The sequence below is a fragment of the Alexandromys fortis genome, unplaced genomic scaffold (genome assembly GCF_014885135.2).
Source record: "Alexandromys fortis isolate MF-2015 unplaced genomic scaffold, M_Fortis_MF-2015_v1.1 scaffold_3, whole genome shotgun sequence".
Taxonomy (NCBI): domain Eukaryota; kingdom Metazoa; phylum Chordata; class Mammalia; order Rodentia; family Cricetidae; genus Alexandromys; species Alexandromys fortis.
Genome location: NW_026067909.1, coordinates 19,785,213 through 19,929,391, shown reverse-complemented (window position 1 = coordinate 19,929,391; position 144,179 = coordinate 19,785,213). Strand labels below are relative to the sequence as shown.

The window sequence follows — 144,179 nt, the reverse complement described above, 5'->3', positions numbered from 1 at the left end:
TGACTTCTGATCCAGATGTAGAACTCTCAGCTCCTTCTCCAGTACCTCGTCTGCCTGTGTGCCATCCTTCCTTCCATGACGATAATAAACTAAACCAAGCCATCCCCAATTATATGTTTTCCTTTATAAGTGTTGCTGTGGTCACGGTGTCTCTTCACAGCAATAGAAATGCTAAGACAACATAAAACTTGAAAAGAACTCTCACGACCTGTAGTCTTGGTGGCAGGAAAGAACAAAGGTGAAAAAGACAAAAACTTCAAAAAGCTAAACTGACATATGAGTGACCGCAGTGACTCACTGAATAAGGTGATCAGACAAGGGGCCTTAGCTTGTCTTAGCCTGACTGCCCTTGCACAGTGAGTGTCTGGGTTCTTGACTGGAGGACCCAACTCTCTGGACGCTCGTCCCTGGAGACACATCTCACTCCCCACCCCCGCCTACTGAAGCCTCGGAGACCTGGGAGCAGCCTTCCCCCACACACAACTATCCTCTACCGCATCTCTGAGCACCTGAGCCTTGGCCCTGACTGCCCTTGGAGAGGTGAGTGTCTGGGTTCACAGGTGAATGGTCCTACTCTACAAGACCTATCACAAGGAGGCACATCCCATGCCCCACCCCAGCGACTAAACCCCAGAGTCTCCAGAGCAGTCTCCCCATACCTGCAACCATCCCCCACTACACCTAAGACCACTGGAGCCTTGGCCCTGACTGCACCTGGAGAAGAGCACCAAGAGTCTTAACAGCGACTCACAGAGGTATGGCCCTGCCTACACAAGGAGTTAGAGTGACCACATAAGCCAGAGGCCCCACCTACACCAAATGGAGGAAGAATACATTCAACAACCTCAAGAACAATATGGCAACACTTGAACCTAGGGGTTCTACAAAAGGAAGACCCGAACATCCTAACTAAGAAGCAGCAGAAGAGCCAGGCGGTGGTGGCGCAAGTCTTTAATCCCAGCACTCACTCGGGAGGCAGAGGCAGGCGGATCTCTATGAGTTCGAGGCCAGCCTCCAGGACAGGAACCAAAAAAGCTACGAGAAACCCTGTCTCGAAAATCCAAAATAAATAAATAAATAAATAAATAAATAAATAAACAGCAGAAGAAAATAACCTTAAGTAAAACATTATGAAGAAGATAGAGATCCTTAAAGATGAAATGAGGAAAAGAAATAGAGGAAAAGACAAACAAAAAAATGGAAGAAATCAATAAATCTCTTAGAGAAAACAAGAAGAAAAACAATCAAACAGGTGAAGGAAGCAGTTCAAGACTTGAAAACTAAAATAGAGTCAATTTAAAAAAACACACACACACACACAAAAAGAGGAAATTCTGGAAATGGAAAATCTGGGTAAACAAACAGGAACTACAGATGCAAGCATAACCAATAGATTACAAGAGATGGAAGAGAGAATCTCAGGAGTTGACAATACAGTAGAGTAAATAGGGAATCAATCTACCTCAAGACCCAGCTATATCACCTTTGGACATAAACCCAAAGGATGCAGACCCATACCACAAGGACATTTGCACAACTATGTTCATAGCAGCATTATTCATAATAGCCAGAATCTAGAAACAACTTAGATGCCCCTCAGCTGAAGAATGGATAAAGAGAATGTGGTACATTTATACAATGGAGTACTACTCAGTGGTTAAATAAAAGACAATGGCATCTTGAAAGTTGTATGCAAATGGTAGAACTTGGAAAAAAAAAACATCGTGAGTGAGGTAACTCAGATCCAGAAAAACAAACATGGTATGTACTGAGTCGTAAGTTGATATTAGATGTAAAGCAAAGAATAACCAGTCATAGTCCACGACCCCAAAGAAGCTGGGTAACAAGGAGAACCCTAAGAGAAATACATGGATTTCCCCAGGGATGGGAAAATAGACAAGAGCTCCTGAGAAAATTGGGAGCATGAGGGTGGGGAGGGGGGAAGGGATGGCAGAAGGAGAGAGGGAGAGGAAAGAGGAGAATATAAGAGAATGGGACAGTCAAGATAAGGGAAGGACAGAGCGAGAGAGCAAGGAAAGATATATTGATTGAGGGAGCCATTAAGGGGCTAGTGTGAAACCTGGCACCAGGGAAATTCCCAGGAATTCACAAGGATGACCCCAGCTAAGACCATAAGCAATAGTGGAGATGATGCCTGAATTGGCCTTCCTTGTAATCAGATTGGTGACTACCTTAATTGTCATCATAGAACCTTCATCGAACAACTGATGGAAGCAGATGCAGAGATCCACAGCTAAGCACTGAGCATCCAGAGGCCAGTTGAAGAGAGGGAGGAGTGATAATATGAGCAAAGGGTCAAAACTATGATGTGGAAACCCACAGAAACACCTGACCTGAGCTAGTAGGAGTCAACTGACTCTGGACTGACAGAGGGGGAACCTGCATAGGACTGACTAGGCCCTCTGAATGTGGGTGACTGATGTGTGGTTGGGGCAGTCTAGGACCACTGGTGGTGGGACCAGGATTTATCCCTAGTGCTTGAACTGACTTTTTGGAGCCCATACTTTGATCAGCCTAAGTATAGAGGAAAGGGCTTTGGTCCTGCCTCAAAGTGATGTGTCAGACTTTGTTGACTTCCCGTAGGAAGCCTTACCCTCTCTGAGGAGTGAATGGGGTGCGGTAGGGAGTAGGTGGGAGGAGCAGAAGGGAAGGGAGGGAGTGAGAGTGGGCTAAGTATGTAAAATGAGAAAAGATCGTTTTAAAAATAAATTAATTGATTTTTTAAAAAAAGATGATCAGACAAAAACAATTTATAAAAGAGGAAGTTGAATCCTGGGATTTAAGTGTAATCATGCATTGAAAGAAATGTAGGTAAGTACACTTGTATCCGTCCACAATGTCAGAATCTATTGCCTAACAATAAATTCACAAGGAATGGTGAGCTCATTAACAACACTGGCTGCTTTTACAGATGTCCCAGGTTCAAGTCCCAGTACCCACACGGCAGCTCACAATCATCTGTAACTCCTGTTCCAGGGATCTAACACCCTCTTCCGGCCTCCTCAGGCATCAGGCATACAAGTGGTAAACAAACACACATGCAGGCAAAACAACCACACGCGTAAGAAAATATCAGAAAGTATGTCAAAAGTTATAATACAGAGCCTTTAAAAGAAGGTAGATTGGATTGAGAAGGAGACAGAAAGAGAACAAATGGCACTCTGGAGTAAGTACCAATGCAGCCTGTATTCTTATTATTATATTTATTCTCTACCGCTCACATGGTTTGAAACACTGGATGTCATCTGAAAGTAGCTGCTTTTTCTTTTCCAGGGACGAGAACAAGAAGATAGTTTAGAAAGTGTTACTGAAGTCATGGAGAGCACATTCTGAATGCTGGCGACATAAACAACGTTCCCGACTGCACACACCTGATGTATGTGCCCAGGATATTTCTATATAACAAGGCTGCTGCGCAATGCATGCATTTTGTGCAAAATGAAATTCTCAACAGGTTAAACATTACCCCTTGCTATTTAAGGAATGTCTACACACATATCTGCTAGGTTCCAGAGGGGAACACTTTTCCTATGTAAACGAGAGACTATCGCAAGGAAGCGTTTGCTAGCTAGCCACTCTGAAAAGCCGTCAGCTCTCCACAGCAGATCTTCTGCGGTAGATCATAGAAACTGCCTGTAGCCTGTTGAGTGCAGGCTAGGAAAGTTGGAGCATAGTCTGTAACTCAGAGGAAAACTTGAATTTCTGTCCCTGCGAGTGAAAAGCACATTCCACATTCTGCATTCTTCTCAAGCTAGCTTCCACCTCCACAAAGCAAGGATCCAAAGGTCATCAAGTCAGTGCCTTTATTGTCCCATGGCTTTCCCTGTCCTCATTAAAGTTCCTTTCCGCCCTGTATGTCTCTGCTGCCTTTTTCCCCTCTTATTTCCCTGCTTCCTTCTCATTATTTGAGTCGAGGTGCAATACATGGCAAAGCAAACTGCTTTCCATGTTAAGGTCCATCTCTCAGGAAGCTATTCTGTGTGTAGTTTTCCTGTTCTTCTAATGTGAGCGTGGCATCAGAGAAGTTTCCTCAGCAATGCAAGCAATGCTAAGCTAAAGAACACAGGTGTTTTCACATCCACAGTGGACCGTCTGTTTCCTCCCTTGTCTCACAAGGCGTTACACTGATTGTTCTCCATGACAGTCAATGAAGATTTCTTGAGCCTACAAATTTCAGTGCGTAGCTCATTTCTGAATGTCTTCTGTGTGCAATGAAAGTATTAATCCCTGGGGAGTCAGAGATTGGTGAGGCATCGTGTGGCTGTTCTTATTTTAGGAGAGGAACAAGCAGCTGAGAAATCACAACCGTGAGGGATTCTCATATTAAGAGGCATATGAAAAAATGATAGTATGACAGAGTAGAGAGTGCTCTTTCTGGTGGAAAGATGTTGATATTTTGTGAAAACTCCAAACAGGAGATTAATATTGGGTAGGGGCTTGAAAGGTGAAGGCGGACATTTCAAATGAAAGAATTAGGGTGGCTATTTTTCTACAGAAGACGAGGAGGAAGAAGAGAGGAGAGAAAGGGGGGAAGTGAGAAGAAGAAGAAGAAGAAGAAGAAGAAGAAGAAGAAGAAGAAGAAGAAGAAGAAGAGGAGGAGGAGGAGGAGGAGGAGGAGGAGGAGGAGGAAGAGAAGAAGCAAGAGGAGGAAAAAGGTAAAGAGGAAAGAAGAGGGAAGAAGAGGAGAAAGAAAGGAGGAAGAGGAGGAGAAAGAAGAGGAAGAATAGCGAATAGGGCCTGAGAAGGTCATACATGACTAGAATACAGTTTGATCATGTTACCCCTTGATCTTTTCTGACTCCAACTCTTCCAGGATTGTCTCCCTTACATCCCTCTCTCAAATTCATATCCTCTGTTTTTAAAAATGTATAAGCTACTGAGTTCAGTTAGTGTCACCCAGATGTTCCTGAGTGTAGAGCTGACCACTGGAGCATGAGCACCCTACCAGTGTCCCCATCCCTCAATAAGACACTCTCTCTCCCCAAACAGATGTTGGCTACCCGTATCTCCTCAGGTAGGAGCAGAGCCTGGGACCCTTTCAGCCATTCATTCTGAAACAGGCTTGGGGTTGTGAGTCTTCTGCAGGTTCTGGGTGCAACACAGCTGTCATGTGTAAAAGCCACTGCTTCGCAGCAATCCTCCTGATCCTGTGTTGTCAAGGGAAAGTCCAGGAGACGTCAACCCTACACAAAGAACTACAAGCAGCTAAGAAATGCCAAGAGTGGAGAAAATGGCCTTCCCTAGGGAAGATCACAAAAATTTGCTGTCTAATACTAAATGGTCAGCCCTGAAGACATATATACAAGTGACAGTGCATGCACTGAGCAGGTTATATTTAGGAACACACACACACACACACAGGTAGGAACATGTGTGTATGTATATATATATATATATATATGAGTGTAATAACAATTAATTTAAATTAATTCAAGAGGTCTTGAATTTGAAATACAACAAGGAAGGTTTTGAGACAGTAAATATAAAGGGAAATGATGTAATTATATTATAAAAGGAAGAATTAAAAAATACAATAAAGAAAGTGAGGGAAAAAAAAACACTAGAAAGGTTGGAAAACCTGAAAGAAAGAAGTGGTTTTTCAAGACCATGGAAGATAGAGAGCAGCCTTGTCCCTTATCTATTGGTACATGTATATTTTTAAATTATCCTAGTTGTCACACAAAGAGTAAATAGAAAGATGTGTTTAATTTTGATAACGCAGTCGGTCTAACTTAATAAATCAAATATATCTAAGAATCATCAATGACATTATTTGTAGTTCTTTAATTATATGGAGTCTTCGGAATTATGTGTGCATTATGTACTTAAAACGCATGAATGCAAGACAACCTCATGACAAAAGATTCATAACCACATATAGCTACTAGTTTGTGAAACTGTGTGAGTCTAGAAGCTGCCATAGAATTCACAGAACCTGTACCCTCCATTCTCATAGCCAAGAGCTCCTGGTTCCACAAAATGAACAGGCTTTTAGCACAGGACTTCCCCAGGCAAACTCAGTGATGGACCAAGAGGATGAAGTGTCCCATGAGAAAGGTGTGACCTTACAAGGATCAGTGCTGACAAAGGGTATATTCCAGAGGTCACATTCGGAAGTCTTGCTGCCCCATTGTTATCTCAACAGGTTTCACAGGCAGTCCACACCAGCACCTATTCATTGTTAGTTTCTACTGAAAACACTATTGCCTTTCTGTCCTTAAAAGCAGAGGTCCAGAGGTCAGTATGCATTATCTCCCAATTATCACCTCTTGTTTTTCCTTGACTCCACTCTAGGTCAAGTCTGGCCCCCATCTGTTCTCTGAGGCCAGTTTTTGCAATGACAGCAGTCAACTCCATATTGCAAAATCTAGCAACCCAATGTACAACCCTAAGAAGATTAAGGCGTCATTTCATAGTTTTCCTAAGATTCAATCGAGCATCTGCAGGGACCTCTTCTTGTCAACTCCTTAACTCCTAAGCTGGGTTCTATTTGTCTGGCCCCCTAACATTAAAATGGATCATCTCTCAGGAGGATTAATCCCAGCACTCAGGAGGCAGGATCATCTCTCATCCCAACCGCCCCACAAGGTAAACTCCAGAGGGAACGGATATTCTATATTGTCTCGACTTCTTACTCCCAATGCATAAATAGTGTCATTCACATTTACTCTCAACGGGACTTTATTCCACGAATTACATAATATACAAAACACCTGATACTGGAAGCCTCAACAAATTGTCTGTGAAAAACACTCCTTTAGTTAGCAGGCAGGCAAACCACATTTGCTTTTGAGACTCAACATAATCCAAGTAAGCGGGACAAATGACCTTCATTTGTTTATTCACTTCTACTGAGTGCCGGTTATAGCACCATTACACTAAATGTTCAGTGATTGGGAATCCATAGCATAAATGATCCTTGGCATCATAAACATGACTATCAAGTTAGGATTCTCTAAAATATATTTAGGACTTGATTACAACAGTCGCCTTTTTTCGTAGTTGGTTTATTTTTGTTTGGTTGATAGGTTTATATGTTTATATGATGGATTTTAGTCGTTTTTCATACACACACACACACCCTACCTCTCATCTCCCTCTGGATCTCTTCTCAACATGCTCTTCTTTTTGGGTGTTGCTCATTGAGTTTAGTTAGAGTTTCCTGTCCCAGGGTGGGTGACAGATTGGTGCAATCTAGTTTCTGAACATGGGAAGTACACAGAACAATTGGGACCTCGACTTTGCAGAAAGACAAAGGACCAGAGAAGATATATTGGCCCAAGCACCACCAGATCTGTGGTTCCAAAAGCACTCTTCCTTCTAGAGTTAAAAAGCTAGACTTTGAGGACACTCAAAATAGAAGGACTTGCTTCTATCAATCTACTAGAAAACAGTGGAAGTCATTTGCTTGGTGGGAACGTCTTTGGAGCACGGAACCAACCTGTAGTTGGGCTCAAACATTCTTCAGTTTAATGGGTAGAGTGTGTTCACCACGGGTGAGTAATGGGCGTCTGCACTAGACTCTCGCCAGCAGGCCCCATTGGCTAACCACATCTGTACCTGCGGGCCTGAAGGCTGGGTGGAACCTCCGCGGGCCTGCAGAACTAGTGTCTGCGTGGCCCTCCTCGCGTGGCGCCCTTTACGGTTGCTCTGGGACACAACCGCTGCAACGTTGGATCCCAAGAGGTAATGAGGGACACATGGAGGTGGCAGCGCCCCGGAGGCAGGTGCTGCCCGCAGAAATCCCAGAGCAGGAAGATCTAGACCTAAAGGAAACCCCGGAAGGATTGCCTTCCTCTACTGTTGTGATCATACGAAGTAGAGAATCCATGACCCAACAACAGAGCAAGTTAATGACTGGCTCTGAACTCGACTTTCCGGTGAGTTTCAGTTCCATACTAGCTTCCTTTTCTCACAAGTATACACTACAGGGGGCTCTTGCTGCAGAGAGAGCCTTTGACCGAGTTTATTACATTCTTTTTCAAGTCATCACCTCGTAACGGGTAAGTTTTTAACTCAAGCATCTTCTTAAATGCTTTTTGTTAGGCCTTTGTGTACTTCCTTATTGACGAAGGCCAATAATCCAGATTTTGTGGCTTATATGAGGAGAAGAAAACGTGCAAATGCAAGATCTGAAAGCAATGCTGAATTCTAGATACGACTGTGCACAGCAGTTGAAAAAAAGGGGGGGGGAAAGATTGGTCAGACATTAGAGACGGGGAAGGGGTAGGGAGTAAGGGTGGGGAAGAAAAAAGTCAAAGCCACCTCTAACTAGAAAGCCACACCAAAAATGTATCAATCTTTTGGCTGAAAAAAAAAATCAAAAATTATCGCTTGTTGGTTTGAGCAACATATGAGTATTTATACAATGTATAGGCATTCAGACTTCCAGCGGGTAAAACCTAATAGTACCATTGCTTCTAGCTTTGAATATCTTCTCAATCAAACTCTGCCAGATCCTCAGGGAAAGTTTAACCTGTGCCCCCACTAAGTGGCTTAGCTATGCACCTTTTTCAGACCAGCTAGAATCAAACGACTACTTTTCATGGGTTAAATACAGAAGCTGAGCAGGGTTGTGACTCCTACAAAATAGGAGCCTTTGCCCTCTCTATCAGTGTTGGCGATGATGAGTTACCCTTATCTGGCCTACCGAACCCCCTCCATTGTCGCGTTCACTGTCTTAAGAAACCTACCTACTCTCTACAGTATTCTATTTCCCAGCCTTCTCTGCAGCTAGTGTAAGTGTGTGACCCAGATCCTCCAGTCAGGTACCCCTGAGACACACTTGAACTTCCATGACACCAATAAAGAGTAATAGGCTAAATCAAAGCTACCAGGAGCCTGGACTTTCTGATGCTGCAACAAGGGCATCTGAGTGGGTGCTAGAGGGACTGATGGGATTGGAGCAGCTATTATTTGGTACTTATCCACAGTCTAACTTCTTGAGAGAGGAATATTAGTTTTGTCAAGATCCTACTAATCTGGTGCAAAAGCGTCTGTTAGGGAACAATCAAGTATCTTTGAAAAAGTGAATGGCAGCTGTGGAATTAGATTCCCCCTCAGGCTTAGGAACCTTACCCAAGAGAAATATCATAGTCACTAACTGATTTAATTTATATTGATTTTTGTCCGCATTTTTCACAGGAGATATCTTCATATCCCTCTTGGTGAATATGCCACACAATCGTCTGTGGGTAAAGCAAGAACTGAGATTGTTGGGGGTAAGAACAAAATGCTGCTCCAGTGAGCATGTCAACTGTGAGAAGGTTGCCCTCCTCAACACAGGAGACTTGAACCACCTCTGTATCCACCATGAACTCTTCAAATGGAGGCAAATCATTTACAATGGTTTCTGCACGTGACATGACACCAAGGTGTAGACTGATTCTGGACATGGAGAAAAAATATTCTTCTTTTTAACCATCTATCAATTATTGCAATCATAAACTGATGGCATGTCCTAGATGAGATGAGCAAATTGTCAGTACACCCAGAGGAAGCTGCAGATGCCACAGCTCTATGAACAGTGGTTGGTTACAAAGGTGCTGTGCTGTCCACACCATCTCACAGACACCCTACTGTTTGCCCAGGCAGTCCCATCCACTACATACTTTGGCTGAGCAATTTGGCATCATTCACTCATACTACTGAATGACAGAGCCAGATTAAGAGTTATACACAAAACATTAAAAATTAGATGAGAAAAGTCCAAAAAAAAACAAAACACACACACATGTAGGCACAGGGGATCTAGAAATAAATTAAACAAAGGCACAAGATACAAGATGAATTGTGTTTCTATACAATAATAATGAACATGAAGATACCAATCCCCAAAGAAAAAATACAAACATTAAAGAAACCATATATAGAACTTATGATTTTAAAATGACTAAATGCTAATGAAAAGTTCAAATTAGGTTACATCAATAAAAATACAAAGCTCAACAGAGTAAAACTGTTAGTTCTTCCTAAACTGGTGTATGGGCTTGGCAAAATTCCTAATAAAATCCTAGCAAGTCCTATAGGTAGGTAGTCAAAGATTATGTGGAAGGAGAAGAAACAAAAACAACTAAATCAAAGTAAGAAAAATCAACACTAGTTGATTTTTAAGATAATGTCTGCCTATAGTCATCAAGATTATGTTTTTTTAAACAAGAAAAACTGAGACAAACAGAACAGAACACAAAGTCCAAAACTAGACTCCACAGAGACAGCCAACTGATTTGGGGAATAGGAATTGTTTATTTGTGTTTTGGGAAGGTATCTATGCAGCATAGGGGGCCTCAAACTACAAACCCTGCTTCCTCAGCAAACAAAGCCATTGCCGGTGTGAATCACCATGGTTGGTCAGTTGGTTTTTTTCATAAAAGAACTCCATGGAAAGTTTCTCAGAAGAATAATGAACAGAGATGAAGTGAAAATAGGAACAATATTTAATAGACTCCCAACTTTTTGAGAAATTAGATGAATATTTGAAAAGCTATGAGAACCAGATGAGTGATCACCAGGAGTAACAAGCATCAGTGGGAAAGTTACAGGAAGGGTAGAACTTGAGGTGTCTCTGTGCTGACAGAATAGGTCTGTGACTTGATTACTGTTGATAAAATATGACAACATGGCCTAGAACTATACACAGAACATCGTATCACAATGTGTGTCCTCTTCATAAGTTCTGAAAGCTGTCACTGTCGTGGTAGAACACCACCTTCCTGCTTCATTCTAGCATTGGTCTTGAGGAAAGTTCCTTTCTAAGAGATAGCTGGAACTCTAAGAATGGTGTCTTTTCCTTTCAGACAGTACAATTAATGAATAGCCTGATTGTGCTGAGCCTGGGATACTTCTGGACATACCTGTACATTTCTCAAAATACTGTATTTGGATTTGGAAGTGGATATATTCCTGTCGTTAAAAATTCAGGATACTCACTTTGGGCCTCTTTGCTTGTGAGTAGCATCATCTCTATAGTAACTACTAATGCATTCCTTAGATGTCATGAATTCTGATCCAAGCAATGTTTCCCTAGGAAACGATCCCCACGTCTGCCTATGACTACCTGAAAAAGGACAATAGCAATATGGTTTTTTTTACATCTTTAGTTTATTACCTACAATACTTTTTCATAATCATATTCTACATTGTTAAAGAAACATGTGATACATTATGAAAAAACTAGTTTCTTAGCTGTAATATTACTTAATAAGAGTCTGCATAGTAAGAGGGATATTTGATACGTTTAAAGCCATGATAAGAAACACAAATCCACAGTGACAGCTGATCTGAGCTCATGAAAACTCACAGACTCTATACCGAATGCTGGGGAATCTGCATTGGACTTAACTGGGCCCTCTGCATGTGGCCAACAACTGTGTAGCTTGATCTGTTTGAAGGGCCCCTTGTGTATGAGCTGGCTTTTTGGAGCCCATTCCCTCTGATGGGATACCTTGCTCAGCCTTGATGCAGGGTGGAGGGGCTTGGTCCTGGCTCAACTTGATATTCCAGGCTTTGTTGACTCTCCACTGGAGACCTTACTCTTTCTGAGGAGTGGATGGGGGTGAGTTGGAATGGGGAGCAAGAGGAGGGGAGGTCCGGGGAACTGTGGTTGGTAAGTAAAATGAATAATTTTTTTCTTTTTTTTTTAATTGAGAAAAGGAAAAAAAAAAGTTTCCGCCTCCTCCCAGCCTCCCATTTCCCTCCCCCTCCTCCCNAGCTGTAATATTACTTAATAAGAGTCTGCATAGTAAGAGGGATATTTGATACGTTTAAAGCCATGATAAGAAACACAAATCCACAGTGACAGCTGATCTGAGCTCATGAAAACTCACAGACTCTAGACCGAATGCTGGGAAATCTGCATTAGACTGAACTGGGCCCTCTGCATGTGGCCAACAACTGTGTAGCTTGATCTGTTTGAAGGGCCCCTGGTGCATGAGCTGGCTTTTTTGACTCCATTCCCTCTGATGGGATACCTTGCTCAGCCTTGATGCAGGAAGGGGGGGAGGGCTTGGTCCTGGCTCAACTTGATATGCCAAGGCTTGGTTGACTCTCCATGGGAGACCTTACTCTCTCTGAGGAGTGGATAGGGGTGAGTTGGAATGGGGAGCAAGAAGAGGGGAGGGCTGGGAAACTGTGGTTGGTAGGTAAAATGATTAATTTTTTAAAAGACTAAAAATAATAGACACAAGTTACAAATATGGAAGACAAAAATCTGTTTGAGTCAAACTAACTATACAAGCTAAATAAATGCTACAGCCATTTCAAGATGCCCCTGAATCCCATTTATATCACAACCATAACATTAGTGAATAGGAATTTCAAAGCTCTCATCTCCATGAATACAAATCTTGAATTATTTCTTGAGTTTTTTCTTAGTAGTCCCCACTAAGGAACCAAGCTGCTATCCCTCATGTTGCAGAATTCTAGAATTATCTTGAAGCTTATATTTTTACATAGTGACTGGGTATTAACAAATGTGGTGTTTGCTTCCAGTTTAGCCTATCAGGAAGTTTTTCAATAGCATTGCAGAGGAGGCCTTCAAATCACATGGTAAGTCAGAAGACTCTGGAAAGTTTCCATTATCAATAAAAGTATTAAATTTCCAAAGACTAAATAAAAACTTTAAAAAGTAAAACAAAGCCAGTGAGGAATCAGCATGGCCTCTGCGTGACTGGCTATCTACCAGGAAGCCATGGGGGGGGGGGGAAGGGACAGCAGTATGTGAAGTATGACAAACATCACATGAATCCAAAGAAAGGTGAAGTGGTTAATGTCATCTCAGACAAAGAAAGTACAGAAATAGTACTATTGTCATACACGAATACTCAAGTATTCATGATGATAAAGGCCACTATTTCTTAAGACTTAACAAACCTAAACTTCAAACTATAAGAAGCAAGGGCCAGGATTATGGCTCACTGTCTGTGCAAGCAAAAGGACTTGAGTTCAGATCCCCAGAATCCACATCAATGCTGCACACACTAGCAGACATCTGGAATTTTAGTGATTCACAACAAGATGGGAGTAGAGGCCATAGAATCCCCAGACAATCCCAGGATGACCAGCCTGACATATGCAATTACAAACAACAAAAAGAGACCCTGTCTCAAAGAAGATGAGGACAGACACCTAAAGTTTTCTTCTAACCTCCGTATTTGTACAATGCCAAACACGCCCCTCCCCCTGATACACACACATTCATACCTGAATACCCACCATACATGTACGTATGCAGAAACTGATAGAATTGTGCAGAAGATTATTTGTAATGACATAGAATTTACCCTCACAATGAAACAAATTAAAAACAGTGCAATGTAACATATAAACGTAATTTTAGAGAGATATATTTCAAATTATTTGGACAAAAATCTGAAAAGGGGATTTCCTCAGCTTTGTAAGGTTATACGCGAAAGGCAAATCTATTTTCCTACTTAGCAGCATGAGACTGAATGATTTCCTCTGAGATCTATGTCTTGGTTAGATTTTATTGTCAATTTGACAGAGCCTGGAGTAACCAGGAAGATTAAACCTCAGACGAAGAAGTCCATCAGATTAGCCCATGGCCACATCTCTGGTGCATTTTCTTGATTGCTAATTGTTGTAAGAGCCTGCTGTGGGTGCTGCCGTCCCTAGGCAATTTGGCCTGGGCTGTATAAGAAAAGCTGGCTGAGCAAGCCAGAGGGAGCAAGCCAGGAAGCAGTGTTCCTCCATGGTTCCTGCCTCAATGTCTCCACTTTGAATTCTGATTTTGGCTTCTCTCTAGGATGACCTGTGAGATGATATAACCCCCCCCCTTTTTTTTTTGCATAAATTGCTTTTGGTCATGATGATTTTCACAGCAACAGAAAGCAAGTTCAAACAGCTAGGAACAGTGGGTATGCGTACAAGACTGTATGTTATAGAGTATGTAGTAAGTCAAGAAAAACAGCCAGTAACAGTGTATATGTGTACAACACTGTATGTTGTGCCGTGTAGAAAGTCAAGAGAAAAAGACATAAAGACCTTCACGATAATAAAGTTGGAATATACACTTCATCTGCAGACATCAGAAACATACTTAAACATCCAACAACACTCAAAGAAATACAGAATAATTTCGTAAGCTAATTTATCAGTGTTGCAGAATATAAGTTGCCTATAGAAAAAAATCAATTGGATGTCTGAGTAATTTGTTGGAACACTTACCTATTAAGGGAATCGCATTATTCCTAGTACTAAGCCCTTTCACATAAAGCTACTATGACACTTACCCACAAGTCTTATTACGGGCATATTTCTTGTTCCTCTTGTAATGGATATTTATCATTTTTAAAAGAAACTACTGGGCTGGAGAGATGGCTCAGTGGTTAAGAGCATTGCCTGCTCTTCCAAAGGTTCTGAGTTCAATTCCCAGCAACCACATGGTGGCTCACAACCATCTGTAATGAGGTCTGGCGCCCTCTTCTGGCCTGCAGGCATACAAGCAGACAGAATACTATATACTAAATAAATAAATACTTAAAAAAAAGAAACTACCAAACTGTTTCCCAAATGCCTATTGCATCTCTGTACTGCCTTCATGCCTACTGCATCTCTCTACTAGCTTCATGCCTATTGCATCTTTGTACTGCCTTCATGCCTATTGCATCTCTGTACTACATTCATGCCTACTGCATCTCTGAATACCTTCATGTCTATTGCATTTCTATACTACCTTCATGCCTGTTGCATCTCTGGACTTCCTTCAACAGACTAGACCCGACAAGTGTTCCTGTTGGTTGTTTTCAGATAACTTTGGCCAGAACAACTCAATGTGTAAAACCCCTTCTCCAAAAGGACCTTAAAATACAGTTGCTTACAAAACCTCTTTTCCCAATAAACATGATGGTCCAGGAACCATCTAAAATATCAGCATGTGTTTCAACTTTAAGGAGTGAAATACATTAAATTACAAATAACCAAGCAATAATGTTGGACTTTTAAAATAAAAGTAAACTAACGTTGTTTTATTTCCTTTTGTCTAGTGATATTTTCTTATACTTTGAATTTCATAATGCAATTTTATACATGCAATTATACAAATAATTTTATACAGTGTATTTTAATCATATCTACCCTCCATTATCTCCCTCTGACTCCTCCTGGGACATCGCTCTCAATCCATCTCCCTCCTAACTTCATGTCATCATTTATTATTATTATTATTGTTGTTGTTGTTGTTGTTGTATTTTATTAATCACCCTGAGACCAATTCGTACTGATCATGTGAAGTAATCCCGTGAGGTATGGGCAATCTGCCAGATGTCACATCCCCAAAGAAAAGTGACTCTTACTCCCTCAGTTGCCACCAACTGTCAATAGTTCTTCAGCTATGGGTGAAATCTTGGGAGCTCTTCTCCCAACTTGAGAATTCTGACTGTCTTTTTCTTGTGTAGTTCTCATACAGGCAACCACAGCTGCTCTAAGTTGATTTTAAAAAAACTCAACAACTGTGTCATATCTAGATGATAGCATTTCTCTTTCTCCTTATCCTGTAGCTCTTATATTCTTTCTTCTCCTTTTTACAATATGTCCCCTAAGTGTCCTAGGTAGGAAGAAGTTGACAGAGGTAACTTATCTACGACTGAGCACTCACGACCATTTATCTCAATATCTTCACCAGTTATGAGCCTCTGCATTATCTATGACCAACTACAAAAATCCTCTCTGACCAAGAGTGAAGTCAGCACTAAGCTATGGGCATAACCATGAATATTTAGAAGGCAGCTTGACAACATAACCATTTAATAAAGGAAAATCAGTAGGTTCCCTCTGTGGCCTATGATATCCCCAGATATGCTGGTGTTCACAGTACCAAATGTGGAATCCATTGTGTGGAATAGGCCTCAAAACCAATCAGAAAGCAGCTGGCTCCTCCCATACTAGTCATGCCACTGTTGCACCAGTGAGCATAACGTGCCCAGCAGGTTGGTATTATAGCATGCAATGCCCAGCGCTAAGTAAGCCCACTGATATCTTTGCCCCATTTATACACAGTGTGTAACACCGTCCAGTACTAAGAAAGCTAGCCCTTAGGGAGTCAGCTTCCTGGGAAGTTTGAGGTAAAATTCTTCATAGACTTCACTGGTTTGCTTTCTACAAAGGAGACTTTTTCCTAGAGAATAAATAAACTGACATCAATGAACAACATATAACAGTTTACATGAAGGGTTTTTTTCTTTGAGATAGGTTTCAGAATCTAGTGATTCAAATTGTCAAATTGTCATGCTTGCTATTAACTAGGAAGAAATTATTGTGAGTATGGACAAGGAAATAGGTATAATAGTTATTCTTCTTAATAGCAATATTAAATAATACATCTTCTCTCTGGCATTATATGTAGATAAAACACAATTATTCCGCAACATAAAGCATGAATTGTCTGAAGTATGTAGGTTGACAAACATGCATACATGTGGTCTGGGTGATGACCTCCAACCACTTGTAACTCTGTTCATCATCAAGAAAATCTCTTCACATTGAGCTAGATAGAACCTGTATGCCCAAGAAAATTCCCCAAATTTTGTTTTCCTGATGTCCAAGAATGATAGAAATCTCCTAGAGTATTAGCTCTCTGGCAATGTAAAGCCGTGCAGTATTGTGAATTTGTCAATATCATGGATATATTTTATATTCGATTTACAATTAATATGCACTTCATTTTCTTTCATAGTTTAAAAAATATCTTACACACTTCTTTTCTGTCCCTTTATCTACTAACTCAGCAGAGAATAAACACTGAGTTTGTTACCAGTAGAGAACTGAATACCTGCACATCATATCCAAAGTTTTATTATCCCCCAAATTGTTTGGTCCTACTAGGAGCCTAACCAATCTGCAGTTCTAACAACCTTTTTGGTGCTCTCACTATGCCAGAAAGATTAGAATTTCTATAGTTCCATAAGAACACACTTGCAGAGAGGAATATGGAATAGCTTTCAATGACTGGACAATACTTTTTTATCTGTTCTAGCTGTTCTGGACTATGACAATGAACGTCTCAAGCATCTACGCAACACTAATAGGTGTGGTTTTAATAACATTTGAACTGACAGTCACTTCAGCATTAAAGTCTTCTTGGTGGCAATATGTAAGTACTGGGTTTCTAAGAGAATGTCTTCATAATTTTAGAATTAAGCCTTCAGTGAGGATCAAAATAGTCAAATATCAGTCATATTACCAGAAGTCCTCTCATAAGATTACTCTCAGGCATAAGTGCCTATTATTAGTGTGACATAAGCTACATGTTACACTTCAAAGCCTGAATGATCAAATAAAATCTTACAAATATTAATACAGTATTTTATAGATGAAGCATTATAGTCAATCCTGGTTCTTCCTGGTTGCTATGAGACATTTATGAGTGGCAACTTGTTTTCTATGTACCTTAAGACAACTTTTCCCAAGGATTTAAAAGATCAAATTTGCTAGAGAAAGATTTTCTTCTTCCAAGAATGAAATGACATCCATATGGACTTATATTAGCCATATGTTCATGGTCAATGAACATGCTGTAGTTGAGAGCCTTCATCCAGGAACTGATGGAAACAGGTTCAAAAATCCACAATCAAGCATTAGACCAAGTTTAGGAAATCTTGCTGAAGAGAGTGAGGAAGGATTATAGGAGGCAGTGAGTCAAGGGCATCACAAGAAAACCCACAGAAACAACTAACCAGTCTCATAGGAACACACAGAGTCTAAACCAACAAACAGGGAGTCTGCATGGGACAAATCTTTACATACATATGACAGTTGTGTAGCTTGGTCTATTTGTGGTACTCCAAACATTGGGAGCAAGAGCAATCCCTATTGCTTTGGCTGGCTCTTGGAAACCATCCTGGATTGCCTTGCCCAACCTAAATACAAGTGGAGGTGCCTTGCCTTACAGCAACTTGATATGCCATGGGAGGCCTGTCCCTTTCTGAACAAAAACAGAAAAGGGGTAGATTGAAGGGTATGGGGATTTGGTGAAGAGAATAAGAAGATAGGAGAGAGGGGAAATGTGGTCAGGGTATAAAATAAATTACTTTTAAAAATAAGAAAGTGCTGCAGTCTACAGACTGAAGCTTATCTCGACAATGGATGTAATTCGGAAGGCTCATATACTCTGCTCTATGTGCACTATGCCAGGAGGACATAGTGTGTTTCTGCATCTGTCTGCTAGAGGGTTCATGCAGAACTATTTAAGGCTGTTTATGTTTGTGGATCTGTGGTCCTGTGCAGGTGGCACTATGAACATAGGCACACTTAGCCATTTAGGTTTGTTGGTGTGAAGAGAAAGGATGATGAAGACAGAGATAGAAGGAAGAGATTCTGAGCAAATTTTCTAAGAATTTGAAGCCATGGTGTTGAATTCTTGTCTTTGGACTACTATCCTTCTAGTCTATGCCCAGAGCTTAACAAAAGGAGCCAAAACAGCTGGGCTTTAAACCAATACCTAGAAACCATAACTTTAAATTGATACCATTAGGTGTTACTTATATCTAGCTTCCTAACCTTATTAAGAAAGCTCTCCTTACTTCAACATACAAGAGTTATGGTTAATAGACTAGTTCCAAACTATATATATGTTTGTAATTCATCATTCCATTTTTCTTATTTCTATGTATTATTGAGAAAACTTTACAATAAATAAATACAGATATAGATAAAAGCCTATGTATCTCTGATTCAATAAAGACTAAATGTTTTGCTATTTGATTAAGGTCATGGGTCTAGTCACCTGAAGAGCATTTATGCTGATCAAGCTAAATCCAAGTCACTTCACCACAGTAAATAGAGTCTTAACAAAAATCAAGTCAGTGACACACGAGAGGATCACTTTATTCATGTAGGAATTACATTTCTTTTGCATAATTTACTAGATGATACAGAAAAGTGTAATTGTATATACTTTCTTTTTAAAGAAGTCCTATTAACCAAACCTCCGAAGAAAATGTATCTCAATTTTATCTTCTCCAGAGGTACATTATCACTTAAGAAAATATACTTGTTCTACCCACAACAACAAAAAGAATATACAATGATTCCCATTATTCTCTTGGCAGAAACGTATCAATTCACCATTCTCAATAGCTATCAATTATCATATAATCAAATATATGCATGAATTTTCAACTATTGAGGGAATAGGATACAGGAAACTGCTTATCTTTTCATTTTTTTTCCTTCCTACAACATAGCTATACCTCTGTGAGTTTTAGCATTAAAAAGTAAAGTTTAGAAAGCATTCTAGTTCGTTTTCTGCTGCTGTAATAAGACACTAGACAAAATCAACTTATGAGAGAACAAAGTTGATTTCAGCTCACACTTTCAGGTCACAGTCCATCACTGAGAGCAGTCAGGGAAGAAGCTCAAGCAGGAACTGACACTGTAGAAACTGTTGGGGAACATTGCTTACCAACTCACTCTCAGACTCTCTGTTTTGCTCCGTGTTAGCTTTCTTATTCAACCTACACTTCCCTGCCTGGGGATGATGAGATCCACAGTGGTTTGGACCCTGCCACCTCAGTCATCAACCAAAACAATTCCTCACAGACATGACCTCCCTTATCAGATATCTGCAGGTTGTATCTAGCTGACCATAAAAGCTGACAAGCATGGGAACCTTCCTCCTTTGCTATTTCATGAAATTACTATTGAGTTCTGTTGTTAATTCTTCTTTCAAGTTCTGGGAGAATTCTATGGTTAATCCATGGGTGTTTCTTAGGAGATATTTTATTGCCTCAGTAGTCTCATTTCTGCAGATGTTTCAACTCTTTCATTCATTATGGTTTAATTTTGATATGTTGAATGTGTCTAGACATTTCTCCATTACTTTAGGTCTTGCAAACTTGTGAAATATAGGTTCTTACAGCATGTCTTTCTGGATTCCAAATTTTGTTGGAAAGTCTTATAACGTCTCTCTTTTTATTTCTGATTTATTACATATTCTCTATCTTTCCTTTGCATAATTGAACTACAAGTTTATCAATCATTTTATTTTAAAGAACCAATTCTTCATTATATAGGTTCTTTGTATTGGTTTTTGTTTATTTGTTTTTCTTTAATTTTATTTCCTTATTTCCTGATTTTGGTTATTCCTACCTACTGTTTTGGAATTTGCTATGTTCTTGCTTCTTCCAAGGCTTCAAGGTGAATTATTGAATTGTTAACTTGAAATGCCTGTTTTGATGTAGACACCAAGTGCTGTAAACTTTCCTTTCAGGTTGTCATCAGCATGGCCCATTGATTTTCGTCTGTCATATTTTTATTTTCAGTCAGTTTTAGGAATGGTTTTTACTTCCTTCTTGGTATCTTCAGTAACACAATTATTCAACAATATGCAGTTTAAGCTCCATGATATGATATACTTCTAATAGGGTTTTTTGGAGTATTTTGTTTTTTATTTTGGCTTGGTTTTGATTGGTTTTTCAATATAGAATAGCTGTGTAGCTTTGGACCCTGGCCTGGAACTTGCTCTGTAGACCAGGCTGGATTCAAACTTACAGAGATTCACCAGCCTTTGCCACCCAAGTGTTGGGATTAAAGACTTAGCTCTTCTTGTAGTGGTTTTTTTTTTGTTTTGTTTTTTGTTTTTGTTTTTTTCTGTTGACATCTAGTTTTATCCCTTTGTGGTAAGATAAAACTCATAATTTAAATTCAATTTTCTTATATTTGTTGAAACATATCTATGTGATAGATTTTGGATAAAGTTCTATAGGCTGCTTAGAAAAAGAATGTATATTTAGTGTTTAAATGAGAGGTTCCATAGCTATTAGGTTTGACATCTCATCAGCACTGAGGCACAAGAAACAATGCAGAAGGATGGCTGGGAATGCTGCAATGCCATCTTCTGGGAATGATATGGCTATCATTATAGAGAACTCACAGAACAAAATCTCTACAAGATCAAGCCAGCTAAAATTCTGGCATAGACATAGTAAATGAAATCAGACCCCAGCCCTTTCTAAGGAGCTTTTGGAAGCAGATAATTGCAGTGGGAAGAATCATACTTCTGTAAGGATATGGCCACTAGTCCACTAGATGGCTCCACACGTATGCATATATGGGCTATAAAAAAGACATGAAATTGGGAGGGGAAACTGGGGTTAAACCAAGAGTTGGAGGGAAAAATGAGAGTAGATAATATTGTATTTCATTGTATACCTATATAAAATCCTCAAAAAAATTACTAAGTAAAGATTGTATTTTTCTTTTGGGGTGTAGAGAAGTGCTAAGATGCTTACAGGATATCTCTTCCTGTTCACTGTCTTGGAGATGTTTATGGCATGCACAGTAACTGAGTGGGCCTACAAAGCAAGTAAAACAGAAGAATAAAATGGTGAGTCTATCATTTCTCCTTCGGTGAACAGAGGCTACTAACTTCTGTGATATATCCTGTTCAAATTACTTAGAAAGAATTAAGAGTCAGTAATGTCATCTCTAATCTGTGGCTAGTGGTAGGTGAATACATTTTTGTAAAACTATATGGCACTAAACAGCTCTTTCTATCACTGAAGCTAAATAAATTACTCTACATGAAGAGAGCAGGGCTGATAATGTAGCTCGGCAGTAGAGGACTTACATAGCATTAGTGAGACTCTGATCACCAGAAGAAGCACATAAAAAGAAATCAGGTGGGTAACCTGGGGTAGAGTGCAGTGACAGAGACTCTGGTGCTGGCTTTTATTTTCAGCTCTGCTTGATTAGCCAACCATAGTCCCACCATCCAGCTGCACAAAAACTGTCACCAGCGCCACCACTTGATTCTTAGTCCATAACTATGCCTTGTTCAGTGGACCATCTAAATCTGTAAATGGAATTCCTTAAGTAATCTCTGTTTGAAATTAATGTGAGAAAATTAAAAAGGGAGAAGGCATTATCAGAAGAATTCTTCTAGGATTTTCCACTTTATCTTGCCTCAGAAACTACTTTTCAGGGTACTTGTATCTTGATATCTATTTGTGTTTCAATAAATTTTCCTTTGCTAATGTAATGAGATATGGAATTGAAATTCATCAAAAAAGAATAACACTAATAAACTTTTAAAATATATGGCTGGAACTAGAGCAAAGGCTCAATAGTTAAGAGCAGTTGATGCTCTTGCAAAGGACCAAGGTTTGATTCCCAAAACCCACGTGTTGACTTACAACCATCCATAATTCCAGCTGCAGGGAATCCTACAACTCTGCTCTGGATTCTGTGGGCACCAGAAACATGCATAGTGAATGGGTATGCATTCAAGCAAAACACCCATACACATATATAAATCTTTTAAAAGGTATATGTGGCTCTACTTAAAAGAAAAACACAGAATTCTTTAATAAAGGGATGAGAGAAAAAGAATAAATTGAAATAGTTTTTACTCATACTAATAAAATATAAATGGAGAGAAGCAGAATATATAGGAGAGGCAAAAGGGAGGAAGAGAAATAAATAACAGGAGGTAAAGGAGAGAAAAATTATTTAAAACTAAGATTTAAAAAAACATCATTTGGTGTGGTAAGTATATCTCAGGTGAATCCATTGCTAGCATGTTTAAGGCTATGGATTCCAGGGCCAACACAAAAGAAGAAACAAAAAGGCAGTTCATGATCTTATTAAGAGTCTCAGTGATAAGACTATTCCCTATTTGATCTCAATAAAGTGCTGCTGAAATTGTATAATTCTTTAAATTAGATGACATTAATGAGCGATTTCCTGCCATCTGCCTTCCCACAGGTTCATAGAAGAAAACGAACCTTTTCCTAGAAGTATCATGGCCTCAGTCAAGGAGGAAAGTTCAACGATGAATGAGAACTTCATTTAGTTCAGGAGACATCTCTGAAATGGAATTTAATTGTCTGCCTCAGTAATTCCTCTCCTCCATTTCAATAATTAATAAAATGACAGCAATGACTATGTTTTTCTTTATATGTGAGAAGTGAAGCATGAATTGATTTCACTGTTGTAAATTAATCCAGGATTGAATCTGGTCAGCCGGAGTTAAAAGGTTCTTCTAAGACCAAGGAATCTAATGTATGGGCACAAATTTTCTAGCATGGACTCTACACCTAATGTTGATGAGGTGAAGTAATGCTGACTCAAAGCCGTTTTGTAACAAAAAGATAGACAAGCCAATTCATCATCAGTGGGGCAGACTAGACTAGCTCTAACATCAAACATCTGTCTAACCAGCTATTGTTAAATGATGCAGAATTTATCTGTAGTGTATAATATAGATAGACTATTAGATATACCTTTATATAAGTGAGACTACTTGATGTCCACGGAAATCTTTACTAGAAAGTCCATTTTCTGCAATATTTTATTCTTTTTCCCCACACTTTTCTCTTTGACGTATTATACTTAAATTTTATGAATTTTAGATCAACTGCCTTTCCACAATATTCTACTGAGTCTCTGAAAACCTTTTGTGTTGGTTATCTTACTGTTTCTGTGACCAAATGCCTGAAGAAAACAGCTTCTAAAAAAAGAAAAGTTTATTTGGGCTCCCACTTTCAGAGACTACGGTTCTCGCTTGGCTGGATCTAGTTCTTTTGGGGTTTTGACAAATCAGCACCATGATGATGAGAGTTGGGCAGAGCAAAGCTGCTTACTTCATAAAAGCCAGAGAAGGGGACAGGGGGAGGGGATAGAGAGGGAGGAGAAAGGGGAGAGGGGGAGGAAGAGGAGAAAAGAATGTGGAGAGGAAGAGGAAAGGGAGAAAAGAAAAGGAGGGAGATGAGGAGATAAAGAGAAAGGAAGGAGAAAGGGGGAATGAAGAACATAGAGGAATGGAAAAAGAGAGGGGGAAAGGGGAGGGAGGGGAGAGAATAATATAGAAATTGAGGCAGGGAGGGGGAGAGATGAATGTGGAAAGAAAGTGGAAAGGGGAGAAAGGAGAGGGAGAGAGAGGATGAGGAGAGAGAGGAAGAGAGAGGAAGAAGAAAGGGAGGGGAAGGGAGGGAGTAAAGAGACTGAGTAAGGGAGGAGACCATGGAGGGGGGGAAGAGGGAAGGAAAGCAAGAGGGAGGGGAGAGAAAAGGAGGAGGAGAGAGAAAGAAAGGGAGAGGAAGAGAGAGAACAACAACAACCAGAGAGTCACCACCTCACAATCACCACAGATTGGAATCAAGTCATTAGCTTGTGGACCCCTGAAGAACACTTGAAACCTAAACCATGCCTCTTCCCTCCTTCCTTCTCTTTTGAACCCCGTAACTTGCTCCCATTTCCCTGTCTTCATAAACAAGTGATCCATGATGCAAAAGATACATATTTTATATGCAAGTGCCCCTACGAAGATCTGTAGCATTTTATTATATCTGTAATTCACATAGATCATACACGCACACACATGCACACACACCTTTTTCCTCCTAGCAGTATGATTTTAAAATCCACTCATGTTGCTATTTATATATCAGTTGACTTTAAATGCTGCCTGTGGCATCTATGACAGCACATTCATACATTCCTTCTTCCAGGAATGGGCAGGTAGGTTACATTTTCTCCCCTCGAATAATTTCTTTGGGACATGTATCTTCACCAGGGTATTTGATGTACATGTGTGTACCCAACACACACACACACACACACACACACACACACACACACACATACACACCATTTTCTTAAGCAGAGCAAAAAGCGCCACCATTTATAACATTTCTCCATTGCCGGCTACTTGATGTTGCACACTTTTATCTACAATGTACTCTGTATTCTCTTGGTCTCTTAAGGGCTCCCAGATTCTGATACCTAGCAGTGTGGCTTCCAATGGTCAAAAGCCTTTTTCTTGTGACATTGCTGTGAAATGGAGTTCATGTGAGCAGTATATACTCATCTACCCTGTGGCCATTGGAAGTCATCTTTGAAGATATAGACTCTCCTGTCAAGGCTTAATACGGTGACATTATTGTCCTCATTACAGCTTGTAAAGGCTGAAATCCCTTCTGAGATGTATGTGGAGACTCTGAGATTTCAGCCCCAATTCTTTTAAATGTTTGCTTCCATAAAAGAGTCATAGGGATTTTTTTAAACATTTTTATTAATTTGTAATATACAAAATATCAGGTCATACACGCATTTCATTGTGATATGTCCATGCTCATTCCCAGATTATCCTTCCTCGTTATGTCATTGAAGTCAGTTTGCATGATATTACTTTAAAAATTGCTCAACCTTGAAATTGCTCTATAGTTTGGAGGCCCCTTATGCGTTGCGACCTATTTGTTTGGTTTGTAGCAGAGAGAAACTAGCAGCAATCTTCTGCTTCAGACTCTTAAATTCTGGGATTACCACTTTTGTTATCAAAGGAGTAACCTCCTAGACCAGTTTTATTCTTTCTGAAGCAGGGATGAGTAGAGATTATCTCTTGTCTTCAACTGAGTTCTTGTCTGCCCTCCTCCAAGAATGGAGTGGGCAGACAATAAGGGAGAAACAAAGACGACTTTTTTTTTTTTTTGCAAGAAGGAAATAGCCATTTTAAAAGAAAAAATTAGATCCTGTACCAGAAGAGAGATCCGGAGAGGTCCCTGACCAGCAAGTGGCCCTGATTATGTACCAGAAGAGCCATCCAGAGAGGTGAGTGTGTTCCTGACTGTCCGGCCAGCTGCCCTAGAAAGGGAGCACAGACACCCTCCAATCCCCTAAACTTTCTGGCTATTCAGCAGGGGCTTCTCTCCCCAGCTACTGCCTTTCTTTTCTTATCCCATCCCAGCTTGCCCCCAGGTACCCCTTTCCATCTGCGGGGTCATAGGATCCCCCGACTCAGCCTGCTTCGGGGCTGAGGACAAAGTGATGAATGCAACTGCTGCAAGAGTTTCTTTGTTCCACTGAGCCTGCATCCAGCAAGCCTGCCCTTTTATCTGCGAGGTTCCCTGGCCAACAGGTGTCCCTGATCCTGTACCAGAAGATCTGTCCAGAGGACCTACTTCAGGGTAGAGAGGATCTAAGAGACAACTCCAGTGCTGAGGGGACCTAAGAGAGGGCAGACCAAGAAAAAACACCAAGCACACAAGCAAGGCACAGCAAAGATCAGACCAAGACGCCAAGACTCTCCTAACGGCATTTGAAGGAAGAGATGGGCAGGCGCCAATGCAAGAATTCCTCCAACAATCTGAAAAGCAACATAATGACACCAGAATCCAGCGAACATACAATAGGAAGACTTGAATACCCTAATCCAGAAGAAGTAGAAGAAATAGACTTTAGATGTAACATTATGAAAATGTTAGAGACCATTACACAGGATGTGAAAAACTCCTTTAAAGACTAACAAAAAGTTAGAAGAAATGAATAAATCCCTCAAAGATACTCAAGAAAACCAAGAAAAAGCAATCAAACAGGTAAGGGAAATAGTTCAAACTGGGAAACTGAAATGGAGGTGTAACACCTGATTCTATGTTACACTCTCAGTACAGTTTGCACGCCACTGTACCATATGTGAGTCGGGCAAGGGCCTGGAGATTGAAAGAACATACAAGAGACCTGGGTCATTCAAAAGGAGATCAACCAAATGCCCTTTATTCAACTTTGGGGAATCCTTAAATATGTAGCTGCTACACAAGGAATTCCCCCCAGGCAGGTGGGAAATCGCCACACCCAAGATGGAGTAAACAGCTAATAACCAGGCAGGGCAGAGAAAGCACAAACACATACAGAATGTTTTAGCTGGCTGACCAGAAACTGTCCTCAAGTAACCCCAGGAGCAGGTGTAGACCCAGGCCCTAAATGGAGGCAATGAAGAAAGACAAACCGAGAGAAGGCAGGATATGGAAAATCTGGGTAAATGAACAGAAACTACACAGACAAGTATAACCAACAGAATACAAGAGGTAGATGGAAGAATCTCAGATGGTGAAGATACTATAGAGGAAATAAGTGCACTGATCAAAGAAAACAGCAAATACAACAAATTCTTATCACAAAACATTCAGGAAATCAGGGACACCACAAAAAGACCAAACCTAAGAATAATAGGGGTAGAAGGAGAATTACAGCTCAAAGGCCCAGAAAATATATTCAACAAAATTATAGAAGAAAACTTTCCTAACCTAAAGAAGGATATTCCTATGAAGGTACAAGAAGCATACAGAACACCAAATAGACTGGATCCAANAAAAAAAAAGACCATCCCCTCACCATATAATAATCAAAACACAAAACATACAGAATAAAAAAAGAATATGAAGAGTGGCAAAGGAAAAAAAGTCAAGTAACAGATAAAGATAAACTTATTAGAATTACACCTGACTTCTCTATGGAAACCATGAAAGCCAGAAGGTTTTGGATAGATGTGCTACAGAAACTAAGAGACCATGGATGCAAGCCAGACTACTATACCCAGCCAAGCTTTCTTTCACCATCAATGGAGAAAACAAGATATTCCAGGATAAAAACAAATTTAAGCAATACATAGCCACAAACCCAGCCTTACAGAAAATAATAGAAGGAAAATCACAACCCAAGGAACCCAACAACACCCACAATAACTCAGACATCTAACAACACTCCACCAGCACAACTCAAAGAAGGAAACATACAAACTCTACCACCAAAATAATAATAATAATAATAATAACCGGAGTTAACAACCACTGGTTATTAATATCACTTAATATCAATGGACTCAATTCACCTATAAAAAGGAACAGGTTAAGAGAATGGATGCAAAAACAGGATCCAACATTCTGCTGTTTACAAGAAACATGCCTCAACCACAAAGACAGACATCTATTCAGAGTAAAGGGTTGGGAAAAGGTTTTTCAAATGGACCTAAGAAACAAATGGGTGTGGCTATACTAATAACTAACAAAATTGACTTCAAACTAAAATCAATTAGAAGAGATGGAGAAGGACACTTTATACTCGTAACAGGAACAATTCATCAGGATGAAGTCTCAATCCTGAATATCTGTGCCCCTAATATAAAAGCACCCACATATGTAAAGGAAACATTACTAGAACTCAAAGCACACATCAAACCCCACACACTAATAGTAGGAGATTTCAACACTCCACTCTCACCAATGGACAGGTTAACCAGACAGAAACCTAACAGAGAAATAAGAGAACTAAAAGATGTAATGAATCAAATGGATTTAACAGACATCTATAGAACATTCCACCCAATTAGGAAAGAATATACCTTCTTCTCAGCATCTCATGGAACCTTCTTGAAAATTGATCACATACTAGGTAACAAAGCCAACTTCCACATATACAAAAAAAAATTTAGTAACCACCTGTGTACTATTGGATCACCATGGAATAAAGTTAGAATTTAACAGCAATTCTACTCCCAAAAAGCCTACAAACTCATTGAAACTAAACAGTCAACTACTGGACCACCCCTGGGTCAAGAAAGAAATAAAGAAATTAAAGTCTTTCTTGAATTCAACGAAAATAAAGACACAACATACCCAAGCCTATGGGACGCTATGAAAGCAGTGCTAAAAGGAAAGTTCATAGGACTAAGTGCCCACATTAAAAGAACGGATAAAGCTCACATTAGAGACTTAACAGCACACCTGAAAGCTCTAGAAAAAAAAGCAGATTCACCCAGGAGGAGTAGAAGACTGGAAATAATCAAACTGAGGGCTGAAATCAACAAAATAGAAACACAGAAAACAATCCAAAGAATCAATGAAACAAAGAGCTGGTTCATTGGAAAATCAACAAAATTGACAAACCCCTATCCAAACTAATCAAAAGGCAGAGAGAGAGAACAAGCAAATTAACAAGATCAGAAATGAAAAGTGGGACATAACAACAGACACTGAAGAAATTCAGAGAATCATTAGGTCTTACTACAAAAGCCGGTATGCCACAAAGTTGGAAAATGTAAAAGAAATGGACTTGTTTTTAAATAAATACCATATAACACAATTAAATCAAGACCAGGTGAACAATTAAATAGACCTATAAGTCGTGAGGAAATAGAAGCTGTCATAAAAAACCTCCCAACCAAAAAAAGCCCTGGACCAGATGGTGTTAATCCAGAATTTTACCAGAAAATCCAAGAAGAGCTGATACCTATACTCCTTAATGTGTTTCACATATTAGGAAGAGAAGAGTCATTGCCAAACTCTGTTTATGAAGCTACAGTTACCCTGATACCAAAACCTCACAAAAACTTAACCAAAAAAGAGAATTACAGGCCAATCTCATTCATGACCATCGATGCAAAAATTCTCAATAAAATACTGGCAAACTGAATCAAAGAACACATCAAAAAATTATCCATTACGATCAAGTGGGCTTTATCCCAGAGATGCAGGGCTGGTTCAACATATGAAAATCTATCAATGTAAATCCATCATATAAATAAACTGAAAGAAAAAACCATATGATCATTTTATTAGATGCTGAAAAAGCATTTGACAAAATTCAACACCCCTTTATGATAAAGGTCATAAAGGTTGGGGATACAAGGATCATACCTAAATATAATAAAAGCAATATACAGCAAACCAACAGCTAATATCAAATTAAATGGAAAGAAACTCAAAGCCATTCCTCTAAAATCAGGAACAAGACATGGCTGTCCACTCTCACCATATCTCTTCAACATAGTGCTACAAATTCTAGAAATAGCAATAAGACAACATGAGGAGATCAAGGGGATTCAAATCAGAAATGAAGAAGTCAAACTTTCATTGTTTGCAGATGATACGATAGGGTGTACATCAGTGACCCCAAAAACTCTACCGAAGAACTCCTACAGATGATAAATACCTTCAGTGATGTGGCAGGACACAAGATCAACCAAAAAAATCAGTAGCCCTCCTATACACAAAGGATAGAGAAGCAGAGAGGGAAATCAGAGAAACTTCATCTTTCACAATAGCCACAAATAGCATAAAGTATCTTGGGGTAATTCTAATCAAGGAAGTGAAAGATCTATTTGACAAGAACTTTAAGGCTTTGAAGAAGGAAATTGAAGAGGACACCAGAAAATGGAAGGATCTCCCATGCTCTTGGATGGGCAGGATCAACATAGTAAAAATAACAATTCTACCAAAGGCAATCTATAAATTCAATGCAATCCCCATCAAAATCCCAACAAAATTCTTCACAGACCTTGAGAGAACAACAATCAACTTTGTATGAAAAAAAAAAACAGAATAGCCAAAACAATCCTATATAATAAAGGAACTTGCAGAGGCATTACCATCCCTGACTTCAAACTCTATTACAAAGCTATAGTAATGAAAACAACTTTATATTGGCATAAAAACAGAGATATCAACCAATGGAATCGAATCAAAGACCTGGATATTAACCCACAAACCTATGAACACCTGATTTTCGACAAATGAGCTAAAAGCATACAATGAAAGAAAGAAAGCATCTTCAACAAATGGTGCTGGCAGAACTGGATATTAACCTGTAGAAGAATGAAAATAGATCCATATCTATCGCCATGCACAAAACTCAAGTCCAAATGGATTCATAACCTCAATATAAATCCAACCACATTGAACCTGATAGAAGAGAAAGTGGGAAGTAGACTGCAATACATGAGCACAGGAGACCACTTCCTACATATAACCCCAGTAGCACAGACAACAAGAGCAACCGTGAATAAATGGGACCTACTGAAACTGAGAAGCTTCTGTAAAGCAAAGGACATTGTCATTAAGAAAAAAAAGGCATCCTACTGAATGGGAGAAGATCCTCACCAACTCTGCATCAGACAAAGGTCTGATCTCCAAAATATATAAAGAACTCAAACTGGACATGAAAAGTCTAAGTAATCCAATTTAAAAATGGGGTACTGAACTGAACAAAGAATTCTCATCAGACAAAGTTTAAATGACCAAAAGACACTTAAGGTCATGTTCAACCTCCTTAGTAGTCAGGGAAATGCAAATCAAAACAACTTTGAGATACCAACTTACACCTATCAGAATGGCTAAAATCTAAAACACCAATGATAGCCTATGCTGGAGAGGATGTGGAGTAAGGGGAACACTCATCCATTGCTGGTGGGAATGCAAACTTGTGCAACCACTTTGGAAATTAGTGTGGCAGCTTCTCAGGAAATTGAGAATCAATCTACCTCAGGATCCAGCCATACCACTCTTGGGAATATACCCAAGAGATGCCCAATCATACTACAAAAGCATTTGTTCAATTATGTTCATAGCAGCATTATTTGTAGTAGCCAGAACCTGGAAACAACCTAGATGACCCTCAATGGAGAATGGATAAAGAAAGTGTGGAATATATATGCATTAGAGTACTACTCAGCGATAAAAAAAATGACATTTTGAATTTTGCATGCAAATGGATTGAAATAGAAAACACTATCCTGAGTGAGATAACCCAGACCCAAAATGATGAATATGGTATGTACTCACTCATTAGTGGACTCTAGCCATAAACAAAGGACATTAAGCCTATAGTTCACAAGCATAGAGAAGCCAAATAACAAGATGAACACAAAGAAAAACATATATAGATCCTCCTGGAAATTGGAAGCAAACAAGATTGCCAGGAAAAAGTTGGGAACATGGGGGTGGGGTAGGGATGGGAATGGGGGAAGGGGAGAGGAGGAAAGAGAAGGAAGAAAGGAAAGACTGAAGAGAGCTTGGGGGAGTGGGAGGGTGGAGATGGAGGAAAGGTGGATATAGGAGCAGGGAAGAAGATATCTACATTAAGGGAGCCATTTTTGTATTGGCAAGAGACTTGGCTCTAGAGGGGATCTCACGTGTCCACAGGGTTGTCCCCAGCTAGGTCCTTGGGCAGCAGGGAAAAGGGTGCCTGAACTGTCCTTGCCCCATTATCACACTGATGATTATCTCGAATATCACCATAGAATCTTCATTTGGTGAAGGATGGAGATAGAGACAGAGACCCTCATCAGGGCAAAGGACTGAGCTCTCAAGGTCCAGTTGAAGAGCAGAAGGAGGGAGAATATGAGTAAGGAAGTATGGACTGAGAGGGGTTGGTCCACCTACTGAGACAGCGTGCCTGTTCTAATGGGAGCTCATCAAATCCAGCTGGACTGGGACTGAATGAGCATGTGATCAAACTAGACTCTCTGAATGTGGCTGACAATGGGGGCTGTCTGAGAAGACATTGACAAAGGCACTGGGACTTGTTCCTACTGCATGTACTGGATTTTTGGGACCCTAGTCTATTAGGATGCAAAGCTTCCTAAGCCTGGATGTAGCAGGGAAGGCCTTGGACTTCCCACAGGGCAGGGTTCCCTGCCCTCTCTTAAGGGGGGAGGGGAGGAAGGAGGGTAAGTGGAGGAGCAGGAGGGGAATGTGAGGAGGGGAGGAATGTAAATTTTTGAATGGAAAAAAAATAAAAAAAATTGAAAAAAAAAGAATTCACAGAAACTGTACTCTCCATTTGCATACCCAAGATCTCCTGGTTCCACAAAATGAGCAGGCTTTTAGCACAGGAGTTCCCCAGGCAAATTCAGTGATGGACCAAGAGGATGAAGTGTCTCATGAGAAAGGTGAGACCACATGAGGGTCTGTGCTGACTAAAGGTATATTCCAGAGGTCACAGTCGGAAGTCTTGCGGCCCATTGTTATCTCAACTGGCTTTCGGTTTCCATCCCTTCACAGGCAGTCAGGACTAGCACCTACTCATTGTTAGTTTCTACTCAAAACACTATTGCCTTTCTGTCCTTAAAAGCAGAGGTCCAGAAGTCAGTATATCTCCCAATTATCACCTCTTGTTTTTCCTTGACTCCACTCTAGGCCCCCATCTGTCCTCTGAGGCCAGATTTTGCAATGACAACAGTCAACTCCATATTGCAAAATCTAGCAGCCCAATGTACAACCCTCAGAAGATTTAGGCATCATTTCATACTTTTCCTAATGTTCAATAGAGCATCTGCTGGGACCTTTTTCTGTCAAGTCCTTAACTCCTCAGCTGGGTTCTATTTGTCTGGCCTCCTAATATTAAAATGGATCATCTCTCAGTAGGATTAATCCCAGCACTCAGGAGGCAGGATCATCTCTCATCCCAACCGCCCCACAAGGTAAACTCCAGAGGGAACGGATATTCTATATTGTCTCGACTTCTTACTCCCAATGCATAAATAGTGTCATTCACATTTACTCTCAACGGGACTTTATTCCACGAATTACATAATATACAAAACACCTGATACTGGAAGCCTCAACAAATTGTCTGTGAAAAACACTCCTTTAGTTAGCAGGCAGGCAAACCACATTTGCTTTTGAGACTCAACATAATCCAAGTAAGCGGGACAAATGACCTTCATTTGTTTATTCACTTCTACTGAGTGCCGGTTATAGCACCATTACACTAAATGTTCAGTGATTGGGAATCCATAGCATAAATGATCCTTGGCATCATAAACATGACTATCAAGTTAGGATTCTCTAAAACGTATTATTTAGGACTCAATTACAACAGTCGCCTTTTTTCGTAGTTAATTTTTGTTTGGCTGATAGTTTTATATGTTTATATGATGGATTTTAGTCGTTTTTCATACACACACACACACCCTACCTCTCATCTCCCTCTGGATCTCTTCTCAACATGCTCTTCTTTTTAGGTGTTGCTCATTGAGTTTAGTTAGAGTTTCCTGTCCCAGGGTGGGTGACAGATTGGTGCAATCTAGTTTCTGAACATGGGAAGTACACAGAACAATTGGGACCTCGACTTTGCAGAAAGACAAAGGACCAGAGAAGATATATTGGCCCAAGCACCACCAGATCTGTGGTTCCAATAGCACTCTTCCTTCTAGAGTCAAGAATCTAGACTTTGAGGAGACTCAAAATAGAAGGACTTGCTTCTATCAATCTACTAGAAAACAGTGGAAGTCATTTGCTTGGTGGGAACGTCTTTGGAGCACGGAACCAACTTGTAGTTGGGCTCAAACATTCTTCAGTTTAATGGGTAGAGTGTGTTCACCACGGGTGAGTAATAGGTGTCTGCACTAGACTCTCGCCAGCAGGCCCCATTGGCTAACCACATCTGTACCTGCGGGCCTGAAGGCTGGGTGGAACCTCCGCGGGCCTGCATAACTAGTGTCTGCGTGGCCCTCCTCACGTGGCGCCCTTCACGGTTGCTCTGGGACACAACCGCTGCAACGTTGGATCCACAAGAGGTAATGAGGGACACATGGAGGTGGCAGCGCCCCAGAGGCAGGTGCTGCCCACAGAAATCCCAGAGCAGGAAGATCTAGACCTAAAGGAAACCCCGGAAGGATTGCCCCCTTCTACCCTTAGGATCATACAGAGTAGGGAATCCATGACCCATCAACAGAGCATGTTAATGACTAGCTTTGGACTCGACTTTCCGGTGAGTTTTAGTTCCATACCAGCTTCCTTTTCCTCCCCAGTATACCCTACAGGGGACTCTTGCTGCAGAGAGAGCCTTTGACGAAGTTTGTTACATTTTTTAAAAGTCGTCACCTCGTAACAGGTAAGTTTTTAACTCAAACATCTTCTAAAATGCTTTTTGATATGCCTTTCTGTATTTTCTTCCTTCCTGTCAAATGCCATTACTATGGCAAATGAAACCTCCAGACTTTGTGGCTTATATGAGGAGAAGAAAACGTGCAAATACAAGATCTGAAAGCAATGCTGAATTCTAGATATGACTGTGCACAGCAGTTGAAAAAAAAAAAGGGGGGAAAGATTGGTCAGACATTAGAGACGGGGAAGGGGTAGGGAGTAAGGGTGGGGAAGAAAAAAGTCAAAGCCACCTCTAAATAGAAAGCCACACCAAAAATGTATCAATCTATTGGCTGAAAAAAAAATATCGCTTATTCGATTGAGGAATATATGAGTATTTATACAATGTATAGGCATTCAGACTTCCAGCGGGTAAAACCTAATAGTACCATGGCTTCTAGCTTTTAATATCTTCTCAATCAAACTCTGCCAGATCCTCAAGGAAAATTTCCCCTGTGCCCCCACTAAGTGGCTTAGATATGCACCTTTTTCAGACCAGCTAGAATCAAACGACTACTTTTCATGGGTTAAATACAGAAGCTGAGCAGGGTCGTGACTCCTACAAAATAGGAACCTTTGCCCTCTCTATCAGTGTTGGCGATGATGAGTTACCCTTATCTGGCCTACCGAACCCCCTCCATTGTCGCGTTCACTATCTTAAGAAACCTACCTACTCTCTACAGTATTCTATTTCCCAGCCTTCTCTGCAGCTAGTGTAAGTGTGTGACCCAGATCCTCCAGTCAGGTACCCCTGAGACACACTTGAACTTCCATGACACCAATAAAGAGTAATAGGCTAAATCAAAGCTGCCAGGAGCCTGGACTTTCTGATGCTGCAGCAAGGGCATCTGAGTGGGTGCTAGAGGGACTGATGGGATTGGAGCAGCTATTATTTGGTACTTATCCACAGTCTAACTTCTTGAGAGAGGAATATTAGTTTTGTCAAGATCCTACTAATCTGGTGCAAAAGCGTCTGTTAGGGAACAATCAAGTATCTTTGAAAAAGTGAATGGCAGCTGTGGAATTAGATTCCCCCTCAGGCTTAGGAACCTTACCCAAGAGAAATATCATAGTCACTAACTGATTTAATTTATATTGATTTTTGTCCGCATTTTTCACAGGAGAAATCCTCATACCCTCTTCAAGAATATGCTACAGAATCCTCTATGGATAAAGAAGGAACTGAGATTGTTGGGGGTAAGAACAAAATGCTGCTCCAGTGAGCATGTCAACTGTGAGAAGGTTGCCCTCCTCAACACAGGAGACTTGAACCACCTCTGTATCCACCATGAACTCTTCAAATGGAGGCAAATCATTTACAATGGTTTCTGCACGTGACATGACACCAAGGTGTAGACTGATTCTGGACATGGAGAAAAAATATTCTTCTTTTTAACCATCTATCAATTATTGCAATCATAAACTGATGGCATGTCCTAGATGAGATGAGCAAATTGTCAGTACACCCAGAGGAAGCTGCAGATGCCACAGCTCTATGAACAGTGGTTGGTTACAAAGGTGCTGTGCTGTCCACACCATCTCACAGACACCCTACTGTTTGCCCAGGCAGTCCCATCCACTACATACTTTGGCTGAGCAATTTGGCATCATTCACTCATACTACTGAATGACAGAGCCAGATTAAGAGTTATACACAAAACATTAAAAATTAGATGAGAAAAGTCCAAAAAAAAACAAAACACACACACATGTAGGCACAGGGGATCTAGAAATAAATTAAACAAAGGCACAAGATACAAGATGAATTGTGTTTCTATACAATAATAATGAACATGAAGATACCAATCCCCAAAGAAAAAATACAAACATTAAAGAAACCATATATAGAACTTATGATTTTAAAATGACTAAATGCTAATGAAAAGTTCAAATTAGGTTACATCAATAAAAATACAAAGCTCAACAGAGTAAAACTGTTAGTTCTTCCTAAACTGGTGTATGGGCTTGGCAAAATTCCTAATAAAATCCTAGCAAGTCCTATAGGTAGGTAGTCAAAGATTATGTGGAAGGAGAAGAAACAAAAACAACTAAATCAAAGTATGAAAAATCAACACTAGTTGATTTTTAAGATACTGTCTGCCTATAGTCATCAAGATTATGTTTTTTTAAACAAGAAAAACTGAGACAAACAGAACAGAACACAAAGTCCAAAACTAGACTCCACAGAGACAGCCAACTGATTTGGGGAATAGGAATTGTTTATTTGTGTTTTTGGAAGGTATCTATGCAGCATAGGGGGCCTCAAACTACAATCCCTGCTTCCTCAGCAAACCAAGCCATTGCCGGTGTGAATCACCATGGTTGGTCAGTTGGTTTTTTCATGAAAGAACTCAATGGAAAGTTTCTCAGAAGAATAATGAACAGAGATGAAGTGAAAATAGGAACAATATTTAATAGACTCCCAACTTTTTGAGAAATTAGATGAATATTTGAAAAGCTATGAGAACCAGATGAGTGATCACCAGGAGTAACAAGCATCAGTGGGAAAGTTACAGGAAGGGTAGAACTTGAGGTGTCTCTGTGCTGACAGAATAGGTCTGTGACTTGATTACTGTTGATAAAACATGACAACATGGCCTAGAACTATACACAGAACATCGTATCACAATGTGTGTCCTCTTCGTAAGTTCTGAAAGCTGTCACTGTCGTGGTTGAACACAACCTTCCTGCTTCATTCTGGCATTGGTCTTGAGGAAAGTTCCTTTCTAAGAGATAGCTGGAACTCTAAGAATGGTGTCTTTTCCTTTCAGACTGTACAATTAATGACCAGCCTGATAGTGCAGAGCCTGGGATACTTTTGGACATACCTGTATTTTTCTCAAAATATGGCATTTGTAATGGACAGTGAATATACTCCTATCATTGGAACTTCAGGATACTCACTTTGGGCCTCTTTGCTTGTGAGTAACATCATTGCTATAGTAACTACTAATAATGTATTCCTTAGTTGTCATGGATTCTGATCCAAATAATGTGTCCTAGAGGATACACAATCCCTGTTCCCTAGAAAACCATCCCCACGTCTATCTGAAAAAGAACAATAGCAATATGTTTTGTAGGGATAAGCCCATCCCATTAGGGGGAATGTTCGCCTCCTGCTAATGTTTACATATAAATCTGGTGAGCATGAGCCCCACCGCCCTTGTTTGTATTTCCTGCTCATCGCTGGATCGCTGGTGTTGTAAGATATCCCTTCATTAAAATTTGCTGTTTCATCTTAAGCTAGCCTGGTTATTACACTGCCTACATTTTTTTTAAATCTTTATTTACTATGAAAATATTTTTCATAATCATATTCTACATTGTTAAAGAAACATGATACATTATTAAAAAAACTAGTTTCTTAGCTATAATATTACTTATTGACAAGAGTCTGAATAGAAAGAGGGCTATTTGATACATTTAAAGCCATGATAAAAAGCACAAATCCAGAGTGACAGCTGATCTGAGCTCATGAAAACTCACAGACTCTAGACCGAATGCTGGGAAATCTGCATTAGACTGAACTGGGCCCTCTGCATGTGGCCAACAACTGTGTAGCTTGATCTGTTTGAAGGGCCCCTGGTGCATGAGCTGGCTTTTTTGACTCCATTCCCTCTGATGGGATACCTTGCTCAGCCTTGATGCAGGAAGGGGGGGAGGGCTTGGTCCTGGCTCAACTTGATATGCCAAGGCTTGGTTGACTCTCCATGGGAGAACTTACTCTCTCTGAGGAGTGGATAGGGGTGAGTTGGAATGGGGAGCAAGAAGAGGGGAGGGCTGGGAAACTGTGGTTGGTAGGTAAAATGAAGAATTTTTTAAAAGACTAAAAATAATAGACACAAGTTACAAATATGGAAGACAAAAATCTGTTTGAGTCAAACTAACTATACAAGCTAAATAAATGCTACAGCCATTTCAAGATGCCCCTGAATCCCATTTATATCACAACCATAACATTAGTGAATAGGAACTTCAAAGCTTTCATCTCCATAAATATAAATCTTGAATTATTTCTTGAGTTGTTTTCTTAGTAGTCCCCACTAAGGAACCAAGCTGCTATCCCTCATGTTGCAGAATTCTAGAATTATCTTGAAGCTTATATTTTTACATAGTGACTGGGTATTAACAAATGTGGTGTTTGCTTCCAGTTTAGCCTATCAGGAAGTTTTTCAATAGCATTGCAGATGAGGCCTTCAAATCACATGGTAAGTCAGAAGACTCTGGAAAGTTTCCATTATCAATAAAAGTATTAAATTTCCAAAGACTAAATAAAAACTTTAAAAAGTAAAACAAAGCCAGTGAGGAATCAGCATGGCCTCTGCGTGACTGGCTATCTACCAGGAAGCCATGGGGGGGGGGGGAAGGGACAGCAGTATGTGAAGTATGACAAACATCACATGAATCCAAAGAAAGGTGAAGTGGTTAATGTCATCTCAGACAAAGAAAGTACAGAAATAGTACTATTGTCATACACGAATACTCAAGTATTCATGATGATAAAGGCCACTATTTCTTAAGACTTAACAAACCTAAACTTCAAACTATAAGACGCAAGGGCCAGGGTTATGGCTCACTGTCTATGCAAGCCAAAGTACTTGAGTTCGGATTCCCAGAATCCAAATCAATGCTGTGCACACTAGCAGACATCTGGAATTTTAGTGATTCACAACAAGATGGGAGTAGAGGCAATAGAATTCCCAGATACACCCAGGCTGGCCAGCCTGACATATGCAATTACAAACAACAAAAAGAGACTCTGTCGCAAAGTAGATGAGGACAGACACCTAACATTGTTTTATTTCCTTTTGTCTAGTGATATTTTCTTATACTTTGAATTTCATAATGCAATTTTATACATGCAATTATACAAATGATTTCATACAGTGTAATTTAATCATATTTACCCTCCATTACCTCCCTCTGACTCCTCCTATAATGCCCCACTCAACCCATCTCCCTCCCAACTTCATGTCATCAATTATTATTCTTATTGTATTATTATTTTATTAATCACCCTGAGACCAATTCGTACCAATCATGTGAAGAAATCACGTGAGGTATGGGCAATCTGCCAGATGTCACATCCCCAAAGAAAAGTGACTCTTACTCCCTCAGAGGCCACCAACTGTCAATAGTTCCTCAGCTATGGGTGAAATCTTGGGAGCTCTTCTCCCAACTTGAGAATTCTGACTGTCTTTTTCTTGTGTAGTTCTCATACAGGCAACCACAGCTGCTCTAAGTTGATTTTAAAAAACTCAACAACTGTGTCATATCTAGATGATAGCATTTCTCTTTCTCCTTATCCTGTAGCTCTTATATTCTTTCTTCTCCCTTTTACAATATGTCCCCTAAGTGTCCTAGGTAGGAAGAAGTTGACAGAGGTAACTTATCTACGACTGAGCACTCACGACCATTTATCTCAATATCTTCACCAGTTATGAGCCTCTGCATTATCTATGACCAACTACAAAAATCCTCTCTGACCAAGAGTGAAGTCAGCACTAAGCTATGGGCATAACCATGAATATTTAGAAGGCAGCTTGACAACATAACCATTTAATAAAGGAAAATCAGTAGGTTCCCTCTGTGGCCTATGATATCCCCAGATATGCTGGTGTTCACAGTACCAAATGTGGAATCCATTGTGTGGAATAGGCCTCAAAACCAATCAGAAAGCAGCTGGCTCCTCCCATACTAGTCATGCCACTGTTGCACCAGTGAGCATAACGTGCCCAGCAGGTTGGTATTATAGCATGCAATGCCCAGCGCTAAGTAAGCCCACTGATATCTTTGCCCCATTGATACACAGTGTGTAACACCGTCCAGTACTAAGAAAGCTAGCCCTTAGGGAGTCAGCTTCCTGGGAAGTTTGAGGTAAAATTCTTCATAGACTTCACTGGTTTGCTTTCTACAAAGGAGACTTTTTCCTAGAGAATAAATAAACTGACATCAATGAACAACATATAACAGTTTACATGAAGGGTTTTATTCTTTGAGATAGGTTTCAGAATCTAGTGATTCAAATTGTCAAATTGTCATGCTTGCTATTAACTAGGAAGAAATTATTGTGAGTATGGACAAGGAAATAGGTATAATAGTTATTCTTCTTAATAGCAATATTAAATAATACATCTTCTCTCTGGCATTATATGTAGATAAAACACAATTATTCCGCAACATAAAGCATGAATTGTCTGAAGTATGTAGGTTGACAAACATGCATACATGTGGTCTGGGTGATGACCTCCAACCACATGTAACTCTGTTCATCATCAAGAAAATCTCTTCACATTGAGCTAGATAGAACCTGTATGCCCAAGAAAATTCCCCAAATTTTGCTTTCCTGGTGTCCAAGAATGATAGAAATCTCCTAGAGTATTAGCTCTCTGGCAATGTAAAGCCGTGCAGTATTGTGAATTTGTCAATATCATGGATATATTTTATATTCGATTTACAATTAATATGCACTTCATTTTCTTTCATAGTTTAAAAAATATCTTACACACTTCTTTTCTGTCCCTTTATCTATTAACTGAGCAGAGAATAAACATTGAGTCCATTACCAGTAGAGAAATAAATAACTGCACATCATATCCAAAGTTTTATTATCCCCCAAATTGTTTGGTCCTACTAGGAGCCTAACCAATCTGCAGTTCTAACAACCTTTTTGGTGCTCTCACGATGCCAGAAAGATTAGAATTTCTATAGTTCTATAAGAACACACTTGCAGAGAGGACTATGGAATAGCTTCCAATAACTGGACAATACTTTTTTAATCTGTTCTAGCTGATTTGGACTATGACAATGAACATCTTAAGCATCTTTGCAACACTAATAGGTATGTTTTTAATAATACTTGAACTGATGATGACTTCAAATATACAATCTTCATTGTGGCAATATGTAAGTACTGGGTTTCTAAGAGAATGTCTTCATAATTTTAGAATTAAGCCTTCAGTGAGGATCAAAATAGTCAAATATCAGTCAAATCACCAGAAGTCCGCTCATAAGTTTACTCTCAGGCATATGTGCCTATTATTAGTGTGATATAAGCTACATGTTACAGTTCAGAGCCTACACAATCAAATAAAATCTGACAAATATTAATACAGATATTTTATAGATGAAGCATTATAGTCAATCCTGATTCCTCCTGGTTGCTATGAGACATTTATGAGTGGCAACTTGTTTTCTATGTACCTTAAGACAACTTTTCCCAAGGATTTAAAAGATCAAATTTGCTATAGTAAGACTTTCTTCTTTTAAGAACGAAATGACATCCATATGGACTTATATTAGCCCTATGTTCATGGTCAATGAACGTGCTGTAGTTGAGAGCCTTCATCCAGGAACTGATGGAAACTGATTCAAAGATCCACAACCAAGCATTAGACCAAGTTTGGGAAATCCTGCTGAAGAGAGGGAGGGAGGATTATAGGATCCAGAGAATCATAGACATCACAAGAAAACCCACAGAAACAACTAACCAGTCTCATAGGAATACACAGAATCTAAACCAACAAACAGGGAGTGTGTATGGACAAACTTATGCCCTCTACATATATATGACAGTTGTATAGCTTGGTCTATTTATGGTATTCCTAACAATGGGAGCAAGAGCTATATCTAATGCTTTTGCTGGCTCTTGGAAACCTATTCCTCATCCGGGATTGCCTTGCCCAACCTAAATACAAGTGGAGATGCCTTGCATTACAGCAACTTGATATGCCATGGGAGGCCTGTCCCTTTCTGAACAAAAACAGAAGAGGGGTAGATTGAGGGGTACAGGGATTTGGTGAAAAGAATAGTAATATAGGAGAGAGTGGAAATGTGGTCAGGGTATAAAATAATTTTAAAAATAAGAAAGTGCTGCAGTCTACAGACTGAAGCTTATCTCGACAATGGATGTAATTCGGAAGGCTCATATACTCTGCTCTATGTGCACTATGCCAGGAGGACATAGTGTGTTTCTGCATCTGTCTGCTAGAGGGTTCATGCAGAACTATTTAAGGCTGTTTATGTTTGTGGATCTGTGGTCCTGTGCAGGTGGCACTATGAACATAGGCACACTTAGCCATTTAGGTTTGTTGGTGTGAAGAGAAAGGATGATGAAGACAGAGAAAGAAGGAAGAGATTCTGAGCAAATTTTCTAAGAATTTGAAGCCATGGTGTTGAATTCTTGTCTGTGGACTACTATCCTTCTAGTCTATGCCCAGAGCTTAACAAAAGGAGCCAAAACAGCTGGGCTTTAAACCAATACCTAGAAACCATAACTTTAAATTGATACCATTAGGTGTTACTTATATCTAGCTTCCTAACCTTATTAAGAAAGCACTCCTTACTTCAACATACAAGAGTTATGGTTAATAGACTAGTTCCAAACTATATATATGTTTGTAATTCATCATTCCATTTTTCTTATTTCTATGTATTATTGAGAAAACTTTACAATAAATAAATACAGATATAGATAAAAGCCTATGTATCTCTGATTCAATAAAGACTAAATGTTTGGCTATTTGATTAAGGTCATGGGTCTAGTCACCTGAAGAGCATTTATGCTGATCAAGCTAAATCCAAGTCACTTCACCACAGTAAATAGAGTCTTAACAAAAATCAAGTCAGTGACACACGAGAGGATCACTTTATTCATGTAGGAATTACATTTCTTTAGCATAATTTACTAGATGATACAGAAAAGTGTAATTGTATATACTTTCTTTTTAAAGAAGTCCTATTAACCAAACCTCCGAAGAAAATGTATCTCAATTTTATCTTCTCCAGAGGTACATTATCACTTAAGAAAATATACTTGTTCTACCCACAACAACAAAAAGAATATACAATGATTCCCATTATTCTCTTGGCAGAAACGTATCAATTCACCATTCTCAATAGCTATCATATAATCAAATATGCATGAATTTTCAACTATTGAGGGAATAGGATACAGGAAACTGCTTATCTTTTCATTTTTTTTCCTTCCTACAACATAGCTATACCTCTGTGAGTTTTAGCATTAAAAAGTAAAGTTTAGAAAGCATTCTAGTTCGTTTTCTGCTGCTGTAATAAGACACTAGACAAAATCAACTTATGAGAGAACAAAGTTGATTTCAGCCCACACTTTCAGGTCACAGTCCATCACTGAGAGCAGTCAGGGAAGAAGCTCAAGCAGGAACTGACACTGTAGAAACTGTTGGGGAACATTGCTTACCGATTCACTCTCGGACTCTCTGTCTTGCTCCGTGTTAGCTTTCTTATTCAACCTACACTCCCCTGCCTGGGGATGATGAGATCCACAGTGGTTTGGACCCTACCACCTCAGTCATCAACCAAAACAATTCCTCACAGACATGACCTCCCTTACCAAATATCTGGAGGTTGTATCTAGCTGACCATAAAAGCTGACAAGCATGGGAACCTTCCTCCTTTGCTATTTCATGAAATTACTATTGAGTTCTGTTGTTAATTCTTCTTTCAAGTTCTGGGAGAATTCTATGGTTAATACATGGGTGTTTCTTAGGAGATATTTTATTGCCTTTTAGTCTCATTTCTGGATATGTTTCAACTCTTTCATTTATTACGGTTAATTTTGATATGTTGAATGCATCTAGACATTCCTCCATTACTTTAGGTCTTGCAAGCTTGTGAAATATAGGTTCTTACAGAATGTCTTTCTGGATTCCAAATTTTGTTGGAAGGTGTTATAATGTCTCTCTTTTCATTTCTGATTTATTACATAATCTATGTTGTAGGAGCTGTGGACAGGACTGCTTCTCATCCTGCCCAGTTCCCACATGTCTAGCTTAGCCCCAGAAATAACAACATACAAACTGTATTTATTTAAACACTGGTTGGCCCATTAGTTCCAGCCTCTTAATAAGGCTAATTCTCACATCTTGCTTTAACCCATATTTAGTAATCTGTGTAGCACCACCGGGAAAGATCTTAACCTGAGTCCATCTCGGAGAGGAATGCTATGCCTTACTGCCTTCTTCCTCCCAGCATTCTGTTCTATTTATTCTGCCTATCTAATTTTCTGTCCTAGCAAAGGCCAAGGCAGTTTCTTTATTAACAAATGAAAGTAACACATAGACAGATGACCCTCCTCCATCAATTCTCTATCTTTCCTTTGCTTAATTCAGCTAAGAGTTTATCAATCGTTTTATTTTAAAGAACCAACTCTTCATTATATTGATTCTTTTATTGGTTTTTGTTTCTTTAATTTTATTTCCTTATTTCCTGATTTTGGTTATTCCTACCTACTGTTTTGGAATTTGATGTGTTCTTGCTTCTTCCAAGGCTTCAAGGTGAATTATTAAATTGTTAACTTGAAATGACTTTTAGATGTAGGCACCAAGTGCTGTAAACTTTCCTTTCAGGTTGTCATCAGAATGGCCAATTGATTTTCATCCATCATATTTTTATTTTCAGTCAGTTCTAGGAATTTTTTTTTACTTCATTCTTGGTCTCTTCAGTAACACAATTATTCAACAATATGCAGTTTAAGTTCCATGAGTTGATATACTTCTTATACTTTTTTTTTTGAGTTTTTGGTTTTGGTTTTGGTTTAGTTTTGATAGGGTTTTTCAAAATAGGCTAGCTGCATAGCTTTGGAGCCTGGCCTGGAACTTGCTCTGTAGACCAGGCTGGATTCAAACTGACAGAGATTCATCAACCTCTACCTCCCGAGTGTTGGGATTAAAGGCGTAGCTCTTCCTGTAGTTTTTTTTTTTCTTCTGTTGATATCTAGTTTTATCCCTTTGTGGTCAGAGAGAACTCAGAATATAATTTCAATTTTCTTATGTTTGTTGAAACTTGTTTTGTGTCTTAATATGTGATAGATTTTGGATAAAGTTCTATAGGCTGCTTAGAAAAAGAATGTATATTTAGTGTTTAAATGAGAGGTTCCATAGCTATTAGGTTTGACATCTCATCAGCACTGAGGCACAAGAAACAATGCAGAAGGATGGCTGGGAATGCTGCAATGCCATCTTCTGGGAATGATATTGCTATCATTATAGAGAACTCACAGAACAAAATCTGTGCTTACCTGCACAAAATCTCTACAAAATCAAGCCAGCTAAAATTCTGTCATAGACATGGGAAATGAAACCAGACCCCAGCTCTTTCTAAGGAGCTTTTGGAAGCAGATAATTGCTGTGGGAAGAATCATACTTCTGTAAGGATATGGCCACTAGTCCACTAGATGGCTCCACACGTATGCATATATGGGCTATAAAAAAAGACATGAAATTGGGAGAGGAAACTGGGGGTTGAACCAAGAGTTGGAATAAAAAATGGGAGTAGATAATATTGTATTTCACTGGATACCTATATAAAATTCTCAAAAATAAATTACTAAGTAAAGATTGTATTTTTCTTTTGGGGTGTAGAGAAGTGGTAGGATGCTTACAGAGTATCTCTTCCTGTTCACTGTCTTGGAGATGTTTATGGCATGCATAGTAACTGAGTGGACCTACAAAGCAAGACAAACAGAAGATTAAAATGGTGAGTCTATCATTTCTCCTTCGGTGAACAGAAGCTACTAGCTTCTGTGATATATCCTGTTCAAATTACTTAGAAAGAATTGAGCATCAGTAATGTCATCTCTAATCTGTGGCTAGTGGTAGGTGAATACATTTTTGTAAAACTATATGGCACTAAACAGCTCTTTCTATCACTGAAGCTAAATAAATTACTCTACATGAAGAGAGCAGGGCTGATAATGTAGCTCGGCAGTAGAGGACTTACATAGCATTAGTGAGACTCTGATCACCAGAAGAAGCACATAAAAAGAAATCCGGTGGGTAACCTGGGGTAGAGTGCAGTGACAGAGACTCTGGTGCTGGCTTTTATTTTCAGCTCTGCTTGATTAGCCAACCGTAGTCCCACTACCCAGCTGCACAAAAACTATCACCAGCGCCACCACTTGATTCTTAGTCCATAACTATGCCTTGTTCAGTGGACCATCTAAATCTGTAAATGGAATTCCTTAAGTAATCTCTGCTTGAAATTAATGTGTGAAAATTAAAAAGGGAGAAGGCATTATCAGAAGAATTCTTCTAGGATTTTCCACTTTATCTTGCCTCAGAAACTACTTTTCAGGGTACTTGTATCTTGATATCTATTTGTGTTTCAATAAATTTTCCTTTGCTAATGTAATGAGATATGGAATTGAAATTCATCAAAAAAGAATAACACTTAATAAACTTTAAAAATATATGGCTGGAACTAGAGAGAAGGCTCAATAGTGAAGAGCACGTGTTGCTCTTGCAATGGACCAAGGTTTGATTCTTAGAACCCACGTGTTGACTTACAACCATTCGTAATTCCAGCCACAGGGAATCCAACAACTCTGCTCTGGCTTCTGTGGGTACCAGAAACATGCATGGTGCATGGGTATGCATTCAAGCAAAACACCCATACACATATATAAATTTTTTAAAGGCATATGTGACTCTACTTAAAAGGAGAACACAGAATTCTCTGAACAAAGGGATGAGAGAAAAAGCATAAATTGAAATAGTTTTTTACTCATAATAATAAAATATAAATGGAGTGAAGCAGAATATATAGGAGAGGCAAAAGGGAGGAAGGGAAATAAATAACAGGAGGAAAAGGGGAGGAAAATTAAAACTGAGATTTTTTTTTTAAAAAAAAGACATGATTTGGTCTGGGAAGTACATCTCAGGTGAATCCATTTCTACAATGTTTAAGGTTCTGGATTCCAGGGCCAACACAAAAGAAGAAACAAAAAGGCAGTTCATGATCTTATTAAGAGTCTCAGTGATAAGACTATTCCCTATTTGATCTCAATAAAGTGCTGCTGAAATTGTATAATTCTTTAAATTAGATGACATTAATGAGCGATTTCCTGCCATCTGCCTTCCCACAGGTTCATAGAAGAAAACGAACCTTTTCCTAGAAGTATCATGGCCTCAGTCAAGGAGGAAAGTTCAACGATGAATGAGAACTTCATTTAGTTCAGGAGACATCTCTGAAATGGAATTTAATTGTCTGCCTCAGTAATTCCTCTCCTCCATTTTAATAATAAAAAACAGCAATGAATATGTTTTTCTTTATATGTGAGAAGTGAAGCATGAATTGATTTCACTGTTGTAAATTAATCCAGGATTGAATCTGGTCAGCCGGAGTTAAAAGGTTCTTCTAAGACCAAGGAATCTAATGTATGGGCACAAATTTTCTAGCATGGACTCTACACCTAATGTTGATGAGGTGAAGTAATGCTGACTCAAAGCCGTTTTGTAACAAAAAGATAGACAAGCCAATTCATCATCAGTGGGGCATACTAGACTAGCTCTAACATCAAACATCTGTCTAACCAGCTATTGTTAAATGATGCAGAATTTATCTATAGTGTATAATATAGACTATTAGATATACCTTTATATAAGTGAGACTACTTGATGTCCACGGAAATCTTTACTAGAAAGTCTGTTTTCTGCAATATTTTATTCTTTTTCCCCACAGCTTTTCTCTTTGACGTATTATACTTAAATTTTATGAATTTTAGATCAATTGCCTTTCCATATTCTACTGAGTCTCTGAAAACCTTTTGTGTTGGTTATCTTTCTGTTTCTGTAACCAAATGCCTGAGGAAAACAGCTTCTAAAAAGAGAAAAGTTTATTTGGGCTCCCACTTTCAGAGACTGCGGTTCACGCTTGGCTGGATCTAGTTCTTTTGGGGTTTTGACAAATCAGCACCATGATGATGAGATCAGGGCAGAGCAAAGCTGCTTACTTCATAGAAGCCAGAGAAGGGGAGAGGGGGAGAGAGACTAGGAGGGGATGGAGAGGGAGGAGGAGAGAAAGAAGGGGACCGGGGTGAGGAAGAGGAGAGAGAAATGTGGAGAGGAAGAGGAAAGGGAGAGAGGAAATGAGGGGGGGATGAAGAAAAAGGAAGAAGAAAAGGGGGAGAGAAGAAGAAAGGGGAAGGGAAGAAGAGAAAGGGAGAGGAAAGGGGGAGGCAGGGGGAGAGAAAAATATGGAGAGAGAGGGAGGCAGGGGAGAGATGAATGTAGAAAGGAAGAGGGAAGGGGAGAAAGGAGAGGGAGAGAAAGGAAGGAGAGGGAGGGTAGGGAGAGAGAGGGAGGGGAAGGGAGGGAGGGAGTAAAGAAACTGAGGGAAGAGACCATGAAGAGGGGGAAAGAGGGAAGGGGAGCGAGAGGGAGGGGAGAAAAAAGGAGGGGGAGAGAGGGAGGGGAGAGGAAGAGAGAGAACAACAACCAGAGAGTCACCACCTCACAATCACTACAGATTGGAACCAAGTCATTAGCTTGTGGACCCCTGAAGAACACTTGAAACCTAAACCAAGCCTCTTCCCTCCTTCCTTCTCTTTTGAACCCCGTAACTTGCTCCCATTTCCCTGTCTTCATAAACAAGTGATCCATGACGCAAAAGATACATATTTTATATGCAAGTGTCCCTACAAAGGTCTGTGGCATTTTATTATATCTGTAATTCACATAGATCATACACGCACATGCATGCACACACACACACACACACACATGCACACACACCTTTTTTCTCCTAGCAGTATGATTTTAAAATCCACTCATGTTGCTATTTATATATCAGTTGACTTTAAATGCTGCCTGTGGTATCTATGACAGCACATTCATACATTTCTTCTTCCAGGAATGGGCAGGTAGGTTACATTTTCTCCCCTTGAATAATTTCTTTGGGACATGCATTCTTCACCAGAGTACCTGATGTACATATGTATACACAACACACACACACACACACACACACACACACACTGTTTTCTTAAGCAGAACAAGAAGCGCCACCATTTATAACATTTCTCCGTTGCTGGCTACTTGATGTTGTACACTTTTATCTACAATGTGCTCTGTATTCTCTTGGTCTCTTAAGGGCTCCCAGATTCTGACACCTAGCAGTGTTGCTTCCAATGGTCAAAAGCCTTTTTCTTTTTGCCATTGCTGAGAAATGGAGTTCACGTGAGCAGTAAGTACTCGTCCACCCTGTGCTCCTGGTGAACTGGAAACCATAGTTCTGAGAGAGAGCGGGAAACACAGATGTAACAAGAAGAAATGCAGAATGAGGAACGAGATTCGAATATGTGGAGGATGAAGGAATAATAGCTGAAATGAAGTTCATAACCCATGCAAGGAAATGAGCTTCATTACAGAGAAATGCAGACACTAGCAAATAGAACTCTGGATTCTTAGTGAGCACGAAAGTACTGAATCGTGTATGAATACATACACTGGGGCCTGTCAAACAAATAGAAAGCCATCTAAAGGGGGAGAAGATGGCTCGGTAGATAAAGTGCTTGCCACACAAGCATGGGTACCTTTTTTTGAATCCTCAGTGCCCACGGAAAGCCAGATATGGTAGCAAACACATCTATCGTATCTCCTCTCATGTGAGGAGACTGGGTGACAAAGACAAGAACTAACTGCTAAGGACTACTGAGACCTCAAGAACAATGAAAATGGGTTTTTGATCCTACTGTACCTATTGGTTTCATGGGAGCCTAGGCAGTTTCGTGGATGCTCACCTTACTAGACCTGGATGGAGGTGGGTGGTCCTTGGACTTCCCACAGGGCAGGGAACCCTGATTGCTCTTTGGGCTGATGAGGGAGGGGGATTGGATTGGGGGAGGGGGAGGGAATGGGGAGGCGGTGGTGGGGAAGAGACAGAAATCTTTAATTAATAAATAAATAAATAAATTAAAAAAAAGAACTAACTGCTAATTGTTCGGTTATTTGCAACTGAGGTTGTGTTGTGGTTTGAATGTGAAATGTCCCCCAATGGCTCAGATGTTTGAGGTTTCCCAGCCTGGCCACATTTCTTGTTCTCCTGACTTCCAGATGGAACTCAGGCTTCTGCTACCATGCCATCGTTACCGCGACGGATTCTATCCTTTCGGAATTGTAAGTTTAAACAAAAGTTTCTTTTGTGAGGGACCTTTCTCACAGCAAACAAAACAAAACTAAAATAGGCTGTTCTGAATAATAATGGATAATGCAACTATTTATGGACAAGTTTTTATGGAGTTATGTTTTAAAATTTATGTAGATACAGACCAAAGAGCCTAATCACTAATGATACAGGGAAAACATAGGCAGCCCTTAGAAGAACGTCTACTATTTCAACTCTACTTATTCCAAAGCATGTGCACAATTTACCAGCAAGGTTTTTGGGTTCCAAGCTCTCAGAATATTCACCGACTCTTGTTTCTGTTTGTCTTCTTCCTGTTGTATTCACCCTCGTGGGTGTGAAATGCTATCTTGATGAGGGACATTAGAATGGCTTACATGTGCATGTAGCTAATCGGGAATGGAGTCCAATATCTTTACAAGTGATTATTGGACGTTGTTAGTCGCCTGTGATGATACAGACTCTCCTGTCAATGCTTAATAAGGTGACATTATTGTCCTCATTACAGCTTGTAAAGGCTGAAATCCCTTCTGAGATGTATGTGGAGACTCTGAGATTTCAGCCCTGATTCTTGTAAATGTTTGCTTCCATAAAAGAGCCATAGTGTTTCCTTTACATTTGTATTACTTTATAATATACAAAATATAGGGTTTTACTATAACATTTCATACACGCATTTCATTGTGATATGTCCATGCTCGTTCCCAGATTATCCTTCCTCGTTATGTTACTGAAGTCAGTTTGCATGATTTTATTTTAAAAATTGCTCAGCCATGAAATTGCTCTGTAGTTTGGAGGCCTCTTATGAGTTGTGACCTATTTGTTTGGTTTGTAGCAGAGAGAAACTTGCAGCAATCTTCTGCATCAAGGACTGCCCAGGATAGGAGCTGGAGAACTGCCATAAAAGCGCTGCCCTCCCCCCCCCACCCCATGCATTAATTCAAGCCAAACAAAAAGTCCATCACAGAAGAGGGAAAGTGAGAACAAAGTCCCGCCCCTAACCAAGAAGCTATTTGCAATTTATACTTGCTGCAAGGCGAAATCAGTTTTCTCCAATGTAGTGACAAGGTGTGTGATTCCTCAAAGAGCACTGGGCCACCACCACTCAATGGTAAAACACAGCGACTCTCCTACTCCAACCGGTTGCTCTGTGAATAAAATGCTGGCGTTGCCGGTAAAGCTGTGAGTTTGGCAGCTGCTACCTTTATCTTCAGATGACCTGTGGGATTAGCAGGGCTGCTGCGTGCCACTGCCACTGTCCCCGGTGCCCACGTGGGCCTCTCGCGCAGTGCCCTTGGTAACCACGCTCTTGACCACAACCGCAGCTTTCGATCCTCGCGAGTGGGGGATGAAGGGGTACCACCCAGTCAGCAGTGCCCACCGGGCTCCGCTCTGCTGGCTGCGAGGCTACAACGCCCCGCATAGAGGGCGCTGCCCACCTGACTGCACCACTCAGGGCATGATGTGAGTGTAGGAGCCTTGGCCCAGCTGCCATTAAGACTCAGACGGGGATCACACCGAGGGCAAGGGTTCTGAGGCCCTGGCCCCAAATCTCTCGTCCTGAGTTATCCCATCTCTAGGAATGTTTTTCTGGTAACAATAGTTGAGTTGAGACATCCAAGCTCATCTATGCATTTGGGCGAGATTCAGACGAGTAGGCGGCTTCTCCGGCTTCACCTGGGAGAATCTTCTAAGTAAGTGAACGTCAGCGGAAAGGTTGCCCGTGGTAGATGCGCACCATCACAAACCAAGACACCCAGGCTATGTGACCCACCAGATTTGAGTTCTAGGTTGAAACTGTTACATACCCTAACCCTTTCAACAACCCGAAAGTGTCCTTTTCCACCTGGGAGTCTGCATTGCCAGGGTCCCTAACGTGATCTCTCCTCCCCCAGACACATATTCCTGTAGCCTGGATTTTAAACATTACCATTTCATACACACCATTCAAATTTGATGAAAGTTACTGAGTTTCAGCTTGTTCTTAAGAACAATAGCAAACCCCATAGTGGCCCCATCCCCTCCACCCTCTCTCAGGACAGAACCTCCTCCAGTTCCTCTCTTTGTTAATATTATTAAGCCAGTGAATGGGTTGGGCCCATGTGATCAGACCCGCGACCTCAGATACCCTGAACCAAAAGCCAGTCCTACTGGGTTGTTACAAACATCAGGAGCCAAAAAACCTTAGACACAGAGACGTAAAAAAATACAACAACTTGGTGGACCAGAAACTGATCAGAAATGGCGAGAGTATGATTTAGCCATTATGTAGGTTTTTATTTCTATGTAACCTTCCCTCTTAGAAGTACTTTTGCTGCTCATGGAAATAATGTATTCCCACTGTCATTTGCCCTGAAATACCTTTTTACTTTATTAATTACTATTTATTAATTTAGCATATTTACATGGATTTATAAGAATTTAAATTTTCCTTATTCTATAGTGACTGGTGACAAGGACGTCTGTATTTTAAATGTTTGTCACCTATCATACACATTTTGAAATGTGTATTTTATTAGTATTAAAGCCCACAGAAACCACTAGCCTGACTCACAGGAACACACAGAGTTTGAACTAACAACCAGGGAGCCTGCATGGGACCAATCTAGGCTCTCTGCATATATGTGACAGCTATGTAGCTTGGTCTATTTGTGGGACTTTCAGCAGTGGGAGCAGGGACTGTCCCCAGTGCTTTGACTAACTCCTGGGAACTTATTCCTCATGCTGGATTGCCTTGCCCAGCCTGAATACAGGGGGATGTGCTTGGTCTTATGGTAGGTTGATATGTCATGCTTTGCTGAAGCCTGATGGAGGTCCACCCTTTTCTGAGCAATTACAGAGGAAGAGTGGATGGAGGGGGGATGAGAGAAGAGGAGGGAGAGGAAGGAGAGGAGGCTGTGATCATAACATAAAATAAATAAATTTAAAAAAAAAAGAATTGGGATCATGACAACCCAAAAAGTCATGAATGTGAGAAAGAGGGGCATGGCAGAGGTGGGACAGAAGGGAAAGTTAAAAGATTGTAGCTCATACATGTATAAAATTGCCAGTGAACAAATATAATCAATAAAAAAGGGTAAGAAATAAAAAATGTCCCCATGTACCCATAAGCTCAGTGCTATGAGGGACAGCGATGGTCTGCAGGAGCTTTCTGGTCACCAGCCTAGCTCCAGCTGAGTAAGAGACCCTCCCTCAGAGGACTTCAGGGTGGAGTTAGCAGGACAGTTAACATCCTGCTCTGACCTCTGCCCCCACATGGAGCACATACATTCACCACACACGCACAAACCACACACATGTGTGCAAATCACAAAAATGGGGTCCCTGTGTTCATTTAGAGTCACAAAAGCTTTTAGTTTTCCCTATACATCGTTGCCTATTCACCCCCTTTTCCCCACCAATATGTTGACGCACCTAGTTATAATAACTATAAATATGTGAATAACCTCATAAACCTTTGGTATAATGTGTAGAATTACCATCAAGATTTTGCATCAATTAAGTAATTGCAGGCCAACTATGATCAATGCTATTCGGTGGAACATTTTGATAATTTGTCACACTTTTTATCTATTTATTTATTTATTATATTATCACCCTTAAATCAGTGGTTGCTCAATCCTAACTCTTATAACTGTGAAATATATTAAACCTATCATGAGGGCCAACTCTTTGTTGTCTCTTATACTGGAAACAACTTCTAGTGAACCACATATTGTTCTTACAACATCTACCCTTTCATGTTTAAACACGTGAATACTTATATCTTTGTATATTTATTTGTACTTCAAGAATGGATGAAGACTTACAGGAACAAAATACGCATAGACATATTTCACTTCCCCACAAAACGGGTTTAAAACAATGGAAAAATGAGCTTTGTGCTAATATGTTCACATCTTAGAGGTATGATAGTCACTTCGAGTGATGCTTGAAATCTTCTCTTTTGTGGCTCATAATGAACTTACAACCACCCAGAGACAAGCTCAGTAACTTGAATGAGAATGGCCCCCCATTGCTTCATATTTGAATAGTTTGAATACTTGGTTCTAGTTGTTGGAACGGTTTGGGAAGGATTAGGAGATATGGCCTTGTTGGAGATGTGTCACTAGAGGTGGGCTCTGAGGTTCCAAAGACTCCTGCCATCCACAGTTAGCTCTTTCTTCCTTGCAGTTTTGTTACAGATGTGAGCTCCAAGATACTGCTCTAGCACTATGTCTGCTTGCGCACGCGCACACGCGCGCGCACACACACACACACACATTTAACTATCTTGGTCTGTATAATGTTACTTGCATGTATCCCTTCAGGGCTGACCAATTGGTACTAGATAACAATTGGTGTGCTCTTCCCTGGGGAAGACTATTTCTCCCGTTCTCAGCATTCCTTAATTGCCTGAGTCCTTCGCGTAGGGTTGAGGTCTTGTGGCCTCTTCTCCATCCACATTTTCTTTATCCATTCTTCAGTTGAGGGGCATCTTGGTTGATTCCAGATTCTGGCTATTACAAATAATGCTACTATGAACACAGTTGAACAAATGTCCTTGTAGTATAATTGAGCATCCTTTGGGTACATGCCCCAGAGTGGTATTGCTGGATCCTGAGGTAGGTTGATTCCCGATTTTCTGAGATATCACCATACTGATTTTCAGAGTGGTTGTACAAGTTTGCATTCCTACTAGCAATGGAGGAATGTTCCCCTTACTCCACATCATCTCTAGTATAAGCTATCAATGGTGTTTTTATCTTAGTCATTCTGACTGGTGTAAGATGGTACCTCATATTGTTTTTATTGAGCTATATATTTTTCTCCACTGTCTTCCCTTTCTCCTCCCTCCCCTTTTACCCTCTCCCATAGTCCCCATGCTCCCAATTTACTCATGAGAGCTTGTCTTTTTCTACTTCCCATGTAGATTAGATTCATGTATGTCTTTCTTAGGGTCCTCATTGTTGTCTAGGTTCTCTGGGATTGTGAACTATAAGTTGGGTTTTTTTATTTATGTCTAAAAGCCACTTATGAGTGAGTACATATGATATTTGTCTTTCTGGATCTGAGTTACCTTACTCAATATGGTGTTTTCTAGATCCATCCATTTGCAGATTTCAAGATGTCATTGTTTTTTCTGCTGTGTAGTACTCTATTGTGTAAATGTACCACATTTTCCTTATCTAGTCTTCAGTTGCGGGGCATTTAGGTTGTTTCAGGATCTGGATATGACAAACAATGCTGCTATGAACACAGTTGAGCACATGTCCTTGTGTTACAACTGAGCATCCTTTGGGTATATACCCGAAAGTGGTACTGCTGGGCTTTGAGGTAGGTTGTTTCCTAGTTTTCTGAGAAATTACCATACTGATATCCAAAGGGGTGGTGCCAGTTTACACTCCCACCAGCAATGGAGGAGTGTTCCTTTACCCCATATTCCTCATAGTCATTTTGATTTGCATTTCCCTGATGGCTAAGGATGTTGAACATGTCCTTAAGGGTCTCTCGGCCATTTGAGATTCTTCTGTTAAGAATTCTCTGTTTAGATCTGTACCCCATTTTTAATTAGATTATTTGTAATTTTAATATCTAATTTTTTGAGTGCTTTATATATTTTGGAGATCAGTCCTCTGTCTGATGTGGGGTTGGTGAAGATCTTTTCTGATGGAGGAAGGACATTGGTTAATTATAATAAAGAAACTGCCTTGGCCCATTTTATTGGTTAGAACATAGGTGGGTGGAGTAAACAGAAGAGAATGCTGGGAGAAAGAAGCCGAGTCAGGAGTCGCCATGATTCTCCCACTCCAGACAGACTCAGGTTAAGATCTTTCCTGGTAAGCTATCTCTTGGGCTACACAGATTATTATAAATGGGTTAGATTAATATGTAAGAGCTAGCCAGTAAGAGGCTACAGATAACAGGCCAGGCAGTGTTTAAAAGAATACAGTTTCCGTGTAATTATTTCGGGCATAAGCTAGCCATGCTGGCGGCCGTGTTCCCGGGACACAGCCCTGCCGCTCCTTCAACACTTTTCCCATTCAGTAGGCTGCTGTTTTGTCTTATTGACCATGTCCTTTGCTTTACAGAAGCTTCTCAGTTGCAGAAGGTTCCATTTATTTATTGTTGCTCTCATGTCTGTGATACTAGGGTTATATTTAGGACTTGGTCTCCCATCCCAGTGCATTGAAGGCTACTTCCCACTTTCTGTACTATCAGATTTAGTGTGGTAAGATTTATATTGAGGCCTTTAATTTGCGCTTTTGTGCATAGGGATAGATATGGATCTATTTGCATTCTTCTACATATTGGCATCTGGTTATGACAGCACAATCTGTTGAAGATGCTTTCTTTTTCCTTTGTATAATTTTAGCTTCTTTGTCAAAAATCAGGTGTTCGTAGGTGTGTGGATTAATATCCAGGTCTTTGGTTCAATTCCATTGGTCAACTTGTCTGTTTTTATGCCAGTACCAAGTTGTTTTCATTACTACAGCTCTATACTAGAGCTTGATGTCAGGGATGATGATTCCTCTGGAAGTTCCTTTATTCTACAGGGTTGTTTTGGCTCTCCTAGGTTTTTTGCTTTTCCATACAAAGTTGAGTATTATTCCCCCACCCCTCCATCCCTGTCCCCATTTTACCCAGGAGATCACTTTTAATTCCCCTTCCCAGGGAAATCTATGTAACTTTCTTTGGGTCTTCTCTGTTATCTAGCCTCTCTGGAGCTGTGAATTATGGGTTGGTAATCTTCTACTTTGCTCCTATATCCACTTATGAGTGAGTACATAGCCTGTTGGTCTTTCTGAGTCTGAGTTACCTCACTCAGAATGATTTTTTTCTAGTTCCATCCATTTACCTGCAAATTTTATGAGGCCATTTTTTTTTACAGCAAATAATAATCCAGTGTGTAAATGTACCACATTTTCCTTATCCATTCTTTGGTTGAGGGGCATATAGGTTGTTTCCAGGTTCTGACTATGATGAATAATGCTGCTATGAACATAGCTGAGCAAGTGTCCTTCTGATATTATTGAGCACAAGATTGGCATAGCTGGGTCTTGAGGTAGATTGGTTACCACAGCAGCTATAGAAGTTTGCATTCCCACAAGCAATGGAGGAGTGTTCCCCTTACTCTACATCCTCTCCAGCATAAGCTTAGTATAAAATGGTATCTATCTCAGAGATGTTTTGATTTTCATTTCCCCAATGACTAAGGATGTTGAAGTATCTTCTGGTCATTCAAGATTTTACTGTTGAAAATTTTCTATTTGTATCTGTACCCCACTTTTTAAATTGAATAATTTGGTAGTTTGATGTCTAGTTTCTTGAGTTTCTTCATATATTTTGGAGATCAATCCTATGTCACATGTGGGGTTGGTAAATATTTTTTCCCATTCTGTATTTTGCCATTTTGTCTTATTGACTGTGTCCTTTTCCTCACAGAAACTTCTCAATTTCAGGAGGTTCCATTTCTTAATTGTAGATCTCAGTGTCTGTGGTACTGGCATTATATTCAGGAAGTAGTCTCCTGTGTCCATGCATTGAAGGCTACTTCCCACTTTCTCTTTTATCAGGTTCAGTGAGGATGGATTTATATTTGATCCACTTGGACTTGAGTTTTGTGCAGGGTGATATATATGAATCTATTTGCATTCTTCTACATGCTAACACCCAGTTAGGCCAGTGCCATTTGTTAAAGATGCTTTCTTTTTTCCCTTGTATAATTTTGACATCTTTATCAAAAATATACATAGGTATGTGAATTTATGTCAGGATCATTGATTCAATTCCATTGGCTTACCTGTCAAGGTTTTTTGCTTTTATTTTTGCCAGCACCATGCTCTTTTTTATTACCAAAATTCTATAATAGACCTTGAAGTCAGGGATGTTCCTGACTTCCTCCAGAAGTTCCTTTTGCACAGAATTGCCTTAGCTATCACGGGGTTTTGTTTTGTTTTGTTTTGTTTTTCTGTATGAAGTTGAAAATTGTTCTTTCAAGGTCTGTGGAGAATTGTGTTGGAATTTTGTTGGAGATTAAATTGAATCTGTAGAATTGAATTCAATCTATAGCTTTTGATAAGACTGTCATTTTTACTATGTTAATCTTACCTATCCATGAGCTTGGGAAATCTTTATATTTTCTGATATATTCTTCAATTTTTTTCAGAGACTTAAAAGTCTTGTCATATTTGGGCAGCCACGTTCCCTAGGCAGGGAGACTACAACAGCATAAGAAAGCTAGCCGGTCAGCTCCATCCCCATGGTTCCTGGTGTATTTCCTAGGCTGTGAAGTGGGTTCTTTGGTCAAGGTAATGTTGTGTGGAACAGCAAGCAGTTCTCCTTAAAGTTCCTACTCTGCCATCCCTCAGTGGTGGATGCTAATGTGGAATTATTTGCAAATAAACCTGCTCTATCCAAAAATAAAAGTCTTATCATACTTGTCTTTCAATTGTTTGGTGGAGGTACACAAAGATGTTTTATATTATTTGTAGCTATTATAAAGGGTGATGTTTCTCTGATTTCTTTCACAGTCCATTTATGCTTTGCATATAGGAGGGCTACTTATTTTTTGAATTAATCTTGTATTCTGCCACATTACTGAAGGTGTTTATCAGGTATAGGGGTTTCCTGGTAGAATTTTTGGGGTCATTTATGTTTACAATTATAACATCCTCAGTTAGCAAAAATTTAACTTCTTCCTTCCCAATTTATATCTACTTGCTCTCCATTTGTCATCTTATTGATCTCGCTAGAATTTTAAGGACTATATTGAATTGTCCTCAAAGATATGGAGACAGTTGACAGACCTGGCTTGTTCCTGATTTTAGTGGAATCACTTTGAATTTCTTTTCATTAAATTTGATGGTGGCTGTTGGCTTGTTGTATATAGCTTTTATTATGCTTATGCATGTTCCTTGTATCCATGATCTCCCCAAGACCTTTATCATGAAGGGGGTGTTGGATTTTGTCAAAGGCTTTTTCAGCATTTAATAAGATGATCACACAGTTTTTTCTTTTCTTTAAGTTTATTTATATGGTGGATTATACTGATAGACTTTCATATGTTGAACCATACATGCATCTCTGGGATGAAGGCGACTTGATCACGGTGGATGATTTTTTGATACGTTCTGGGATTTGGTTTGCCAGTACTTTAATAATAGGAATCAAAGTCACTTGATACAAACTTTTTAAAATAAAAGCTAATTCCAAGCAATTCTATGGTAGTCAGTCGGGGACTTCCATTTTAAATGCCTTCTTCAAAAATAATTAGTGCTACTTTTTTTCTGTATCTCTTTACAGGAAAGGAGCATATTCATCTTCTACAACTTTGTGCCATATCTAACTTAAAATGTCACAGAATAAAAGACCAATAGTTTATGTCGTAAAAGAAGAGGTAAAAGCATTGGGGGTAAGCACTAAGTACTATTTTGGTTAATAAATAGTGTTACTTTTACTAATGAAAACATGGAGAAGCAAATGATGTCATTTATAATCAGTTCCTTGAGGTTGAAAATATAGGTAAATGCGTTTTGAAGTAAAGACAATTAGACCAGAGCTAATTGGACACACAGAGCATGAATTCACACTCCATTTCCAAATACTTCAGCATTATCCCAGCCTACACAGGTTTTTAGGAAACATATTTTGAGGTTACAGTTGTTGAGGAAATTTGTTTATGCCTTTGCTGGTAACCTTTATTTGAGAATGTTTGTAGATGATAAAAAGAAGGTCAGGTTGTAATGCCAAATACAAAGCCAAAAGAGGCTGTATAGATCTGGGGTCTTGTGTTGTCAATACGGTCCTCTATACTTAGCCCCAGCGGAATCATATAGTGAAGCAATGCTGTCCCTCTCAGCTCTCTTCAAATTCAGAACACTATCCTTATTCATAATACCCATCCATTCTTATGAGACCTTGCACAACGTTTGGGTCCAAGCCAACAGCATGAAAACTTACACCCCCTCTCCAACCTCTCTCCAAGCCATATCTCCCACATCCTTCTCCAGAATCCAACCCAGTGACTCTACCTGACATTCCCCATCCATGTACCTTCTGCAACTCACCAGATCTATCCTGAGCCCCACATCTAGTACCCTGGATGAGTCAAGTCACCCCTGACTGTGCCACAACCAACCTCTACTACTCTATCAGGACTTACCCTACTTTAATCCCAAACCACAGGTGTCTCCCACACCACATCCAAACATTCCATCCATATAGATCCATACCTACACTCAAGGCTTAGACCAGGAAGCACATCCTGAACACTAGCCCATTCTCCTAAGACCACCTGACTCCATTACACCCAAGCTATTTTCAACCTCTAGGCCCAAGTCACCCACATATCCTCTTTTCTATTCCAATCTTCTCTGTCCATAGACTGAGACCACAACACCACCAAGAATCAGTAACATGATGACTGCAATTAATACAAACATTGCAATAAAACTTTAAATATCAATGGCCTCAGTTCTCCAAGCAAAAGATAAAGACTCATCAAAGAGACCAAGAAGCAAAGTCATCTATCTGCTGCCTGCTAGAAACACGTCTTATCTTTAATGATAAACACCACCTTAAAATAAAAGGATGGATAAAAGTACTCCATTCAAATGGTACCAGGAAGCAAGCAGGTAGCACTATCATAATATCTGACAAAAGAGATTTTAAATTAAAACTAAGAAGTGATAAAAGAATAGTCAAGCTAATCAAGAGAGCAAATAACCAAGAAGACATTATTACCCTAATCATATAAGCACCAAACTCTGGTGCACCCAATTTCATTAAAAATGTATGATGGCGGGCTGGAGAGATGGCTCAGTGGTTAAGAGCATTGCCTGCTCTTCCAAAGGTCCTGAGTTCAATTCCCAGCAACCACATGGTGGCTCACACCCATCTGTAATGAGGTCTGGTGCCCTCTTCTGGCCTTCAGGCATACACACAGACAGAATATTGTATACATAATAAATAAATAAATATAAAAAAAATGTATGATGGCAAAGAAAGCCAGCCTACAAACCACAATCCCAGACAACTTAGACAACAATGAGTACACCAAGAGAGGCTTACATAGATCTAATTTAAATGGGAGGTAAAAAATACAAGATCTCCTAAGTAAATTAGGAGCATGGGGACCTTAGCATGGGGACCTTGGGGGAGGGCTGAAGGGGGGAAAGGAAAGGTGGGGGAGCAGAGAAAAATGTAGAGCTCAATAAAAATCTATTTTAAAAAAGGAAAAATGTATGACTGGATTTAAAGATTTAAAGATATAAATAAACATGAATCCACGATAGAACACAATTGCAATAATAATCTTTCTCCAGTAGATAAATCATCTGTAAAAAAAATAAACAGAATAAAATCATAATTAATTGATATCATACATATCTCTAAAATATTCCACCCAAACACTAAAGAATACAAATTGCATTCAGCAGCACATAAGATTTTCTAAAACGACCATATCCTGGGACATGAAACTAATCTTTACAAATTCAAAAGCACTGAAATCACTCCTTATATCCTATCTTACCACAATGTAGTAAAATTTAAAATTGACAGCAAACAAATCTCTAGTAATTAAACAAACTCATGGAGATTAAACAATACTGAATGAATAATGGGTCAAATAAGAAATCAAGAAATAAATAAAAAATTTCCTGAAACTAAATGAAAGTGAAAATACCACAACAAAACCTCTGGGATACACTGAAAGCAGTCCTACCGGGAAAATTTATACTTCTTAAGTGCCGACCTTAAAAAATTAAGAAAAAGCACAAACAAATGACTTAATGATGAACCTCCAAACTTGTAAAAACAAAAACAAACCAAATTCAAACCCAGCCAATGGCAAGAAATGATAAAAAATCAACATATAAATCACTGAAATAGAAATTAAAAAAAAAACACAGAATCAACGAATCTAAGACCTACTTCCTTGAGAAGATAAATGAGATTGACAGACCCTTAGTCTAACTAAACAAAAGAAAGAAATGGCCAAAATTAACAGAATCAAAATAAACGGAGACATTACAATAGACATGGAAGAAATTGGGAGCAGTATAAAGGGATGCTTTAACATCTGTCATCCTAGCTGGAAAACCTACAAGAAATGGAAAAATTTCCAGACTCAGCCAAACCACCAAATTAAACCAAGAAGTGAAGAAATTAAAGAGACCCATAAGAAGTAAGAAGCCTGGAATAGTAGTAAAAGAAGGCTTAAAGTCTTAAAAAAAAAAATCCAGGCCCAGATGGATTTATAGCAGAATTCTACCAGACATTCAAAAAAGATCTACAACCAGTTCTTCTTAAACTATTTTAAAAAAAGAAAGAAACAGAAGGAGTACTTCAAAATGCCTTCTACTAAGTCAGTATCACTTTAATATCCAAACCAGGTAGACACAAGGAAAAAAAAAAGAAAACTACATGCCAAAATCCCCAATAAAAATGCTCAATAAAATACTTGAAAACAAAATACAGATACATGTATCAAAAAGATTAGCCACCACGACCAAGTTGGCAGTATCCCTAAAATGCAGGGATGTTTCAACATGTGCAAGTCAATAAAGAATCCACATAAGTGAAATTAAAGACAAAATCACATGATCATCTTAATAGACATAGAAAAGGCCTTTGACAAAAATCTAACATGCTTTTATTCCTAGAGAATGTAGACCTAGAGATAACACACTTAACATAGTAAAAGCTACATGTGAGAATCCCGTGGTCAACACATCCTAACTGGAGAAAACCTGGAAGCAACTCCAGTGAGGTCAAGAATAAGACATGTGTGTCCACCATCTCTACTCATTTTCAACGTTGTGCCTGAAGTACTAGCTGAAGCAATAAAGCAAGAGAAGGATATTAAAGGGATACCAACAGGGAAATAAGTAAAGCTATCCCTATTTGCAGACGACATGATATTATACATTAGAGATCTCAAAACTTTAACCAAAAAAAAATCTAGAAATGATAAACAAATTTAGTAGGCTACAGAATCAACTCGCAGAGATCAATAGCTTTTCTATATACCACCAACAAACACACAGAGGAAGACAGTATGGACACACTCCCATTAACGACAGCCTGAAAGGAAATCAAATATCTAGGGGAAAAACCTCACCAAGAAAGTGGAGGACCTCTACAATGAAAACGTTAAACCTTTGGAGAAGGAGATAGAGAAAGACACTAGAAAATGGAAAGGCATCCTATGCTCACAGATCAGCAGTTACCATTGTGAGAAGGGCCGTTTTAGCAAAAGTTATGTACAGATTCAGTACAATCCCAATCAAAATCCCCAACTCATTCTTCACAGAAATAGGCAGCATTATCCTAAAATGCATACGTAACTACAAAAGAACCAGGATCGCCAAAACAATCATGAGCAAAAGGACCTGTGATGGAGGTGAAGGGGGTGCTAGTCCAGATCTGAAGATCTGTGACAGTGTCATCACTGAAAAAGATAACAGTGCGGTGCTCACACAGACACACACCTGCAGACGCGGGAAACAAAACTGAAGACCCACATATGAGTACACATAACTTCAGGCATTTACTATTTGATAATGATACCAAAAGCATATGCTGGGAAAGAGAGCATCTTCAGAAAACGGTGCTGGGAAAGCTCAATGTCCACATGTAGAAAAATAAAAGTAGATACATATCTATCATCTTGCACAAAAACTAACTACAAACGGGTCAAAGACCTAAACATGAAGCCTGAGATACTGAAACTTCCAGAAGAAAATATATAGGAAGTATTCTACATGATACAGGTACGGCAAAGGACTCGATTTTCCATTTTCCCAAAATGTAAGGCCAGCAACTGACCAGGTAGGGTTTGATAAAAATCTAAAAATTTACTGTGTAGCTAGAGTCAAACAGGGGAACGGGAAGCCCACAGAATGGGAGAGAATCTTTTCCATCTGCACATCTGACAAAGGCTTGATATCCACAATATATAGAGAACTCAGTAACAAAGAATCATAAATTCAAATGACCCATTCAAAAACTAAGGCTGGGACCTGAACAAAGATTTCTCAAAAGAAAAACAAAAAAGAAAGGTTTTTTTTTAAATTAAAAATAAAAAGTTCATTGTCCATAGCAGTTAGGAAAATGCAAATCAAAACAACTTTGAGATTTCATCTTATCCAAGTCAGATGGCAAAGAAGAATAAAACAGCCAACAAAAATTGCTGGAGGCAGGGGTGTGGATTTGGAGGGGACCCTCATACCTTCATTCACTGTTGCTGGGTTGCAAACTGGTGCAGCCACTATGGAAATCAGTCCGGAAAATTCTCAAAAACTAAAAATAAATCTACCATGTGATACAGCTGTACCATTCTTTGGCATATGCCCGAGGGACTTGCATTCTTCTCCATGGATTCTCGCTCAGCCAGCTAACTAACTGACCGGCAGTGAAAACGTGACACATACACACCACAGAATCCTACTCATCTGTAAAGAACAATGAAATTTGTGAACTTTTCAGTAACTGGATAGAAGTAGTAAAGATCATAGCAAGTGAAGTGATACAGACCTAGGGAAGACAAACGTTACATGTTCATTGGAAGCTCCTACCTCCAAATCTTCAGTTGTGGGGCTCATCTCCTGGAGTAATTGCAGAAACCAAGAGAGTGACAAGGGTAGGAAGGGGGAGGAGCAATTGAGAGAGGAATTGCAGAGTACAGTGATCTAAATGGAGAAATGGGGCAAGCTCGGGGGCAGTAGTTAGGGAAGATAAATACAAAAGGAGGTGGGATGGAGGAAAAATAACCGGAAGGATGTCTGAAACTGCCGCAAGGAACCATACTTAAAATTATCTACTCAAAACCAAAAGCTATAATACACATAAGTCTGTGTGTAGATAAATGTAATATAGTTTAAAAGAAATTTTTTTCATCTGGACTGGCAATGCTCCCTCCAAGAGCCAAAGACTGCCTAACAAAAATCCCAACCCCAGGCATCAAAAACTGTTTTTAAGTTTTGATTAGGGCTGTCTGAAGAACTCAAAAAACATATAGGCTATTATTGTGTTGCTCTTAGCCACCCCCCAGAGGTGTAAGGTTAAGTCCCTGTTGCTGAAGACACCATGCACTTCAGACACAGGCCAGAGGCCCCTGAGCTGGAACTGACCCAAATGTCTCCTCCCTGAGGACTACTTGCATAATACCAGAAGGTGTGATGCAAGTTTCCAAAGTCCCATCTCGCTATGATACCTGTGAGTCACGAGAATGGCCCACATAGTAAATACCCCTAAGGGTGCCTGCAGGGGTGGCATGAATACCTTGGTGCTAACAAACAGCTCTCTGATTGGACTTAAAACCAACGAAACAAGTGGGAACTTATGCCTGGTACTGGAAACCTAGCCACAAGGCTAGTAAAGTTGTAGATCTTGGTGGGGGGGGGGGAGCTTCTCCATTGCAACTTTATTAAACTAGCCTAATCCCTAACTACATTCTAAATATGTGTCCTTATGTCCACAGGTAAGTTCAGTTTTCAGCCTTCATCAAGGAGTCTTTTTTCATAACAGATGGAAACCGTTTCAGAAAAGCATAAGCAATCAAAATGCTAAGCTGAGTTGTCGAGCTCAGTCCCACGGCTACATCCTACACAACAACTCCCACGCCTAAGGCTCAGGGAATAATGTGGAAGAGGGAGTGGAAGATGTAAGAGCCAGAGGATCCGGAGTTTGCTGTAAGACTGGGTCTCCTGTTAATGTCAGCAGATAGGCTCCTAAAGGCTCACCAGCATGACTGTTAAACAAGTCCTGTTTGCAGGAGCAGAACAGGACCCCAACAGTCATGTCAAAGTGGATGGGGGACACCCACAAAGTCTCAACCCCAGACGAAGAACTAGAGGCAACAAAGGAATGCTGAGAATGAGAGAGATTATCTCCTCCAGAGAGGAGCACACCAATTGGTTGACTATTCCATACCAAATGGTCAACCTTGAAAACATAATACAAGTAACACTATACAGACTGCAGGTTATATTTAGCAATGTATACATCATACATGTACAATATGTATATGCAGCAACAATAAATGAAAAGAGAGGCTATGAATTTGAAAGAGAGCAAGGGAGGTTATATGGAAGAGCTTGGAGGGAAACAAAAAAAGGAAGGGGGAAATGATGTAACTGTATTATAATCTCAAAAACAAAATAAAAACCTGCACCTAGAAAATCCAAACATATCAAATATATGACCATTTTCAGCTGTTTTGGAATTGACTGGTCTATTACAAAAATACAAGGCACATATATAGTAAGGCGAGGGAACTGGTGGTTCCCTACGTTACACTAATCCCATGATATTATAGGTCAAGGCAGCTTGTTCCTTTTCTCCTTACACGACCTTGAGAATGGATACTACTACCAACTCTGGGAAGACATAGATTGACTTATTAATGAGATCTACAACCTCAGAGAAAAACAAGGGATTAGAATCCTGAATTAGTTCTTCCTATAAAATTCTTGTGGTTCCTTCACTGAACTTAGAGCAAGTCTGTGGCTCATGCCCCCCAAAAAAGGAGCTAACACTGAAAACCATGAGAATGGGCAAGCCATGGAAACCCATCCTACATCTCTATTTCTATACATTATATCAAAGCAGAAGTCACCAGTAAAAACTCCATCACCAAATGGACATATATTTGTGGGCAAATCCAAGCACGCAATAAGTGAAGAAACAGCCCAAACGCCCAACGCTCTTACTACCTCCTTTTATCCAGCCTCTTTTTGAGGCCTGATGGCCCTATTATCAGTTAAACCAGGAAAGTGTAATTAAACCTTGGTTTACAAATGATTATGCCTGATATCCAAGTATCTACCCAAAAGTAGATAGCTGCAGTACTACAGCCCCTGACTGGGGTACCCCCAAAGGAGAAATGTGACGGAAAACCTTGCCAAGATGCATAATTTCAAGCGCTACACCTGCTTGCTTTTTCTGGATAGGAGAAATGATAAGATGCTAGCCCACTGATACAAGTTCTATGGTTTGGCTAGCTGATCAGGGGCTTGGAGGAAACAAGACTGATAAACTGGTGACAAGATGTGACAGTGTTGCCAACTTGACAGACTAGGGAATCCTCAGGGAGGGGGACAGCTGCACGTGTCTGCAGGAGATTATCTTTATTATAACAATTGTAAAGGAAGACGTGGCCACTGTGAATTTTGTACTGTATAAATGGGGAACGAGGACTGAGCAAAGCAAGCATTCATCTCTCTCTCTCTCTGCTTCCTGACCATGGTTAAAATGTGGCCAGCTGCTTCATGTTCCTGTTTCCTTGACTTTCCCGCCATGATGAACTGTACCTTTGAACTGTTGCACAAAAGAAACCTCTTCTTTGCCAAGGTGCTTCTGTCAGATTTTTCTTTCAATAAAAACAGGAACTAAGAAGACACTAGGAAAGCATTGTTTGACATAAATCTCCAGGTAAGCAAAAGAAAATTAAACATATTTGCATCTCAAGCCAGCCCTCAGCAAAGGGCGCTCTCAGTAGAGAAGGATTTAAGCAATCAAGTAGAGAGGATGACTGGTGAGGTGGTTACATGCCTTAGCTTGCTTTCTTCCTGTTGCTTCAGGGAAAAAGAATAACAAGACATAAAGCAACTTGGGGAGGAAAGGGTTTGTTTGGCTTGTAGGTTACAGTCCATTAACAGAAGAAGCTAAGGTAGGGAACCTAGAGGCAAGAGCTGAAGTAGAGGTCATGGAGGAACCCTACTTTCAGGATTGTTCTTTACGGTTTGCTCCACCTGCTTTCTTGTTTTATTTTGTTTTGTTTTGTTTTTGTTGTTGTTGTTTTTGGTTTTGTTTTTTTTTTTTTTTTTTTTTTTTTGAGACAGGGTTTCTCAGTGTAACAGCTCTGGCCATCATGGAATTTGGTTTGTAGACCAGGTTGGCCTTGAACTCACAGAGATCCATCTGCCTCTTCCTCCCGAGTGCCGCCACCAATCAATCCACTTTCTTATATACCCTAAGACCACCTAATCAGAAGTGGTCTCTCTACATCAATTATAAGTCAAGAAAATGCCCCATGTGCTGCCCTACAGGCTGGTGTGCTGGGAAACTTTCTCAGCTGAGGTTACCTCTTCTCAGATGACTCCAGTTTCAAGTTGACTAAAAATGAACTATCACAATGTCAACCCACATCTTCCCCATCTTCATCACTGTTCCATAGATCCTTAGCTTTTGGACTTTGTGAATACAATTTTTCAAAACAAGGCCTAAACTAATTTAGTTTCCAGTGGCAAAGGTCAACACTGGATGTGGGAAGGGGTAGGACAAGGGAAACCAAAGTTCAAGTCCAGTCAAGAAGGAAAGAGAAAAAGGAGAGGCCAAAAGCCCCTAGCTGGTTTTGTGGGTTAAGAGCAAGAGATACATAATCTTCAGGCTAGAGTCTGCCTATAAGACCGTGCCTAGGAAGGAGATCAGTACTCAGAAAAGACTTTAAGATCCCACAATCAGCAGTTCTCCCTTTAGCCATAGCATCCTTCTGTGGAAAGACAGATCAATAGGCCCCTGCTTTCCACTTAACTGGAGTCACCTACACAATCAAAATAATTACACTTGGAAGCTGCTATTAAATAAAATCCTTCTGGTTCGAGCAAAGAAGATCCAAAGCACCCAACAGTGACTGCCACAACAGTCTCTACCTGGGCTCCTAGCTGACGTATAGTTCCTTCAGCACTCAGAGATCGTGAACACTCACCATCCTGAAGCAAAGGGCTTGACAGCACAGTGGAATGGTGTCTGGAGTCTCCATGACTACATCAATATCCTGCAGAGACTAGAATCAGCATCTTACTGAATGTTCTTCTCTGGAGACTCTTGACTAATATACTAATACACAGAGCCAACTAAACATATTAAAGGCTTCTCAGCCACACGCTGAAACCACCCTTTGTAGATTCACCTTGAAGAATAACACTGGCTTTCTCTTCTCACAGGCTGCACAAATAATGCTTGGCCTAATTCACAGTGCACTGGGGAGTCTCTGGTTCTTTTTGTACCATCTAGAAGATGAGACGCACAGTGTCGGTCCTGTCCTGATGCCAGTTACCATCATTTACATGTTTGTGTCTGGATCACTTGTGAGTACACTAGGGCATGACTGATTTCTCCTTACTTGGTTTTAATTGATCAGTTCAAATATGTGGTGGTCACCAGTATACTAGACTCAGTCGCTGCTTTTCAGTGCTCATTTGAGCCTGGATGAGTTATTTTTTGCGTTTGTCTCACATTCTGCTAAGTGTCTCAAGAGGTCGGGACATACAGGTAGAAACGATATCAAAGGATTATTATTCAGAAAACTCACAAAGGACATGGCTGACTATATAATGACTATAAGACCTTTCTTTTCAGGTTGAAAATGCAAAAGCAAGAGTTTAATGCCTACAGAATTAGAGGTGATTTTTGGAAAAATTACATAAGAGAAAAGAAAAGAAGAGCCCTGGGGACCCAAAAGAAGTCGAGGGAAATTAAATAGAGATTCCTAAAGCGGATATTCTAATTTCTTTGGTGTGTTTATCGAATTGCCCATGAGGAGCATCCCCAATTTAAAGTAATTATACTGAGGGAAGCCCAAAGCTATGATTTCCCCTAGCTATCTTAGTTCACAGATGCACTCAATCCAGAAGAAATTTGTTGATGGGGGGTCATGTATGTAGAAGTCATGTGGCCTAGTGTCACAACTGACTTCCCCATGATCGCAAGCCTCCAGAAGCAGCAATCTTAATCTAAGGGTGAGCTTCTTTACAGAGAACAGGTTTCAGGAAATCCTTCCCTTCCTCTACCAAGAAGGAGCTATAAAGGAGCATAGGTCTGAGTAGAGCCCAGTCCCTGAACTTTGTGGAACGTTCTGAGACATACAAGCACTCATTTCACTCAGCAGGGGTCTGACATTCACTTCATTGATTGGCAGACACTTCCTCAGAGGGCTCACCTCTGAAGGCATTGCAAAACTGACAACTTTCTGGAAAGAGGTGTGTACAGTAAAGAACAATGGCTTAAACTGGAAATGGTACAAGGAGTCTCCAATCGCAAAGTGTCTAGAAAAAAATCCTAAGCCCAAGACATAAACAGGAAGTTTATAGAAGAAATTAACCACAAATAATATTCAATATATGTCTATCACTGCATGATGCATTTTCCAATGGCACTTCAAGCTCATTTTAGCAATTTCCACAAGGATCAAATGCAGTAGCTCTTCATATCCCACTTTCCGAATGAGGAAGACAAATTCTGCAAAGTTTAAGTAACTCTAACAGAGTGCACCACAATAAAATGTCAGGGTTTTCTTTAGACCAAGTTAAGGTCTGTAGACGAAAGTTTCTTTCCCACACAGTCCTGCAGTCATTCAGTTCTAAATAAACACACAGAGGCTTATTTTAATTATAAACTGTTTGGCCTAATACTCGGGCTTATTACTAACTAACTCTTACAACTTAAATTAACACATAATTCTTGTCTATGTTTAGCCACATGGCTTGGTACCTTTTCTCGCTGCACCATTCTCATCTTGCTTCCTCTGCATTTGACTGGCAACTGCACCTCTTCCTTTCTTCTACCCAGAATTCTCCTAGTCTGGTTGCCCCACCTATGCTTCCTGCCTAGCTATTGGCCAATCAGCATTTTATTAAACCAAAACAACTGACAAATCTTTACAGTGTACAAGAGCATTATCCCACAGCATTGGTCCTCTGCTTTCATAACAGATTGCATCCTCCTGGGTTGGGAGAGTCTTCATGTCCTTCTTAGGATATTTGTCATTTTTGTAAACACTGCACACAAATGGAAGACATACTACAGGAAGAAGAGTTAACTCTGAATAATCCACAAACAGCCACACTTTCAACTCGTTTCAGTAGGTCACAGAGATCACAGTGCTAGAGGAAAATGGCCATAAATAAATAAAGCAAAAGAATTCATTTGATGAATTGTTTTCCAAAACCATTTTGCAGTGATGGGGCTTTCCCCTAGAATATCATGAGAAGGAGGACTCCTGTGAATGAGAGCTACCGTACTAGCCATCTTAGTTTATAATACTTCAGGTCATTGACTTGCTAACTGACCATCAAAGCAAGCCAAGGATCCACTATTTGCCCCTCATAAAACTACTGAGAAATTCCTGAGTGCCATCACCTACATGCTGATCTCATGAATGATAAACATCTTTTAAATGTCTTTTCATCTCTCTAACAGAGAAAAAGTAGAATTTTTTTTAGGGAATCCCTTAGAACAAAATAGATTTTTTTTTCCATTTCAATGCCACTTTCTTCTTAAAATCCAGGGATACTTTAAACATCAGAACAACACTGGTATTAGGGAGAGAATCTGTTGAGGGGACGGAGCGTCCTGAGCATGGGTGTTTCAATATTTATTTCTACCCGCAGTTCATCAACTCAGGATCCAGCAGTGTAGTCCAGGGTGATGCTTCAGCATGTCAGGTATGTGGGAAAGCAGTACACACCCCAAAGATGAAGTGTTACATGGCATAAATAGGGAGAGAAATTGATGATTCTGAGACATTGTGGCAGGGTGGGGGAGCTCTTCCAAATGCCCAGATGAAAAGTATCACCTAACTTTTAAAAATGCACTTCAATGTGTCTTTTTTTAATAAATCAACTCTTTTTGATAAGTGATCTTTATTGGGGGGGGGGCAGGTTTCGAGACAAGGTTTCTCTGTAGCTTTGGAGCCTGTCCTGGAACTAGCTCTTGTAGACCACCAGGCTGGCCTCAAACTCACAGAGATCTGCCTGCCTCTGCCTCCTGAGTGCTGGGAGTAAAGGCGTGCGCCACCACCGCCTAACTACCTCAATGTGTCTTATGTGGCAGTATGGGAAAGGGGTGCCTAGTGAGCAAATAAGGAGAGAGATGAGAGAGTCCTCGTGGAATGAACCCACATTGTCATCTAAAGGGAGTATCAGTCATAAAGCAAAACTCTCAAAGGAGAGGAAGGGAAGTTAGGGAAGTTTGAAGGTAATTTAGTCGGTGCCTTAATTGGGTTTCTATAGCTGTGATAAAATACCATGACCAAAAGCTACGTGGGGAGAAAGGGTCTATTTCATCTTATAACACTTAGGTCACACTCCATCACTGAGAGAACTCCTAGCAGGAACCTAGAGGTGGGAACTGAAGCAGAGGCCATAGAGGAATGCCACTAACTGGCTCTTTTTTTTTTTTTTTTTTTGGTTTTTCAAGACAGGGTTTCTCTGTGGCTTTGGAGCCTGTCCTGGAACTAGCTCTGTAGACCAGGTTGGTCTCGAACTCACAGAGATCCGCCTGCCTCTGCCTCCCTGGCTCATTTCTTGTGGTTTTTCTCACCCCAGTTCCTTATACAACCCAGGACCACCTGCCCTGGGGTGGCACTGGCCATCCTGTCACGTGTCTGACCCTCCCACATCCATCATTAATCAAGAGAATGTCCTGCAGACTTGCCTAGAGAAGCATCTGATGGAGGCACTCTTTCACTTGAGGTTCTTCCGCCAGATGGTTCTAGTTTATGTCAAGTTGAGAAAGGTTTGGGGCTGCTAAGAAGAGGGTGAGAAAGGAATAACCACCTGGAAAGAGTATTTTCTTCTGGAAACCAGGTCCGTGGACTACCACCCGGACACCCCAACAAGGAACAGTCCCACGTGTCGTCGTTCAGAACTTCCCTCCACGCCTCTGCCAGCCCCTGGTGGTTGGTGGTTAGTCACGGCTCTGGAAGCTCACATGCGTGGATACGGGTTCTGAAGACCCCCGTGTTAGCTGTGTGACCCTGAGCAAACGCTTCTCTGTGCATCCCACTGATCTGAGCAAACATGGATAACACTAGCAAGCTAAAAACTATGTTTGCTATTTCAGCTAAACAACCTATTTTCCTTTTTGTCCCCCAAGAGGACAGTGGCATGAGAGAGGCCACTTTGCTGAGAAGGAGCTCGGCAACTATGATGATTGTGGTGAACCAGGGTTTGGGTTTCTTACCTTTTTAATTTTTACCATAACCTAGACAGTCACTGTTAATATCGTCTTCCTTCCTTGTCCTGTTCTAAGCTGATGACCCCAAAGTGTCTGCAAGCAAGTGTGCACGGGGCTAAACATCTGCTGTTGCTCTTCCAGAGCAATGGCGCAGTTGACCACAAAGCCCTGGCAACCCTCTTGAGATTTTGCAAGTTCCTGACCCAATTCCAGCTCATACTCAGTTTCTGCCTTTGTATGAAGTCTTAATTTCTGTGCAGCAACCAACCGTGCTAACAGGTAGAAGCAAATACGGTCCATTGGCTGATTTTCCGAAAACTCATCAGGCACGTTGGATTTTTCTCTGGAAGCATGGGGGTGTGGAGAGCCTGGCTGCAATTTCCAAGCCACAATCTATCTGCAGCCTTTTGGAAACCCAAACATCTCTGGATGCCTCTTTCTCCTCCATACTGCCACAAGGAGAACGGCCCAAGTCTCTTTCCTATGCAGAACCAGCCAGGTTCCTTCTCTAGAAGCAATTGGCATCACTCCTCAGCACCATGTGTTTATAATCGGATACGCTCATTGTCTTTTATAAATGATCTTCGTGGAGGGAAGGAGGTTTCCATCAAGACAGAGTTTCCCTATGTAGCCTGGCTATCCTGAAACTTTCTGTAGATCATTCTGGCCTTGAACCAAGAGATCTGTCTGCCTCTGCCTCCTGAGTGCTGGGATTAAAGACAGGTGCCACCGTGTCAGATAGGATGTAGATTCTCAATCCATAGACGAAGCCATGGCCAGGATACTACGAAACTGAACCAAGTGGGGTCTCCTGGTTTCCTCGGCAGAAGATTTCAAAGTTTCCTTCACAACAACTTAAGCTAATGTGGGGCCACTAAGGAGATGACTTGCTGGTTAATTGAAGCCCTTTGCTAAACTAATGTGGGAGCAGAGTTCAGATATCCAGAACCTATCCATATAAATGCCAGGTGGGCATGGTTCCTCACCTGCCATTGCAGCCCCAGAAGCCAGAGGAGCCCCAAAGCAACCCGGATAATAAGACCAACCAGATGAGTAAACTCCGGGTTTGACTGGGAGACACTGCCTCAGGGAATAAGATGGAAGCGTGATTGAGGATGGATGATACCCAGCCTCAGCCCAGGCCTCCACATGCACACCACCTGCATGTTCATGCACATGTACACACACACACACACGTTTGTGTGTGCAAGTACAAAATTGGTAGGATAACTAAAGAAGAAAGTCCTTAAAATACAAAGAGGACTTCCTGCTAAACAACCTGGCATTTCTGTGTCCCATAAGTCCTCTGTTGATGGTCATTAAGTCATACCCTCTTCCTATTACCACAAGCACAACTTTCTAACATGCAACAGTCTCTCACACATGAATACAAAATACATACAACTTCTTCGGCTCCTTCTCAAGGGGACGCCCTTCCTTCATAGCTCATGCCATATCCTTGGTGCCTCTGAAAAGAGTTTGGTGGCTGTTTCAACAGAAGTTTGGAACCGCTAAAAGGGCTTAAGTAGTGAAGTGGCAGGAATAAGCCTGGCAAGTTCTGAGCTCGAAACGTGTCGATATCAGGGTACTTAGCAAATTTCATTACATTACAACCAGAATATAATTTTCTCCCCATGATCATTATTCTAAGTCGCTCTTTTTTTTTTTCATTTTATTTTTTATGTATGTGGGTGTTTTGTCTGCATGCATGTCTGTGCACCATGTGTGTACAGTAAGTGCCCTCAGAGGGCATCAGACCCCCTGGCATGACATTGGAGGTACAGACAGTTGTGAGCTCCCCGATGGGTGCTGGGAATTAAACCTGGGTCCTCTGAAAAAACAGCCAATGCTCTTAACTGCTGAGCAACCTGTGCAGTCCCTGTTGTAAGCTTCTGATGCTTAGCACAGTGCAGGTATTGCATAGTGATACCCTGATGAGCACGCGCATGCCTCTTGTGAAATAAAACCCTTTTATGTAACTAACTTCTAGACAAGGTGGGGGCAGCGTCTTGATAGCTACTACTTTTAATAAGCTTGCCAAAAGTGGGATTTTACAAGTTGTCTTTAGTACAAAAGAGGTAGGGAGATGGCTGTGTGGGTACAATGTTCCTTGCACAAACATGAAGACCTGAGCTCAAATTCCCAGAACCAATGTAAGCAAGACTCAGTACCTCACCTGTAACCCCACTATGTCTAGGGTGAGTTGGAAGACAGAGAATACCCATGTGTATACACACACACTCACACATACACACAACACAAATAGTGTTTTAAGTCTATTTCTTTTATCCATGACCTTTTTGTTTTCTTTTTACATATTGCAGCTTGTGTTTGGAATTGTAATGAACACCATAAGTATCTTCGTGGCTATTATTGGAATAATTATATTTGCCGTTGAGTTTCCAGCTTTTGAAGCCCTGGGAAATGAATACATTTGGTCAAATGTAAGTACTAATTTTAATGATAACTCAGTAATAGTGTTAGATATAAATAAAACCTTATTATGAACGATACAATGAAATTGCTCTAAGATATATATGGATAAAAAAACACAACAGTTTTAAAATTGCTAAGGAAGTCTAGAGAGCACATAATGGCTGTGAAAGAGCAGAGAATTTGCTGGAGTAGCCAGGAAAGCTGTTACTGTGATAGTGGAATACAATCATATGGTCGTCACACAAATACAGACCCACCAAATAATAGCAGAAATAGCTGGGACTGGAGGCAACTGAGTGACACGTCAAGATCCCTATCTCGAGAAACAATTCATCTTTGAGGACTTCATCCATGAGTACACTGTATTAACATCATTGCTACCCCCACCTCTTATTCCAGTTCCTTTCTTCTCTCCTTCCTCTTGGCTTCATGACCTCTTTTCCCACAGTCATTATTGTTTATAAACTATTGAGTCTACTCAGTGTCACTCATGCGCACATATGTTTAGGGCTGACCTCTTGGCATTGGATAACCTACCAAGGCTGCATCCCTGGAGAAAACTGGTTTTCCCTCCCTCAGCACCTATTGGCTGCCTGTCAGGAGTTGGGCTTGTGAAACTTCCTCCATCCTCCTTGGCATGTCAGCCAGTTGTCATTGTGCAGGTCTTCTCGGGTAACCATATTGTTGAGATTTCGTGGGTACAGCTTCCCTCCCTGTCATGTCCAGAAAACACCATCTCACAGCAAAGTTCTGGTCCTTTGACTCCTACAACACATTTATTTATGGGATGAAGTCATATCTGTCATATTGGGAAATGAAACTTAAAGAGTACCAAATCAATGAGATATCTATCTCAAAGAAAATTTAAATAGCCACATAGTCTCATTGTGTGGGAAAGTAAGTCAGAGATAAAAGCATAAGCATAAAAATATGAAAATCACCGTAACTACATGAACAAGAAAGAAAACTAGGAAACGAGAGGAGGAAACTTAACAAAATGTTTTTATTTTTGATCTAAGATAGGCTGGGATAACAGCAGCTAAATAAATGAAGTCACTGCCCAGGGGCTAGGAGAATAGGGTCACTGCCTCAGTGGGCAAAGACAGTCCCCAGAAGACCAGAGGATAAGGCTACTGAGAATTATTGTCAGGCCTCTTAAAGCTACCAAAATGTAGCTCCACTAGGTTGTGGACTTGAATAGGCCCTGTGAGCTTTCCCCCTTCTTAATTTTCCACTTTGGGAATGTGACTTCTGTTCCGCTCCACTCTGGGTCTGTCTTAGCATTGAATGACTTGTTTTCTGGCTCCGTGAGTCCACAGCTGCAGAGAGATTTTACCCACTACTAGACTGCAGCATGCGTTTCTCCTACAACTAATTTCAAGAAGGATTTAGGCTTCTTGGCTTGATAATATTTAGGGAGATTTTGGACTCAGAATTGATGCTGTTAAAATTTGGAGAGATGTTGAGATGAGATGAAAATATTTTAAACATGGAAAGAACATAAACTTGGAAGGACTAGAGGCAAATAATTATAAGTTGAATTGTATTTTTTAAGTACATGCAACTGTGAAATTCAGTGAATGGAACCATTATAGTAATAATTTGTTAAGTTAAACTGAAGTCACACTGGAGAAGGGCAGACCATATCACTAGTGTTCTTCTAAAAAGGAAAGTTGGTGCATGAGGAAGATGGCCACACGAGTATAAAGACACATGGGAATGATGCTGCTGTGCTTCAGGGGACTTCCAGAATCTGAAGAGGGAAGTACGCTCCTTCAGGGTGTCTAGAAGGAGCTTGATCCCACCAATACATTGGATTTTTTTAGCCTCTAGAACTAGGAGACAATTAATTTCTATTGTAGAAGACATTCATGTTATGGTGCTTCTTTATTACAACACACTTGGAGAACTAGCACAGGAGGCCAGTAGATTGCTGCCTCCTTCTCCAGTGTTTTATTCCAACTAATACAAGACACACCATTCAAACAACTGAGCTAAGACCCAAGAATGCACACAGAGCTGTCAGCTTCATCGTTGATTATTGCCTTGGAAATTCTCATCGATGAATTTGCTAACACTGACTGTTTTAGTCAGGGTTGCTATGGGTGTGATGAAACACCATGACCAGAAGCAGCTTGGAGAGGAAAGGGTTTATTTGGTTTACATTTCTACATCACTGTTTATCGTCCAAGGAAGTCAAGACAGGAACTCAAAGAGTCCAGGAACCTGGAGGCAGGAGCTGATGCAAAGGCCATGGTGGGATGCTGCTTACTGGCTTGTTCCCCAAGGTTTGCTCGGTCTGTTTTCTTATAGAACTCAGTACCACCTGCCCCAAGTAGCCCCACCCTCTATGATCTGAGCCCTTCTACATCAATATTAATTAAGAAAATATCATGCAGACTTGTCTACAGCCCAATCTTATAGAAGTATTTTCTCAATTGAGGTTCCCTCCAGTGACTCTAGCTTGTGTCAAGTTGACATAAACTAGCCATCACACCTATTTTAATGGGTTAAACCCATCTGCCTATTTAAAATATACAATATAACAAATTCTACCCTATTGGAAGCCAGACAAATAATCAGCTATTGAAAAAAGAATAAGATGTTCTAAACACAATTCATTCTGGAAAAAAAAAAAAAAGAAAAAGATGGAACCCGAAAGAATCTGATTGTTTCTAACAGAATGGTCCACTAGGTAAATTCTCACTCTTCTCATGAGCTGAGAGAGAATAGCTTCATCAACCTCATGCAGCAACATCACTGAGAGCAAGGTATAGTAAAGAAAACAGAATATATTAAATAGAAGAGCGTAAAACACAGATCCTATGTCAGCCCCACCAATAGGGACTGAGAAAAGGAAGTTACTCAGCAAACCGTATTGTGCTCTGTTTCCTCTGCTTCCCAGCCTCGTCTAGTGCAAAGCAGCAGTAAAAGTTGGGGAGCTGATAACAGGATTAAAGCATTTAGCAAGTGATTTCTGCATAGATAATGAAGCAACTAACTTGAAATAGCCATAGCTGTTTGAAGCTGAAAGGGCAAATGATTTATTCTAACCCCGCAATGCTTTTCTCTCCATTCTCGGAGGGTTTGCTCACACGAGGGATTTTTCTTTTCTACTCCAGATGGCTGGCATGATGCTTCTGCAGATCTCCATCTTATGTATCATCTCAGAGCTGGTCATTACAGTCATCACAGTCGACTTGTTCAGAAACACGTTTCATCGACCCAGACTCTGGGATGAACGTGAGTAATGGAGAGAGGGGCATAACTCACATCTGTGACCCTCCCTGAGGGGGACAGAGATAGCTGGTCCACCAGTCTAAGCTGAGACACCAAGTGTCAAATTCACTGAGAAACCTGTGTGAAGAATATGTGCAGACAAATAAGGTGGAGAACAACATGGCAGCATCAACCCCTGGCCCCCATAGGGGCCTGAAGAGAAAGAAAGAAGGAAAGAAAGAAAGAAAGAAAGAAAGAAAGAAAGAAAGAAAGAAAGAAAGAAAGGAAAAGAAGGGAGGGAAAGAGGGAGGGGGGGAGGGAGAGAGAGAGAGAGAGAGAGAGAGAGAGAGAGAGAGAGAGAGAGAGAGAGAGAGAGAGAGAAAGAAAGAAAGAAAGGAAAGAAAGAAAGAAAAACACTGGGTATTTTGTTGGCTCGAGGCAGTTAAGAAAATCTATACCCAATCATTAGCCCACTTTGCCACATTACCTATGCAACTTTCAACCAAACTATTCTTAGATATGTAAATAAATTGGAAAGCATACTCTTCACAAATGGAGAAAAGTAAGTAAGTCAACTAATCCTTTTCCCAGGGAAGCCTAAGCCCTAGACTCAAACATGGAAGTTTTCATTCAGCTCTTTTAAACGTTGATCAAAAGAACACAATGAACTGGATCTTGAGGTAGATTGATTCCCAATTTTCTGAGGAACCACCATATTGATTCCATGTGGTTATACAAGTTTGTGCTCCCGCCAGCAATGAAGGAGTGTTCCCCTTGCTCCACATTCTCACCAGCATGACCTGTCATGTGTGTTATTGATCTTGGTCATTCTAACAGGTTGTGTATCTCTTGGAGAAGTGCTCTATTCTGAAGAGAAATAGGGTGGAGAGGGGCTGGAGGAGCTGGGAGGAATGGAGGGAGGGGAAATTGTGGTCAGAATGTATTGTATGAGAAAAGACTCTATTGTCAATTTTCAAAAAAGAATAAAAATAATCTTCAAAAAGTCTAAAAGTATAGCAATGTCTAACCTAAAATAAAATAAAGACACCAAAACTCATCAGAATCCCAGAGCAGAAAATTGCAACAGCAAATTGGAAATTTTTAATACAACAAGATTTGAACAGGAAGGAAAAACCAGCAACTTGAAGGAAGGTCAGTTTCAATTATCATCAGAGGCAAAGAATGAAAACAAATGCAAAAGAATGAACAGAGCACAAGACACCTGGGAAATATCACCGGGAGTGCCAAAATGTGCATTATGGGGATCACAAAATGAGAAGAGAGAGGGGAGGAAAGAAGAAAGGAGCATAAGACATGTTTAAAGAAGTGTTAGAACATTTGTAGCTATAAAGAGTATATTTTTAAAAGCTCAAATTAAAAACACAATTTTCTGCTATTAAAAAAAAACTAGCTTGGTGGTGGTAGCACATGACTTTACTCCCAGCCCTTGGGAGGCAGAGGCAGGTGGATCTCTATGAGTTCAAGGCCAGCCTGATCTACAAGAGCTAGTTCCAGGACAGGTAGGGCTGTTACACAGAGAAACCCTATCTTTAAAAAGCCAAAAAGAAAAAAAAAAAAAGAAAGAACAAAAGAAAAAGGAAAAAACTTTAAAAATGGCTTTAAAAACTAAGCTTAATGTGAGATAATAAAAGTAATACCCTGGGGTAAAAATAAATTCAAATCCTCCACACAATAAATGCATATAAGTAAAAAAAAAAACTATGTTTGGTTTACTGTTTAAAAAATAATAAGCAAACCTTTAGCTATATGGACAAAAGAGAAAAGGAGATCAAGTTTAATTTTCTAAGTTATGAATGAACATTAATAACAGTATTAAAGAAATAAACATTCTGAAGTGGTTATTAAGAACATTGACTTGCCAACAATGAATGTTCTAGTTTGCCTTCTGTTGCTGTGAAAACACTGACCAGTTTAGTGAGTAAGGAAACTTTTCAAATGATACTGGGACAACTGGATTTTAAAAAGAAAGTGAAAGCCGGGCGGTGGTAGCGCATGCCTTTAACCCCAGCACTCGGGAGGCAGAGGCAGGCGGATCTCTGTGAGTTTGAGACCAGCCTGGTCTACAAGAGCTAGTTCCAGGACAGGCTCCAAAACCACAGAGAAACCCTGTCTCAAAAAAAAAGTGAAACTAAACCACTGTTTTACACAAACTACACAAGATAATTCAAAACACACAAAGGCCTCAGTTTAAGAGTAAGCACTGAGGGCTGGAGAGATGGTTCAGCAGTCAAGAGCACAGGCTGCTTTTCCAGAGGTCCTGAGTTCAATTCCCAGGAACCACTTGGTGGATCACAATTATCTATAATGAGATCTTGTGCCCTCTGCTGACCTGCAGGCAGACATGCAGACAGAACACTGTATGCATAATAAATAAAAAAATAAATCTTTAAAAAAGAAAAAAGAGTTAACAATGAAACTCTTAGAAGAAACTAAAGGTATAACTCTTTGCAACCTAGGTTAGGTAATGGTAGATTGGTACATCTAATACAAACAAAGCCAGGTGGTGGTAATGCATGCCTTTAATCCCAGCACTCAGAAGGCAGAGACAGGTGGATCTCTGTGAGTTCAAGGCCAGCCTGGTCTACAAGAGCTAGTTCCAGGACAGCTAGGCCTTTTACAGAAAAAAACCCTGTCTCAAACACACACACACACACACAAATTAATGCTTAAATTGATTGGCTAAGGAAAGAAAATTGCAGAGCAATCTGATGAGCCCTCTCCACCACCAACAAAACAATCTACCAAAGCAGAGGCTGGAGAGATGAGATGGCTCAGCAGTTAAGAGCAGTTACTGTGAAGACCCAGGTTCAGTTCCTATAGCCCACATAGAGCATCTCACAGACTCCTGTAACTCTATATAAGGGATCTAACATCCTATTCTGGGCCTCAGTGGGCAATATATGCACATGGTGCACATACAGATAAGCACACACACACATGTACATGCAAATAAAGATACATTTTTTTAATTCTTTAATTATCAAACCAAATCCAGTAACATTTTTAAAAGTTTGTATACCATGATAAGTAGGATTTATCCTAAGAACTCAAAGTTAACTAGCTGATTAAAATTAATCAATAGAACATTATTAGATAAAGAACAGAAACGTAATCACTAAAAAATGATGAACTGTGTACATTGACTGTAATGATAGTAGCTTTAATATCTTTTCAGCTTACCTAATTTTTTTTTCAAAATGGATCATTAATCTCAAAAATACTTGCATTCTTTTATATCAGCCTAAAATCCTACCTGGGGGCAGGATGCCAGTTCCTAGGATTCTGGAGGGTACTCTATGAAAACAATCGCTGAAGTCAGGCTGAGTAGTAAGTGAACACAAGATCCTAAGTGGATTTAACTAGGTCATTTAAGAATGTTGACTTTAGACTATGGGAACCAGGGGGCCCTTGAAGGATTTTAACATTGATGGATCTCAGTCAACCCTTTTTCCTAATGTAATTACATTCATTGGAATATTTTCTTAGCAAATTACAGGTGCCCAACCCTAACACAAATTACTCAACCAATCAGAAAAGACTGCATCTCTTAGAACAGCAGTTCCAAAGTTAGAAAGACATTAGGCATGGTTGGTACAGGACTTTCTTCTCTTCTTCCACTCTGCTATCTGCATCCTTATCCTAAGATTATTTCACTTCATGATCCCTAGATGAGTCAGGCAACATAAACTCCTGGTCACATCCCTCAGAGACTGACTCTTCTCTCTCTCTCTCTCTCTCTCTCTCTCTCTCTCTCTCTCTCTCTCTCTCTCTCTCCTGCCTCTAGCCTAAATAATAGCAAAGAGGATGTGATTGACATAAAAGGGTTAGATAAATCATAGTGGTATGGTGATTTTGAGAAAACCCACCAATTTCCATGTCATTCTAGAAGGAAACAAGAAAGAGAAACCAGAAAATGAAACAACAGACCAGCCAAGTGATGCATATCTAAATTTAAACATCACAGAATACAGCTGGGCGGTGGTGGTGCAGGCCTTTAATCCTAGCACTTGGGAGGCAGAGGCAAGCAGACCTCTGTGAGTTTGAGGCCTGCCTGGTCTACAAGACCAGGACAGGCACCAAAGCAACACAGAGAAACCCTGTCTCAAAAAGACAAAACAAACAAAAAATTGCAGATTACATAAAGGAAGATAAGTTTGACAGACAACAGAAATGTTTTATATATATATATATATATATATATATATATATATATATATATAATCAATTTTCTCAGGCAACCAGGACTATAGATTACTCAACCTTTATTTATAGTTCCCACTCCACTTAAGAGTTATTGAACATAGCTTTGAATATTTAACCTCAATTCTAGTAGATTAAGAGATGGTTTCTTAAATATTCACATTTTGGGGGGATTTTTGTGTGCCCTTACTCAGCATAATGTTCTTTAAATCCTTTAAAGGACACACACAAAGAGAATAAAACTTTTGCTCAGGAAAACAATAATAATACCATCTCTCTTGGATATGTTCTAGCCTCAATTTATGTTGCTCTGGTAAACTACCCTGCCCCAAAGAAACTTGAGAAAAGAGTTTTCATTGCTTGTAATTACAGGATGCAGTCCACTATTGTGGGGAAGTCAAGGCAGGAACTTAAAGTACCACATCCACACTCAGAGCCAGAGAAAGAATAAAAGTGTGGAGCCTTGTATGCTTTCTTATCTCAGCCAGTTCAAGGCCTGGCCCATGACATGGTGCCCCCCACATTCATAGTGGGTATTTCCACCATATTTAATAATCAATACAATCCCCACAGACATGCCCATAAACCAACCCAATCTAGATAACTCCTCAACTGAAAGTCTATTCCCAGGTTATAGTAGGTTGTGTCAAGTTAACCGTTAAGACTAGCCAACATAGGATGCCTTCTGCATGGCATCCAAGACATCTAAAGCTGATAGAGCAGAAGGTTAAAGACCTTTTCAAAGGAGTACTGCACGGGGGCAATGGTGTTACTACAATTCCCAGAAACCTGTGAGGTGAATACGATGCATACATGTATATACTCCAGTATTCAGGAGGCCAATGCAGAAGGATCATACATTCCAGGGCAACTTGGCTACATAGTCTACCCAAAAGCAAACTAACCAAATACCTCATATGCCTTAAGTCCATGGGTCCTGCATCCCATTGACGCCTCCCTCAGAACACAGCAAATGCTGTCTTTCCAGAATTTCAGCTCTCCGTGATTCAGGCTTTCATGTTTGAGCAGTTGTTGTTTAGTTTAGTTTTGACTCAATAACTCAGAGCAAGACTTTTCTCTTCAAGATGATACTAATTACAGATTTGCTGTCACTCAACTTCCCCTAGGTTCCTCGTCTTCAGAATCCCTATCCGAAACCATAATTCCACATGAACTAGAAGTCTCTGAAGGCTCCCCACAAAAGCAAGTGACAGCTAAGAATGACACGACAAAGTGAAGAGCCCTGTGATTGGTTTTACAAGATGCCTCGCGGGAAATGCACTCTAAGGACATCATTGCCAGTCCTCACTTTTTCCTAGCTCCTTAATAAAGGGTGCAATTCAATCACAAGTTGATGTAGATGGGTCTTCTTTCTATGTGTTGCTTCCATTGGTTAATTAATAAAGAAACTGCTTGGCCTGATAGGTCAGAACATAGGTGGGTGGAGTAGACAGAACAGAATGCTGGGAAGAAGGGAAGTGAGGCAGACGCAGGTTAAGATCTTTCCAGGTAAGCCACCACCTCATGGTACTACACAGATTACTAAATATGGGTTAAAGCAAGATGTGAGAATTAGCCAATAAGAGGCTGAAACTAATGGGCCAGGCAGTGTTTAAATGAATACAGTTTCCATTTAATTATTTGGGGTAAAGCTAGCTGGTGGCCAGGAGCCGGTTGGCAGGCCACAGCCCGCCGCTCCTATTACTACAAGTTGGCTCTTCCCCCACTGTCTTGTCAGTGTTCAATTGCTGTGAAGAGATCCCATGACCGTGACAGCTCTTACAAAGGAAAGCCTTTAACTGGGGCTGGCTTACAATTTCAGAGTTTTAGTTCATTATCAGCATGATAGCATGCTGCAGGATGCAGGCAGACATGGTGCTGGAGAAGAAGCTATATCCAGATCCCCAGGCAGCAGAAAGAGAGATCCACTGGGCTTGGCTTGGGTTTTTGAAAGCTCAAAGTGCACCCCCAGTGACTCACTTCTCCAACAAGACTATATGTACTTCCTGATCCATTCAAATAGTACCACTGCCTAAGCATTCAATAGATGAACCTATGGAGGCCCTTCTTATTCAAACCAACACAGCCACTGTCGATTACCGACCTCTTCTACCCCTAAGATGTGGAGCATGAAGGGAAGTAGAGGTGACTGCTCATTTTTATCTCAGTCGGTGGAAAACATTATGAAGGAAGAGATCCCTTCACTGCAGAGAAGAAAATTCTAGCCTTGGAAGAGGCACAGTGTTGCTGTAGCAGAAAGCAAGACTCTAGTTTGTCTATGATCTGCTGGCTTGCCTATAGAGCAGAGTGGTCCCAGCCCACAGAGTAGAAGGGAGAGCTACACAATATCACTAAAACAGCTTAGCAGAGCACATAGCTAATTCATAGCACTCCATCAACAGGCTGACAGTAGCAACCATTAGTTCTCATTATTGTAACCATGGTGATTCAGCTATTTCCCCAATACTGGTAACCAGAGTCCATTGCTGAAAGCTAAAAGTATGATCACTTTTAGTATTTTAAGCACCCCCCCCACCAAAAAAAAAAGTCCCTTAACACTTTCTGGAAGAGACTGTTATGGGCTTGTGTCCCTAGTAAAAGGAAAATAGATGCTGTTTTAGCACCTGATCTCAGAATACGGCCTTATTTAGAAATAAAGTCTGGGGCCAGCAAGATGGCTCAGCAGATCAAGGTACCTGATGCTGAGTTTGACTACCTGAGTTTGATCCTTGGAACCCACATGGTAGAATGAAAGAACTCCTACAAGTTGTTCTCTGTCTTCCACATGTATACAGTAGCATGCACATGAATGTACAAACGGAATAATTTTGCTTTGTCTTTTAGACAAAGTCTCACTGTGTAGTCTTATCTGACCTAGAACTTAGCATGTGGAGCAGGCTGGACATATTCACAGAGATCCACCTGTTTTGCCTTCCCAGCACTGGAATAAAAGGCATGTGTCATTATGCCCTTCAAATAAATAATTTTAATAAAATAAAATCTTAGCCAGGCAGTGGTGATGCATGCCTTTAATCCCAGCACTCGGGAGGCAAAGGCAGGCAAATCTCTGAATCTCAAGCCAGCCTGGTCTACAAAGGGAATTCCATGACAGCCAAGGCTGTTTCACGGAGAAAACCTGTCTTGAGAAACCACAGGGGAAAAATTGAATAGAATGAAGTAAAAATATCATAAGGATGAAGCCTAATCCACTGTGGCAGATTCTCTTTTAAACGTGGGGATTTGGACACACAAACAAGCAGGGAAGGAAGATTATGGGAAGACACATAGGACTGTGGAAAGGGAAGGATGGGGAAAATGCATCTACTAGTCAGGAAACACCAAGATCAGCAGAAAAACATCAGAAACCAGGAAGAGGGATAAAAAGGGACCTTCTAGCAAAATGTCCAACTTGTGAAAGTTGCAACATGGCATTGTTGACTACAAATACATTGGGCCAAACTCATAGCTATCCTGAGATGCATATGGCTTTCAGAACACATATATCACAGTGTCCACAGGGAGCCCGATGCTGATAACATCGTGATCTAGAAGAGTGAGATGGTATATTTCCATTGTTCTTAGTCACTCGGTCTGTGCTGCACCTTTTCACTCTGAGCTGCATTTGCACCCGAGAGGCCGGAGTTTACAAAGGGAGATTAGCTTCTCACACAGGGCATCCTACCCTGGGAAAGTGGCCTTTGAACTGCTCTTCTCTCCTAAGGTGGGTGAGAGGAGAAGCTGTGGAGTTTGTGGGTGCTCCAGGAGAATGTCATTTCCCACTGTTAGGCTTTGAGGTAGAAGCGACATCTGCTGGCCAGCTCTAGAAAAATCATGACAAGATCCATGGATTTCAAGGCATAGTTGCCCAGTCATTCAGGGAGACCCAAGGACCAAGAAAGGGCTCCCTCCTGCCTTCCGGCTCCACTATGGAGCACTGATGGGAGATGAGCCCAGGAGCCTTGGGTTTCCCGAGAATCAGCGCAGCATGTGGAACAAAGCATGCCTAAGCATTCCATCCAACTGTTGCAGTAGGGGTCAGTACCAAGGTCCAGCAAGTGGCCAAAAATTCCACCAGTGCCACGTACAAGTGCTGAGAATTAGGGGGCTCTTTGTTAGGGCCACTAGAACCCTCCAGAATCCACCTAGATTAAAGTATACAGTCTACAGAAAGAGGACCTTATTCTGACTTATGTGTGCACAGGCTTTCTCTGGGCTGCCAACCAGCTCCAAAATAAAGACACAGATATTTATTATTAGTTATGAATGCTCAGCCTTAGCTTATGCTTGTTCCACTAGCTCTTATAACTTAATTTAACCTGTTTTTCTTCACCTATGTTTTGCCGTAAGGCTTCTCACCTTTCTCTCGTCCTGTATGCCCTACTGTTCACTGCTTCCTCCGTATCTGGCTGGCCCCGGTGTCTGCCTTCCTTTCTCCCTCATTCTCTCTCCTCACTTCTCTCTCAAGCCTACATGCCTCCCCCTACTTATTCTTTCTGCCCAGCAACCCTGCCTATCCCACTACTCCTAGTTATTTGCCATTCAGCTTTTTATTAGACCAAGCAGGTGCCTTGGGAAGAAAAAGCAACAATCTTTACGTTATTAGACAAATGCAGTATAAACAAATATAACACACCTTTACATAGTTAAAGTCATAGTCCCCGCAAGACATAGGTATAGGCGCTCTTACACACATATGTGCACACATTTGCACATGGGTGTGGAGGCAAGAAGACAGCATTCCTAAGATTCTTTCTTGTTTTCTGGTACAGGGTCTCTTACTAACCTGGACCTCCCCAGGTATGCTAAGTTCGCTGGCTGTTGAGCCCGGGGATCTCCCTGTCTTTCCCTTCCCACAGCTGATACTAAAAGCACATGCCACCACGTGATTTTTTTTCAGCATGGGTTCTTAGACTCTTAAGCCTCCAAAGCACCTTACCTTATCTCTCCAATCCCACGGGAACTCACTTCTTTTCACTTAACCTTCTAAAAAAAAAAAAAGGCTGTTTTTGAAATATTCATATTTGTCATTTAATGTACATATTTTTTATTTTTAGAACAACAAAAACTATTGTGAATGCGACATATGTAAGTAGCAAGGTTGCTTCTCAGTTTTTCTGTGATGCTATCTCCAGGCTCCATCATGCAGCTTCTCCAAAGACTCCTTCACATGTGTGGTCAACAAATTCTCCATTCCTGAAATGCTTAGCATTGGCAGATGGCTGAGCATCCTTGAGGGAGGTTATGCTTTGAACATGAATTGTCTCTACAGGTCCATGTGTTGAAGACTCGGTTGCTCTTCCATCTTCCTATCTTCGAGCTACCTGCCCACCAGGAAGAGAACAGTATCACCTCAAATCCAAACCACCAGCATTTGCTGGTATTGGTTTGGATATCTGCACCCCTCCTGAAGTCTCCTTCTCCTCAAGATTTTTAGTCCCTTCAAGACAGTTGTCACCATTTCCAGGAAGTCAATGAAAGGAGGGGAAATCCCAACCTATATAATAGCTAGTTAAATCTGGTCTCATGAGACTCTGCATGAACTAAGGCTTGGTCATTTACATGGGCTCGTTCAACCCTTATTACTTCCTTCTGTGCCAGTGACTTACCTCATCCCTCTCTCTTAGAGGCTGTTGGATTATTTTATGGAGCTAGACAAATTACAGAAAATCTCCTCTTTAAAAAACAAAATCACAAGAATAGCAAGAAAAAATGGGTTTAATTTCAAGAAAGACTGATCCTACTAGACATTAAAGCATAGTGTATAACCTCTATAAAGAAAATACCACTGAAGTAGCACCTGCATAGACAAGCATGCCAGTGGTATAAAAGAAAAAAATCTCAAATGGAAATTGAGCTTGTTACTAAGGTGATGTTTCAGTACACTACAGTAAAAATGGACTAACTAGTAGAATGTCCTAAAATAACCAAGTAGCCTTTTGGAAAGGTATAGAATCAGATGTACAGCTTATGCTATTTTCAAGAATGAACTCATAAAAGGAAATAACATGTAAAAAAAATTGGAGCTACAAATGTAGCATAAGTGGTAGAGCCCTTTCCCCAACATGTGTGAGACCCTGGGTTTCATCCCCAGCACTGTAATGGAAGAATGGGAAAGAGGAGGAGGAGGAGGAAGGAGGAAGAAGAAGGCAGAAGAAGGAAGAAAGAGGAAGGAGGAAGAAGGAGGAGGAGGAAGAGGAGAAAGAAGGAGGAAGAAGGAGAAAGAAAGAGGAAGAAGGAGGAGGAAGGAGAAAGTAAAACCACAGAAGTATTAGAAGAAAGCAAAAGTAAGATTCCATTTAACCATGGGTTTAAAAAATCTTCTAACTGTGACTCAAACTACTAAGTAATGAGACAGAGAATTGATACATTTAAAATGTGAATATTTTTACTTTTTCAGGATCAAATTTTTCTATACCTTATTGTTTTTAATTGAGCTATACATTTTTAGGATCAATTTTTTTTAATAAGTCAAAACACAATCACTGTGCCCAGGTAGAGGAATGAGTGAGCAAAATGCCTGCTGGGGAAGTATGGGCACCTGAGTCCAGCTCCCCAGCCCTCCATGAAAGCTACATGAGGCAGCATGCTTCTATAACTCTAAGGCTGGATCCCAGACCAGCCAGTCCAGTGTCATCAGCAAGTTTCAGATTCGGTGTAAAATCCTGTCTCTGAAAACAAAGCAAATGGGCAGAGGCTCATGAAGCCACACCTCTCCTGGAGGTCTGTGAGCCCTTAATAGTTGCTGTGGGAAAATAGACATTTTCCTCCTCCCAACAGCCATGTGTAAGCTGTGATCTTTATTAAACATATTGCTCCCTAAAAATAGAGAGAAAAATGAAAATAGAAAGAGGATTTGTTGGTAAAAGGAAGAGGATCAGCAGGAGAAGAAATGCGAAAAAAAAATGAGGGAATGGCTATGACCCAAATCTAACATACAAATGTATAAAATGTCAGAGTGAACCCCATCACTATACATAACTAATTTATGCTAAAGAAATGTTACAAATTGGAAAAAGTAAGGCAGAGAGCAATAGAGAAAAAGATCTGCCATAGATCTCTGACCTACAGACTGCCACACAGGCACAGACACACATGCACACCATGCAGACACAAACTAAACAATTGCTAAATTGTTTAGAGAAAATATCCCACAGATAAGATCTAATAAAGGGCTGCCTTTAAAAGCCAAAGGGCTGTCATGAGCGTTTTTGATCTTGCTCATTCTTACAGGTGTGAGATGGATTTCTCAGGGTTGTTTTGATTTGCATTTCTCTGATGGCTAAGGATGTTCAGCATTTCCTTAAGTGTCTTTAAGTTATTTTAGATTCTTCTGTTGGGAGTCCTCTGTTTAGGTGTGTACTCCATTTTTTTATTAGATTATTTGTTCTTTTGATGGCCAATTTCTTGAGTTCTTTGTCTACTTTGGAGATCAGCTCTCTGTCTGCTGTGGGGTAGTGAAGATCTTTGCCCATTCTGAAGGCTGTCGTTTTGTTTTGTTGACCGTGTCCTTTGCTTTACAAAAGCTTCTCAGTTTCAGGAAGTCCCATTTATTAATTGTTTCTCTCAGTGTCTGTGTGTCTATTTTCTCTCAGTGTCTGGCAAGGAAGTGGTTTCCTTGCCAATGCATTCAAGTGTACTTCCCACTTTCTCTGCTATGAGATTCAGTGTAGCTAGCTTTATGTTGAGGTCTTTAATCCATTTGGACTTGAGTTTTGTGCATGGTGATAAATATAGATATATTTTCATTCTTCTACATGTTGATATCCAGTTATGCCAGAACCATTTGTTTAACTTGTTTTCTTTTTTCCATTTGATATTTTTTGCTTCTTTGTCAAAAATCAGGTGTTTGAAGGTGTGTGGATTAATATCCAGGTCTTCGATTCTGTTCCATTGGTCCTCCTGTCTGGTTTTCTGCCAATACAAGGCAGTTTTCAGTACTGTAGCTCTGTAGTGGAGTTTGAAGTCAGGGATTGTGATGCCTCCAGAAGTTCCTTTATTGTTCAGGATTGTTTTGGCTATCTTGGGATTTTTGCTTTTCCATATGAAGTTGAGTACCGTTCTTTCAAATCTGTGAAGAATTTTTCTGGGATTTTGATGGGCATCATATTGAATTTGTAGATTGCTTTTGGTAAGATTGCCATTTTTACTATGTTAATTCTACCTACCCAAGAACATGGGAGATCTTTCCATTTTCTGGTGTCTTCTTCAATTTCTTTCTTCAAAGATTTAAAATTCTTGGCCTAAAGCCTTCCACTTGTTTGGTTAGAGTTACTCCAAGATATTTTATGCTATTTGTGGCTATTGTGAAGGGTGATGTTTCTCTGCTAATTTAGTTTTCATTGTTGGTGATGTTAATTTGTGCATTTTTCCCTTCTTTGGGATTTGCTGCTATGAGACCATCAATTGTCTGTGTTTTGTTGATGTAGCCATTTTCCTTGGGTTGGGGTTTTCCTTCTAGTACTTTGTATATGGCTGTGTTTGTGGCTAGGTATTGTGTAAATCTGGTTTTGTTATGAAATATCATGTTTTGTTTTTCTATGGTGATTGAAAGTTTTGCTGGGTGTAGTAGTCTGGGCTGGCATCTGTGATCTCTTAATGTCTGCATAATACTTGACCATGACCTTCTGGCTTTCGTGTCTCCAGTGAGAAGTCAGGTGTAATTCTGATAGGTCTACCTTTATATGTTACTTGGCCTTTTTCCTTTGCAGCTCTTAATATTTTTTCCTTATTCTGTATGTTTAGTGTTTTGATTATTATGTGGCAAAAAGACTTTTTTTGGATCCAGTCTATTTGTGGTGTTCTGTAAGCTTCTTGTATCTTTATATGGATATCTTTCTTTAGGTTGGGGAAGTTTTCTTTTATGATTTTGTTAAATATATTTTCTGTGCTTTTGAGTTGAACTCCTTCTTCTAAATCTATTGTTCTTAGGTTTGGTCTTTTCATGATGCCCCATATTTCCTGAATATTTTGGTTGAGCTTTTGTTAGATGTAATGTTTTCTTTGACCAATGTGTCTATTTCCTCTTTTGTATCTTTAGTGCTTGAGATTTTCTCTTCCTTCTCTTTTATTTTGATGTTCATGTTTGCCTTTGTGGTTCCTGGTTTTTTTCCTCATGATTCCTGTATCTATAATTCCCTCAGCTTATGTTTTCTTTATTGTTTCTATTTCAGTTTTCAAGTCTTGAATAGTTACTTTCATATGTTTGATTTCTTTTCCTTGGTTTTCTTTAAGTGATAGTCTGATGCCTTCCAATTTTTTGTTTGTCTTTTCCTCAATTTCTTTAAGGGAATTTCTCGTTTTGTCTTTAAGAATTTCAAACATTCTCTTAAAGCTATTTTTAGGTCATTTTCTTCTGGTTCATCCATATTTGGTTGTTTAGGTCTTGCTGTTGTAGGGTCTTTAGGTTTTACTGGTGTTGTGTTGCTCTTTGTGGTATAGTATGTGATCTTACCTTTTCTACTCATCTTTTCCTCTATTAGGTGTGGTTGGGGTTGTCTGAGATTCTGTTGAATAATCTTCTAGGTGCCAGTGAATCCAAAGCTCAGATGGTTGTTCCTTGTGGTACAGTCATTGTCACAGTTCTAGTTGCCCTGTTGGTTACTTTATGTTCCTGGAGATAGCTCAGCACTCCTGTGCTTTGCTCTGCTCCTGCTCCCTTGGAGTTTGCTCCCTCAGGCCTACTTTGGCCTGTGTTGCCAGTTTTGCCCTGTTTCTATAAATCCTGGTCTGGATCCCCTCCTGCAGAAGTCCCTGGCTTGGAGTTGGACCTGTTCTGGTGGAGATCACTGACTCTGGATCTGGTCACTGGCTCAATCCTGATCCACCAGTGTCTGGGAACTAGGTTGGCTCCCAGGGCTGGATTTGCCACTGGCTTCTGCTCCTGGTGAAGCTTGTTTCCTCCCGCTCTCTCTCTCTCTCTCTCTCTCTCTCTCTCTCTCTCTCTCTCTCTCTCTCTCTCTCTCTCTCTCTCTCTGTCCTAGGAGTCTCAGTTCCACTCCTGTGGAATTTGTTGCCCAAGGTGGAGTTGCTTGCCTTAGGGCAATTTTGGCTAGATTACCAGCTTTGACCTGTAGTTGTAAATCCTGGTCTGAATTCCCTCCTGCAGAAGTGCCTAGGTTGGAGTTGGACTTGGGAAGGTTTCTGGTTCTGGTCTACTGTCTCGGAGGTCCCCAGCTCTGGTGTGCCTGGTTCCACAGAGGATCTGCTTGCTTCCTCAGAGGTCCCAGACTCATGCTTGGACCTGCAGAGGTTCCAGGTTCCTGCCTATTCCCTTTGATGTCCCAGACCAATGCCTGGACCCACAGATGTCCTCAGTCAGGCCTATTCTCTCTGTGGTCCCAGACTCATGCCTGGCCCCACCAAGATCTGTGGTTCCTGCCTACTCCCTTGGAGGTCCCAGGTTCACTCATACCCAGACTGGCAGAGGTTCTGGCTCAAGCCTAGTTCCTGGGAGGTCCTAGATTCACGTGCAGACCCACCAGAGTCTTGGCTTAGGTCTATTCCCTTGAAGGTCCTCAGCGGTCTCTTGCTCTGGCTCACTCGCTCAGCAGTTACTCCCCTGTACCTGTTCTGGTGGAGCTAGCTGACTCTTTCTTTCTTAGCCTATTTATCATCTGTATAAAAGAGGGCTACTAATTTTTTTTGAGGATGTGGGGTAAGAGGAACACTCCTCCATTGCTGGTGGGAGTGCAAACTTGTACAGTGGCTTTGGAAATCAGTATGGCAATTTCTCAGAAAATTAGGAAACTATCTACCTCAAGACCCAGCAATACCATCATTGGGTATATACCCAAAAGATTCTCAAAAAAGGGGGGGGGCATTTGCAGGCAAATGGATGGATCTAGAAAAAAAAATTATTGAGTGAAGTAACCCAGACCCAGAAAACAAATATAATATGTATTCACTCATAAGTGGCTTTTAGACATAAAGCAAAGAAAAACAGCCTACAGGCCACAATCTCAGAAAACCTAGACAACAAAGAGGACCCTAAAAGAGACATACATGGATCTACATAGGACGGTGAGAAAGACAAGATTCTCTGAGTGAATTGAGAGCATAGGGGTCATGAGTGAGAGAAGAAGGGGAGAGGGGAGGAAGGGAGAGGAGTGGAGAAATGTATAGCTCAATAAAAACAGTAAGAAAGAAGTTAAGGGGCAAATCTGGTTGAAATTGGTGTTGGCAAGGTTTGGCTGCATCAGGGTTTTTCACCCTTTATACTTTTAATGTGCCTTATGTGTGCCTGCCCAAAGCTTGTCCTGTGCTTCCTTCTCTTCTTGGTTTTGTCCCTTTACATAGGCTCTGCCTATAATGTTCTAGCAACTGGCCAACTTCCAGAGTTCCAACTATTCCCACATCTTTATGTGCTCAGTCAGTGAGATTTTATTGAGTGTCTCTTATAAACCAGTAGGAATTCTCAGCACCTACATGGTGGTTCACAACCATCTGTACCAACTCCAGGGGATCCAGTGTCCCTCTTCTTGCCTCTATAGTCACTTCACACATAGTAGAGACAGCATACATAAATGCAAAAAAAACCCATGCACATAAAATAAATGAATCTTTGATAACAAATATGGGAGTTGAATATAGGTCTCATTTTACCTATTGGTTCCAACTTTTCTCATTGCAGTTCAATAATTCAAATATCGAATCACTCCAATGCCAATCAGTGCTCTCCTGGGATCACTTTATCTCTTCGCTGTGAAATTGATGTCATCCTGTCCTGTATTTCAGCTCAGTACACCAAGCCCTGAGGGCCCAGGTCATTCTTTTGTCTCCCAGAGCACCCAGCACAGTCTATCCATTCAGGCTTCATGAAACCCTTGGCAAATGGAACTGTATTTAATTGGTTCTAAAGCAGGAAGCAAATATGGGTGTGGACGCTCTGAACAGCTGCTGACCCAGCCCTTGCCCGGGAAAGAAGTGGAGAGGACTTTGGATCATTCTAAATGAATCCTCCAACTGGGCAGGGTGCAGTCACTCTCTAGAGGAGTAAGTTTTCCACAGCAGAGAGCTGGGAACAGGAGCAAGAGAGGCTTACTTGGCAACAGGCACAGTAAGGTGAGTATACATAATCAAGTATTTGTACGGATCGCTGAGGGATGGGGAAAAGGGGTTATTGTCAAATGAGATACGGGGAATGGATGAAAGATGTTGGAAGTGTGTGTTACACTCAGTTTGCTGTGTCTGCTCCAAAAGTGGAGTGGGAAAAGGAAAGAAAATTTTAAAGGCACGCAAACTCAGTGGTTAAGGGTTACTGTTGCCAAGACTGATGACCTGAGTTTGAGATCTAGGACCCACATGGTGGCAGGAGAAACTCAACTTCCACCAGTTACTCTCTGACCTCCAAATGTGTGACATGGAACAACACACACACATTACATTGGTAATGGATTTTTCTTGAGCACAATGACCTCCAATTTTTTAATATGTCCCTGATACTGGAGAAGTCCCACTCTCTGTTTCCTTTTCCGAAATCTAAGAGAACTGAACTCGGTGTTCCCAAGAGTCTTCCCACTGTGGCACTCCAGAGCCAGATAATGTCAATGTATGCAAACTAAGATGGAAATGCTAGGAGCCATGCAAATGGGGAAAAGGCTCAGCCTGTCTTCCGGGATCACCTAACCTCTCTGGGCCGTACTTTATTAATCCGTGGGGCTAAGGTTAGGATCGAAAGAGATGCCTTTGTAAAGCATTGGCTGCCTGGTATTCTCAATAAGACCTGTAAAGAAGGCTTAACACTGTCTCTAAAATGGGATTGGCAAGGATATGGGATTGAATTGCTCAAGAAAAAGCCATTCTCAGTTGGGATTTTTATTCGCTTGGTTGGTTGCTTGGCTGGTTGGTTTTTGTTTGTTTTGCTTTGTTTTTTCAAGAGAGGGTTTCCGTGTAACCCTAGCAGCCTTAGAACTCACTCTATAGACCAAGCTGGCCATGAACTCACAGAGATCTGCCGGCCTCTGCCTCCTGAGGGCTGAGAGTAAAGGTATGCACCACTCACCATGACACCTAGCTTCATTATCAGTTATTTTAAAGTGTTTAAAGTCCTATATATGTGCATGTGTGGGGGTGTGCAAATATATGTGTGCACATATGTATGGAGGTCACAGGTCTATGTTGCATGTCTTCTTTGCTTACTCTTCATCTTATCTTTTAGACTGGCAACCAGCTAGCCCTAGAGATTCCCTGTCTCTCTTGCCTGGCAGGTATGCTTGACAATAAAGACAATAACAATAAATCTGTTTTATTATTATTGTTATTACATTTTATTTGCTTACTGTGGATGACCACAGATGTGCCAGTAAATGTTCTTGGAGATTATGGGGAGTCAGTTCCACCACATGTGTCCCAGGGCCCAAACTCAGGTCATCAGGCAGTAAGTTCCTTCACCTGCTAAGACATCTCAAGGTCAAGATTCTAGGCTTGACTTTTTACTAAGGTGCTGGAGATCCAAACTCATATCCACATGCTTGTGAGGCACGTAGCTACTGTTTGAGCTATCTCCCCAGCCTCTTGAAGTCTTTTTGAAAACTGTAAACACAAGTATACAAATGACAAGTGACTCTTGAAGTCTTTTGAAAACTGTAAACACAAATATACAAATGACAAGTGACTCTTGAAGTCTTTTGAAAACTGTAAACACAAGTATACAAATGACAAGTGACTCTATTGCACTTATTTCTTTCATCAGCATGAACCCAATGACTCCACCAGGCCCCACGGCCAATTCTGTATATATGGTGCCACCCTACAACGGTTACCCTGTGATCACGGGACCGGTGGCTCAGGTGCCTCTGTATCCAGGCAACCAGACTCAAATCCACGTAATTCATGGGAATCCACCTGGTTCGGTGCCAGCCCAGCAAGTCTTGAAAGATGGCAAAGTCCTAGGGGTAAGTGGAAGTTCACTTTGTGACCCTGAGGCCACACTACAGAGAAAGACTTGAGATAGATGACTAGAAATTCCAAAGAGGGAGCAGCAGACTGGGATAGCTCAGTTGGTAAAGTGCTTAATGAAGCACTTGCAAGATGAAAGCCATCTCCAGTGGTCCATTTGTGAGACTTTAGACTCCAAATATGCCACTATGCACAAAAAAATGTGGTACCTATAAGTTTATTTGTTGCAGTGTGGCTTGTAGGGACAGAAGGATGGACACAACCAAACTATCTATTCTGGTTTTGTTTCTGTTGCTGTGTTAAAAAAAAAAAAAATACTCTGATGAAAAGCGACAGATGGGAGGAAGACGTTTGTTTGACTTACAGTTCCAGGTTAGCAGGGAAGTCAAAGAGGAATTTGAGGCAGGTTACATCACATCCACAGCTAGAGCAGAGGAGAACTAACACATCTGTGCTCCTAGCTCTCATATATCTTTCTCTATCCTCTACAATTCAGGACCTCTGTCTAGGGAATAGTGCTGCCCACAATGGCTGGATCTTCCCACATGAATTAATGAGCAATGGAGACAATACCCCACAGAAATTCCCACAGTCTAACCTAACCTACACAGTTCCTCATTAATACTGTCTTCCTAAGTGACTGCATGTTGTATCAAATCGACAGTTAAAACTAACCAGTATACTATCCATCAATTTAACATTAGTAAGCCACTGTGTTGTACTTATAACAAAAAGAATGTTATAGTACCATGAAGAGAACAAGGAAGCTCTTTGTGCAATGATTGTGTCTTATTCCAAGATATGTTATTAATGTACCATTAGTATGAACCTAAGGAAACAATATATATGCTTTATACGGCATATCTGCAGGAAACACACACACAGCAGTATCTATATTAGCTTCTTATGGATGCTATAATATAGCCCATGGACTGATAGCCAAGAACAACAGAAATGCATTGCTTCACATTTCTGGAGAATATATATCTAAAATCAAAGTCTGTCAGGATCGAAGAACTGCCATAGGTTGGGTAGCTCCCTCTGCAGGCATAAAGGAAAGATCTCTTACAGATCTTTCTCCCAGTTTCTAGTAGCTCCTTGGCTGCTGCAGCATCACTCAGATTCCCGCGTGGCTGTTTCATTTTTATTTTGGTCTTTGAAGTAGGCTTTGGATTCAGAATCCTAGATTTTCACAACTAATCTTTTTAAGTAATGACACTGGTGATATTGGATTGGAACTCACCCTATTCCAGCATGAGTTCAACTTGATTCATGGCATTAGCAACATTCCTATATTCATATCAGGCCATATTCAGAGAAACTAGGGCCTCAACACATGAATTTGGTAAAGAATAAGGAAAGACAGCCGGGCGGTGGCGCACACCTTTAATCCCAGCACTTGGGAGGCAGAGGCAGGCGGATCTCTGTGAGTTCGAGACCAGCCTGGTCTACAAGAGCTAGTTCCAGGACAGGCTCCAAAACCACAGAGAAACCCTATCTCGAAAAACCAAAAAAAAAAAAAAAAAAAAAAAAAAAAAAAAAAAAAAAAAAAAAAAAAAAAAAAAAAAAAAAAAAAAAAAAAAAAAAAAAAAAAAAAAAAAAAAAAAAAAAAAAAGAATAAGGAAGGACAAAGAATCTATGAGACAAGAAAAAATTAAAGGCAAAAAATTACACGCAAGAATGTTGAACATAAGACTGTGTGTAACATAAAAAAACTAAAGGTCATCTTACCTGTCTAACATCAGTCTTACAGCTACCCTCAGAGACTCTAGGAAGCCCTTAGAGAATATTTTGAAAAATAGCTAGTGAATTGGGAAGTGCTTGCTGGTGTAGAGACCAGAATACAGATCCAAAGTAATCATGTAAAAGCTAGGTTCAATAGCATGAGCCTATAATACCAGCGCCGGGGAGGAAGAGACAAGAGGATCCCTGGAGATTGCTGACCAGACATGCTTAACCAATTGGTGAGCTCCAGACTTGGTGAGAGACTCTGTCTCAGAAAAATAAGATGGAGAGTGACTGATAAAGGCACCTGATGTCAATCTCCAACTTCCACACTCACATACTTTCACACACATCCATGCGCATACACATATGAACATGTACGAACACATACATACCAAGAAAATTTAACAACCCAAGGATATTCTCAGGATGAAGCATTAAGTTAATAAAGTACAGAGACATTGTTTCTATGTTACCAAGATATGTGTTTGAAAAAGAACAATAGAAGATTATAATGAAATGTAAATGTTTGCTTTCTCCAGGGAGGGTTTGATTATAGATAGTTTTGATTTTATTAATATGTTTCTCACATTATCTTCTAGACCAGGGACACCAAATGGGTATTGCATAAAGGAAGTAAAAGGAAAGACCAGATCAGGGCTTAGAGGCAAAGGCTTCAGCTTGTGGCTCTCGTGACAGGCCATCCAGATCCTGATTGGCTTGGTGCACATTGGCCTGGGCTCCATCATGTTCTTCAACCTCTTCGGGTACTATGTACCGGTGTCCCTCTATGGAGGCTTCCCCTTCTGGGGAGGCATCTGGGTGAGTAGCTCCAGTCTGGTGCTCAGGGCAGCCTCATCAAGCTGCTGGGGAATACGGAGGTTCTTGCTCAAAAGTCTTAGTTGGAGAAGGGGTTGGGATGGACTATAACAACTGCCATTGGTTGGGTAGTTCCAGACCATAGAAATGTGTGATCTCCCTGTTCTGAAGGCCAGAAATCCAAGACCTGTCAGCCACTGACAGTAATCGCCACTGCAGTCTCTCCTAACCTTATGGCTAGCCATCTTCCCCTGGTGCCTGTCTTGTGTCCCAACTTCTTTGTTGTTGTTGTTGTTGTTGTTGCTGCTGCTGCTGCTGCTGCTGCTGCTGCTGATGATGATGATGATGATGATGATGATGATGATGATGAAGATGGTAGTGGTGGTGCTGGTGGTGCTGTTGCTGCCGGTGGTGCTGCTGGCGGTGCTGGTGGGAGTGGTGGTACTGGTGGTGGTGCTGTTGCTGGTGATTCTGATGATGGTGTTGATGGTGGTGATGCTGATGGTGGTACTGCTGCTGGTGGTTCTGATGATGGGGTTAATGGTGGTTGTGGTGCTGATGGTGGTAGTAGTAGTGGTGATACTGTTGGTGGTGGTACTGCTGGTGATTTGGGGAGTGGTGATACTGGTGGTGGTAGTGGTGCTGCTGGTGGTGGTGGTACTGGTGGTGGTAGTGGTGGTATTTGTGGTTGTGGTGCTGATGGTGATGGTAGTGGTGGTACTGGTGGTGGTGGTAGTGGTGGTACTGGTGGTGATGGTAGTGGTGGTATTTGTGGTTGTGGTGCTGATGGTGATGATAGTGGTGGTACTGGTGGTGGTGGTAGTGGTGATACTGGTGGTACTGGTGGTGGTGGTAGTGGTGGTACTGGTGGTGGTGGTGTTTTAAATTAGCATGCAAAGTAATGGGTTTATTATGGCACTTTCACTCCTACTTTGTTCTTGTCTTCTCCCTGGCACTCCCCTCCCTTGCTCCCCTGCTCCCCTCCCACATGACCCCTTCCTTCCCCTAATACCTCCCTGTTTTAGTTTCCTTTTTATTGCTGTGATAAAATACCCTGATGAAACAACACAGGGGGAGAAAGGATTTGCTTCAGCTTATGATTCCAGACTACAGGCTACATTCCTTTACTGAGAAGAAGTCAAGGTGCTGAGAACTTGAAACAGCTAGTCATATCAGATACAGTCAAGAACAAAGAGAGGCCGGGCAGTGGTGGCTCACGCCTTTAATCCCAGAGGCAGGCAGATCTCTGTGAGTTCAAGGCCAGCCTGGTCTAGAAGAGCTAGTTCCAGGACAGGAACCAAAAAGCTACAGAGAAACCCTGTCTCGAAAATCAAAAAAAAAAAAAAAAAAAAAAAAAGAACAAAGAGAAATGAACGCATGCACGCTCACTTTTCATGCTTGCTGGATCAACTCAAGCTCTCAACTCCGACATAATCAGGAACCCCCATCTGAGGAATGATGCTTCCCACAGTGACTTTTGTCTCCCCATATCAATTAAATTAATTAAGATAATCCTTCCCAGACATGATCACAGGCCAAACGAATATAGGCAATCCCTCGTTGAGATAATATTACCTAGCTCTATGTAATATTAGGTTGACAATTCATCACACTCCCTTTCTGCTTTCATATCCAGTTCTGTTGCCACTCTCATTTGCCATCAATCTTATGATCTCTTTGCCCCATTTCATGACTTATAACACCATGCACGCACATACGCACACACATACACAATACATATATCTATGAGAGAAATTATGTGGTATTCACCTTTTAGATTCTGACTTCTTTCCCTTAACACAACAATTTATAGTCCATCCATGTTAACCTCCACTTATAAGAATGCTAATGGATATGCATGATAGAATACGCCTTTAGTCCCTGCACTCTGGAGGTAGAAGCAGAAGGATCTCTGTGAGTTCAGGGGCAGTCCAGTCTACAGAGTGAGTTCCAGGCCAGCTGGGGATACATAATAAAACCCTATCTAAAATCACATTATGAGATTCTAGGGTTAGGTCTTTGAAAAAAGAAACTGAGGGTCAGAAATCAAGCTATAGCCCTACAAAGCTGTACTCACCAAAACCAAGGTGTTTCTTCTAGATCATCAACCCAGTAATAGCATCATTTAACTCACAAAGAAAACAATACTGGAGCTAGACTTTCAGCATTGTTCAGCAGACACCCAGAAGACTAAGCTCAAAAAACCCTATTTTGTTGTTGTTGTCCAATAGTAAATGGCCCAGCAGAGGAGATGTCTAACTTATTGTCCATAGATGGGCTCAGAGGCCATTTCAGGGAAATATCAAGCACAATAGCTATGAATTCTTTTTCTAAAAAGGTCCATGGCCTTTATTAGATCATCAATGTTATCTGTGACTCCACAAAAAAAAATTACAAGCCTTTCTCAATGCCAGTTTATTGCCTTTGGACTCTCATTCTTTTCCTGGTTCCTCCCCAACATACATGCATGCACGCATGCACACACACACACGCACACACATGCACATACATACACACACACACACACACACACACACACTGCTCTTCTCCAACTCCCTTTCCTTGTTGCTTTCCCCTCATCTACCTGTGACTCAAATATGAGTTTTCCCATAAATACCCAAACTCCAGAATGACCTTAGAAGGCAACCAATGCCATCCTTTATTGGACAATGTTAATAAAACAGCTTTGTACTCTGCCGTCCCCACAGCCTCACAAACCTGCAAAACCATAAGGATGTATCCTTCAGAGATACATCCTGATCCCTCTGACTCATATCAATGACTCCTGCTGTTCATGACTCTTCTTCCCAGGCTGCAGGTTCCTTGGACTCTGAACTGACCAGGACTTAGAGCTCAGCCTCCTCCCTTGCCCCAACCCTCTACAGATGCCTGTACTTGTAGATAGACCTGTATTGAAATATCTCATAATGTCACAGCTACTCACTGACTTGCTGTACCATGTTAGCGCCCCTGGGTGTCTGCGAACACCAGGACATGCCCTGCTGGCCCTTCAGGGCACAACTTTCTTCCCCTTGTCCTCGGGTGTTTTGTTGTTGTTCTTGTTGTTCTTTGTCACTTCCTTAGGTCCGGATCTGTCTTTCTGTCCCCGTCTATTACTAATGCCCTCCTTCCTCCCGAGCAGAGGAGCATCTCCTCTGGCACCTCCAGAGGACTAACAAGAACATGAAATTCCAACTTCCTTCCCTTATTTCCTAACACATCTCTATAAGGGAAACATTGTAAAACTGGATTTGTTTTCCCAATGAGAGAAAGAAAAACAGGACATCTTTCTTGGAAAGGAAGCATCTCAGACACATTTTCGCTGTAGGTGACTACAAATCTGCCCTGAGCAGGTATACGGGATGAAGACTGAGACATTGAGTCTGATGTCGGGCTATCTGGGTTTGAGCTCAAGCTTCGCTACTTGCTCGGTGATCTTGGGTGAATTGTTTAAAACCCTTAAGTCTCTTCTGCCCATTTTTCAAATTTACTTTATTCATTTTTAAAATTTTATACATATGTTTATACATTATGTCACGTTCACACCCTCTTCTCACTCCTTCTGACTCCTGTCTTTCCCCAGCTCGTCCACCTTCTACTTTCATGGTGCTTTTTTCTTTTGACCCACCGAGTTTAGTCAGGGTTGCTTGTATTAGCGTGGGTGAGCGGGTATTCACTGGAGCACGGCAACTTCGTAGGGGCTATACTGCTGAAGAAAATGATTTCTCTCTTAGACCCAGATTTTGCCCATCTTTAAAAAGGAAATAACAGTAGTGTTAGGTGGACTGTTACTCAAGGTTTAAGTATGGGATGATGAGGATGTTCTCGACTCAGATTGTACAACTCTGTAAATATATTTAAAATGCTGGGATTGTGTGCTTTAAATCGATGAATGGTAAGGTATGTGAACTTCCCCTCAGCAGAGCCATTTCTTAGAGCACCTCAAGTAGAACCCAGCAGATAGTAGCTTTTATGAAATCTTAGCTACTCCCTCCCAGACTACCACTGTTAATCACTCTGGGCAAGCAATGGCAAGCGATCCCTGAGCCATGTTGCCTGTGGAGCAACAGTCCTGGGGGAAAAAAATCTCCCCTTGTGTGGTGCTCAGAGTCAGAGACTCGCATTCATTATCTAAGTGATTGACAGAACCCATTCAGGCATGCAACCGGAAGCACTGGTGCTGAACTCCTGTCTGGACACCCAGAGGTGTCAGTACTCTTCCCTTCTACCCTCCGGGGGTCCACATCTCATGAACCCTGGTCTAAACCACAGAAAGTAACAGATGGTGGACATATGTAAACCAACATCAGGAAATGGGGTACTTCAGTTGGGAACTATGAACAAGACATAGTAAATATGAGTCATAAGTTATAACAATGATGCCTAAATAGATATGAATGGCCACACTTTTTTTCAGATGAGGAAATAAAGACTTGAAGTGGCTATTAACCCGCCAAAGATGATTTAAGTTTCAAACTAGACTTTAAAACCTGCTCTGGTTCTTTAACTATGTATATGGTTTATGATTTATGTGTTCCCAGGGTGTACTCTGCTGTTTTAAATAAATAGCAGCCATGGGCGGGGGAGGGGAAACCTGTTCTGGTGAATCCTAAAATCCTGATTATCCCATCGCTGTCCTTTAGCAAGGCAGCAAATATTGCTTTTCTACCACTGTAGAGCTGGAATTGTCATAAGTAACTCTGTTTGTGAGAGACATCCCTCTCGGAATCAGATTCCTAAGAAAGGGTACACTGCTGCCTAACACTTGGTAAATTCCCAATCTTGTGCACAAGTTTATCATTTCAGGATCTCTCTCGGTGGCGGCAGAAAAACAACCCAATTCACCATGCCTGGTAAGTCACAGTCTGAGGTGGTGCGTCCAGCGGGGACCTCTAGTGTCACAGTAAGGAATAAGACTGACAAGCAATCCTTCCCTGACTCTAGCTCCACCAAGACCAAACCTAGCACTCGCTTTCACGCTAACCCTTATACACAGGCCACAGACTGCACACACACAACCCAGAGAGGGAAGAGCAATGCTGTCACCACTGTCAAGGTGTCAGGATGGAAAGACAGAGGATGAAAGCACTGGCTTACATAGGAGACCTTCATAGGAGGAGACACAAAGCTGGGACGTACTCGGAACATACTACACAAAGTATGTTCGTAGCACATAGAACAGGCTTCCAGTCACTTCTGCAGGGGCCAGGTAAAGGTCCCAGCACCTGCTTCACTAAGAAATCCAGAAACTGAACTCTGAAGAACCACGTGGAAAGAGCTTTTTCTGCTTCCTTAGTGATGGACCAGTATAATAAACAATAGCTCTGATTCCTTGATGAGCAGGTTGCCCAGAGTAACTGTCTTCTAGTGATCAGGACCCTACAGTCAGACAAGCACTAATGGAAAACATGCAGAAAGGGAAGTTTAACCTATCTAGACATACCTTTCTGTACATGGTCCAGATGCATATAGTGTTTCCTACCATTAAACCCTGACTTTTACAAATGGTTTTGATGGTAAAGATTACACACAGTGAAATAGAGGACGGGAGCTTGCTGAATCTGTGCGTCTCAGCTTTTCACACAGCTTCCTCTCCCGCCTCGACCCTGTGTGTCCTCTCCAGATGAATGCCAGTGTGGGCCTGAACATCTTCAGCGCCATCTCTTCTGCAGTGGGCGTCATGCTCTTCATCACGGATATGTGTGTCGCAGGAACCAGTAGCTACCATTACTACGGCAGCAGGGTGAGAGTCCGCAGTCAAAGATCCCTGCCACCACTCAGCTATGTCCAGACCACGCCAGAAAGAGCCCAGCAGCTAAGCCTTCCCTCTGATCCTTGTTAATGTGGGAGAATTGGGGGTGCAGTAAGGGTCGGGGACATTTTCGTTTTGAGGAGTGACACTTTGAAATCCAGGTTGTGTTTTACACTGACGACACATCTCCGTTATGGCCTCAACACTCCAACCTGGTACTCAGCGGCCACAGGGGATTGCAATACTGAACCTAATGGGCCGCTTTGGGCGTGTTCTCCCAGCCTGCCAGGAGACCACAGCCTCACCCAGCAGACAAGTTCTCCCCTCCCCCACCCCTTCTCTCTTCCACACTATCTAGCCCCTCCATTTTCTTAGAGGTTTTCTAGCAGCACACAGGCTTGCTTTCAGCTTTTCCTTCCCACAAGGCAACGCCACCCTTCAGTTGCTAGAGACAAAACCATTGGCCCCTCTCTCTCACTTCTCAGCTGGGTCCTTAAGGAATCCAGCTGGGTTTTTTTGGGGGGTGGGGGGATGCATACAGAATCCAGACATGTTTCCCACTTTGTTCCCATTGTAGAGTGGGTCCTAACTACTGTGTCTCTCATCTCAGTCACCGAAATAGCCTCCCATGACCCTGCTTCTGACCCTGCTCCTTACCCTCTCCCTACCCCTACCCCTCCCCTACTCCTACCCTGCTCCTGACCCTTTCCCTACCTGTACCCCTACCCCTACCCCTACCCCTCCCCGGCCCGATCCTGCCCCCCACCCCCTGTCACCCTGGTCTCCTCAAAGCTCTCTTCAGCATGGCATCCAGCTGATCCCTCTGACACACAAGACCATGTGTATTCTCTACTCGACCCATTTTATTAATAAATTACCGCTGATGCAATCTTTTACAGCATTTCCTTAACCAACGACTCTCCTCCCATAAAGGCCACCGCAGTGGATGATAAAATAATCATTTTCCACCCACGCTTTAGCCTCACAAAGACCTGGGAGACAATTGTCCCCATAAGGTTAAGGGAGGGAGACTTTGCCAAGGCCACACAGAGGGCCCATTGCAGAGTCTTGTCAAACTCCTGGCCCAGTACTGATGCCCTCGGATTTTTTTTTTCTGATTCCAGAATATAGGCATGGCTATTTCTGGTGTGCTCCTCATCTTCTGCCTCCTGGAGCTCTGCATTGCGAGTGTGTCTTCCCACTTTGGCTGCCAAGTGACCTGCTGTCGGCACAACAATGTGAGTCCTGGGGTGCCTTGGTGGGTAGAAATACACCCCAAGAGGATGGAAGACTAACAGGGTCTCTGTGGATTTTATTCCTGCGAAAGAGGAGGAAGTGGGAAAATGTCAACAGGTCTCAGTGTTTACCTTTAACTTGTCTTCATTGCTGGGGCATCTTAGTCTACTCGCTGTTGTTATCACTCAGCTGGGTAATTTATAAAACAAAGAAGTGTTCTTGTCTCTCAGTTCTAGTGACTGGAGTAGCTACATGGCTTTGCCCTTGAATACTTCTGAGCAGAGGCCTTCTCTGCCTGGGTTAAAACACAGCAGAGAAGGAAAATGAAGAGTGGCCTCGCTGAGAAAGGTTGAAGCATGTGGGGTGGCCTTGCTTTATTACAGCATCCTCTGGTGAAAAGTAGCCCTCGCCCTGAGTCAAGAATAAACCCATTCATGAAAGTGGTACCCACAGCCTAATTGCCATCCCCCAGATCTCAGCCACACCATGCTAGAGTGTAGGCTTCCAGCAATGAACCTCCCGAGGACTACTCTAGCGTTCTTGAAGTATGCACCTGCTGTAAGCCTTTGTTTTTCAGGTGGATGTGGTCATTCCAAATGTCTACGCAACAAATCCAGTGATCATCCCAGAACCACCAAACCCAGTACCAAGTTACTCCAGTGTAGTTCAAGACTCCCGATAAGTGAAGTTGAAGATTCTAGAAGATTCTTTCACTGAGACCAAGTGATGTCCTCCCTGCATAGGCTCCTGTAAGCCAGGTTCTTCTTTTCCTGACAAACTGGGGGAAATGTCTCTCTTTCTGCTTATTCTGTGGACTTGTGCTTCAGTTCACCCTGGCAAGTGCAGCTGGCTCTCTGCTAGAACAAGGTGGGAGACTGAAATGAATTTACATAAGGAAGTCCTCCCGGGACACATGCATCTGTATGGTAGTAGGCATCTCTCCACCAGCCTTGGTAAATGTACAACCACGTACTCGCTGCCTACGGGAGCTTTCAGAATAGAGAAATAGTTATCTCCTCACCCACATTCCCTCTGTCCGCCATTCAATCTTCTAATAAATATGTATCAAGCATCAGAAATGCCCAAGGCTTTATTCGTGGCAGACATGAACATGATATAGTTCTCGACCTTGTGGATAAGCAAACTACTGGCCTCAAAAGGAAAAAAAAATCTTTTTTGCTAATCCAGAGCAGTATGGCGGAGTGGGGAGGGGATACAGAAGAGCCTCAGGTGGATATGGTTTTTTCCAACAGTGATACAACAAGGAGCGAGGAATCATAGAGCTGGAAGACCTCCAGAGAAGGCCAGCCTCTGAAATGGCCGGTACCTCTGTACACTGGCACCACTGAGTTCTATAGGTTGAGTTTTAATATATGATTTTGGAGGTATACAAATACCCAGCCTATAAGACAGACTATGTGAAGTCTGCTGATATGATTTAAGATAACATGAATAAGAAACCAACACGTGAGTTGGGGATTTCTGTTTCCAACCACGAGAGATGAATCAGCCATACTTAGAGATGAGTTGTCAAAATTGCTAGTGGAGCTGGGGTACTAGAGCATCTGCTAGGTAGGAACCAGAGGTGACGTCAAATACCCACCATCCACAGGACATCCCCAGAGCAAAGAAGGGGCTGGCCCAAAATGGCAACAGTGCTAAGGCTGAGAAATAAACCTTGTTTTTTGAGAAAAATGTAATTATCTCAAAGGGCCATGAAAGAGTAATTCTTCCAAACACACAAATATATGGAGTCGGGTTTTCCTTCATATACCCACACCAAAAACAAACTATTAAAACAGAACAAATGGTAACGTCTACACTTCTTCAGACATGAAAGATATACATAAATCTGATGAGGTTTAGGATGCTCCGACCCAAAATGTGTCGTCAGGCACTTGAGAAAGCCTGTAAGCGGGAGGTCACTCCCACGTCCCCTTGCCTGTCCCCCTGAATATGGAGCTCACTCACTGTCCCCACCTAGAGAGAAGGCGTTCTGCTGTCTGAAGACACAGAGAAGACATCAGGCAAACAGGCCATGTGAAGCTCACCTGTTCATCACCTTAGATCACCCTTTTTAAATTGTTTTCAGATGTTATTCATCTTTATTTTATGTGTATGGGGTGTTTTGCCTTCATTTATGTGTGTTCTGGGAGAGCCCCCTAGTGCCCAAAGAGTGAGTTTCCATTCTGGAGCCTCACAACCCTGCCTAGAAGCCCTCGTTCCTCCTCCCCTATGTGCAATCTGGGTCCTTCAGCCAGACTCAGCAGCTCCTGGGAAAAGTCCACCAGACTTGATCACTCGTTTTACACAATCATAAAATACGTGCCCGTGCAGGTGGCAACCAGGTCTCCAACACTCTAGCTGAGCAACCTGCCACGGTGCTTGCCTCAGATAGAGATGCCCCTCCTCCCCCCCCACACACACACACACTTCTTTACAGAGGCACTGGCTGTAAGGGAGCAAAGTAATCATTCTTTCTCATCTACCCTGGAGACTCTCAAAGGCCCTAAGGGAGTAAAGTAACCATTCTTTCTCATCTACTATGGAGGCTCTCAAAGACCCAGAAAGACCTTTTACCTATGAACCTGAGAGAGAATGTGGGAGTTCCCAAAGCCACAGGGGTGTGAAGTCAAGTTACAGCTCAGACATTCCCACATCCAGATCAGCATTCATGCCCTCTCCATTCATTCTACTTCCAGACCCCCGGGATGATGATTCTCGGTGGGATCATTATCACCTACATCATGCAGCAATGCCATGCCCGGGAGTCTTCCAAGAATGCCTTATAGTCTCCTGCGATCATGATGTGAGTCCTGGGGCTTTCTGGGAGCATATAAAGATGCTCCTTCATAGGACAGTCTCTAGAGGGACCTCCTGTTCCTGGCTCCCTACCCAGCGGCAAGCAGAGTGACATAGTGTCACCGAGTCCTTCAAGTCTGCACATCCTTCTTGCATCTTTGTTACTAAGCCTTTGCCGTGCCATAAGTAGGTATATTCCAGTTCCAACCATCACGACAAACACATTGGGCAAATCAAGTCAAGAAAGCCACCCATGTGTTCATTCCAGAAAGCTCCAGTATTTCAAGAAGCAAACCTAGAGGCCAAAATAAGTCATCTCCCTTCTGGGTATACATCATCCCGCCTCTTCCTTTCTTAAAAGACTGAATGTTAGGATTCAGGCATTATGCTGGCCTGCCCTGTCATCTGGCAGGAAGTACCCAGGCTGCACCCTGGCCAGCCCAGGGTCCAATGGCTGCTACGTCACTACGTAGTCTGTACACAGATGCAAAGGTCCCTTTTTGTGATTTTTTTATTGCTTTTATTGAGCTATATACTTTTCTATGCTCCCCTCCTTTCCTCTCCCCTCCCCTACCACCCTCTCCCATGGTTCCCATGCTCCCCATTTACTCAGGAGATCTTGTCTTTTTCTGCTTCCCATGTAGATTAGATCCATGTATGTCTCTCTTAGGGACTTCTTTGTTATCTAGGTTCTCTGGGATTGTGAATTGTAGGCAGGGTTTTCTTTGCTCTATCTCTAAAAGTCACTGTATTTCTGGCACTGGGTTAACTCACTCAACATGATGTTTTCTAGATCCATTTGCCTGCAAATTTCAAGATGTCGTTATGTAGTGCTCCATTGTGTAAATGTACCAAAATTTCCTTATCTATTCTTTGGTTGAAGGGCATCTAGGTTGTTTCCAGGTTCTGGCTATGGCAAATAATGCTGCTATGAACATAGTTGAGCACATATCCTTGTGGTATGATTGAGCATCTTTTGGGTATATACCCAAAAGTGGTATTGCTGGGTCTTGAGGAAGGTTGTTTCCTAATTCTCCGAGAAATTTCCATACTGATATCCAAAAAGGGCTGTACCAGTTTTCACTCCCACCAGCAATGAAGGAGTGTTTCCTTTAACCCACATCCTCTCTAACAAGAGTTGTCATTGGTATTTTTGATCTTGGCTATTCTTACAGGTGTAAGATGAATTCTCAGAGTTGTTTTGATTTGCATTTCTCTGATGACTAAGGATGTTGAGCATTTCCTTAAGTGTCTCTCAGCTATTTTAGATTCCTCTGTTAAGAGTTCTCTGCTTAGATCAATACCCCATTTTTTACTGGATTATTTGTTCTTTTGATTACCACTTTATTGAGTTCTTTGTATATTTTGGAGATAAGCCCTCAGTCTGATGTGGGGTTGATGAAGATCTTTTCCCATTCTGCAGGCTGTTGTTTTATCTTGTTGACCATGTTATTTGCTTTACAGAAGATTCTCGGTTTCAGGAGGTCCCATTTACTTATTGTTGCTCTCAGTGTCTGTGCTGCTGGAGTTCTATTTAGGAAGTGATCTCCTGTGCCAATACGTTCAAGTGTACTTCCCACTTTTTCTTCTGTGAGGTTCAGTGTGGCTGGCTTTATGTTGAGGTCTTTGATCCATTTGGACCTGAGTTTTGTGCATGGTGATAGATATGGATCTATTTTCATTCTTCTACATGTTGATATCCAGTTATGCCAGAACCACTTGTTAAATCTGCTTTCTTTTTATATTTTATATTTTTTTACTTCCTGTCAAAAGTCAGGTGTTTGTAGGTGTGTGGATTGATATCCAGGTCTTCGATTTGGTTCCATTGGTCCTCCTGTCTGTTTTTATGCCAATACTGTTTTCAGTACTGTAGCTCTGCAGTAGAGTTTGAAATCAGGGATTGTGATGCCTCCAGAAGTTCCTTTATTGTACAGGATTGTTTTGGCTATTCTGGGTTTTTTGCTTTTCTATATGAAGTTGAGAATTTTTCTTTCCAGGTCTGTGAAGAATTTTTCTGGGTTTTTTGATGGGCATTGTATTGAATTTGTAGATTGTTTTCAGTCAGACTGCCTTTTTTTTTTTTGAGTCAGGGTTTCTCTGTAGCTTTGGAACCTGTCCTGGAACTAGCTCTTGTAGACCAAGCTGGCCTCGAACTCACAGAGAGCCTCTTGCCTCAGCCTCCCAAGTACTGGGATTAAAGGTGTGCAGCACCACTGTTTTGAATAGATAAGAAAAATGTGATACATTTATACAATGGAGTACTACATAGCAGAAAAAATAACAACATCTTGAATTTTGCAGGAAAATGGATGGAGCTCAAAACATCATTTTGAGTGAGGTAACCCAGACACAGAAAGACAATTATCACATGTACTCACTATAAGTGGTTTTTAAACATAAAGCAAAAAAAAAAAAAAAACAGCCTACAAATCACAATCCCAGAGAACTTAGACAGCAATGAGGAGCCTAAGAGAGACTTACAATTATCTAATCTACATGGGAAGTAGAAAAATACAAGATCTCCTGAGTAAATGGGGAGCATGGGGACCTTAGGAGAGGGTTGAAGGGGAGGGGAGAGAAGGGAGGGGAGCAGAGAAAAATGTAGAGCTCAATAAAAATCAATAAAAAATTATGAAAAAAGTGTAGTATAACTGAATCTTAAGGTAGATTGATTCCCATCTTGCCGAGGAACCACTACACTGATTTCAGTAGTGAGTGTACAAGTTTGCACTCCCACCAGCAATGCATGAACGTTCTCCTTACTTCATATCCACAGCCTGAACTGTCACTTGATTTATTTATTTATTTATTTATTTATTTATTTATTTATAAAGCAACCTTATTTTACATACTAATCCCAGTTTCTGGTTTTATCTTTCATCTTGTGATAATCAAGGATTTGAACCTTTGGGTTGTCACCAGGCAACAGAGTAGCAGGATTGATGGGGTAGGTTTCTCAAACTAGATTTAAGGATGATCCAGGATTAGGGCCTGGTATTGGTTCTCACAGGCATTAGACAGCCAGAGCTATGGTTTTTCTTGGGGGAGAGACTCAACTATGTGGGGTGTTATGAGTATATAAGATCCTGACCTAGAGCCAGGAAGTTGTGATGCAGGCCTTTAATCCCAGCACTCAGGAGGCAGAGGCAGGGGGTTCTCTGTGAGTTTGAAGCCAGCCTGGTCTATAAAGTGAGTTCTAGGGCAGCGAGGTGCAGCGGTCCGATTAATAAATCACCACGGTAATAGATATTTGAACAAATTTAATAACAAAACCAGACTCACGAAACCAAGGTTCCAGCGGAGTAGCCAGCGGAGACAGGAGAGGAAGGGAAGGAAAGGGGCGCGCAGCTTTTGCCCGCCCAATATATCAGTAAACAAACGCCTGAGGGCAGCCCGCCCCCAAGGGGAGGGCTTATCCCTACATCTCCCTCCTTTTGTCTAAATAAGACAGAACTAACCTAAATACAACTATAAACAATAATAATAAATAATAGGTATAACAAACAATATTGAGAACAAAAGTTTTACCAGACATTCTATCTCAAGGAGTCTAAATAATGTAGAGAGTAATTACAATTATATAATCTTCAACTCCGTCAAAGATCCGAGAAGGGAATAAATATTACTTAACAAATGAGCGATATCCAAAGCGTGCCATAAATGACAGAGACAACAGACTACCTGGGCAATCACCCAAATTCTCGTTCGCAATGTTGAGTCAACCAACTTTGGCTAAGGCCTAGCATGACTGACATACCATTATCAAATGCAAGGAATTTTCTTAGAATTATCCTACCCTGTCTTGGCAAGATAAGAAAATCCTGTTTCATATCTTTGTCAGTAGATGAGGTATGGGCTTTTCTTAACCCAAAGGCCAATTCTGCCAAGAAGACAAACTCCCAGTGGAGTGTCTTTGGTGCTCAACGTTCTCTCGGGAGTAGAGTGGTGTCGCCAGGAGTAATTGTGTCTCGGCACAGAATTCTAGGTTAGCTTAAAGGCCATTTTCTACAGCTCTTTAAAGAGGCTGAAGATTATACTATCTATACTAAATATAATCTCTATGTATCTAGAATACCTTATTAACCTAAAAATAAACATGAACAACATAAAATTCTCAATACCTATCTAACTTGAAGACTAAAAAAAAAAAAAAACTGTGCAATACATGAAGACAATGATCTTCATCTGTAAACAATGTCATTACATATCAAATGTAAACAATGTTATTACATAAATAGTATCAGAGGTAGAAATGTACATTGTGATATGGTAGATGTATCAATACAATATAAGTATACTCTTATACAAAAATAGAGGTAGGAACACTCACATTCAATATTCAATATGTCAATATACAGGAAACAGTACCAATACAATTTTCTAAAAACAGTAACTCACAAATACCAATCATCCCATCAAACCAGTTAATACCCCCCCTTTTTTTTTTTTTTTTAACATACCCCTAACTCCATAAAACATCTCCCCATCCCCTCAACCCCAAACCAACCACTAAAAGATGTCCCTAACCCTGAGGGCAAACTCTGTTGGGGGAGGGGACGCCGTCCTCTAAGATTGCTTCAAGCTGACATGGGGGCGATGTTATCCTTAGGGGCTCCTGTGAAAGCAAATGATGGTAAAATTTCCAAATTAACCTTTGGCCTAAGAAAATTATAACTAGTCCCTGAGGGCTTTGAGAAGGTCCGGCCAGAGTGTTGTCAAAAAATGTGTACCATTCGAAATTGTCTTGTGCAGTTGGTACCAAAAAATTATTAGCACGTAGAAAAGAGAAAAAAAAGAAAAAGAAAAAGAAAAGAAAAAAGAAAAAAAAATGGCGCGCAGCTTTTGCCCGCCCAATATATCAGTAAACAAACGCCTGAGGGCAGCCCGCCCCCAAGGGGAGGGCTTATCCCTACAGCGAGGGCTACACAGAGAGACCCTGTCTTCAGCAGCAACAACAGCAACAGCAACAACAAGGTCCTGAACCAGAGTTAACATTTTATTTTATTTTATTTTATTTTAAATTAGACTAACAATAGTCACCATAGCTCTTAGGCAGATGGTCCATCCTAGGTCTACCAGGTTCAATTGTTTGGACATCTATATCACAGGACATTTTCATGGCCCCAAAGTTTGGGTTAAAACCCCTTTTGTGATGTCTTTTGTCTCGGGGACAAACAGATGAAAAGGTTTTGATTCACCTGGAAGCACCAGGCTGGAGCCAAAGTCAGAGCTGCTTTTAAAGCCTCAAATGCCTGTTGTTTAGTCTCAGCCTAGCTTGGGGATCAGTGCCCCTCCTTACGCTGTTGTACAGAGGCCTTGCTCTTTCTGTAAACTCTGGTATCCAGAGGCAATACCTAAGAACCTATTCTAGCCACACCCAGGAACGCTTAAACCTGTCTTAGTCTTTGAGTTGGGATCTGAAGGATGGCAGCAATCCTCCTCTGAGACGGCTCCGCTCCATTTGCCTTAGCTGATGGCCAACAGAGGGAGCCCGCGATGTATAAAGTGGGTCTTTCTTAGCGCTCTCTAGCCCAAGGTCTGTAACTCTTGGGCTTTATAGTTTAGTTTAGGCTAGGGAAAGCCCCCCCCCCAAACCCGTCGACCTTTGGGTCCTCATGGAGACCACCTACCCCTGCCCAGGCCCTGATTAAATCTCCTCTTCAAAGTACTTAACATACCCGGGGCTAGAGTCCCACCTCCTGCTGTCCAGGAAGTTGAGGGATCCCCATTCCTATTTCCCACTCTCGACAAGATCCACAGCTTAGTTAATCATTTCCAGCCTGCAATCTGCTGAGACTGCTGGTTAGGCTCAGACCCTTAGCCCCTGTACTACACGGGGATAGAAATTCACCAGACTGTCAGCTGAGTGACTGCCACAACTCACTATGATTGGGAGCTCCCAAATGAACATCAGAGGGCTACCACGGGGCTAGGAATGGTCTAGTATCCAAAACCTTTAACCTGGGCACTTTCCCTTATTCTAATATCATCTGTTTTCTGCCTTTTGGATTAATTCATCTGGACAACAGCAATATCACTGGGTCTCCAAGAATACTCGGGAGACATATACTAATGATTTGACTACATGTGCCTCTTCTGATGTATGTTCTCAAACTAAGAAACCCCTTTTATGCAGCTTAGTATACTTTCTGCCCAGGTATACTGATATAATGGGGAAGAAGAGAGAACACATTTTAATATGGACCCTGGACCACAAAAAAAAAAAAAAAAAAAAAAAAAAAAAAAAAGCTGTGTCTGTCCTCATCTCACTCCCAGTTGGAGCAGATATAGCTAGCTCAAAGCCATAGACACATCAGCCTTTATCAGGAGATGAGAACTTAAGGAACTAAGCAATCAACTAAGGTTGATAAGGACCTAGAGGTATAAATAGTTTCCATTTTTGAATCAGAACAATAGCAGTTAGACTCCCTTGTGGAAGTGGTCCTACTGATGTGGGAGTGATTTCTTGCTTTCATTGGTTAATTAATAAAGAAACTGCCTAGGCCCATTTGATAGGCCAACCCTTAGGTGGGTGGAGTAAACAGAACAGAATGCTGGGAGAAAGAAGCCGAGTCAGGATTCTCCCACTCCAGACAGATGCAGGTTAAGATCTTCCCTGGTAAGCCACCTCGTGGGCTACACAGATTATTAGAAATGGGTTAGATCAATATGTAAGAGCTAGCCAATAAGAGGTTGGAACTAATGGTCCAAGCAGTGTTTAAAAGAATACAGTTTCTGTGTAATTATTTCGGGTAAAACTAGCCGGGCGGCGGGACACAGCCCCGCCGCTCCTAACACTACAGTCCTACAAAACCAGAGAGGCTCAGATTAACTTCTCATGAAACAGGGGAACTATGTATGATTTGGGGGAGAAACCCATTGTTTATATGCTAATTGATCAGGTGTAATTAGAAAAACATCTTGCCATGGCAGGCAAAGCCTAAGAGAAAGGGGAGGTGGGTGAGATAATAAGTACCAGTCTCTGTTCTCTTGGTTCACCTGGCTAACTACTCTGCTATCGGCATTGGCTGGGCCTTTAATTCTCAATCTGATTGGATTAACAGTGGGGTCCTACACTTTAAATTGCATAGCTGAATGGGTAGAAGAAAGGTTCACTGTTGGGGGCTGGAGAGATGGCTCGGAGGTTAAGAGCATTGCCTGCTCTTCCAAAGGTCCTGAGTTCAATTCCCAGCAACCACATGGTAGCTCACAACCATCTGTAATGGGGTCTGGTGCCCTCTTCTGGCCTGCAGGCATACACACAAACAGAATATTGTATACATAATAAATAAAAATTTAAAAAAAAAAAGAAAGGCTCACTGTTTCCCCATCTTGTTTCAGCTGGAGCCATTTTTGGTTTAACAGAAGCTGACCTCCATCTGCTTTCTACCTGCTCTGTGAAAAGTCCCATGGGAAAGCCTGTTTCAGAAACTCAGGGTCAGCTGACTGTCCCATTTATTAATTGTTTCTCTCAGTGTCTGTGCTGCTGGGGTTATATTTAGGAAGTGATCTCCTGTGCCGATGCATTCAAGTGTATTTCCCATTTTCTCTTCTATAAGGTTCAGTGTGGCTGGCTTTATGTTGAGGTCTTTGATCCATTTGGACCTGAGTTTTGTGCATAATGGGTCTATTTTCTTTCTTCTATATGTTGATATCCAGTTATGCCAGCACCATTTGTTAAATATGCTTTCCTTTTTTCATTTGATATTTTTTTTTGCTTCTTTGTCAAAAATCAGGTGTTTGAAGGTGTGTGGATTAATATCCAGGTCTTCGATTCCGTTCCATTGGTCCTCCTGTCTGGTTTTCTGCCAATACAAGGCTGTTTTCAGTACTGTAGCTCTGTAGTGGAGTTTGAAGTCAGGGATTGTGATGCCTCCAGAAGTTCCTTTATTATTCAGGATTGTTTTGGCTATCCTGAGTTTTTTGCTTTTCTATATGAAGTTGAGTAGTGTTCTTTCAAATCTGTGAAGAATTTTTCTGGGATTTTGATGGGCATCATATTGAATTTGTAGATTGCTTTTGGTAAGATTGCCATTTTTACTATGTTAATTCTACCTACCCAAGAACATGGGAGATCTTTCCATTTTCTGGTGTCTTCTTCAATTTCTTTCTTCAAAGATTTAAAATTCTTGGCCTAAAGCCTTCCACTTGTTTGGTTAGAGTTACTCCAAGATATTTTATGCTATTTGTGGCTATTGTGAAGGGTGATGTTTCTCTGCTAATTTAGTTTTCATTGTTGGTGATGTTAATTTGTGCATTTTTCCCTTCTTTGGGATTTGCTGCTATGAGACCATCAATTGTCTGTGTTTTGTTGATGTAGCCATCTTCCTTGGGTTGGGGTTTTCCTTCTAGTACTTTGTATACGGCTGTGTTTGTGGCTAGGTATTGTGTAAATCTGGTTTTGTTATGGAATATCATGTTTTGTCCTTCTATAGTGATTGAAAGTTTTGCTGAGTATAGTAGTCTGGGCTAGCATCGTGGTCTCTTAATGTCTACATAATGCTTGACCACAGCCTTCTGGATTTCATTGTCTCCAGTGAAAAGTTAGGTGTAATTCTGCTAGGACTACCTTTATATGTTACTTGGCCTTTTTCCTTTGCAGCTCTTAATATTTTTTCCTTATTCTGTATGTTTAGTGTTTTGATTATTATGTGGCAAAAAGACTTTTTTTGGATCCAGTCTATTTGTGGTGTTCTGTAAGCTTCTTGTATCTTTATATGGATATCTTTCTTTAGGTTGGGGAAGTTTTCTTTTATGATTTTGTTAAATATATTTTCTGTGCTTTTGAGTTGACTTCTCCTACTTCTAAATCTATTATTCTTAGGTTTGGTCTTTTCATGATGCCCCATATTTCCTGAATATTTTGGTTGAGCTTTTGTTAGATGTAATGTTTTCTTTGACCAATGAGTCTATTTCCTCTATTGTATCTTTAGTGCTTGAGATTTTCTCTTCCTTCTCTTTTATTTTGATGTTCATGTTTGCCTTTGTGGTTCCTGGTTTTTTTCCTCATGATTCCTGTATCTATAATTCCCTCAGCTTATGTTTTCTTTATTGTTTCTATTTCAGTTTTCAAGTCTTGAATAGTTACTTTCATATGTTTGATTTCTTTTCCTTGGTTTTCTTTAAGTGATAGTCTGATGCCTTCCAATTTTTTGTTTGTCTTTTCCTCAATTTCTTTATACCCAAAATAACAACACACAAATTGTATTCTTTTAAACACTGCTTGGCCCATTAGCTGTAGCCCTTACTGGCTAATTCTCACATCTTGACTAACCCATTTCTAATAATCTGTGTAGCACCACAAGGTAGCTTACCAGGAAGGATCTTAACCTGCGTCCAACTCAGAGAGGAGAGGCATGGCATCTGCCTGACTCTGCTTTCTTTCTCCCAGAATTCTGTTCTGTCTACTCCATCCACCTAAGGGCTGGCCTATCAAAGACCAAGCAGTTTCTTTATTAATTAACCAATGAAAGCAACAAATAGATAGATGACACTCCCACATCAGACTTTTGATGACAATAAGAAACATCTGCTCCTGACAATATCAATCTACTTCAAAATGAGATGATGGGTATCAAAAAACCTTCATATGAAGTTTACTTTCTTTGTGGCAAAATCTAGCCATTTGGGCAAGAAACTGCCTTTGCCTCATCTGCTGACAGAATGTTGTTCAAACTGGAAAAATAGGACACAAAAGAAAACAACTGTCCAACTTTGCTAAGACAAGGACAGTTCTTCAAAATTCCTGCTTCACAAATGTCACAGATATTTTAGGCCTGTAGGGTGAAGACAGATGCCCCCCCCCACATTGCAGAGGAATCTTGAGGTGACTGTCTAAGCAGCCATATATAGCTGCTTTTGTCATTTCTTAGTTTTGGAAGTTGCTTGCTCTGCATTTCCCGTTTACTAAGTAATGTTTTTTTCTTCTTGGGTCTCTGACGGGAATTGAGACTAAATAGTAACCATTTTACAGTTTTCCTTATAACCAAATTCAGAAAAGACACTTACATAAGAGTTGTAAAGTTTATAAGCTTAAAAAACAAAAGCTATCTAAAAATATATTTTTAAGTTATCTAAAAATATATTTTAAGATCTAAAAAGATATTTTAGGATGATAAGTTATGACAAAAATGGTTTAGATATAAAACATTGGACTAAGATAAGATAAAAAATGGAATGTTTTCTCTAAATTTGCCAAATATTAATAGATTAGACATTGTGAATCCATTTCTTGATTAATAATTATTCTTATTGTATATAGCTTTACATTGTTAGAGTTAAAACCTTTCCTTTTTATTTAGACAAAAAGGGGGAAATGTTGTGGAATAATCTTTCTGTATACTGTGAAGATGTGTCACTCTGATTGGTTTAATAAAAAACTGAATGATCAATACCTGTGCAGGATTTCCAGGCACAGAGGATGCTGAGAAGAAGGGTGGAGATGCTAGGAGATGAAGAGGAAGCAGCATTAGCAAGACAGAGTAAATGTAACTGAGCCACACAAAATAATATAGATTAAAAGATGTGAATTAATTTATATTATAAGACCTAATAGAACAGGCCTAAGCTAAGGTCAAGCTTTTATAATTTTATAAAAAGAGACGCATCAAAAGTCTCTGTGTGGTTATTTGGAAGCTGGCAGGTGGGACAGAAAACAACTTACTACACTTCATGTTTGCTTGTTTTAATAATGAGAAGAGCTTTGTTTTACACTACTCTTTAGCTTTGAAAAAGGGTAACTGTACTGTGAGAGTTAAGATACCAGGGTGCTGTGGGCAAATAACAGGATGCTATGGTCAAGCTACTCTCACTGCCTTAAGAATCAGATTCCTGAGACACACAGAATGTGCCATTTCCATTTTCCAGAAGGAGCTGGCTCAAACACAAGTCATTCACACTGGTGACTTAAGTGGCTCCATCTTGGCAAGTGACTTGAGCCACCCTAACAGTTCTACCCATGCTGAAGATATCATGAGTGTACAGTGGCTTCAAATAAGAAATCTCCCAGAATCCTAAGGCTGCTATGTTTTTGTTCCTGAAAGTGTGAAAAATAATTTCCAAATGAAATGACTGCATCTTAACTTCTGCATCTATAGGCAAGAATTTAAATATTGTTATCAAAGATCATTAACGACTATATGGTGGTTTGAATGGAAATGGCTCCTATAGGCTCATATGTTTGAATGCTAGGTTCCCAGCAGTAGAACTGATTGAGAATGACTAAAATTACTGGTCTTGCTGGAGTAGGTGTGGCCTTGTTGGAGGAAGTGTGTCACTGGGGCTGAACTTTCAGGTTTCGAAAACCCACACCAAGTTCAGTCTCTCTCTCTCTCTCTCTCACCTCTCTCTCTCTCCCCCCCTCTCTCCCTCTCTCTCTCTCTCTCTCTCTCTCTCTCTCTCTCTCTCTCTCTCTCTCTCTCTCTCTCTCTCTCCTGCCTGCTGCCTCCTGATTCGGATATAAAGTTCTCAGCTACAGATACAGGGCAGGAAGCCTGAATGCTTCCCACCATGAAGATCACGGACTGATCCTCCAAAATTGTACAAGCCCCCAGGTAAATGATTGCTTTTATATTATCTACCTTGATCGTGGTGTCTCTTCTCAGCAACAGAACAGTAACTAGGACTTAATCTGGATTGGTTAATCTTTGTTTTAGTTTGACAGGATTTAGAATTAGCTAGGAGATGGTTAGGTATTATCCAGGAGAATCTGCAAGAGTGTTCCAGAGAATAGAGCATAAATCTAGGTAGGGTCATCCCATGGGTTTGGGGGCCTAGATAAAATAAAAGAAGAAAAAGACAGCTAGCAGAGTGCCAGCACATGCCCTCGGCATCCTGAACCACCTAGATGTGAGCACTAAACTGACCTTTGGTTAGGCAAACTTAAAATATTTACCTGTACATACTCTCAGGAATCAATAATAGAATTCAAATACTCATTTCTCTGTTTCACTGACTAAAGGTGAAAAGCAAATGATGCAGGACAAAGTGGGAAGACAAGAAAAAGACCCTGGAATAATGTATATTTTGCATGATTTCTTGTCCTTGATTCACATAACATAAACATGTATCTTGTCATTATTGAAATGGGCTCATTTTTCTATTAGTATAATTGCTGATACATAATACATTTTCTTGTAAAACACAGCTATACATTTTGGTATTATAACATCTAATTATGCTACAGGAAATAGAAAGTCATGAGGACACTGGGAAAGGCAGTCATTCAGTCACTTGACTCTTATAACGTCTAGTGAATGTATATGGTGGCTATTTAAGAACTTATGTGTGCACTCTACAGTATTTGTTGGAGCCCTGGGAAAAATACAAGACTCTCTGAACCCATGAATTGCTGCCTGTCATCTTCTGACATCTTAACTTAAATATGTGACTTAGTTGATACCATTCCATCTTCCTGTACTTAAGTGGAGAATTTTGTCTTTACCACAGATGTATACCAAGACTGAGATGTTTGGATAAAAATGTATATATATTTGGTTCCTGTTATTTATATTGCAGGCTTTTGCGTATTTAACCTGCTGTTTGGACGGTCTTGCCATTTGGATCACTGGTCTTATATCTATTGGCCTTGACTAAATGGTTATTTTATTATTGTACATATGCTTGTTCATCAGAATAGCTGTAATAACTACCACTATTCAATAAAATTACAAGCATTCTAAAGTTTTGATTTCTGTCAATATTGTGGATTTATCCTTCTGAGTCAAAGTTTCTAAATTTTGCTTCAAAAGTAGAAACTGGGACTGGAGAGATGGCTTGGTGGTTAAGAGCACTTACTGTTCTTCCAGGGGACTTGAGTTTGATTCCCAGCAACCGTATGGCAACTCACAACAGCCTGTAACTCCAGTCCCAGGAGGACCCAATGCCTTCTCCTAGCCTGGAAGAATACTGCATACACATGGTGCACAGACATACAGTCAGGCAAATGCTTGTACACACAATTAGTTAATCAATTAATTGAACAAATAAAAAAGCTTTTCAAAAATAATGTTTATTCATGTATTTTCTGTGTGTGCACACCTACACTTTATTTATTTACTTTGTACACATAGGGGTGTGTAAGTGGTGGTAAGTTAGTCCACAAGAGCCTGAAATAAAGGGATATCAAATATTTGTTGGGGAACACTCATGAATAACAATAAGGTAGAGAACCACCTTGGTTCTATGCCCTGGGGACACTGGAAGCTGCATTCATATCTCCAACTACTACATACGAGAACTAGAGAGACCTGTCCTCTCCCTTATGTGAGATCATGTCCACACACAGAAGCCACCACACCCTAAGGCTGGTACCCAAAAACTATTGACAGAAAGGAATTCCCACAACAGGGAAGCGTTTGCCATGGTGCTTGTGTGAATGTCAAAAGACCGTTTTTGAGAGTCTGTTATCTCCCTCAGTCCTGCAGATCCCAGGGAACAAATTCAAGTTGGCAGGCCTAGCTGGGACTATTTTTACCCACTGAGATAACTCGGGGGAGGCAGAAAACTTTACAAGTAAGCAAAATCAATGAGGCAAGCAGATCTGATCTAAACTGGGAACAGTGAAACTGGACCTCAGTCATTTCCTTTAAACGCTTCTGTTAGAGAAAAACACAACTGAACCTCAGGGCCAAAAAGAAACTTGAGATTAGCCAATAAAGGGAATTCTCCAGGGAACTGTACAAGCTGTTCTGGGACACTATATAAAGGCTTCCCTTGGCTGAGTAGCATCAGCACTTTCTACCTCTTTTAGTTCTGTGCTCTACAACTGAGGGGCTGATTTCTACTCAGCTCAACTTCTTTAAAAGAATCTTCCTTTATTCTAAACTTTAAAGGACATAGAAGAACCAAGCAGGAGATCAGTGGGTGCCAACTTCAGGAGGCCTTCTGTAAGTCTTTTGATTTATAAGGGGAAGTCCAGGTGGGATGGCTGCCCTTGGGAGGGATTCAGCCCAGTTTGCTGGTCTTAGGAAGAGTAAATGCACACATCTGATTTCAAAACCTGAATGAAAATTCAGGTACTGTGCAGAGGTAAGATCCCCATGGGAGACAATGATTTCTTCGAAGAGTGGGTATCTCTCTGTGTCCACAGAGCTACATTATGGACAGGGGTCTAGGAAAGGAGAGACACTGATGGCTCAAGGGAAGGTGGGTCTTGCTCTAGAGGTTGTGCCTGTCATTGAACTCTTTGTGTCCCCTATACTTGCAGTCCTTCCATCTGCACAACCAACCACACAGCCTCTCCCTCATTCCCAGCCCTCTTGTGGGACACGGTCACCGTTCCCCCACTCCTTTCCTAAAGTCTGCCCTGCCACACTGAAATATAGTCACACACCACACACACCAATCCTCTCCAGACACACACACACCACACATACACACAGACACATGACTTTAAAACAGATTCAGATGAGAGCTTTGGAGACTTGAGAGAAATGTACTGACATTAGAAAGAAAAGAAACAAGGCAAGAAGGCAAGCTGACGATCTTGGCAGCTGATGAGATGAAAGGTTTGGGAAAGAAGAAAGACATTACATGCCTAATAAAATACATAACAGACGCACCTGGAAAACAGAAGAAGTTGCCTGGGCCTTTGATCTTTATATTTAACACATAGATGTGCAGATTTGACTGCCTCTCAGGTGACATCATTAGAGTTTTAATGTATGAGCCTGGACCCAGTTATCCCTAACAAGTTAAGCTTAACTACTGTCTTCAAGATGGCAGTCGAAGGGAGAACTTTGAAATGTAGAGAAAGATTCGTTCAACATGGCTACACCGAGAAGAACAAATAAAGAGATCCAAGAGCTGTGGCCCCCACCACCAAGCTCATCTTTCAGCTTTACGTGAGATTTATAATTAGAGTGTCTCTCTTTGGAAAGTCTTCACTCCCTCCAGGCATGAGCCTTGGACACATAAGTGACACTCCAGCTTTTCAGGCCAACCAAAGAAGAAATAAATGATGTTACTGTTTTGTTTTTATCTTGTAGTCAGCTAAACGTTTCATGGTGTAGCCTAGAACTCAGAATCGTGCTAAGACAAAACAATTGTTACTCATTGTAATCGGTTTACCTTTCAGCTTTGTTAACTTTGGGCCAGGAAGGAATGACTGAACAACATCAATTATTATCAGTTTGCCTTAGAGCTTTGTTAACCTCCACCATTAGTTCATCTCTCCCTTGAGCTAGTAACAAGTTGCCTGCAGATCTTTAGCACGTACTGAGTTCTAGCTCAGGTGCATTTCCAGTCCAGCAATGGACGTCCAGTGCTTGATGTCCATGCCTCATGAACAGCTTGGAAATTTTTCATTATTGCTTTTGAAATCTGCTCTCTCTTAATTTTCTTCTAGTTCCCTATCTAGCAAGGCATTGTTGATGTCTGGTCATGCCATTTGTCTCTGAGGAATCTGACATATCTTCAGTGGTTCCTGTGGCTTTAAAGAGTACTTCCTTTGGCTTCAGACCTGCTTAGTATCAGGCTCACATCCTCCTGGTTCCCTCCTCTGCTGAGTTAGCTCAATTTAGGAATCACTTTATTGGGTCCAGGGGGATCGCAAAAAGATGAGAATACCACCAAGTCTAATAAACTAGAAGCAAACTTTATTCCAGAAACCAGATCCTAGGAAAACCAGAAGCAAACTTAAAAATAAAAAAATAAAAAATAAAAAAAAAACACCATGGGGCACAGAAGTTTATCAGCTATCTGAGACCACAGCCAGAGACGCTGTTTGTTAGGCTGTGGCCAACGGCTGGTTTCTGAACCCATCTTTTATAGTTAGAGCACCAAGCATTAGGTCTGAACAAAGGAATTTTTACAATCTTGCCCTGACCCATGGGTTTGTGAGCAGAAACCCTAAGGAGGGGAGTGAGTTCTAATGTCAGTGGGTAACTAGGCAGCTATCATGAAATATGTTTTAGAGTAGATTACAGCGAGAACCACTAATTGCAAGAAAACAGATGTCTTTAGCAATAGTCAGAAAAGGGACCGCTAGTATACCAGAAGGTTAATAAATTAGAATTAATTGGTTCTTAGGCTGAGAACTTAAAACTCAGAAACTGACTGCCATACTTTACAACCTCCATTATCAGAGCTCATCAATTAAACCATTGTATTTGTCCACTGTCTCCTGGTACCTCCAGGCAGTATATACCCCCATGCCTCCCCTTTGGTGGCGCTAGTTTTCCATAACAGAGACAGTGTCTAACCCAGAGGTCACATAACTCTGTCTCCTAAAGGTTAACTCAGTTCACATTTGTTGTTTATCAGGAATGGCCAGGACACTACTCTCAATTTGCGGGGAGGCGCCCTGGCCTTAAATAAAGCAGCCAGTTGTAAAATGAAATGACCTCAGCTGATGGAGGCTTCCCAAGTGTCCGAGAAAATAGCTCACCGAGAATAACTGAGCCTTGATCTGCTGAGAAAGCTGCTGATAGTCTGTTCTCATTCTCCTAGACTTATAACTTTATATTTTTTATTTCTACATTTTGTTTTTAGAATCTACATTTTTACTTTCTTATTCTTGGACTCTTCGACTTATTGGATCTTTTTCACCAACCAGAGGGAAGCCTCACTTCCTCGTCCTATCCAGCTCAAAATGTCACTGTCCCAGGTAAGCAGATTGACTCAGAGCCTGGCTTCATCTGGAGGCTCAGAACAACAGTAGAGGTTTACATCAGAAAACTATTTGTCGCTGAAGGTGTGTACCTTACCAGTAGCTGGAAATCTCCCCTCCCCCAGGAGGCTTTTTCTATCCCCTCTGCTTCCCCCAAGATGCTCATGCCTCCTTTCTCCTCTATCTCACTGTCTCTGTGTTCTTTTTAAATAAAATAAAAAAGATTTTTTTAATTCTTTTTATTTATTTATTTATTAAAAATTTCCACCTCCTCCCATCCTCCCATTTCCCTCCCACTCCCCCAACTTCCCCTCCCCCTTGCTCTCTAGTCCTAAGAGAAGTCAGGGTGCCCTACCCTGTGGGAAGTCCAAGGCCCCCCTCCATCCAGGTCTAGGAAGGTGAGCATCCAAACAGACTAGGCTCCCAAAAAGCCAGTACATGCAGTAGAATCAAAATCCAGTGTCATTATCATTGGCTTCTCAGTCTGCTCTCATTGTCAGCCACATTCAGAGAGTCCGGTATGATCACATGCTCATTCAGTCCCAGTCTAGCTGGCCTTGGTGAGCTCCCGTTAGATCGGTCCCACCATCTCCATGGGTGGACGCCCCCCTCGCGGTCCTGGTCCTGACTTTCTTGCTCATGTTCTCCCTCCTTCTGCTCTTCATCTGGGCCTTATGTTTACAGTGTTCTGCCTACACGTATGCCTGCAAGCCAGAAGAGGGCACCAGATCTCATTACAGATAGCTGAGAGCTACCATGTAGTTGGTAGGAATTGAACTCAGGATTTCTGGAAGAGTAGCCAGTGCTCTTAACCTCTGAGTCATCTCTCCAACCTATCTCTGTGTTCTTGTACACAGCACAAACACTATTCACTCTCTACACAGAGCACTTTCTCTGTCACATTGACTCCAGACCACACCTCTCTACCAGAGCAAACTACCAAAGTATTTGCCTGAGCAATATTGCTCCTCTTCTTTAGAAGACCACTCATATCCAGAGGGAAAATGATTACTTCTTTTCCACCCACACTGGATCCTCTTAAAGACTCAGACTGATATTTTCCCCAATGGGACTGAGAGATAATGGAGGACTTCCCAAAGCAATAGAGACAGGTTCAAAATCAAATTTGTTGTGTCCAAACTTGTTTTCATGTCCTCTCTGTTTATTCTGCTTCCAGATCACAGGACTGCTTGGAGGTGGGTTACTATATCTCGTCGTTTCTGCTATTGTCCTTCTGTCCAAGTCTGCATTCGGGACTGGTAACACCCATCGGTGAGTGTCATTTAAAGTGGGTCTTTCTGTTTTTCTTCCCTGTACAGAAGCAGGTAGAGTCACACAATGTCTGATCCCTCTGAGCATGACCATCTTTCTGTCACTCAATGTTCCTTCTTGTGTCTGTGTTTTCCAGGGAAACAGGTCCTAACAATTACTCAGATGGAGACCCGAAAACATATGGAAACCATTCAAAGAAAAATTAAGAAAAATCCACCATGTAATCAAGCAAATCTAAAGATTCCAAAGAGCATCTATCACCGGAACCCAAGGAAGGCCACCTCCTTCTGTGCTTTCATAACCCAGGATCTCTCTTTCCTTAGAAATGAGGAAATAACCCATTGTTTGCACCTTGAATCTTGTGATTTGATTCAATTTGATAAATCATAGTCAATTAAATAAATAAAAATTTAATATGGCTTTTAACCAAAAGGTCTTCCCAAACATTTATAAACTTGTGGTATGGGTATCTATAAGCCAATCTTAGTATACATATACGCATGTGTATGTGAGAGTTTGTGAGTTGGAAGAACAAATTCTAGAAATGTGATCTGCAATCGCTTATTTATTTAATAACTGTGTATTGAACATTTATTTTATGTGTTAAATGCTTTTTTTCATGGCAGAAGTTGGGTAAATATTGTAAAGATGACATTACCCTTGATTTCAAGAAATATGGGCCTTTGCAAAGCAGACGCTGCATATATTAGTCAGTTGCTCATCATTGTAACAAAATACATGACACAGCCTAGTTATGAGGAAGAAAAATCTATTTAGCTCATAGTTTGGAAATTCTAAAGCATGGCACCTATACCTACCCAGTTCTAGGGAGGACATCTCAGCAAGTGGAAGACAGCAATAATGGAAGCTGTCATTGAGGTGTGCCACAACTAGTCAGTCCAGAAGCAGAAGAGGTGAATGGTACCAGACTAGCTCTTTTCATAGCTACCAATAAGTGTTGGAGCTTCTGAGGGGAAAGGTTTACCCATTAGAAGTGTTACAGCTCTGAGAGGGAAGGTTGCCCCAGTAGAGGAGTTACAACTCTGAAGAGAAAGGTATTTTGGCAGTCAGGAGCCGAAGAATACCACTAAGTCACGCCACACAACAAACCTCACATGAGAGTTTTATTGGGAGAGACACAAGAAGATGGCGGTCTCTGCTCAGTTGAGAAGCAGCAAAAAACATATAGGGTATCATGGGGGGCAGAGCTGTCCTGGGTAGCATGGGATTAGAGGGTTTTATGGCTTGATCTTGACCAGCCATTTACAGCCAACCCAATGGGTTGACTAGTTAAACACTAGTTGTCACTGCTGTACATTCCCACGGCCTCTCACAACCAGTAGCTCTCAGCTGACAGGAAGGTGGGCTCAATATCGCTTAAGAGAAGTGATATTAAGGATTTAAGGATGTTTGATGAGCTATGAACCACTTCTTCTACAGTGTCTAAGCCTAGAGGTTGAGAGAGTTTGCTCATGCTTGATGAGAGGCTATAATAAATGCCTAAACAAGGCCTGAACAAGGATCACACCAATAAACATGCTAGCATAGAAGGGAGAAGGCTGATGGGGCCTCAACCCTAGACAAAGAACTATAAAGCCGCTAAGGAGTGCTCAGAGCAGGAGGAAATAATCTTCCCCAGGGAAGAGAATGCCAGTTGGTTATCTAGTACCAAGTTCTCAAGCCTGAAATCATATTTGTACAAGTAATATTATAAGGACTGAGAAGGACATATGTATGTGTGTCTTATGTAACATATATACATATATATGTATATACATATACATACTATATGTGTATAACAATTTGAGAAAAGGAGGCCCTGAATTTGAGAGAGAGCCAGGGGTTGGGGGATACATAAGAAAGGATTAGAGGGAGGGAAGGAAAGAAAATGATATATTTGTCTTAGTTACTGTCCTATTGTTAAAAGGAGACACCATGATTTAGTTGGGGACTTACAGTTTCAGAGGGTTAGGCCATGATGTAGTGGTAGAAAACATGGCAGCAGGCAGGCAGGCATAGCAGTGACGCAGTAGCTGAGAGCTCACATTAATCTGCAATTTTCAGGCACAGAGAGAGACGCTAGGCCTGATGTGGCCTCTTGAAACCTTAAAGCCTACCCCCAGTTAAATACTTCCTCCAACAAGGCCACGCCTTCTAATACTTCCTATACAGTTCCACTAACCAGAATCAAGCATTCGAACATATGAACTGATAGAGGTCATTCTGCCTCAAACTGCAATAGTAATTATACTTTATTTTCAAATATGAACCTCCAGGCATGGGGCCCTCCCATCAGTCTTGTACCAAGCCTTCTGCCTATTCAACTCCAGTCTAAGAACTACTGCTAGAACTTGTGGAAGTGGCCAGCCCATGACTGGTCTAAACTGAGGCCCATGATACAAGAGAGATCCCATGCCTGATACTGCGTGGATAGCCAGGGACCAGAGGCAGGACAGTACAGAGACCCGGAATAGATCCAAGTACGACTGGCAAAAACGAAAGGTCAATGAAATGATTCCTAAGGACATTCTGCTATACTCACGGATTGGTGCCTAGCCCGGTTGTCTTCAGAGAGGTTTCACACAGCATCTGACGGGAGTGGGTGCAGAGACTCACAACCAAACACTAGGCAAATCCAGGGGAAGCTCACAAAAGAGGAGGAGAAAGAGGGATGGAGGACACTGGGAGAACACTGCCCACAGAATCAACTAGTCAGGGTTCTCGGGGGCTCACAGAGACTGAAGTGGCAATCATGGACCCTAAGCTAGGTCCTCTGCATATAAGTTATGGTTGTATAGCTGGGTGCGCTTGTGGGACTCCTAACAGTGGGAGTGGGAATGTCTCTCACTGTTTTACCTGTTCTTGGGACCCTTTTCTTCCTACCGGATTGCCTTCTCCAGCCTTGAGGGTTTGTACCTAGCCTTATTGTAATTTGTTATCCCATGTTTGGTTGATATCCCTAGGAGGTCTGCTCTTTTTTTTTTTTTCTGGGAAAGGAAGGATGAGTGGATCTGGGGGAGAGGGAATGTGGGAGTATGGAATGGGAGGAATGTGGAGGGAGGGGAAACTCCAATTGGTATATAAAGCATGTAAAAAAAATAAAAAATCACTGTTAAACCATTTTGTTTCATTTTGAGCACTTGTATTGCTTGGATACCTCAAAAGCACATCATCAAAGACTTAGTCCTTGGGTTATCTGGAGAGTCTGGACCTTTGGGATCTGGAACCTTGTAAAAGATCCTTAGATCATTGGTGGTATGGCCACAAAGAGAATTTGGGGGCCCAGACCCCTTCTTCCCCCTTTGCTTCATAAAACCACCGCATGTTCTCCGCCATTGCAGTGTGGCATGCCCACCAAATGCCCAAGTGAACGCTCTCACCCAGTCTTGAACTGGAATCTCCAAAACTGTAAGTGACAATCTTTATCTTTCTATATTATTTACCTCAGGAACTTCATTGATTACCACATGCAGCTTCCAATACAACGGCGTATGCTGTGCTGCGTGTCAGCCACACTATCCTGGGGTGACTCTGCTGAGAAGCTCTTCCTAAGAATGAACTAATTCAGAAAGGACATCCAGATAAGCCATTTCTCAAGGTGTCAAACGGGAGTGTATTAGTCTGGTGGTGGTGTTACTGTCGCCAAATACTTAGAGTGCCCTTTGTACTCTGCAGACACTCCTGACACCTCTGAACTCTGACATCAATTCAGGAGGATGAATATTCAAACCTTAGTAGGGAGATTTAAAAATGGCCCTTCACCTTTAGACTTGAAGAATTGGAATGTTAGATAAGAGCCAGACACAGGCCATCAGCCCATTCATTCCCTATCAGTCTCTGATAGACTCAGTCTCTCCACTTTCCTTTGATTGGTCTTTCTCTCACATAGTAGTGTCAAGTACATTTCTGTGCATCATAAAGTTAAATCAACAACCAGGAGTCAATAGAGGCCATATAACTGCAGAGGGCAATAAAAGCCAGAGAAGTAAGGCTAAACTTTACTTGGATAAGAGGGAAATAAAATGCCATAAAATACATCCTCTGTCATCCAGAACAGTTAGATGCATCCCATGGGATCTAGTAATAACCTCTTCCTTCTGGTGTGTTTAGTGCAGACATCTGAGTGTTCGTTTTAATGTCTGTGTTGTTTTTAAGAAAATGTCTGCAAGCCAGGTATGGCAGAACATGCCTTTAATCCCAGAACTTGCGAGGCAGAGGCAGGTGGAGCTCTGAGTTCAAGGCCAGCCTGGTCTACTAAACGAGTTCTAGAACAGCCAGGACTGTATTTGAGACCCTGTCTCAAAAAATAAATAAACTTTTTAAATGCCTGCAAATAAGTTCTTTATTTATTTAAAAGAAGAAAAAAAAGAGGTTTATTTGGCTCCTGACTCTGACACTAGAAGGTTTAGGCAGGAGCATCTGGTGAGAGTCCCCTGTGTTCATCATAAGAAAAGAGGAAGTAAGGCGCTAGGGAGTGGTGAGGGATTCCCCTCTGTATGCTGTGATACCATTGGTTAATGAATAGAGCTCCATGTAGCCACTGCAGGAGACAGACGCCAGAGGGAACTTTAACGGTAGGCCACAACCATGTGGTGATACATAGATTAATAGAAATTGATTAGTTTAAGATATAAGAGCTAGCCAATAAGAAGTGTGAGCTAATAGACCAGGCAGTGTTGTAATAAAACAGTTTCTGTGTGATTATTTCGGGTCTGGGAGGCTGGGAAACGAACAAGCCACCTCAGCCTACAAGGGAGTTGCAATCTCGCTCCTTTCTAGCAAGTCATTTTCTCAGGAGCTTGTCCAGTCCTGAGATATCCAACACACTCCAAAGGACCAGCACTAAACCCTTCACCAAGCGGGCCTTGGCCCAGCTGCCTCCTACAAGCCACACCTCTCAAAGTCTCACCACCTCTCAATACCACAACAGTAGATTACAAATCATATCTACACCATAGCGGTTTCCAATAAGTACCCAATCAATTAACTCAGTGTTCTAGAAAACCAAGTAATTAACATTTATTGAGTCACTACCAACCATGTTATTTCTGCTTAGTGCACTTTTGCCTGTGTTATATCATTTCATATTAAACAACACAGAGGAGAATTACCAATTCTGTAAGGAAAACAAATACAAAAAAAGTCAGGACTCATCAAGGTTTAATATTGTCATAGTACACCTGCCAGTAACTTATGTGTTCTAGTTTGCTTTTTTGTTTGTTTGTTTTTGTTTTTGTTTTTTTGTTACTGGGATAAAATGCTAGTCAAAAGCAACTTGGAGAGAAAATGATTTCTTCAGCTTACAGGTTATAGGCCATCGTCAAGGGAAACCACAGCAGGAACTTAAGGCAGGAGCCACAAAGGAACACTGCTTGCTGGGTTGTTTCCTCTGCTTTCCTGAACTACTAGGGAGGGGATGGCCCACAGTGGGTAGGGCCCTCCTACATCAGTTAGCAGTTAAGAACCTCCCCTCGACAGACATGGCCACACCTAGTCTTAGGAAAGCCATTCTTCAGTTGAGATTCCCTCTTTCCCAGGGGGCTTGCCTGTGTCAAGTTGACAAAAAGCAGCCCGCACTCGGTAGAACTGGATTTGGATTCATGTCTTCTCCCTCGACAGCCCATGCTGTGTGGCTCCTGTGTCCTGTTACTTCTACAATGCTGACCACAAGGGAAACATGATGGTGGCAATGACAACAATGAGGTCGTTCTTTGCGTCCTAGCATCGCCTCTTCTACTCAAACTAACAGCACAGTTGTCACGTCTAATTCTTCTCTCTCAGCCAGCCTGTTAGGAAACTTTCCCAGCTTCCATTCAGAACATTTTCAGGACAGTCACTCCACTTCTACCCCCGCCCCCACGCCCAGGCTACCTACTTTCCCAAATTAGGTTACTGCAGTAGCCTCAAGCGGTCTCCCAGACACTTTGCCCTTCCCTTCATAAACACAGAAGCCAGCTACATTTATTCTTTGCCTCCCCTAAGATTCAATCTTAGACAAATCCATCGATAAGGGGACTGGAGAGATGATTCAGCGGTTAAGAGCACTGTTGCTCTTGCAGAGGACCTGAGTTCAGTTTCCAGCATCCATGTGTAACTCCAGTTCCAGAATATCTGATGCCCTCTTCTGACCTCTGCAGGTACCAGACATACATGTAATATATAAATATATCTTCAGGCAAAACATTCATACACACAAAATAAAAAAAAATCTTTTAAACATGTAAAAATCATTGATATTCATCTAATCATGTCACTCCTTAGATAAGTGACCTTCTGCTTTCTAATTCATAGCCATAAATCCAAAGTCCTTTCGATGAGAGCCAGGCGCCTGCAAAGTCAGACCTCCCTGGGATTCTCCATTTAGGACCCTCTCCATCCTCCCCCACCAAGGCCACACCATGTTCCTCTGCTGATTCTGGTTTGCATCTTGCTAGCTGCTCCCACCTCAGGGAAGCCTTTCCATGCCCATTTCCTTATGCCAAGAATGTCCTTCCTGACTTACCCACAGAGCTCCCTCCACACATTATACTCACAAGTTCTCATTGTACAAAGGCATGAGTTTCATAATGACACTTTTATTCAAGCATGTCATGTACTCTGACTATATTCACCCCCATTACCCTTTCCTGTCCTAAGTCCCTCTAACTACTTTCCTTTCCCTCATAGTCCACATTCTACTTTTATGTCATATATATGACTATATAACTATAGATAAATATAGATTTGAATATACAAGACTATATATTTAATGTAAATTCCAACTATAAGAGAAAATGTGGCATTTACCTTTCTGAGTTTGGCTTATTCCACTCAGCGCAGCAATCTCCAATTCCATCTATTTTCCTCCATAGGACATCATTTCTTTCCCCTTATGGCTGAATTATGTACCATATTTTCTTTATTTATTCATCTGTTTGAATATATCCTGGTTAGCTTCAATTGCCAGTTTGGCACAGCCTAGAGTCATCTGAGAGGAGTGACTCAATTGAGAAATTGCCATATTGACCTGTGGATATATCTGTCTTAGTCAGTGTCCTGTTGCTGGGAAGAGTCACTGTGACCACGTCCACTCGTATAACTGAAAGCATGGGTCTTGCTTACAGTTTCAGAGGTTTAGTCCACTATTAGCATGACAGGAACCATAACAGCATGCTGGCAGACACGGTGCTGGAGAAGGAGCAAAGAGTTTTACATATGGATCCGCAGGCAGCAGGAAGAGACAGACACTGGGCCTGACTTGAGCATTTGAAACCCAAAGTCCACCTCTAGTGACACACTTCCTCCAAAAAAGCCACACCTTTAATCCCTGTCAAATAATACCATTCTCTCATGGCCAAGCATTCAAATATAGGAGCCTGGGGCCATTCGTACTCAAACCACCACAATGGGGAGATTGGCTTTATTGTTAATTGATAAGAGTGAGTCCTGGGCTATATAAGTAATCTATCAGAGCCTAAGGTCACACGCAGTTTTGCCTTTGTGGTCTCTCCTGTCTTCCTTGGCTGAGAGTGAGCTCCTTTGTCAGAGTTAGTGCTTCAAAAATTAGCAAGCATGCCTGCCTTCAAGTTCTGGTCTGAGCCCTTGCTCTGACTTCCCTCAGTGATAAATTGTGACCTGAAAGTATAAGTCAAATAAACACTTTTCTCCCCTGAATTGACTTTGGTCAGAGTATTTTATGGCAACCACAAAAGTGAAATTGGAACAGAAATCTAGGTCGATACAATGACAGTATTGTGGGCAGAGCCGCAATAAACATGGTTGAAATGTAGCTTGTTTGGTTTAAGAAGGCAGCACATCCCACAGGTAACAACTTCTTTGGATTTTTAAAGCATGGCAAATGAATCCTCCTCCCACCCCAGTGACTGGCCAGAGTGAGGTGGGTGAAAGAGAGAACTAACTGTTCTCCCCAATAATGTGGGAAGAATGTCGAGATTCTGGGGGTAGCTCTGCAGACATGCCAGGGGGCTGGGATCAGAAGGAAAAGGGGGAGGGAAGGGAGGAGGAGGAGGAGGAGGAGGAGGAGGAGGAGGGGGAGTAGGGGGAGGAGGAGGAGGAGGAGGAGGAGGAGGAGGAGGAGGAGGAGGAGGAGGAGGAAGAAACACTTCGAAGCACAAAGGAAAACCAGGGGCCTAAGAATAAAGGGCCTGCCCTAGTTCTTTGGCAAGAACAGGCAAGAGATTAGAGGCATTCGCTCTCACTGAAGAGGGAATCTTTCTGCTGCCCTACCCTGCCAACCCCCAGGTCCCACACACAACCACATGGACAGATTTGATGAGTAAAGCTTTGGGGGGAATTCAGATAGGGAGTCCTTGTCTCCTAGGGCTAACACAACAAAATACCATAAACCAAATGGCTTGTGAACAAAGTGTCCATGCAAAACCCAGTTCTCACCTCATTTGTACTTTTGTAATCTTTTTGTCTCATTTTCTTTGTTGGAGCATTTATTATCTTATTGGCATTGGCTTGTATATGTTGTGTTTTTTTTCTTTTTGTGAGTGTGTTTGTTTTTGTCTAGGGTCTTTTTGTTGTTATTATTGTTTTGTCTTGTTTTGTTGGTTTTTTCCAGACAGGGTTTCTCTGTGCAGCTTTGGCTGTCTTGGACCTTGTTCTGTAGACCAGTCTAGTCTCAAACTCACAGAGATCTGCCTGCCTCTGCTTCCCGAGTGCTGGGATTAATATGTGTGCCTCCACTGTATGGCCTTGTTTGTTTTCTTTTAAGAGGGAAATAGAAAAAGAATATAAAGTTGGTTGGGTAGGGAAGTGGGAAGGACTTGGGAGGAATTATAAGACAAAAAATATGATTAAAATATATTCTCTGGGGGGAAATCCATAATGAAAAGGAATAAAAAAGAAAAACTAAAAGGTCAAAAATCAGGCCAGCCTGGTCTACAAGAGCTAGTACCAGGACAACTAGAGCTGTTACACAGAGAAATCCAGTCTCAAAAAAAAAAAATCCCCTACTTCAAGAATCAGACACTAACTTATACATGTAGTCAGATTAATTAGATTCTTTTTTTTAAATTTTCCACCTCCTCCCATTTCTCTCCCACTCCCCCCCACTCCCTCTCCCCCTCCTCCTCCCTCTCTAGTCCTAAGAGCAGTCAGGGTTTCCTGCCCTGTGGGAAGTCCAAGGTCCTCCCCCCTCCATCCAGGTCTAGGAAGGTGAACATCCAAACAGACTAGGCTCCCACAAGGCCAGTCCATGCAGTAGAATCAAAACTCAGTGCCATTGTCCTTGACTTCTCAGTCAGCCCTCATTGTCAGCCACATTCAGAAAGTCCAGTTTGATCACATGCTCCATCAGTCCCAGTCCAGCTGGCCTTGGTGAGCTCCCATTAGATCAATCCACCGTCTCAGTGGGTGGACGCACCCCTCGTGGTCCTGACTTCTTTGCTCATGTTCTCCCTCCTTTTGCTCCTCATTTGGACCTTGGGAGCTCAGTCCAGTGCTCCAGTGTGGGTCTCTGTCTCTATCTCCATCCTTCACCAGATGAAGGTTCTATGGTGATATGCAAGATATTCATCAGTGTGGCTATAGGATAAGGCCAGTTCAGGCACCCTCTCCTCTGCTACCCACAGAACTAGTTGGGGAAATCCCCTTGGACACCTGAGAACCCCTCTCGAGCCAAGACTCTGGCCAACCCTAAAATGGCTCCCTTGGTTAGGATAACTTCTTCCCTGCTTCCATATCCACCCTTCCTCCATCTCAATTACCCCATTCCCTCAAGCTCTCCCCAATCCTCCCCTTCTCCCTTCTCTCTCCCCATCAACCCCTTCCTCCCAATTCACCCACACTCCCCTGCTCCCAACTTTTGCCCAGCGATCTTGTCAACTTCCAGTATCCAGGAGGCTAACTATATGTTTTTCTTTGGGTTCACTTTCTCTAGGATCATGAACTATAGGCTCAATGTCCTTTGTTTATGGCTAGAATCCACTAATGAGTGAGTATATACCATATTCATCTTTTTGGGTCTGGGTTATCTCACTCAGTAAATTGTTTTCTATTTCCATCATTTGCATGCAAAGTTCAAGATGTCATTGTTTTTTACCACTGAGTAGAACTCTAATGTGTATATGTGCCACACCTTCTTTATCCATTCTTCTTTTGAGGGGAACCTAGGTTGTTTCCAGGTTCTGGCTGTTACAAATAATGCTGCTATGAACATAGTTAAACAAATGCTTTTGTAGTATGATTGGGCATCTCTTGGGTATATTCTCAAGAGTGGAATTGCTGAATCCTGAGGTAGGTTGACTCCCAGTTTCCTGAGAAACTGCCACACTGATTTCCAAAGTGGTTGCACAAGTTTGCATTCTCACCAACAATGGATGAGTGTTCCCTTACACCACAACCTCTCCAGCATAGGCTATCATTGGTGCTTTTGATTTTAGCCATTCTGACAGGTGTAAGAAGGTATCTCAAAGTTGTTTTGATTTGCATTTCCTGATCAGTAAGGAGGTTGAACATGACCTGTGCTACCTGTGCTACTGGGGTTATACGTAGGAATTGGTCTCCTGTGCCCATGTGTTGCAGACTACTTCCCACTTTCTCTTCTATCAGGTTCAGCGTGGTCAGATTTATATTGAGGTCTTTAATACATTTGAACTTGAGTTTTGTGCATGATGATAGATATGGATCTATTTTCATTCTTCTACAGGTTGAAATCCAGTTATGCTAGCACCATTTGTTAAAGATGCTTTCTTTCTTCCATTGTATAATTTTAGCTCCTTTGTTGAAAATCAGGTGTTCATAGGTTTGTGGGTTAATATCTGGGCCTTCAATTCTATTCCATTGGTCAGCATCTCTGTTTTTATGCCAATACCAAGCTGTTTTTATTACTGTAGCTCTGTAATAGAGTTTGAAGTCAGGGATGGTAATGCCTCCAGAAGTACTTTTATTGTATAAGATTGTTTTGGCTATCCTGGGTTCTTTGTTTTTCCATATAAAGTTGATTATTGTTCTCTCAAGGTCTGTGAAGAATTGTGTTGGGATTTTGATGGGATTGCATTGAATCTATAGATTGCTTTTGATAGAATTGCCATTTTTACTATGTTGATCCTCCCAATCCAAGAGCAAGGGAGATCCTTCCATTTTCTGGTATCCTCTTCAATTTCTTTCTTCAAAGACTTAAAGTTCTTGTCAAATAGATCTTTCACTTCCTTGGTTAGAGTTACCCCAAGATACTTTATGCTATTTGTGGCTATCGTGAAAGGTGATGCTTCTGTGATTTCCCTCTCCACTTCTTTGTGCTACTGATTATTTGGAGTTGATCTTCTATCCTGCCACATTACTAAAGGTGTTTATCAGCTGTAGGAGTTTCTTGGTAGAGTTTTTGGGGTCACTTATGTATACTATCATATCATCTGCAAATAATGAAAGTTTAACTTCTTCCTTTCCAATTCAAATACCCTTGATTCCCTTATGTTGTCTTATTGCTATTGCTAGAACTTCAAGCACTATATTGAAGAGGTATGGAGAAAGTGGACAGTCTTGATTTTAGTGGAATGGCTTTGAGTTTCTCTCCATTTAATTTGATGTTACCTATTGGCTTGTTGTATATAGCTTTTATTATATTTATGTATGAACCTTGTATCCCTAATCTCTCCAAGACCTTTATCATAAAGAGTTGTTGGATTTTGTCAAATGCTTTTTCAGCATCTAATGAAATGATCATATGGTTTTTTTTCTTTCAGTTTATTTATATGATGGATTACATTGATAGATTTNTTTGTGCATGGTGATAGATGTGGGTCTATTTTCATTCTTCTACATGTTGATATCCAGTTATGCCAGCACCATTTGTTGAAGATACTTTCTTGTTTCTATTGTATAATATTAACTTCTTTGTCAAAAGTCAGTTATTCATAAGTATGTGGATCAATACCCAAGACTTTGATTTGGTTCCATTGGTCAATCTGTCTGGTTTTATGCTAATACCACACTGTTTTCATTACTGTAGCTCTACAATAGAGCTTGATGTCTGGGATGGTGATACCTCTGGAAGTTCTATTGAACAGGGTTGTTTTGGCTATCCTGAACTTTTTGTTTTTTTTTTTGTTTTGTTTTGTTTTGTTTTGTTTTGTTTTTTGTTTTGTTTTTTTTTTTTTGGTAGGGAGGTTTTTGATAACAGCTTCTATTTCTTCATGACTTACAGGTCTATTTAAATTGTTCACCTGGTCTTGATTTAGCTTTGATATATGGTACTTATCTAAAAAAGTGTTCATTTCTTTTACATCTTCCAATTTTGTGGCATACAGGCTGTTGTAGTAAGATCTAATGATTCTCTGGATGTCCTGTGTCTGTAGTTATGTCCCCCTTTTCATTTCTGATCTTATTGATTTGCATGTTCTCTCTCTGCCATTTGATTAGTTTGGATAGGGGTTTGTCAAACTTGTTGATTTTCTCCAAGAACTAGCTTTTTGTTTCATTGATTCTTTGGGTTGTTTTCTGTGTTTCTATTTTGTTGATTTCAGCCCTCAGTTTGATTATTTCCAGTCTTCTACTCCTCCTGGGTGAGTCTGCTTCTTTTTTTTCTAGAGCTTTCAGGTGTGCTGTTAAGTCTTTAATGTGTGCTTTCTCCGTTTTCTTTATGTGGGCACTTAGTGCTATGAACTTTCCTCTTAGCACTGCTTTCATAGTGTCATAGGTTTGAGTATGTTGTGTCTTTATTTTCATTAAATTCAAGGAAGACTTTAATTTCTTTCTTTATTTCTTCCTTGATTCAGGGGTGGTTCAGTAGTTGACTATTCAGTTTCCATGAGTTTGTAGGCTCTCTGGGGGTAGAATTGTTGTTGAATTCTAACTTTATTCCATGGTGATCCAATAGTACATAGGTGGTTACTACAATTTCTTTGTATCTATGGATGTTTGCTTTGTTACTAATTGTGTGATCAATTTTTGAGAAGGTTCCATGAGATGCTGAGAAGGTATATTCTTTCCTATTTGGGTGGAATGTTCTATATATGTCTGCTAAGTCCATTTGGTTCATTACATCTGTTAGTTCTCTTATTTCTCTGTTAATTTTCTGTCTGGTTGACCTGTCCATTGGTGAGAGTGGAGTGTTGAAATCTGCTACTATTAGAGTGTGGGGTTTGATGTATGCTTTGAGTTCTAGTATTGTTATTTTTACATATGTGGGTGCTTTTATATTAGGGGCGTAGATATTCAGGATTGAGACTTCCTCCTGATGAATTGTTCCTGTTATGAGAATAAAGTGTCCTTCTCCAACCCCTCTGATTGATTTTAGTTTGAAGTCAATTTTGTTAGATATTAGTATAGCCACACCCGCTTGTTTCTTGGAACCATTTGATTGGAAAGCCTTTTCCCAACCACTCTGAGGTAGTGTCTGTCTTTGAGTTTGAGGTGTGTTTCTTGTAAACAGCAGATGTTGGGTCCTGTTTTCGTATCCATTCTTTTAACCTGTACCTTTTTATAGGTGAATTGAATCCATTGATATTAAGTGATATTAATGACCAGTGGTTGCTAACTCCAGTTATTTTTTCTGGTGATAATGTTTGTGTGTTTCCCTTCTTTGAGTTGTGCTGGTGGAGGGTTGTTAGATGCTTGTATTATCATGGGTGTTATTGGTTTCCTTGGTTTGTGGTTTTCCTTCTAGTATTTTCTGTAAGGCTGGGTTTGTGGCTAAGTATTGTTTAAATCTGTTTTTGTCCTGGAATATCTTGTTTTCTCCATCAATGGTGAATGCGAGCTTTGCTGGATATAGTAGTCTGGGCTTACATCCGTGTTCTCTTAGTGTCTGCAGCACATCTATCCAAGACCTTCTGGCTTTCATGGTTTCCATTGAGAAGTCAGGTGTAATTCTGATTGGTTTCCCTTTACATGTTACTTGACCTTTTTCCCTTGCAGCTCTTAATATTCGCTCTTTATTCTGTATGTTTTGATTATTATATGGCGAGTGGATGCTTTTTTTTAATCTAGTCTATTTGGTGTTCTGTATGCTTCTTGTACTTTCATAGGAATATCCTTCTTTAGGTTAGGAAAGTTTTCTTCCATTATTTTGTTGAATATATTTTTCTGGGCCTTTGAGCTGTAATTCTTCTCCTTCTTCTATCCCTATTATTCTTAGGTTTGGTCTTTTCACGGTGTCCCAGATTTCCTGTATGTTTTGTGTTAAGAATTCGTTGGATTTGTTATTTTCTTTAATCAATGAGTTTATTTCCTCTATAGTATCTTCGGTGTCTGAGGTTCTTTCTTCTATCTCTTGTATTCTGTTGGTTATGCTTGTCTCTGTAGTTCCTGATCAATTACCCAGATTTTCCATATCCTTCCCTCGGTTTGTGTTTTCTTCATTACCTCCATTTCATTTTTCAAGTCTTGAACTGTTTCCATTACCTGTTTGGTTGCTTTATCATGGTTTTCTTGGGTATCTTTGAGAGATTTATTCATTTCTTCTACTTTTTTGTTTGTCTTCTCCACTTCTTTACAGCAGTTTTTCACATCCTGTTTAAGGTTCTCTATCATTTTCATAATGTTACGTTTAAAGTCAATTTCTTCTACTTCTTCTAGAATAGGGTGTTCAAGTCTTCTTTTTGCATGATCCCTGGATTCTGGTGTTGTCATGTTGCCTTTCAGGTTGTTGGAGGAATTCTTGCATTGACACCTGCCCATCTCTTCCTTCAAATGCAGCCAGAAGAGTCTTGGTGTCTTGGTCCAATCTATGCTGTGACTGAGTCTGGGTGGATCTCCTCAGTGCAGAAGCAGGAACTGTTCCCCTTTGGGTGAATAGCCTCAGTGCAGGAGTAGGCACTATTCTTGGGCCAAGGACCTCGCAGTCAATAGGGCAGGCTGGGGGGGGGGGCAGGGATGTGTGGAACAAAGAAGCCCCTGCCACAGGAGTTGAAGGGGCCCAGTGCTCCTTTCCTGGACATTCCGCCCCACCCTGGGATGGCACCCACTCACTGGTCTGAAAGGTTGTCCTCAGCCATTAATTAGATTCTTTGGATACATAGAGATTGTATTCTACATAGATAGGTAATCGTCAGCCACTTCAAGAATCTGTAGAACATGGCATTTAAATAACTCAGGGTTCTATTGATGTGAGACATGAGTGCTTCTGACAGCACCAATCTATTCCCGAGAGAATGGTAAGCACCAAAGACACTCCACTTGGAGTTTGATTCCTTCTTGGCTCAATTGGCCTTTGGGCAAAGAACTGCCCATGCCTTGACCACTGACAAAGTACATGGTGTCCAGACTGGATAAGCAGGGCACAGGAAAAAAGACTGCCAAACCTTGCCAAGACAGGGTAATATGGTTCTCAAATTTTTCCTGCCTCTAAAAATGGTCTGTCAGTTACTCTAGGTCTTAGCCAAAGTTGGTGCTTCAACATTGCAAATGAGACTTTGGGTGATTGCTCAAGTAGCCAATTATCTCTGTCATATATTGCACATTTTGGAAGCTACATGATTGTACTTCCTGCCTACTCAAGCAATATTATCTCCCTTCTCAGGCCTTCGATGGGGTTGAAGATTAGATAGTTGTAGTTAGCTTCCTCTTATGATTTAGCCAAGCCATTTCTGATGCAAGACTTAGATTCCTTAGGATAGAACGTTTACTAAAACATTTAGCATATGTTCCTCGCTTAATATTGTTTATGCTGGTTGTAATCCTAATTTTATACTTGATATCTGTTGCTAGTGTATATAGTTTTGTATTGGGTTTGGAACTCTCTTATTTAGACAATAGGGGGAGGTGATGGGGAACTTCCGTCAGCCAATGACCTTTAAGAGGTTGGACCAGGTTAGGGTGTGAACATTTGGGTACACAAAGAAAACCGCAGGCCTGCCTGGGGCTCATGTGCTCACTCTCGCTCTCACTGTCTCTCTCTCTCTCTCTCTCTCTCTCTCTCTCTCTCTCTCTCTCTCTCTCGCTCGCTCTTTCTCTGGTTCCCGTGTTACACACCTGAGGTTGGACTTCTCGTTCCTGTTCCGTGAGTTTGCCCCTTATAATAAAAAAATATAATTGGAATCTTTTGGAATTAGCTTGGGATTCTTTGGCCCGTATCCTCACCCTACTTTTCCCCAATATGCCTGGAGCCTGCTCAGGCTTGGGATGTCTTAAATAAGTTCAGCCTGACTCCTGACGAGCGCTGGCGTCTCAGCCCAAACGGGTGGTCTTGGGAAGGATAAGTGGTGTTCTCCAGCTACCCGACAAGACAGTGCTGTCAACCTACAGCCTCTTCCCGCGTCACCACACACAACCCAAGGCCACACAACTTCTCTAAACTGTCATGAAAAGGGGCCATTCCCCACTACGGATACAATTTGTTCTCTCTCCTCCTCCTCCCCCCCATCTCCTGCCCCCTCCCCTTTTCCACCTTCTCTTTCCCCCTCCCCTTTCCCACCTTCTCTTTCCCTCCTTCCCTACCTCTCCCTCCATGTTTTTATCCACTGTGTATATTCTTTATTAAAACATTTATATCAGCTCTGGTGTAGTGAATACTTCACACACCCCACACACCCCACACACACCATACACATACACACACACACACACACACACACACACCATGCCTTGGACCCATGATTGCTGGCATGACATAAATCTGCTTTTTATAAGGACACCATTCATGCTGGTTTAGGTCCCACCCTGATCACTTCATTTTAACCTAATTCCTTTTTATAAGGTCCCTAACTCCAAGTACAATCACATTCTGACATTCTTCACGTGACATTTGCCTCAAAGGCAGACTTTGGCAGGAACCCTCCCACAGAATCCTATTCTAGGGTGGCCATAAATACTCTGAGGGGTAGATAAACTCAAGGTGGGAGCCTGACATTATATTCATTGGCTTTCGGTGAAACTTCCAGGAGGACTTTGGAGCTCGAAAGAGAAACCT

General features: G+C 41.0%; 6 protein-coding genes and 1 long non-coding RNA gene across 12 annotated transcripts in view; all 7 read left to right on the top strand.

Annotated features, from left to right (window-relative positions):
• Positions 1–3,740, top strand: part of Ms4a13 (membrane spanning 4-domains A13) — a 17,086-nt gene extending 13,346 nt beyond the window's left edge. Inside the window, exon 6 of the mRNA XM_050137681.1 lies at positions 3,295–3,740. Coding sequence (XP_049993638.1) covers positions 3,295–3,354 — 60 coding nt within the window. The 3' untranslated portion in view covers positions 3,355–3,740. The remainder of the gene's footprint in view (positions 1–3,294) is intronic.
• A 4,907-nt stretch (positions 3,741–8,647) lies between these two features.
• LOC126498143 (membrane-spanning 4-domains subfamily A member 13-like) lies at positions 8,648–21,357 on the top strand. Its single transcript, XM_050136489.1, has 6 exons — positions 8,648–8,726; positions 9,166–9,242; positions 10,818–10,967; positions 12,511–12,567; positions 17,012–17,128; positions 21,247–21,357. Exons 1-6 carry the CDS (start codon positions 8,648–8,650, stop codon positions 21,355–21,357), a joined length of 591 nt encoding a protein of 196 aa, XP_049992446.1.
• Positions 21,358–34,119: 12,762 nt separating this feature from the next.
• Positions 34,120–45,964, top strand: LOC126498142 (membrane-spanning 4-domains subfamily A member 13-like). The gene is made up of 7 exons (XM_050136488.1): positions 34,120–34,299; positions 34,406–34,422; positions 35,576–35,651; positions 37,226–37,375; positions 38,606–38,662; positions 41,244–41,360; positions 45,854–45,964. Exons 1-7 carry the CDS (start codon positions 34,120–34,122, stop codon positions 45,962–45,964), a joined length of 708 nt encoding a protein of 235 aa, XP_049992445.1.
• A 13,763-nt stretch (positions 45,965–59,727) lies between these two features.
• LOC126498140 (membrane-spanning 4-domains subfamily A member 12-like) lies at positions 59,728–79,024 on the top strand. Its single transcript, XM_050136487.1, has 5 exons — positions 59,728–59,787; positions 69,326–69,469; positions 71,771–71,824; positions 75,662–75,781; positions 78,896–79,024. Exons 1-5 carry the CDS (start codon positions 59,728–59,730, stop codon positions 79,022–79,024), a joined length of 507 nt encoding a protein of 168 aa, XP_049992444.1.
• Positions 79,025–95,116: 16,092 nt separating this feature from the next.
• On the top strand, positions 95,117–107,738 carry Ms4a8 (membrane spanning 4-domains A8). Of its 2 annotated transcripts, XM_050137884.1 has the most exons (8): positions 95,173–95,273; positions 96,370–96,418; positions 96,904–97,105; positions 99,534–99,656; positions 104,447–104,506; positions 105,277–105,396; positions 106,530–106,643; positions 107,219–107,738. In XM_050137884.1, the coding sequence occupies exons 3-8, from the start codon at positions 96,905–96,907 to the stop codon at positions 107,321–107,323; spliced, it is 723 nt and encodes a 240-aa protein (XP_049993841.1). In that variant the 5' UTR covers positions 95,173–95,273; positions 96,370–96,418; position 96,904; the 3' UTR covers positions 107,324–107,738. The 2 variants fall into 2 exon arrangements, with proteins under 2 accessions (XP_049993840.1, XP_049993841.1); XM_050137883.1 differs by lacking the exon at positions 96,370–96,418 and having other exon boundaries at positions 95,117–95,273; positions 107,219–107,737.
• A 13,064-nt stretch (positions 107,739–120,802) lies between these two features.
• On the top strand, positions 120,803–127,757 carry LOC126498854 (uncharacterized). 2 transcript variants are annotated; one of them, XR_007590916.1, is made up of 5 exons: positions 120,803–120,995; positions 123,276–123,329; positions 125,935–126,049; positions 127,230–127,324; positions 127,461–127,757. It is a non-coding gene; the product is annotated as an uncharacterized lncRNA (long non-coding RNA). The 2 variants fall into 2 exon arrangements; XR_007590915.1 differs by lacking the exon at positions 120,803–120,995 and having other exon boundaries at positions 123,154–123,329; positions 127,461–127,754.
• Positions 127,758–143,147: 15,390 nt separating this feature from the next.
• The window catches only part of Ms4a18 (membrane spanning 4-domains A18), a 16,806-nt gene continuing 15,774 nt past the window's right edge, over positions 143,148–144,179 (top strand). For 2 of the 4 annotated variants that reach the window (XM_050137932.1, XM_050137931.1), the window contains exons 1-2: positions 143,148–143,270; positions 144,151–144,179. The exon at positions 144,151–144,179 is cut by the window's right edge and continues 87 nt beyond it. The gene's annotated coding sequence lies outside the window, so the exon portion shown is untranslated. Of the gene's footprint in view, positions 143,271–143,828 lie in introns of those variants that run through there. The other 2 variants (XM_050137929.1, XM_050137930.1) reach the window with 2 other exon arrangements.

Bases quoted from the DNA above. Each gene is read 5' to 3' on its own strand.
- LOC126498143 (XM_050136489.1), top strand. From the start codon at position 8,648: ATGAGTTACCCTTATCTGGCCTACCGAACCCCCTCCATTGTCGCGTTC. The intron at 12,568-17,011 runs GTAAGTCAGAAG...TATCTGTTCTAG, and splicing joins GGAGGCCTTCAAATCACATG to CTGTTCTGGACTATGACAAT. The intron at 17,129-21,246 runs GTAAGTACTGGG...TTTGGGGTGTAG, and splicing joins AGTCTTCTTGGTGGCAATAT to AGAAGTGCTAAGATGCTTAC.
- LOC126498142 (XM_050136488.1), top strand. From the start codon at position 34,120: ATGGAGGTGGCAGCGCCCCAGAGGCAGGTGCTGCCCACAGAAATCCCA. The intron at 35,652-37,225 runs GTAAGAACAAAA...TTTTCCTTTCAG, and splicing joins AGGAACTGAGATTGTTGGGG to ACTGTACAATTAATGACCAG. The intron at 38,663-41,243 runs GTAAGTCAGAAG...AATCTGTTCTAG, and splicing joins TGAGGCCTTCAAATCACATG to CTGATTTGGACTATGACAAT.
- LOC126498140 (XM_050136487.1), top strand. From the start codon at position 59,728: ATGTCACAGAATAAAAGACCAATAGTTTATGTCGTAAAAGAAGAGGTA. The intron at 59,788-69,325 runs GTAAGCACTAAG...CTCTTCTCACAG, and splicing joins AAGAGGTAAAAGCATTGGGG to GCTGCACAAATAATGCTTGG. The intron at 75,782-78,895 runs GTAAGTACTAAT...TTTCTACTCCAG, and splicing joins ATGAATACATTTGGTCAAAT to ATGGCTGGCATGATGCTTCT.
- Ms4a8 (XM_050137884.1), top strand. From the start codon at position 96,905: ATGAACCCAATGACTCCACCAGGCCCCACGGCCAATTCTGTATATATG. The intron at 99,657-104,446 runs GTGAGTAGCTCC...CTTGTGCACAAG, and splicing joins CCTTCTGGGGAGGCATCTGG to TTTATCATTTCAGGATCTCT. The intron at 106,644-107,218 runs GTGAGTCCTGGG...TTTGTTTTTCAG, and splicing joins CCTGCTGTCGGCACAACAAT to GTGGATGTGGTCATTCCAAA.